General features: G+C 46.3%; 4 protein-coding genes and 1 long non-coding RNA gene across 12 annotated transcripts; 3 read left to right on the forward strand and 2 right to left on the reverse strand.

Moving 5' to 3' along the window:
- The first annotated feature begins 2719 nt into the window (after positions 1-2719).
- Positions 2720-30047, forward strand: LOC144178448 (uncharacterized). 5 transcript variants are annotated; one of them, XM_077706308.1, is made up of 15 exons: positions 2720-2808; positions 3422-3744; positions 5352-5521; positions 6629-6775; positions 7444-7581; positions 7696-7815; positions 10376-10456; positions 13829-13882; positions 14377-14541; positions 17249-17288; positions 18423-18511; positions 20298-20745; positions 21506-21605; positions 25433-25575; positions 28414-30047. In XM_077706308.1, exons 2-15 carry the CDS (start codon positions 3441-3443, stop codon positions 28572-28574), a joined length of 2160 nt encoding a protein of 719 aa, XP_077562434.1. In that variant the 5' UTR covers positions 2720-2808; positions 3422-3440; the 3' UTR covers positions 28575-30047. The 5 variants fall into 5 exon arrangements, with proteins under 5 accessions (XP_077562434.1, XP_077562438.1, XP_077562439.1 ...); XM_077706312.1 differs by having other exon boundaries at positions 20319-20745; XM_077706311.1 differs by lacking the exon at positions 2720-2808 and adding an exon at positions 2811-2832.
- A 2440-nt stretch (positions 30048-32487) lies between these two features.
- Zetacop (COPI coat complex subunit zeta) lies at positions 32488-35278 on the reverse strand. The gene is made up of 7 exons (XM_077706314.1): positions 35249-35278; positions 34930-34998; positions 34770-34851; positions 34588-34679; positions 33865-33998; positions 32740-32830; positions 32488-32628 (listed from the first exon to the last, which is right to left on the reverse strand). The coding sequence occupies exons 1-7, from the start codon at positions 35264-35266 to the stop codon at positions 32581-32583; spliced, it is 534 nt and encodes a 177-aa protein (XP_077562440.1). The 5' UTR covers positions 35267-35278; the 3' UTR covers positions 32488-32580.
- Positions 35279-49628: 14350 nt separating this feature from the next.
- LOC144178450 (uncharacterized) lies at positions 49629-52457 on the forward strand. Its single transcript, XR_013324013.1, has 2 exons — positions 49629-49878; positions 51086-52457. It is a non-coding gene; the product is annotated as an uncharacterized LOC144178450 (long non-coding RNA).
- Positions 52458-54371: 1914 nt separating this feature from the next.
- Positions 54372-95911, forward strand: Mor (SWI/SNF- related protein mor). 4 transcript variants are annotated; one of them, XM_077706315.1, is made up of 25 exons: positions 54372-54531; positions 55091-55210; positions 56292-56377; positions 57399-57522; positions 60296-60419; positions 61200-61269; positions 61361-61436; positions 61758-61841; positions 62141-62182; positions 62334-62428; positions 62506-62630; positions 64585-64676; positions 65604-65746; positions 66646-66717; positions 68339-68452; positions 68950-69106; positions 69422-69800; positions 69932-70054; positions 70374-70538; positions 71773-71867; positions 72373-72672; positions 73522-73656; positions 82126-82663; positions 89094-89234; positions 95355-95911. In XM_077706315.1, the coding sequence occupies exons 1-25, from the start codon at positions 54415-54417 to the stop codon at positions 95426-95428; spliced, it is 3591 nt and encodes a 1196-aa protein (XP_077562441.1). In that variant the 5' UTR covers positions 54372-54414; the 3' UTR covers positions 95429-95911. The 4 variants fall into 4 exon arrangements, with proteins under 4 accessions (XP_077562441.1, XP_077562444.1, XP_077562442.1 ...); XM_077706318.1 differs by having other exon boundaries at positions 82126-82357; XM_077706316.1 differs by lacking the exon at positions 89094-89234.
- A 5255-nt stretch (positions 95912-101166) lies between these two features.
- Ostgamma (oligosaccharide transferase gamma subunit) lies at positions 101167-108430 on the reverse strand. The gene is made up of 11 exons (XM_077706320.1): positions 108245-108430; positions 107416-107588; positions 107232-107349; positions 107028-107110; positions 106821-106878; positions 106583-106723; positions 104444-104530; positions 104250-104313; positions 102301-102375; positions 101999-102089; positions 101167-101401 (listed from the first exon to the last, which is right to left on the reverse strand). The coding sequence occupies exons 1-11, from the start codon at positions 108335-108337 to the stop codon at positions 101386-101388; spliced, it is 999 nt and encodes a 332-aa protein (XP_077562446.1). The 5' UTR covers positions 108338-108430; the 3' UTR covers positions 101167-101385.
- Between the last annotated feature and the right edge of the window lie 34266 nt (positions 108431-142696).

Genomic DNA, 142696 nt, shown 5'->3' on the forward strand with positions numbered 1-142696 from the left:
CAGGGTCTTCTTGCGGGGAAGCAACCTTTAGTACTACAGAGTACGTCATGCTCGGGGTTGTTCATTTTCGGGTTTATATTTTAACACGAAAGTGTTTTATGCCGAGATACACCAAGATTTCACTGGCGTCATATCCTTCACGGAAATGACGCCAGTACACCTTTGCCGAAGTGACCCGCCAGCAGGAAGTCGCTCGCCAAGCACACCCACAAGACAGCCGCCGACCCGCAAATCATACTCGGCTGCAGATTTCGCTGCACATTTCACTTTCGTGTTTTAGCGATTCCTATGACAGAGGAATCAACCTCAGTTTTTGTGCAGTCGAATAATATGCGTTTCAGAGTTCCATGTTCTTGGCAGAATTTACCCTTATCCGAGGATTGTGTAGGAAAGAGTAAATGCGTACGGACTGGGTGGGGAAAAGAAATTACACTCAGACAAATTCAGGTAACCGGTGGACCATCAAGGTGACAGAGTGGCTACGGAAAGACGGGACTAGAAGAATTAAATAAACAAAATACAGTTTTGGGGGCAAATCATGGGTGCGGACATCGCAGGATAGGAGCGGTTCAGAGTCTATTGAGGAGGCCTTTGTACTCATATTGCAGTGGACAAAGATAGGCTCACGATGATGATGACGAAGGTGAAAATTTCAGGCATTTTTATTTTTTTTATTCGCTAAACATTTAGCGACACAATATAGTTTGCCGCTTTTTTGTGATAAAATTAATGTAGGTAACCGTGGTTCCATCTCAGCTGCATAACTCGTGTTTTTCTGGGCGCGGCGTAGTAATTGAGATTGCAAGAACATTTAATTGTTTTTTTTTTGTTTGTTTCTGTGCTACTTCTTTAAATTTTTTTCACCTCTAATATTTTCACCTCAGCTTCTCATCTTGTCCAGGGGTCAGGTAATGGGTTTTCCATTCATACCAATATCACCAATTTATATTTTTCAAGCACAATAAAGAATTTGTGTGCTTATAAATAATAAAATGATACTTTTGATTTAGAACAACAATTCATTGGTTTTCCAAAAGAATTGTAGCCTGAAACATTGCATTCGTGTAGTCCACTATGCTGCATTTCAATGTCCACTGGTTCCGGCGTGCAAATTCAGGTGTCGCCCTACGAGACCTGGACCTGAACAGCTCCAGCGTCACCGGACATAGACAGGGTCCTCCTGGAGTCGCTCCTAGCTTTCAACACGGAGACGGAACGCCTAGAGGCGCTGTAATCTCTTTCCCCTTTTCCCCCCGTTCCCGGGCCCTTTTAAGCTTTTTAGCCTTTTAAGCCATTTAGCCTTAAGACCGTTTGGGCCCTTTTAAGGCTTGATTTCATTAAAAAAATTACGGGTGATGCTCAGAATTTTTTAAGAAAGCCTAGTTGGACCGATCTGGCGTTGAACTTACTGTTGAAATTTGCGACCGCGCCCATAATCCCTTGACCAGCCCCTGAACAGCTCCTCCTAAGTTCATTCCGCTCACTAAGCCATAGCCAGGAGCAGGAACATAGTGCTCGACGGTGCGTTCGACTTTCAAAAGGGCTCTAGCGGCGCTGCAGCGGCCTATTTGCTTTGGCGCAGCTGTTTGCCTTTCTCAGTGCGCGCTGCGTCACCTTTTCTCGAAGCAGCACCACCTAGACTTAGTCCAGGGGGTGTTGCTCAGAGCCTTCCTCCGACCCTTCTCCCCGACTACTGTTACCCTTTCTTAATGCACTATCCTCGGCTCACCCGGCTTATGCTCTCCGGCTAGCGCGAATTCAATTTTTTAGACGATCCTGTGTACCTAACAACGATTTTTAGCTACCTAATTTCCATGTTGAGGAGTAAGCCAGGCTGCTAACAGGCTGACTTCTCAATATCACCCACTGCGGTGGCTCAGCCCCAGGACGCGGGTTCGATTCCCGGCCGTGGCGTCCGCTTTTCTGATGGAGGCGAAAAGCGAAGACGCCCGTTAGTTTTTGGGCGCACGTTATGGATCCCCATTGGGTAAACATTAATCCGGAGCCCTCCACTACGGCGCGCCTCATCGCCTGAGTGGCGTAGGTGCATTAAACCCCATAATCAATCACTTCTCAGCATCATTAAAGGTACCCCCCCCCCCCCCCTCCTTCCTGTACCTCACACGTTTTAACCATAGAGTTAATACTACTGACTTCGGTATCCCCGTATCCCACGTGGGTGGTTGAAGCCAGGTCACAGGTGAGGGGTCGTTACATACGAAAGGGAAGCTTCCAAGGTTTGTTCCTTTGCTTACTTTCTAGTCTTTGCTTTTTTAACTTCGGGCTTGAGCTCCGTCAGTGGTGAGAACTTCACATATAAGAAAAATTTCTCATTGTAATCATTTTTACACCGTCCCCTACGTGCGAATTGGATACCATGATCACTTACCGGGCCAGAAAACTGGCGCCGGCACGGGAATTTTAGAAATTGTAAGTGATGTTGACCCACTCTTATATCCACCTCATTACGCACCGACATTGCACGAAGTCAACATGGGCCTCAAAACGGTTTTAAATATAGTGTTTGATGCTTGCATGTTTTGAACTCCGCGCTTAAACTAGCGAGCCAATGTTCAATCCAAAATCCGCACTGGTGTATGAAATCCAACAGCCAAGTCAAAGTGAGAACTTGATAAATATTTTGTTCACTGTCAAAAATATTGTAGCGTTACATTATAAAACGCATATGTAAGAACTGACTTGATTTATTTATGTTTTTGTTCAGCCCGACGTGATTCATATTGGGTCACGTGACATTGTGTTTGTTTTGGTTGTTTGGAAAGCTCTCCGTATCGCACCTAGTGTCCGGTAAGACGTTATCAATACTTCGTAGTATTAATGCTTTATTTGTCCTCTTTAACCTCTTTGGGCTCAGGCATAGCACCACGAAGCTTACTTTAAGTAGCAGATTGGCGGGCCAAATCTCATCCGCTGTTCGCTGCATTTCTTAGCTTAGTGGGCCACCAGCTTAGTGCACCACCAGCAATCGCGTAGCAACTCATATGAACGTGGCGTAGTTTATTTCCACGCTGATTTTTTCCCTGTCTTGTGCAGACAGCACCATTGTAAACAAATTAGAATGTGGAAAATTGCCAATTTCGCATCGCCCAGTTGCGTTCATGTCACTAAACGGTATGCGATTTCTTGACGAGACAAATGACCTCGTTGACGCTTGCTTTCCTCTGAACGTTTCGCATTGTGTACTCGCTTGGTCAAATACGCGTCTATCAAGAACCAGTACCATTTAAGCGACTCGTTGCTATCGTAGCATAAATTTCCCATTTTTGGCTGGCTGCTGCATGTCCTTTTGCCTCATTCACATCGGGGAAATTGCTAAGCGAGGCAGAAATGTGCGGAAATCCTATGCTGTAATTCTTCGTTTCACAAATTGCGTCACAAATTGCGCTGCGCTGGTTTGCAGGAAACCCGCACTGTGAGCGATGGATACTACTGATATCGCTGCTGACACGGGCAGCAACACCTTACAATCGTCGGGCATCGCAAGCGAAAGCAGTGGGCTCCCAATGGAAGGCATTGACGCGCACTTCAGCCAGCTTAAGGACCGCAAGTTTGCCGTCTGGGAAGAAGTGGAGCTTGAATTGCACATATCTGGGCCCTACACACCTGGCAGCTGCGTCACTGAGCTCTGCTTGGCAGATTCCCTGAAGCAGCTTACAGTGATCCCCTTTGACAAGTGGGTTCAAGATGCCGAGTCTGACACCTTCACAATCTTCGTTGCACATGGTAAGATTCCTTGCGCCGTGGCCTCTACAGTGTGCTCGCGTAAGCGTGCCCAGCCTGACGCCGTTTTCTGCATGTGTCAATAAAAGTCGTCGGGGATTATACAGGGTCAAAAACTCTTGTTTTGAGATCTTGGCCATCCTTTTGAGGTGGATTGCATGGATTAATCTTGGCATAAGATAAGAAAAATGGCTTGTTTGGCTTCTAAAACATGTCATCGTGTGTAGATTGCCTGATGCTGCAAAGCATCCGCTGTGGTGACTCAGTGGCTAGGGCGTTGTGCTGCTGAGTGCGAGGACACGGGTTCAGTCCCAGCTGCCATGGCTGCTTTTCAGATGAGCAAAAAGCAAAAACGCCCATGTGTCGAGGTTTCGGTGCACATTAAAGATCACCAGGTGGTTGAAATTAATCCGGAGCCGTCCACTGTGTTGCGCCTCATAGCCCAAGTGTAGCTTCGGCATGTCAAACCCCATAATAAATGCTGCAGTATGTTAGTACTGTTAGTAGGTGTGTTACTAAGTAGGCGGCTTACAGTGAAAACTGCTTATGGAAGCGTTCTCAGTATTTTGTGCCATTGCTGTGTGCAGCGAAAACTCTCGCTAGGGGAAATGTGAGATCCATGGATTGCCGCTCGCTGGGAATTGAACCGAGGTCCCACTGTCTACAAAGTAGCAGCAATACCTCTTTGTCGTAATTCCACTGTGTGTTTCTCTGCGTGCCCGCAGGATTTTATACATAAGTTTACTGGGCGTAAAGCAGCGTGAACCGGGTTTACTAGGCCACACCAACAAAGGCCACTTCGTCAGTCATGAATGTTCTCGACAACGATCTCACTCAGAAACATCTTACCTGGGTTATGCAAGTGCAGCTCTCGCTGTGTTTTGCGCACAGCATGTAAATGATATTTGCCTGGCATTTTTTCTTTTTTTTGCCACAGCTCAAAGTGCAGCATTTTAAAGTTGGGCACGATGCCCAGTCCAAAAGTGAGATCTAGTTGAGCCTAAATGGTGTATCCTGTGGCAAATATTTTTCGGGATCGGGGGGTGTCCTGAAGGCAGCTAGTTAAAGCTATTCTGTGTGCTATTTTTTGAGCAGTTCTCACTGATGTAGTCGTGTGGTGCCATTTATGAGGGCTTTTAGTTTTGTGACAGACAACTGAAGTTGTCGAAGTTCTTGATTTAGGCTGTGCAGGGAAAGCTACAGATCAGGCCTGACAAAGGTGACTTTTCCTGAAAACTGAGAAAGAGGTAGTTCGATGGCGCGAAAGCACGCAATGCACGTCTTTTTCTTTTCTTATTTTTGTTTGGCATCATTTTATCTTGCATTTACATAGCAAGTTGCTTCACTATGTATAGGAATGTAGCAAAGTAAATTATCTTGCAAAGACAATGAAATAAAAGTTAATGGCTGAAGAGGGTTAGGCAGACTGTTGCAGTTCATACCACCGATAGGATCACAAGAAACAGGAAATGTTTACATCTGGTGAGTTTAAAAAGGGTGCAAATATTAATGCATGTCCTCGTTCCCCTTACAGCCAGAGAAAAAAGCCAACAGCAATGAATCACTTAACTTTCTGTTTTGTCTACCGGCTTCGTTTTTTGCCTTTGCAGATGACAAACTTAAGCAGGGCTGTGAGTACGTGGCCCGTTTCTTGCACGAGGGAGCAGTCATGGCCGTGAGCGATGCCTTCAGCTTCGAGGGGGACAGTGGCGACGAGATGTTGTTTGCACTTGGTGCCAAAGAACTTCGGGACCTGTGTGCCTACAGGAGACATTATCGAGTGAGTGATGGTTCAGATTGTAGGCACATTGCAGTTCATTTTTTACTTCCAAGGATGTGTAGACACGATAAGATGCGAACACTAGCTGTTCAGACTACAAACAACTAAACACCCTTCGAGCAGCTGGGTAAGCGTGCACTGAAGTAGTGCAGCAAATGTGAATGCTTTGTCTATTGCAAGAGCAGTTAATGAACACAGTGGCTGGATTTGTGAGAGAGGCAGAAGGAAAAGCAAAAAATAACGTTGTTGAGTGTTGAGGTTTTGGCATTAGTTAAAGGACCTCGGGGGGGATTTAAATTTGTGTCACCCCATTTTGGCTTGCTCACACTTGAGATTTTTTTTAACGCATTGTCCAAATGTCAGTCTTTGTTACTTGCTTCATTAGTTGCTCACGGATATTGGCACCCATCAGTGTGTTCATTATTGTTCTTAATGTAAAGTTTGTGTAGCTGCAAATCGTGTGCATTTTTGTGTGGAGAGATCGCAGTCTAATTTGTGCAAAGCAAAAATTTTGCCTACCAAGCAGACCAGGACTGCTGCATTGCAAAAGTCGGTGAATGTAAAAACCAGTGGGAGGCATGTCAACAAAAAAAAAACAGCAAAGGATTAGTAAAGCTAGAATTTTTTTCACAGGAAGCTATTGAATCTCTGCTGTTTTTGCTGACTGCAATGAGATTATTTGCACTAATTGTGCGTTTCCTTTGGCATACCTGCTCGTAGCTTGTCATTCAGTGGGACCATGGAGACAGTGTACAACTTTGCTTAAATCGAAAGACAGCCTGAACTAATTGGCAGCCTTCCACTGCAGAGCACTTCAAGCCGAAGTGTAGCTTCACCGCATGAAACCACGAAGTTTGAATTTCTTTTTTGAATATGTGTGTTTCTCGTACATCAAGCAAGGTATTATTTGGGAAGTCGAGAAGATCACATTTCTGCATTTATTTCGTGGACACTTGGAGTCGTTGCGTTTTGCTTGCACATTTTGTGCCATGTGCTGGCAGCAAGTTGCTGTAACTTGCATTGCGTTTTAGAATGGGTCTGCCACTGACATAAGATGAGGCCAACCAGACACCGATTTTACTTTGCTCTGCGTCGGTCCGTTTCCAGGGGTACCAGGCCAAGCTGAGCCAAGATGAAAAGCACTTGCAAGACGAGAGGAGGGAGTGGGCCAAGGAGCGGGAGCTGAACCAGCTGAACGAGGCACTCGTCTGGGAGCTCAAGCAGGGCATCGCTGCCAAGACAGCCGACTGCATGGTATATACGGACACGCCTGTCTCTTGCCTCCCACCGCTGACTGAATCGCTTTGCCATTTTAAGTAGGCTCTCATGAGCTGCAGCAAGTTGCCATTGATATGCCGCGGCTGGGATGGTGTCATATTGAGTAACGTACATCAGAGGGTCAAATTTCTCATCATGCTTGTTGTGGTAAATGCATTCTTGAAATTACCCGCCCACTGCTAGAAAGCCGTTGGTGATTTTGGACTGCCTAACTGTGCATGCCTTTCAGTAAGTGCTATAAAAATACATGCTTCTCCTGGATATTTAAGCTATGTCTTTCTTTTAGCAGGAGCTGATGACGGGGGCTAAGGAGCAGGAGCAGTGTGGAGGATGGTTTTGGGGATTTAAGACTTTTGCAAACCTTGCAGTGGGATAGTGAGCTTTCTGCTGTACGAGAACACGCGGTATTCAGCTTGGGTGCCCTTAGCGTGTAGCCTTGCAATAGCAGGAGCCTGTGGACTATGTTTAAAACAGTGTTTTGGGACCCATTTAACAGTGCCTGTGGTTGGCACGGCAGACCGCATGCAAGGAGTAGACCAGTTGCTTATGTTATGTAGCTGCTGCAAAAGCTGCCGTCAGAGTCTAGCCTAACACTGTGAATGTTGTCAGCTGTGTGCTTACCTGTGCCTCCGTAAATCTTCCAGAAGGCACTGAGTGAGGAGAAACGGAGGTACCACCAAGAGTTGGAAGCAAAAGACACGGCACTGACCTGCGCAAAGAAGATGTTGGACACGTCAGCCAAGAATTACTGTGCTGTGAAGGCAGAGCACGACAAGCTCGTTGTAGGTGCCTTCATTACAGCATCCCACATTCTTTGTGTGTTTTCAAGTGTGTGTGGCAAGCGATGGCCCTCTAGTGCAGAGAATCTTATCATATGCTACTACCGCTTTGTGCAGGTGGACTACAGGCTCCAGCAGGAAGCGTTGGAAAATGTCCGAGAGCAGCTCAGTGCCCAAGAAACCACCAAGGCTCTGCTTCGCAATGAAATTGAACGGCTGAAGTACCAGATAGCTGACGTAAGGCGCATGTGGAGCTGCAGCTCACCTCTTTAACCTGTCCTTGTTCCTTTTTTAGGTGTGGAGTACCTTAGGACCGCACAATGTCCGTCCACGTCCACGCGCATAGCATTTGCAATCGCAAAAAATCACACAGGCAGCGGCAGGATTCGAGCCTGTGTCTGGTAGACCAGACAGAGTTAGTGTCAGTCGTCTTACCCATTGGGCTACGACCGCGAGTCAGTTACCGAGAGTCAAACGGCTTAACCCGTCACCTGTAACGGTGCAGAGTACCTTAGGACCTCCCAATGTCCGTCCGCGCCCATCCGTGCGCACACCACCATCAAGCGAAATTCGATTTCAGCCGTGAGGTGCAGTTTCATTTAGGAAATAATCAAGGTGCAACTCGCGGCTCAAATCGACTGACGGTCGGGGCGCAAATAGGATGTCACTGGAGGCGCAACTTGGATGTCATTTCGAGTCCCCGTACTCTGCACCCTCGCCATCATCCACGGAGGGGAGATGGTGCCATTTTTTTCTGTTTCATTTTCTTTAATATTATTATTTTGCTCTTTGTAGCTCCTAACTTTTCTTGCTGTAGTGTGAAATGTAGAAGTTGCATTACTTTCTTTCTCTTCCTTTTTAAATTCCACATAGTTTGTTTGGAAACAAGACTCTGATTTCCGGGCTGCTTGAAAAAAATAGACAAGTTCACTTCATTTGGAAGATTTCGAAATCATGAGTAGCAAATGTGATTTTGTGCACAAACTGCATTTAATTACGATAAGTAGAGGGGAGAACAGAAGAAAAGTCATTACAGCCCAAGAAGATTCGTTTTGCCATAATATTTCCCAACCTGCATGGGTTGGCTGATTCTGGTAAAAAGCAGACAGAAATTGTATTTGGTTGTGGGCTTGTAAAATTAAAACAAGGGTGAAATTTAAACTTTGCTTTAGGTAGAATATTTGGCATCTTATGAATTGCTGCAGTTTTGTTTGATGGGAAACCTGCACTCGGAAATATGTGTTTAGAGGGATAGATTTTAAATTATCTGCTTACGGTGCCATTAGGTGACGTAGCAAGGGCCCTGTGACACGCTTGGGGAAGCAGCTAACAATGAGAAGGCAATACGCTGATTCGGCATCATAGGGACAAAACCTGCAGTTCGCAACCGATGATCAAACCTAGTACAACAAGTAAGGAATTCTAGTTCCAGTGTCAAATAGCCCTACGCTGCGTGATGGCCTAGCCTAATCATTTGTTCTGTCTTTGGACTATAAAAGTGATTAAAATTGGAAGACCAATCGGCAAACTTATGGCTCACCTGGGCCATCACTGCCTTATGAGAAAATGGCAGGTGTGATTTTTTTTGTAATGCTTTCGACATCAATAGCCATGCCACAGCATGATAGCTCTTGTATCAAACCAACTATGGTGCTAAAACTTATAACCGACAAAGTATTGGTGGAGTGCTGTGGCAATTAAGAACAGCCCAGAGCTCACCGGCCGGATGTGCGGCACAGTCTCCTTGAGTGGCTGTTGTTACAATAGGTCGATTTCTGATGTCGGGGCTCACATTGGAGGCTAGCGTGGTAAGTGGCGACCCTTGCTGCCAGACCTGGTAAATGCATTGGGTGTTTGGTTGCGCCAAAGCTGTGGTGGAACTGTAGCATTACATTGGAGGCATATTGTTCTTAGATTTAACTGGTTTATTGGTGATAACCCTGCTTCAAGTTGCTGTTAGCCTGCATCTTTTGGTGCTTTGGCAGCATACTGGCTGCCTGCTTTTTTCTTTCTTTCTTTCCTCCTTCTCCTTTTCCTTCTCCTCCTCCTTTTCCTCCTCCTTCTTCTTCTTCTTCTTACTCTTCTTCTTTGCTGTTCCGTTTAGTAGGTGATAGAATGTAGTGAATGAAGCAAGGAACATATTAGTAATGCAAGGAATAAAGAAACAAAACCCAACATGATACAACCAGATACAACCATCTTATTCAGGTTGGAATAAGAACGCCCACAAATTTTTTTATAATGTATAGACGGTACGGGATGACTAACTTTGTCTTGTCTTTAATTCCAACATGCATGTCTGATAGCTGCAGCAAAACAATATCAACTGCCATTTTCTACATTCGGTTTGGCACTGCTGTATGTTAATTGAACAAGTTAGATGTCTGGTTTCGTTTTCCTAACCACTGTGATAAAGGGACCGGGAAGACAGCACACGCCCCTGTTTAATTTGGAAGAACTACACTTTGGTAACTCACTCACCCTCACTTTCACCCAGAAGGGTCTTGTTTCGCACTTGCACAAAAAAGAAATTGTAAATATAGATGAATGTTAAGCAAAAGGGGACAGAAGAAAATAAAGCGACTGCTTCGCACTCTAATATTTTCAAAACAGTGCAGTAGGGGACTAACCGGCTCTGTGAAAGGATGGGTCTTCTTTTATTATAAAATCCTGCTCCACGGTGTGCCGGGCTTAGGCGTGTATCAAGCTTTTTGATGTTGCTGTCAAGCTTGGTGCAACGGGATTTGACTGAATGGAAATTTTTTCACCATTTTTGTTTTTCCTATTATGTTTTCAGATGACCAAGGAAGCTAAGAGCCGTGCAAAAGAAAATGCAAATCTCAAACTGGCCGTGAAGTTGATGTCCGAGAAACCAGCTGTAAGTGTGTTTTACTCCATGCGCAAATTTCTGAAGCTGGTTGCCGTTGGTGCTTGCGTGGTACTGCTTATGTGTACCCAAAGCTTCACTAACTTGACTTTAGCAACTGGCCCGCTAGGTGGTGTGCAGAAAAGCTGAACCGTTTAGTTTTGCTAGGTAGTCTGGGTGAACTTGGAGCATGCTCTAGGCTGACCTTTTGGGAAACAGGAAATTTAAAAGTGCATTGTGCTATCTAGAAAACCGTTATCAATGCATATCTTTTTTCTACTTGGTTAAGGGCACAAGGTAAGCCCTATACTTCCCATGCATTTTTGGCCATTTTGAGGTACATTTTTCTCGGCATCTACTAAAGGTATCTACATAATGCATATAGGGTTGCCACCTTTCCCCGCAAAAAAAAAAAAAAAAAAAAGGCCGTTTAGGGGGTGGGGGGTGGGAGCGGGGGACGTGCTATAGAGAAAGTTGAACTTGTGTTAAAAACAGACGTCACGTTTTTTTTTTTTGCATACAATGTCATAAATTGTAGCATTTTCTTACAGAGGAATCCACATAACGTTTTCAAAGTGAGATTCTGGCTATTGCTCTGAATGTGCTGCAGTGAAAAGTAACCGCCCTTGCTGACCGCGCCGGCGGCATTTTGTGGTGTTATTCATACTTTTGGTCCCCTTCCATCTGAGGAATCGCGCTCGGCCACATATTTTCTTGGATTGTGTGTCTTTGCGGAGCTCAGAGCTTGTCGACACATTTATCGTGGTAGTGGCTGTATTGACGCTTACAAACGGCCAAAAAAGAAATAGCTGCTGCACAATGGCCAAAAAACGGGCCAATGTCGGCCGGTTTTAGGTACAGACCGGCAACCGACCCGTGGTTTTAAAATCTGGTCGGGCCGGTCCAAAACCGGTCAGGTGGCAACCCTAAATGCATACGTCATTTTCTTTCAAAATTTTGGGCTCTTTTAAGTGTACGAGAATTATTGAAATCAGACTAAAATTAAAATTTTTAATATTTTTTTTTTTGCCAGTACCTAAATTTTAGCTTAATTTTTATATTGAAAATTCTGTAACAAAAAACAGTTGCGTGCATATTTTCAATTCTGGCACAGCAGATATGACAACTTATGTAGATGACAGGAAAAAGAATCAGCTGGTTATCCTGGAAGATGTAGGAAATAATGGTACAGTCTTTGTCAAAATTTTGTAGGCCAAGCCAGAAATGCGCAGGCTGCAGAAAATTCAATGTACAAGCCTATGTCCCGAGCTAGGCAGGACAGCTATAGAAAACACCTTTCTTTCTTACTTCCTTAAAATATTTTTGTCACATTTAAAGGTAAAGCAGATTCTTTGAGTTCTTTGTGGTCGAGAGAGAGAATCAACTTGAGAGAGAGAATCAACTTTACTGAGCTCGAAAATTCTATGGTGCGCGCAGGCACCAGACGGGGTGGTTTCCTATTCACGGGACCCATATGCCTCCAGCAACTCTTGGCCCCTGGCCGTCAGTGCCAGCTGAGTTGGCAGGGCGGGGCTGGACAACAAGGTCGCCCATCGCTCGGGGGGTTGGGGATTGGGGGTGTTGGGGGGAAGGGGAGGTGGGGGGTTCTTGAGGTCTTTGCACTCGGCTATGATGTGTGCCAGAGTGCCTCTTTCCGTTTTGCAGAAAGGGCAGAGTGTGTCGTGCTGCGCCGGGTACATTTGGTGTAACAGAACGGGATGCTCTAGCGATCCCGCCTGCATGCGCCGCAGGATCGTTTGCTGTTGCCTGGTTAACTGTGGGTGCGGTTCAGGAAGTTTGCACCTCGCGTTTCTGTACATCTGAGTAATGTCTTTAAAGCTCGTCACGATATACGGTAGCTCAGCCGGCTCGTCCTCGGCCCGGATGGACAGTTCTCGGGCGTGGTGGTCGGCGAGGGCGTTGCGTTCCACCTTCGAGTGAGCCGGTACCCACGTGAGCTCGATGGCTCGTCCAGGAGGCTTGTGCTTGGAGAGAATGGCTCGCGCCACGGTAGAGATCACTCCCCTTCGGAAGCTTGCGTAGGCTGACTTCGAATCTGTGACCACGGTGTCCATGCTCGGTTGCACGAGTGCGAGTGCCACGGCTGCTTCTTCCGCAACGGCTGGGTCTGTCGTCCTCAGCGACGCGCTGACGAAAAGATTTAAAATTGGTCCACAAAATTTTTACAAAGGGTGTACCTATGTTATAGAAAGCGGTTTTGAGATAATTGAGTTTAAAGTCAGAAAAAGGTGTAAAACAATACTTTTTTGCCACAGGAGCCACTCGAGTCATTTATTTAGAAAGCACCAGCTTTCTAATCACTGTTGGAGTAATTTTTTTGCTTTTCAGCCTGTCGTCTGTTCTGCCTTGCCTATATTGTGAGCTGTCGTGCAGCGTTGCTCGCAAAATATCTTTTCTGGTCAAGCTCTTTTAGCCACTTGATGGTGGTGTTGCACCCAGGGTTCAATCCAAATTATTTCAAAATGCTGGCTCGTGCGATGCTACCATCATTGAATGAAAGAACCGCATCCAATGTTGCAATCTTGAGAGTGTGAAGCCCTACAAAGACATTCTTTTGGCGTGCGGCACCGAAGCACAAATGTTGAAAAAACGTGCACAGCGTCTTTGGATTGCCTTGGCTGAAAAATCAGCTATGCAATGGTTGCCAAACTATTTCTTAATACAGCTGGTTCCGGACTAACATTTCGATCTGGAGCTGGGAGTTTCTTGATGGGAAAAATGACAATAAACACGGAACACATTCTACAATGGGACTTGGTCACTTACAACTTGCTTACGAAAAAACTGTTTTTGAGTCAGAAATACAACCTTCTAAGATAAGTGTGAATATGAAAAATGTGCATAAGGAGAAGAACTTCCGTTATGGCGAAGAAAAAAAAAAGTCACCTTTTTTAAAAATTTTGCCTTAGCCTGTGCTCATAAGTCAGTGTGGCTTTGTTAGAAAGTTAGCCTATGCATTTTAAGGTTCCATGTTCGCTGCGATGAGTCCAATTCAACTGCTTTGGCTCGGGTAAGGAAAAATTGTCAGGCTGAATTTATGCAAGCCCAGATTTCACTGTGCTAGAGTGCTGTTTTTCTTTTTAGTTAGTTATTTCGAACTTTGATGATTCCGTTTTTTCAGCTTTCATTTGGACAAAGTGCAGCAGGATCACAACAAATTGTTGAGCAATAGTAAATCGACTCTATTGAAACCCCTTTGCAATGTAAGGCGGCAATACTCGCCGAAGCTGGCACGCAGCATGATAGGTGCTGGGGCAGTGTTAGGGACTAAGCCTGCCACTTTGTTGATTTGCAAGTTACTAGCCTGCAGGATCTAGGCTAAGGTTCTGCCACTGGTTCACGCCTCATCATCGTTTGTTTCAGGCGGTTGATGCCTGTGTCGGCACTGCAGAGGATGGGGAGACCCTTGACAATGAGGTAAGCTCCCGTCGCAAATCTGGCTGGAATGGCAGGGTCCACCGTAATGTTTTAGCATTTTTAGTTCCAGCTTCCGAGGGATGGAGTTTTGTTATCTATACTATTTCAAAAGTAGCTTAGTGCTGTTTGTATGCAGAGTGCTAAAAATCCCCAAATTTTCTTAAAAATCTCTCTGATGGCCCGACATTTTTATGTCAAACAAAATTGGCTAGAAATTTCTACATGTAAAGATACAGCTTGCAACACTGTTTGATAGCAAAACAGCTATGGAAGGGGCAGCCTCACATGACTGACCTAAGACTGCAATAAGCTAATAGCCAACGGTAGTGTGAAAGAAACTAAACTTAATCACAGAAGTATCATAGACAAATCATAGAGATCGCACAGTCGTGGCGATATGGAGTTGTCTTGCAAGCCTGAATTTTAAGGGAAGCTTGCTGATACAATGTGCTACGACTGACTGGTGCTGGTCGCTTTTGTCATCCGTCCACCAGGTGAACAGCAACGTGTTGCTCACTGGGTCGGCTGCCAGGGAGCTGGAGGACAAGGTGAAGGAGATGATGGGCCGCCTGAGCGCTGCTGCGGACGAGTACGCCAAGCTGTACCGCAAGTCCGCCAAGCAGGAGCGCCTGCTCACCCTCTGCCAGTGTGTTGGCAAGGTGAGCTACCCGTTTGCCTTCTTTCCCGCTTCGGACTACTGAAGGCCACGCAAGAGAGCAGTGGTTCCAGAGTTCAGTTCGTTTTCTGCAGCAGCGATGAATGTCATGCCCGTTTGCAGCAGGGAAGTTACTGTCATTTCCTGTTTCGCACAGGTTGTTGGGAATTCACAAATTCGTGCAGTTGCACCTCCCCCCCCTTGATTATTTGGCACTTGAAAGAAAAAGAAAGTAGGGCAGCTTCACATTAGTGGCACGAAGACGAGGCAAACAGCAAAGCTGGCGGCCCCGCCTGGCTTATTCTTAGTTCGGATAAGGTTATGCGTGGTTATGCTTGGAGACCCTTATACGTAAAACTGCGCATACTGACGGGACAAGGAAAAGAAGCGACGGGACGAGCGCAGAGTTGGTTCATCATTCTTAGCGCATACGGCCGGAACAAGGAAAAGAAGAGACAGGACGAGCTCAGGACCAACTAGCCGAACAACATGCTTTACTGAGCTTGGAGACTCGTCCAAGTTTTCTGCGTGGTTATGCTTCGACGCAAGGTCAAATTTTCTGCGTGTTGTCGTTGTTAGCCCCCCAAAAAGGAATGAACACTCGGTCATTAAAGTATGTACAGTGTGTTGTTTTATTTTTGGTACCAGTTATTTTTTTCGGGATTGGACCGAGGTTGTCACATCCGTTCTCGAGTAGCTGCGCGGCGGCTTTCGCGCCCCGCTTTCTTTTTTTCGGGAGTGACGCTCTTCTGTCTCCCAAGCTCTCCCTTTGTTGAAGACCCGGCTGTTGCACCTCACATGGATTTCTGAACTTGCCGCTGAAAGTTCTCTATGACTGGTGGGCCCAGATCGTTTTGTTAGCAGGCATTCACATCTTCCCCCAAAGTGGACCGCGTAGCACGCGCAAGAACCAGTGGCAACTGGTTTCGCAAACTTAGCGTCTCTAGCGCGAGCCATTCTGTGCTTCCCTCTTGAGGCGCGAACGCACATGAACTGGCGAGGAGAATAGCATGTGAGAGATCACGCCATAAACACTGAGCAGAGTTACAGTGTACTAGACAGTAAGGTGTGTCGTGCGGGGAAAATCAATGGAGGGCGCGGGTCACTTTTGCGATGAAAAAATTGTATGGAGCACAGGCGTTCCCCAGAGAACTTCTGTTGCAGCTAGCGCCATCTATAAGTTTTTAGATCAAAATAAAGAGTTGTTTGACAGGTTTTATGAAACTTTAATAAAGAAATGAGACTATTTAGGACAATAAATAAGAATTAATTGAACAAACAAAGCTCTTAAAACCAACTGGCAAGCAGCGGCCGCCAGGTGCGCTGCTTACAACAGGGGTTCCTCAGCAGAAATTTTTATCGCAAAAGGGACCCCCTGATCAGCCCCGAATGACACACCGCTCTCTTCTAGTACTCTGTAGCAGAGTGTTTTCCAAGGTCGAGCGGTGCGGCGTGTGTGATGACGTCATCGCTCGGCGAGGTTTTCCTGGTCACGTTCACCAGCCCAACAGCGATGCTTGAACAGCAGCGGTGTTAAAAAAGTGGTGTGGTTACAAAGCATAAAAAAAGCCAGACAAGTTGCGCTGCTGAGCACGAGGTCGCGGGTTCGATTCCCGGCCACGGCGGCCGCCTTTCTGATGGAGGGGAAAAGCAAAAATGCCCGTGTGTACGATATTTCGGCGCACGATGAAGATCCCCAGGTGGTCAAAATTAATGCGGAGCCCTCCACTACGGTGCGCCTCATCACCTGCGTTGCGTCGGCGCGTTAAACCCTACAATTTCAAACACACGAGACGCCGACCAGTCAAAAAATCGTTCTTGACGTTTCGGCTTCCAGCACGGGAGCCTTCCGTGCTGGAAGCCGAAACGTCAAGAACGATTTTTTGACTGGTCGGCGTCTCGTGTGTTTGAAATGTATTCTCCGGGCCAGACGGGATTCCGTCACTGTCTCGACTTCATAAACCCTACAATCAATCAATCAGTTCTAGCTTTGTAGCTTTGCACGTGGAGCGTAATAAAGTTAGCCAAGTTGTCTATATTTTTGTACGATGTTCAGGACCAACGGCAAGGAATGGTATGCATCGTCTCTTGCAGTTGGCAGATAATGAAAAAATTGCCAGAAACGGAGTGGCATAACATGTTGCACAACTCTAAACTTACACCCCATAGACGAAAACTGACTGAATATTTGCGCTTAAGGTGTTAAAATACGCACTATGTATAAATCTCAAGCGCATAAGTTAAAAAATAACAAAAATGTACTCAAGACCATTGTCACCCCTTAACTCACTCCGAAATCTCGACACGCAAGTGTTGCTGTTTCTCGCCTCCGTCTGAAAAGCAGCTGCCGTGGCTGGGAATCGAACCCACATCCTTGGTCTCAGCAGATTTACTCGAATTTAGGCTCTGTATCTGTTTTATTGAAGGTGTGATTGTCTCAAAATTTTTTCGCGTTGAAAATGCCAGTGGAGCAGACAGCTATGGATGGGCTTTTCAAAATGGGAGTGCACATTCTACTGATTCTAGTGATAATTAAGCCTCATTTTTGGCTAGTCATTTATGCTGACCTTTTGTTCAAATTGAACAAACATTGTAGTGACAGAATGGATTCTAAAAATACTTTTCATCTTTTTTGGTGCGCTCCTGGCTTTGGTTTGGCAGAATTTTTTAAGTGGCAGTGTAGTAAGTGTTCTGTTTGTTTCACATTTCAGGATGGTGACTGCACTGCCGGCGTTTCATCATCTTGTCCATGTACGTATACACATGTATAGGTATTTTCGTCTTATAAAGAAGTGGTGCCTATTCAAGAAAGGAACAGACACACCTTGTAGTTGGAACTCAACTTACCTACCAATCAGGATTTAACGTAGTCCTTTGGTAGGCAAACATAGTCATCTCCATTTGGGAGACTCCTTTTTTGTCATTTCCTCTCCCTCTCTTTGATTTATAGTAGTGTTGATTGACAGGGTTATTGGCACACACAGTGGTACTATGTTGATTGATTGAGTGATTGAGTGATTGATCGATCGATCGATCGATCGATCAATCGATTGATTGTGTGGGTTAACGCGCCGACGCAATGCCGGCGATGAGGCGCGCCGTAGTGGAGGGCTTTGGATTAATTTTGACCATCTGGGGATCTTTAACATGCGCTGAAACCTCGTACACACAGGCGTTTTTGCTTTTCGACTCCATCAGAAAAGCAGCCGCGGCGGCCAGGAATCGAACCCGCGACCTCGTGCTCAGCAGCGCAACGCCATAGCCACTGAGCCACCGCAGGAGGTTACTATCATTGTGCGTTAACTGATAAGAGCATCGGGTGTGTCGTGAACGTGGAGCTGGGCTGCTGGAAGAAATACTTTACTAGCCAAGCTTTTTATCAGATATTCTGGTTCTGCGTGTTTTAACAGGGTGGAAGCTCTCCTAGCAAAGTGGTGTTGAGGATTTTTTCCAGAAACTACAACATGAAAGTATTGTGAGATCATTTCACTAATGGTGCTGTGTTTAAGGAAATTTTTTTGTGTGTGCAAATGTGCATGACAGAGAGAAATGCAGTGGTTTTAAGAACTGAGGATTTCTCTTTTCTGGGGGAAAAATTGGCATCTTCATCTATGAGCTTCTTGCATCACTCCGTTTTTCAGTTTTTGATCTTTTTGTGGGGACGTTGACCTGTAATCAGCTGCTGATAATCGGAAAAATGGAAATTACCACACATAATGTGTGCCAGTAGCAAAATTCTGACCAGACTTAAGATTATTGGGTATTTTTTAGAAAATTGGTGCATATTAGACCAGTTTTAAGGTTTAAGCGATTTTATTTTTGTCGTGTGAAAACATTTTTTGTGTTTAATCAAGCTGCCTTTGCTTCTCTCTTTTTTTTTTCCAGATGGTGGTTCTCCTTTTAGATTGACCGTAATCAACCCCGACCTGCTTGCTCCAAGGAAAATTTCGAGCAGTGTGCCAGAGATTTCTGAGGTAACAACATGATATATAACATCATAGTCTGTAACATAGCAATACAGTAGCCAACCGTGTTTTCGGACTCCAAAAATTCCGACTTGCTGGATATTCCGGACTTTCCCGAGGAACCGCCAGTTGTCCCATAGGACAGGAGTAATGACTTACGGATTTTTTGGACTGCTCTTTTATTCGGACTATCTTTCGTTCCCCTCCAGGTCCGGAAAATCGGTCGGCTACTGTAGTAGCATGAACGGCCATTTCGAAAGGGGTGGTTGCCTAGCTGTTACACTGTTAGTGTGATGTGTGATGCTCCTGACATACAAGCCTTATACCCCTGTCAAACGTGCCTTTTAAGTGGACCTCTGCCTTCTTTCAATGAAAAATTAGTGCCTAGAATTTGCAAACAATATAAGTCTGCTTGCTAATTGTAAGCACTTTTTCACAATGGCCTTCGAAGTGACCTGTGACATTTTTTTTTTTTTTCATTTTTTTTACGTTTTTGCTCCTTATTTGCAGCAAAAATCGGTGTTGTGCCTAATTTTGCAGAATGGGACTTGGAAGGAGTTGTATTTCTGATCAAACTTGCATACTATGCATATGCAAACACTTCCATAGATGTATGTACACCAGCTGCAAACTGGCAATGATAATCTTCAAAACCTGGGCGCTGAAGCAACGAGGGCTAGGCATACGCGAATATGTTTAGTTCTGAGGGCCATCTGGAGCCTGGAAAGGAGCATTTCTGAAGTGCTCTGAACACAGTGCAGCTTGTCCCCTTCACCGCATTCCTTTTATGTAAGAGCTGCGCCCGATCTAAACTTATCCCAGTCGGGAAAAAAGAAACTTGTCACCCTTGATTAAGTAGATCACACGTTTTTTTTTTTTCTCCCTCCTACGCTGCAAATTTCCTGTTGCACAATGAGAAGTGCGCATTGACACTGGTGAACTTATTAAGTCACCTTTATGTTTTATTTCATTTGTATGGGCATCATTTGCGCACTGTGAATTGGGCTGTGGCAGAAACTTTTGCCTTTCAGATGTGTTGTGTGCACATGTAGCTTATTGGTTGCTTTCATTTTCATCTCTCATGCCTTCTAATGTCCTCTGTACCTTTGCTCCAGTAAAAAGTGGCTGACTGAGGGCTTGTAGCATCTTAGGTCGCCTTCTTTCAACAAACCTTGTTCTCGTTCTCTATCGTGTGGGCTTGTAGTTGCTCAAAGTTATGTCTACAGTTAGTGAAGTGCTTTGGTGACCACTTCTGCTCTGCTCGAGTAAGCACTGCAGCTTAGTGTTGCGTGCGTAACTATCATAGCTAGTGGATCGGAAAGTGTGCCTAGTGTCACTAGATGGGGTGATAGGTGACAGAGTACCGGCACTCTTTTCTCCTATTGTTCCTTGCCGCCACTATGATCATCGGTCAGTTCACATCATGTGACACTTGTTTACACTGCGACGGTTCATGGGCACCACCATTTTGTTGTTTATGCGTTTATGCGTTTTCTGTCGGTCAACTGGGGTAGTCTCAGCTCTTCCTCCCTGCTGTGCGGCTGGCATCGTTCCGAATGCGAATCAAAGATAACACGCTTCGCAGCGTTTCAGCTGTGTCCGAAGAGGCCATGTTGCTGCATTTTCGGCAGTGTTGCTTACAAATGACCTCGTCCAAGTTAGCGGTGAGGCCGCAGAAGCGGCAATCTGGCAACACTGATAAACCACAAAGTGTCCGCCGTTGCTCACTTGCTTGCCTCAGTGACGGTACTCTGTATCTTACCTAGTGACACCGAGTGTGCCCTTGCTCTCACAGCTGAAGGGAGCCCCCCCGCAGATGCGCATGCCGCCACTGGTGGACCTGTCCAGCTGCCTGTCGGGCATCCAGAACCTCACCTGCCAGGAGTGCCCCCCCACAGCCGTCAGCACCACGGATGCATCCTGCCGGGGCGGCGCCAGGCCCAAGACGGCTGCCAGAGACGACGCCATCGCTGCTCCCACCTGCGTCAAGTCCCGCAAGGTGACCACGCTCGCCTGGAAGAAAGTGAGGCCCTCCCCGCTGGCAAGGAGTCACCGCTTCGTCCCACAGAACAGGCAGGGCTGGAGCCTGGTCAATGCGCCGCCACCCAAGGGGTTCGGAGGGCCCGTCGGGATGAAAGGCACGGCCGCCAAGGACGTGGCTGCGCAGACGGACGGAGCTGCGACGACCGATGCAGCGGCACAGGTGGAAGCTACCGTGCCGGCGGCTGCACCGGACCCTGCTGGTAGGGTGCATGGTAACTTGGTCCTCAGAAAACCGCTTCCTGCCTTCACTTTGAACGCAGTTCGAAGTGAAGGCAGGAAGCAAGTTGTGTCACACAGGGGTCCTGCTTTACAAACGTGCCACAATCAGTAGCAGTAGCTCTTTGGTAAACTGAAAAATGACAGAATCGTATCGGGCTCGTACTGCTTTCTGCACTGCGGAACAACTTTGATTGGATGAACTGAAAACCAAGGAAAATTTTCAAGAGAAGCTCCATTCAGCTGAAATTGCTATCAATGGCAGGTTTTAGAAGACCAAGGCAAAGCTTTGCAGTTGAAGTGAAATAAGAATCAGTAAGTTCCAACACGTTAAGCAACGTCAGATTTTGTCTTTGTGGACCCTTTAACTTTAAAGCTTATCATTTTTATTATTTTTCTTGACTGGGCAGGGGTATGATAGGTTGGCGCACGAAAGCTGACTGTCATGGTTCACATGCAGTTGCTAAATTCCACGGGGGGGAAGAAATTCTATTACACATAAGGGATACCTCGTGGCTATCACTGATGACGAAATAAAAATGGTGTTGTGCTTGAGTGTCACTGCAGTGCGTGAAGGTATGGTGTAGAAAAGTAACATGTGCCACCTTTCATTTTAGTGCAGCTGAAAAAAAGGGCGGTAAGGGGGGGGGTTTGGTTTTTTATTTTTCAAGTTTATTGCGGCTGCTTTCTCCTTGGTGCTAGTTTGTACCATGGTTTATTTTTTCACTGTCCTTGTTTCTGCAGAAATTCAGTCAGAGGCAGAAACTGCTGAGCTGGACAGCGACTTTGTAGCCATTGAAATGCCCGAACAACACGGCGAGCCTACCCCAACTGCTGCTCCAGAGTAAGTTCTGGTTGCTTCCTCATGCTTTTGACAAATCACGTGCTTTAGGTATAGTACTATGCAATGCTGTCATTCATAAGGAAAATGAAGAATCTTAGGAAAGAACTTCTGCGGTTGCTTTTGCCATGCCCGGTATCGCACAGTTGAGTATAGATGTATTATGTAATTTTACCTTGAATGCTTCCTCGTCATTTTACTGGGAATTGGTGTTTCTTGGCCGACTTTATGATGAAATACGTCCGCGGGGACGCAGCTGTGCATCAACAGCTAATTTTATTTTTGGTCAATGTACAAAAAAAATTTGTGTAGAAATTTCACTGTGTATTGAAAAAACCTTATGTGGCATTGCTTATGCCCTAGATACAGCTAAACGTAGTAGGATTGGTGTGTTTTTTAGCTAATTCTGTAGGTTAAGGAAGAAAAAAATATCTTGTGCTCTAAGCTGCTCGGTGAAGCATATTTATGTTAATTCTCTTGGTTGAAATAATTCAAGATGTATATTGCAATTGTATCATCATGAGGCTGTTTACTGCCAAAAAATATTCTTAGATGCACATAATAAAAAAAAAATTATTTTAGAAATTATTTGTATGTGGGGATATCCGTACCCTGTTGACGTAGCAAAAAAGAAACCAGCGGCAAGAACACGCAGGACAAGAGAAGGAGGGACACAAACACAACGCTGGATTACCAACTGATTTAATCGGGAAAAAACGATACACTTATATGCAAAACCACGCGCGCGCGCACACCTTGACAGCATGAAGAGACAGCTTTATACAGCTAGGAAGTGAAATTCTTTATCTGTTAGAACCACCGAAGGAGCGCTGACACATGTCTCCTTGTTTTTTCTTATAAAAAACGCCTCAAGTAACTCACGCTCACGTCTTGATTTGCCCCTCCCCACAGTTACGGCATGGTGAAATTTTGGAACACAATCCTGGCAGCTTTTTGTATGTAAAGCTAAATTGCTACCCGTGCCCGAACTCAAAGTTGCTCGGTGCTGCCTCAATCTTTCATTAATGCACCCGCCCGTTTGTCCAATATATATTTTTCCGCAGGACAGTGGGACGGAGTAAACAACACCCACCGCGCACGACGTAAACTTAGTTTGGTGGTTAGTCTTGCAAGGGTCGCCTTTCCGATGGCCCGAGGTAAAGCGAGGGATTGCAAACCTGTGTTTTCTGAACGCCCTGAACAAAAGTTGCCCGCATGTCATGCAGGTGAGCCTTGAAGAACAAGTAAAACGCCTGCAATCGTCTGGTTTTCCCTCTCATATGTTGCTGGCGGTCGGGGAATCTTTGAGTAGGAAATTAAGCAAGCCTCCTGGAAAGTCTTGCTGCCCAGAGAAGAATGCGAGAAAAAAGGTGGAAGTGATTCCCTACTTCCACAGGACATCGCATGGACTGAAAAAAGTAGCGCAAAGATTTGGTGTCACCATGGTATTTTCAGCACCACGAAAACTTTCTGGGCTGTGTTCCCAAATTACTGGGGGCCATCGGAAAGGCGACCCTTGCAAGACTAACCACCAAACTAAGTTTACGTCGTGCGCGGTGGGTGTTGTTTACTCCGTCCCACTGTCCTGCGGAAAAATATATATTGGACAAACGGGCGGGTGCATTAATGAAAGATTGAGGCAGCACCGAGCAACTTTGAGTTCGGGCACGGGTAGCAATTTAGCTTTACATACAAAAAGCTGCCAGGATTGTGTTCCAAAATTTCACCATGCCGTAACTGTGGGGAGGGGCAAATCAAGACGTGAGCGTGAGCCGTAAAAACCCGCGTATAATACGAACCCGCGTATAATACGAGGTGTAATTCGGGGACATCAAAATCAGAAAAAAAGTTTTCATCCGCATATAATGCGAGGTAAAGAGCACATAAAACATTTATTTGCACTGCCGTTACCGTTCAGTCTTTGTCAGTTTTCGCTGGCACCGTCTCCCGACGTCCGTTTAGTCATCGTCAGGGTCGCTGCCGCTGTCTGCTGAAGTCGCCTTGTCGGAAATGTCTTCCCACAGAAAGTGGTCCTCAGTGCTATCAAGGGCGTTCGAGATGCCGCATTTCTTAAAAGAGCGACTGACGAGCTCCTCTGGAATGCTGGCCCACGCATCCGCGATCCAGCCACAAAGCACCGCTGGAGAAACCCGCGTCAGCCATTCGGTAGCTGTCACTTACGGGTATCCTGTCCTCATCCACTCTTGGTAGCAGGACCCGATGCAGTCTTTGAGAGGCTTGTTGATGCAAATGTCTAGCGGTTGCAGCTGCTGGGATGTCATTCCTCCTGGCATGACAATGAGTTCGGTGCGGGGTTCGTGCAACAACTTCTTCACGGAATCGGCCAGGTGGCAGCGAAAGGCGTCCAACACGAGCACTGACGGGAATCCCCAACAGTGCTCCAGGCCGCCGACACCACACAAACTTTATCCAGTCAAGCACCAGTTGCTTTCTCCACCCACGAATGCTGCCTTCGGTAACGCCGAACTGCCGTCCTGCAGCGCAATTTCTGATGGTCTCGGCACATAAAATAACTTTTCTTTTAATTGCAGACGAATACTGTTTTAGTGCACCCGACATCTTGATAGACTTGCGGTGAACGTGCCGAGATCCTTCGCCTAGTCAAAACAATCTAAATGGCGCCGGCTGAGAGAAGCAGCAGCCAGCTAACGCCACAGCAAGATGGCGCTCCCTCCGCTGAAACCGAAAGTGCAAATTCTTGGGGGAAAACTTTGGGATCCACATATAATACGAGGCACAAATTTAACAGAGTAAAATTTGGAAAAAAACCTCGTATTATACGCGGGTTTTTACGGTACTTGAGGCGTTTTTTATAAGAAAAAACAAGGAGACATGTGTCAGCGCTCCTTCGGTGGTTCTAACAGATAAAGAATTTCACTTCCTAGCTGTATAAAGCTGTCTCTTCATGCTGTCAAGGTGTGCGCGCGCGTGTGGTTTTGCATATAAGTGTATCGTTTTTTCCCGATTAAATCAGTTGGTAGTCCAGCGTTGTGTTTGTGTCCCTCCTTCTCTTGTCCTGCATGTTCTTGCCGCTGGTTTCTTTTTTGCTACATTATGAACCAACAAGCCCAGCATTTCACTCTCCTGTTGACGTAAAGGTATCTCACATTGAACAGTGAATTTCGGCGCACGATAAAGATCCCCAGGTGGTCAAAATTAATCCGGAGCCCTCCACTACGGCGCGCCTCATCGCCTGCGTTGCGTCGGCGCGTTAAACCCCGAAATCAATCAATCATTGAACAGTGAACTATTGGATACCTGATTTGTTGTAGCGTTGGTGGGTATTTGCCTTTGTTTTTCCAAAACCATCTGCAAATTTATCTGGGACTACACGCAACCCAGGTGGTTGACAACAAATTTTTGTTTGCAAAAGTGCAGTGTTTTGAAATTTGCGCAAACGGATTTAAATATTTAAAATGAAAAGATAGTTGCCAGTTTGGCTTTCCTGCTGTGCTTTTTCAATATTGATCTATGCCAGCAAGTTCTCATTATCATCAATGCAACAAATTCATCTTCTCATCATTGCAGTATTTGGTACAACATGGAAAAAGCCCTCGTTGACCTACATAAGCTACTCCAAAGTTGTTCACCATGCCAAACCCCTCTAAATTGCCAAATGTGCTACCGTTTTTTATGTTTTGGAGAAGTTTTGGTGGCAGCTTTTTAAAACAAATACAGCATTATAAAAAATAAAGGAAAATTTTCTTTATGGCTCCACAAACAAGAAAAGTGTAGATTCGCCTAGGACGCAGCGAATGGTTTGGGGAGCGAATGGAGAGTGGTGGCTGACCGGCTCTTCCCTCCCCCAGGCCTGTCGCCGTGCCCAAGGCGCGACCCACTGTGTGCTTCCTGTGCTTGGAGGAAGTGGAGGACTGGGAGGACCACATGAGGGAGGAGCACCGGCAGGTGTCGTGCCCCGTGTGCGGCTGCCTCTTCGACGCCAGCCTGCCCAGTGCGTATCTGGAGAACCACGTCGAGGACCACTTCACGCCCCGGTTCCTCGATTAGGGACGTGCCGCCCAGCGGACACCCACCCTTGTTTCCACGGTGCCGCGGCACGCGTGATGCTGACCCAAAATCTTGCGTCTCAACTGCCCATTAGCTTTCCGGGTTTTCTCACGACTTCCGAGATCTCCCAAATTGCTGCTTTGTTTTTTTAAACTCGTCTGGAGTGATTGTAAACAATGCTTGGACGACAGTGTGTACTCATGAGTGCTTAGGTGTCCTCAAGGCCCTTTTATCGTCACCCATTTTGTTAAGCATTATTTTCTTTTACGTGGGCGCACAGCTGGACATTTATGGACCTAATGGGGCTGAGAACGAGGAAACCCAGAGGTGCGGTTGGCTGGCAGCGAAAAAAACGAACTGCGGACCACAGGCATTTTTGTTCTAGTAATGCTCCCGTGGACTTTGGTCCGCATGCTTCTGTAGGTTGGCATTTTCACACCCACAGATATACATCCCCAAATGCGGCGCGAGGGAGAGTTACTAGAACAAAAATCCTCGCAGTCTTTTTTTTTTTTCTTTTCGTTTCATTGCCAGCCGGCTGTACGCAAACTCAGCCCAATTAAATTGCTGGCAGTTGTTCATGCATCATCATTTGCTTCATCTATGTGGTGGTGGGTCACGCATATGCAATATTTTTTACCGGTGTCCGTGCTTAATACCAGCTTCTTCTTCGAGTGTTTTTAATTTGTCTGCATTATTTTAGGCTGGCCAGTTGCGATGTACCCTGGCAGATGCCTATGAGATGCACATTTGATTCAGACATCAGTCATCTTCATGTAGTTTTATGAAACAGGTGGTGCGACTTTTAATCCATGCCGTCGCGGACCATGAAAAGCACGTGAAAAGCTTCGCAGGACTAAATGCATGCTAGTTTTAGCATCACTCTAATGTCTTCCTCTGATGTTAGTTCCAACGCCAGGGAAATAAAAAAGGGCCAACTTTGCTGTCAAATTTTGGCAAGCTGACTGCTAGCTGTGCTTTGTTTTGTTATGGGCATACTGGTTGTCATACCTAAGTGAGACGAAGATTTAAATTGGAAAATTATAATTCTTGTAGTAGTTTCATTCATTAAAATTGGCTTTTTACTAGGTAGACTTGGTGGATTTTTTTCACTCACAAAGTTTCTGAACAGCTGAAGAATTGTAAAATGTTCCTTAAAAAATTGCTTTAGTGCAAGATTTTTTGTGATCTTAAAAAGAGACTGTAAAAGAGGACAGTAGAGTGCGAAATCGTGCCGGGGGCACTTATAACGAGCACAGCTGGGAGTGTGATGCCGTATGATGATGCTTGGACGATGGGCTCAGGGTGTCAGTCACTGAAAATAGTCATTTTTTTTCCAAAGGTTATATGACAAACATTTTTTTATAGAAACTGCTTAGTCCATATTTTTATGATGCCTTGTGATTTTGTAATTTAGCAATATCCTGTACCCTCTCGAGAGTTGTAAGAAGATAGTCTTGGCAAATTATTAGAAATGTAAGAGATCCATGGACCATCATGAAAGGTTGTCAATTACATTACAGAAAGAGCATAAAAACTTTTTTTTTTTTTGATGGTTGGTTTTAATCAGGTATGTTGACTGAAGTTAGCAGGCGAAGTATCTGGTTTCCTGAAGTCTTGATTGCTGTAAACAGCTGTACTGAACTGTTAAATGTGAGCAGTATTCGAGAGCTGTTAAATGCTGATTTTAGTGGCTACATTTTATTGCATGATCCTTAGTGGATGTGCAGCATTATGTTATGTTTTTCAAGTTCTGTGCTGTAGTTATTATACTCACACTAGCAGCGTGCATTTAGCCAATCTCTTTATAAGTAACCACTTTTTTTGTAGTTGCACCAGTATAAGTTTGCTAAGCACGAATGTACCGTACACAATGAGTTTAGAAAGAAGAGTGAGGCTTATACTTTGTGGGCACTAAATTTGCTTGAGTGAATGGCACTTAATGCTAAGGTGTTCCTGTTGTCATGTTTTCCTTATATCAGTACTTTTATTTTATGGTTTTTCATTGTTTACGAGGCCCTTGTATTTTGGAAACTGCAGCTTGGTGAGGCGCATGCTGCTGTTTCGTTGGTTAATGCTGGTTTGTATTTTGGTTAAGGCCTATCAAGAATGTATGTCCAGGTTATTGTTTCTTGCATGTGGGTGCTTGAGAATGAAAAGAAAAAAAAAACACAGTTCAGGCATCAGAATGAAATTAAACAAGTGTAACCAAAAAGCACACCACAAAAAAAATCATGCGCGACATTCATTTTGAGAACATATTCTGCTCAGCATTACTGGTGTTGCAAGCTGTCTGTAACAGGAGCCTAAAACCCGGAGCAATACCTTTTGGTACTGTTTTTATTTGGTGACCGGTTTAGCCACATTTAAGCACTTAGCGGGGACGATCTTGGTCACTCAGCATTTTAAAAGGGGGAAAAATTTTTGTGCAGTTTTTTAGATCAGATGCTTCAGGAAGCTTAGCTTCTTGTGTGCTAAGTTATGTATGCACGGCTTACGTAAACGGAGAACTGAATTTAACAACTGTCATGGATATGCTTGCCAGAAAGACATGTAAGCTTGAAGGTGCTTCAATTGCCGAACACCACATCAGTTTAGATGAGGGTGCTGTGGAACACATCAACTGTAACTTTGTTTTTGTGATTTTGTGAAGTGTTACGTTCGCATCTCTGCTTGTAATAGAAATCCTGGAAATTGGGACATTAAAGAGCTGATGTTTAGGTCAGTAACAGCTTTTCCAATCTAATTCTCGTCCAACAAGCGTGTGGTGCAACCTTCGCAGGTGTCTCAACGATCGTGACTCACACCGTGGGAAATTTTTGTCACCCTCTGTGCCCATCCACTGCTAGGAGCACCAAGCTGGCTTGCCACGAGCGCTCTAGCAGAAATGTGAGCAGGGCTCTTCAGAACATAAGTGGGCTAGAAGGATTTTGCGGCATTTGAAAGGTGTGCTAAGAATCCATGAATGTTTGATAAATATTGGCTTCTGACCTTTCACCCTTCAGCTGGCGAGGACAGCTGGCGTTTCGCTGGTTGACCCTTGTAGGAGATAATGTGAAAACATGCTGCTAAAGTGCACTACCCATTGTGAAATAAGTGTGATGCATATTGTTGTAATAAAGTAATAAAATCTGCTGCAAGCAGCTTGTAGGATGTGTGCTGCCCCTAGTGGTGAAAGGGTGAAGAAAGTGACAAAAATATTTCTCATTCACTTCACCATGCTTCCGTGTCACTGGCAAACCTTTCTTATATTTTTTGCTCCATGCTTAGTGTCAAGGCCAAAAAGCATTTCTAGGGGGTCAGGCATAAAGTAAATAGAGCACGTCGTTACAAAAATAAATTTTCACCGGATTGTAACAAACCTATGAGTGGCCACGAAGATTTCCGCAATGCGCTTGCATCTGCTGTGACAAAAGTTTGAGCGCCACACATCACCGTGCTTAAGTTTTCGTAACCTTCTGCCAGTCTAATTTTTTTTATGAAATCAAATTACTGGTTTCTTGTTTGTTCCTCAAGAACAAAAAATACCAACTTTCTATCTCGTATGTGGTCAACAACTTCGAGTTTTTCTCCGCATCAATGCAAATTGATCACGACTGTAGTGGTTGACGTGTGGTAGATATTTTAATCCTTAACACCCAAATGACTCTCTTGCTTGATCTAAGCTGAGGTTGAACATGTCTTGCAAAAGAACAAAAAGCAAACTGGTTTTACTTGCAACTGCATCTCACATTAGGTTCATGCCCCTTGGAGTTACGGGGTTTGGAATGTTGCCCCTGTCATTGCAAGTATTGCACTGCACGTAAAATCTATGGCACCTTGCACGGTCAAATGCAAAAGCAAGGTTTTTTGTGCATATATTGGAAGTTATGCATGGCCAAAGTGCAAGTGGGAGCAGAAAGCAAAAAATTCCAAAAGTGGCTTGTCGACTATGGCTTTGGCTGCTCGTGTAAAAAATTTTCTCTCAACATAAGCACCATATGCTTTTATGCTTTTGCTGCTTTCAGGCTGAGCAGTGTTGTCTCACTTCGGCGTTTGTTTGAGTTTTCTACAGTTTGAGAAAATTGCCGTGTCTAAGGCCGTCAGAGCTAGGGTTGTGTTTTCTGTTTTATAAAGTGGTATGCATACATGTATAATTGCTCGTGGTTTGTAGCACTGTTCTGGAGGTTGTTTGTTGCTGTGAAGGCTGGACAGCTATGTGATAGATGAACCCTTTGGTTTTGTTTCCCGTGTAAAATTGTGTAGACCAGGATCGTGTAGCCTTTATTCAGTACATATGTATGTGGAACGTTTGAGCCTGGACAGAGTGTGTCAGATTGGTTTTCTGCTATAGTTCAAAGAATTCACGTGTTGACCATCTCGTCGGGCCAGTATTCCCATTGTAGGCCAACTTCGCCAATAAAAAGTTTTCCACGAGTTGTCTGATCCAGCTTCGGCATTTCACTGCAGCGCTGCCCAGGGTTTGGCATTCATAACCTTCTGCATCTCATGTATGGTCAGAACTTGGAATAAGCAGCGTACTTGACACAGCTGCTTTTCATTGCGTTTTTAGCCTCCCTTTAAAGTGAAGGCAGTAAAAATTTTTCAAACACCGCACCCCTTTTTAAGCCTAGTCTCAGATGCATACGACAAGGTGTGCCCAATAGTGACTAGCACCAGCTTACAATGCAGAGGCAAAAAAAACTACCCAATAAAATCAGGTCTCCCATGGGTGCAATGGGTTTCTTGTAAGCCTGTGCAGTTTTAAGAAGACACTGATTCGAAGATGGGACTGTGGAGGAGGCAGGTTGGGCAGCCGCAAGGACAGGAAAAGCAAATGACAGCACGACACCAAAGCCGATACTGCTCGTTTTCCATTGCAACCACCACCCAAAAGACCACTTGCCTCTTTCCAGGTCGTTTTCCTGTGTAATTTCTTTGTTGTTCGTTTTCCTGTGTAATTTCTTTGTTGTTTGAGCAAAGATTGGCAAAAATTTGAAACGGGCATAGAATTCACAAAGCTGCTGTCAAAATAATGTGATGCTGAACATGGAAAAACAAATGGTGCGGGATAATAAACTTCAAGTTTGCAATTTCGCAGGTGCTAGTTTTGGGGCACATGGGCAAGTAAAACATGCCAGCCATTATTTTACAGTGAAGCTGTTAGTCTCTCGGTGGTCGGAAAATTTTGTGTCGTAAACAATAAACCCAAGCACGAACCAGCAGTTCTTTCCCAAGACGCCAAGCGCATGCTTCAGGACCCAGCATTTGTCACCAGAGAAGCCGAGTGCAAGCTACAACCTGCCGAGACAAGGGACATTTCATACCCTCCCCCTACAGCATGTGTACACATTTACTACAGCTGCGCTGGACATCCACATTTGCACGGTGGGATGGCGACCATTTTTTTTTTTTTTTTTTGGCTAGCCTTTTCTACTTTTTTGCTGCCTATGCTTTTAAAAGTCCATGTGACTGGAGATACTCATTGCCGATGCTAACGCAAGATTCACTGGCATTGCATCTCGTATATCAGCCATTTGTACTAGATGTGTGGTGATTGTCTCAAATCTCGTGCACTTTTCAGAAAAGCAACCCTAAACAACGGCAAACTTTACTTGAGCAGTTTAACTTGCGCCTCATAGGCCACGACTCATAATTAAGATTGTAAATCTAATAATTACCAGACTGCTTGCTTTTCTAAGCTGTGCCATTCCTAATCAATTATTCTTGAAGCAGCTAGCAACCATGTCAGTCTTCTGTGCTTTAACATCCATGTTGAGAGCTGACAGTACAAAACACTGCATTTAATGCCAGATCTGTGTTGACAAGTTTGTTGTGAGAGCCTCTCAGGCTCGCACAGGCATATTGGCAAGCTTTTAGCTGGGATGTGCATAGACACGCTGTACGAACAGTGACCATAGATGAAGTCGATTGTTTACGGAGAATTTGCTGTGGGGGGATGTCAAACAATGCCTTTGCAACATTGGCTGCTTGCACGTAATGCAGCACAGCGGTCTAGTGCAAGTGTGTCAAGTTGTGCAAGGCCTCAATGATGTATTCTGCCAGCCATTTGTTTGTATTTAACCCGTTTTTTTTTCTTCTCAAAGTTTTAAAAAAGCTATGCCGAAAATATTCCTGAAAACTTCTCTACAAACTTGCAATCAAACATTTCCTGCCAGATCAACTTTTTTCAAATTCTTTCAACTTTTTTTACTAATTAAAATATTAAAATAGTGTGACATAGTCCACACCATCTTAAGTACTTTACTGCTGGATAATTGGGCATTTTTTAGTTTTAATCTTTGGTTCAAGTTACTAAACACCCTATATACAAGCACTCAACTAAGGAGCAGTCGTCATATCTGCGAAGCAAACGGCAAGTCGTACGACACCAAGGGTTGCATGTGTTGCAAAACCTTTTTTTTGGTACGCTGCCGCAGACTATGCAAGGAAGCTAGGTGGCAGAAAAAAACATGGACATAAGGAGCCAATTTCCATGCATTAGCAATTGGACATTATTTTTTTCTTTTACACTTTTCCGCCGTTTTTGATTATCCCATACAAATCCACATCTAAACGTAAACTGCTTCATGACAAGTCTTTGTCCTATGCGTCAATGTTCTGGTGTTTGTGTTTTGTTCTTCTAGCTTTCCACCAGACTTTATGTTGTTTTAAACATTTTATATGTTGTCTGGTGTGTTCAGTACTGCATGCAGTAAGCACAGAAGTTGTATAAATTGGATAGCTAAGTTGAAGAGGATTTCTGAAAGTAATTTTCCTAGCCTCTCACTTCATTAAGCTTTTTACATTAAGCTTTTGCCCTAATTGACAGTTACCGTGGCTTGTTGGTCAAATCACACAAGCATTACACAGAGAATTGAAGCCACTGAAAGAAATTTATTGTACATGGAGCTTGGGTTAGGTAATATACAAAAAAAAAAAAGAAAAAAAAAAAAAGAGTCCTTGATGTCTACTTCAGTAGTGACCATTTCAACTGCTCCTTGGCAGACTGGAAGACCTGGAACACAAAAGGGCACGGTGAATAACATAAAGCACATTTTCTTCGCATTCTCACGAACTGCTCTGTTTTTATCGGACTGTCGTAGATATAAATATGAACGGCACTGACCTGTGCCACAGTCTGTTCTCCGAGTGGAATGTCATCAGTTCTGAGAGCAACCTTTTGAAGAATCGACGTGGGGTCTGCTTCTAGGATGATGCTACAAAAAACAAACTGTCACTCAAGGTAGCGCAAAGTACACTGGCACCACTGTTCGAACAAATATGTAACGACTAGAATGAGTTTTTAATTGTCTGTTCTCAACACAGATTACATACACATGCATGCTAAATTGATCTGGAGTAGCAACTACTTGATGTGGGCCAGTTGGTACGACATTATCAAAAGTTTTAAGGCGCAAGGAAAACGAGGACACTAGAACAAAAAATGAACAAGACAAGCGAAGCGCTGCATTTGTTTTGTGCGTTTTTTTTTCTAGTGTCTATGTTTTTTCTTGCACCTTAAAACCTTTGATCATATTAATTGAAAATGTGAAATTTGAAATGAGCCCATGCTTCTGCGTAATGCCAGCTTGTCATGCTTGCATTCTTGGTTTCATTTTATACCAATGTGGAAATTTATATTCCTGTTAACTAAATATCACAGATCTAAAATGTGCTTCCGCATGTTTTGTGCTGTAACACAAAATGTGCCAAAATACTGTGCACCCACTAAAGAAAAGCTTGTGGAGGTCAACAGGAGAGACCTTTGTCCAGCAGAGGACCAAAATAGGCTGTTGATGACGATTAAAAAGCCACTACACGACTTTTCTGAAGGCATTTGTATTATAACAAAATCATCAGCCACAGAATGCCAAACATCTACATTTCAAACACTAGGCAGGATTTTGCGACTTACTGGCTATATTACAATCCCACACCCCCTCTGCTATGCTGCCCATGACACCACATGGCATGCTAAAAAAAAGTGCATTGCAATGGGAATGGGAAGAGTATTATAAGCAGTACAACTGTAGGCTGGTTCTTGTGCAAGGTCTTAAAAGGGGCCAGGAAGACAAAATACTACTTGATTTAAGCCTAGTTGTTGGCAATTTTCGTTAGAATTGGCACTACTGTTGTTGGGTCAACACAGTCTTCTAAATGAACCCAACTTCTATTATGTCTTGATTGCCCCCCTTTAATCTGTACCTTCTCCTCTCCGTCCCCCTTGAACAAAGGTACAAAACGAGCTTACCCGCCGTCACAAATCTCATCGACAGCCAGCATGATGATGTCAAGGTTGTCCAGGAGAACTTTCTTCTCCACGTTTTTCCTCAAAATTTGGCTGACAGAGTCGTACAAGCAGTTCAGGGCACTGCAAAGAATCAGCTGTTGGGAGGAACGCATGCTCTTATTAGGCTTCCAAGTGATAAATCTACTGAAGGGACCACACAACCAGTGAGGTCATGCTTTTCTGAGCGCTTGGCATTAAGCACGACTGACAAACAAAAAACCGTACACTAACACACCCATCTAATGGCCACACAAAAGAGACAACAATTTGAATAACTTCTGGCGGCAACTGTTGTATTTACACACGCAAAATTGTGAAAAAGAACACAAACGCATGCACAAGATGGTGGTGCACATTGGTACTAGAGGCGGTCTAAATTACTAACTTGTGGCCATCACTAAAGCGAACTTCTAGCCTAACTGAAGCTGTAGTGCTTTAAACTTGGCATGCATTTGGCCTACAGGTGACTTAAATCAATTCGTAGCCCTTCACACCGACATGCTTCACAGCCAAGTTATGGCTTTGGTGCACTAAATCGCAAATCCAAATAGAAATTAGGTAACTTTAGTAACAGAATTGTGACTCGAGGACAACACAGACACAGTAATCTAGTGTACGTTTAAGATTACAGCAGTCATCTTATTCACCACTACCGCTACTACAAGCGATCGCTGCTGGGCGTACCTCGTTTTCGTGGCTGCTTCCCATTACATAGAAGAACAGATCAACGTTGCTCCGGTAGAGACAAGTCAGGCCATCCAGCATTATGATTTCAGCTGAAATGAGAATCACGTGAACAAAAGTTTAAATGGGTGGGAACTCAACGTTCACAGTTGTATTGGAAACGATCAAGTAACACAGGGTACCATTTGCCCGGTGCGTTTTGTTGAAGAGATTCTTTTCAAATGCCTTTTGCTCCTTGGCTGATGGGAAAGTGTTGTCGTAGTACTGAAATGAAAGGAGCAAAGCTTGACGTTTTGCAAAGACCATTGAAGCCAAACAGAGCGCTGTAGGCAAAAACCTTACCTTGGCCAAGATTCTGTTGCCATCGTTGTCGAGGATGGCAATGGCCTTCACCGTGTAGAGTGTAGGTTCCTGGATTAAAACCAAGACAGTCGTCAACACGAACTAAATGAAACATAACTGCTTCGAAACAGACACTCGACAGAACCCCGGCTACATGCACGATGGAAATCCTCGATGACGAACGGATACTGAAAACTACAATCTTCACAAGAAGCGTACGTGTAACATGCGGATTTAGAGTTTCTACGGAACATGTCAAAGTACGACGTTTATGTCACACGTTACACACGTTTTACTTTCGGAGTTTGATTTGACTTACCAGCAACATCGACTCCATTTTCAGTGACGTGTAGCGATTGGCAAGTGTCTGCTACCACCCGGTGGATATAACGCTTTTCGGCCAAAAGCGTTATTCTCACCCATGCGTCACATCCGCATCCGGCTGTGTTTTTGCATTATAATGTTCTACAAATTTGCCAAACATAAATATTTTAAATGAAGCTTAATTTTAGGAACGCTTGCTTGCTATGTTTTATACAATTATTTCTTTTCTTTGATGTAGCCGTGTGGCTAGCGTTGTTGTCATGCGAGCCAATGTGCGAGCCATTTGGCCGCGTACCTGCGTAACGTTTCCCGCGTCGTTCAACGTTCTTTCTACAGTGGTAAGTGGTTCTGTTCATTGTTCAATCGCTTGTTTTGCTGCGATACCTTACCGCTTGACCCTGTGCAATGTGTAAAATTATACAATTCCCATTCTTTCGTCCTATGCTCCTTAGATCCGCCACAGTAGAGCGCGAAAATCAGACAATGGACGGGCCTACTAGTTCGGACCCGTGGCTTTCGAACTTATCGCTAATGCGTATATCTGCCCCTCTACCATCTATGTGCCTTACAAGAGGCCACGCACGATATCGCGTACGCTGGTGGCAATGCAAATTCTTCTGCATCGGTTGCGAACAAGTGTCCGCTTGTCTCAGGTACTGCAGGAGTGTTTGTAGCTGGGCTAGTTGGTTCGTTGGTTCGTTGCACGGATTGAACAGCACTAAGACGGGGCAAAGTGAAGTGAAACAACCACGGGAGCTGGTTAACCACTGTTTATTTAGGTAGTAAATATTATTTATAGTGGTAAAAGCAATCATGGTTATCTGTGTGCGCATTGCAGCACGCGAAGAAACAGATCAAATAGGCTGTGATAGTGCGTATCTAACATGAGTTGCAGCGCCTTGGAGGTGAAACGTGAACCGCTCCTATCTCGCCAAATATGCGAATTCTCTGCTTAGCGGGGCCAAGAGTGCATGCCGCTAAGGAGCTTGCTGGCTATGCTGTGCAGCAGCTGATCTGGATACCCAGCGGAGCAGAGACGCTGGATTTAGAAGGCAATAGCCATCCCTCTTCACGTCCTGCAAGCACTCAGTGCAATCCAGTCTTGGGGCTCAAATCTAGCATCTCCGCTCTGCTGGGTTACCAGATCAGCTGCTGCACAGCAAGCCAATAGGCTCCTGGCCGATATGCACTACAGTCAAGCGCCCGTATAATAAAGCGTGTGGGACTGCGATACTTGTTCGTTACACATATCACTTCATTTTATACGTCACGCATTTCATTGACCCAATAAAGCAGATAAGCATACTGAAAGAAATAACCGTCAGAATTAAACTGCAGTAGGCGAAAAAAGTCAACAATTTTCTTGTGCGCAGTAGTAAGACGTACTGAATGCGAACCCACCACCGACCTGCTGCTGTTGAAGTGTACGGTGTGCTGCGGCGGAGTTCAGGGAGTGACGAGATCTACATCTGCAGCACATCAAACGCCTTTACCGCTTCGCGATTGTCATTACGCTTAGCTCTTCTGCAGATCTGGTAAACCAGCAGAGCGGAGATGCTAGATTTGAGCCCCAAAACTGGATTGCACTGAGTGCTTGCAGGACGTGAAGAGGGATGGCTATTGCCTTCTAAATCCAGCGTCTCTGCTCCGCTGGGTATCCTGCACAGCATAGCCAGCAAGCTCCTTAGCGGCATGCACTCTTGGCCCCGCTAAGCAGAGTCGTCACTGCTCGCCTGATCATTTGTGGCATCCCTTTTCTCTATGATGGCCTCCACGATGTGGAGAGAAAACCAGGGCCTGGTCTTCCACTGAGACGTTTTTGTCAGCCATCACAACCGATGCTACGATGCAGCACGCACTGTACGTGTTTATCGATTCCTACAGCTACCTGGCTGAACTGGATGACTCGCGGCACACCTATCAGCTGCACGCTACCATGTGTGCAGCTGCACACATGGTACATGCGGTATCCGTTATCAAACCACAATTCAGCAATTGGGAATGCATTAATTTTTTTTGTTAAACAGGCAAATTTGCTGTAGGGGTCTTCGCAATACATAAGAATCTGGCCAGGCCATGTGGCATGCTTCGTTGTACAGGCTATTTCATAGTAAAAGTGTTCATTGTGGTGGCGTTTGACTGTATACAGCTCCAAAGAAAATCCCGCCAGAAGGGCACAAGGGGAGAAGTCATCCCGTACATCTGCTTTTCTCGTCGACCAACAAGCTGAGGGGGCTGTGCAGAAGAGTTAACATAGAGAAAGTGCGCAAGAGCTGTACTAAGAATCCGGAAACAGCCTCTGTCAAATGCGACGAGGAAGTCGTATACGAAGTTCCACTACCCTGCAAAAAATCATACATTGGTCAGACGGTGCGATGCATCAGCGACCGGCAGCATGCTTGCCCAGCATGTGAAAAGTTGCGATCTGAGGCCTGCTGTGTCTCGAAAAGGCACAGAGGCCAGCACGCACGTGAGATATGCATGAGCACGCTGTCCGTGGCCCCGGTGGAGAGAGAAATCGCATATTTGGTGAGATAGGAGAGGTTCACGTTTCAACTGCAAGACACTGCAACTTATGTTAGATACGCACAATCACAGCCTATTTGATCTGTTTCTTCGCGTGCCGCAATGCGCACACAGTTAACCATGCTAGCATTGTTCCCCTATAAATAATATTTCCTTCCAAAATAAACAGTGATTAGTCAGCTCTTGTGGTTGTTTCACTTCACTTTGTCCCGCCTTAGCACTGTTCAATCCATGGCGAGGTACCGCCTCCGACGACTATCTGTACAGAGACTATAAGTTAAAATCCAAATTTATCCGGGCTTCTTTTTTTTTTTTTTTTTTTTTTTTTTTTCACAGGCTAAGACTAGCCTTAAATGCGCAATTTCTTATATATCTAAGCAATATTTTTCTTAGCTGGAGACGGAGCATACTGCTGTTCACGATTAGGTGCTATCATTAAGCATTTTGTTTATCAGTGTTGAAAGGCTCAGCACGGTCTTTCAACACTGCGTCAGTGCATGTGTGAGAGAGAGGGAGAGCTAGGGCTGTTACACTATTTACGTCCTAATCGTGGCAGTTTTGAATTATTGGGCAGTGGTGGAGGAGTCTGGCTAGGATATGCACGTGCATTATAGACTTTACCTTAAAATACATACCGAGTAGTCGATGGTAAGTGTTGCAGGGTCCCATTAAACGTATCCGACTGATTAACGAGGCGTTTCACGGGGACAACACTCATGTCCTAGCTGATTTGGTGGTATGTACTACACATTAAAAATAAGTTTGGTCGGGCTGAGTGCAGTTGGCCTTGAATTGCCTCACATGGTGTGGTGGTATCGCATGGGTCTTGTTAAACTAGCTTTCTTACTGCAACACACAGACTATTAGGAACTTTTTTTTTTAACCCAGCTGCCATTGTATTAATACTCGGCCTGGTGTCTTGTGGGTTTCTTTACTGCTGCTTTGTGTCAAGTGAAGACCAGAAGTGCAACCACATGAAGCAAGTGCAGTAACGGGTGCAACAAAAGTAACTATGGGTGCAAGGACCTAGCAACTGCCACCAGGCCCCTTTGCCACTACTGACTTGTCATGTCGCTCACCCAGAAACAAGTGAAACTACAGAAGTCAGCGACAGAGAGGCCCAGCGGCAGTGTACGCTTGCACTACTTGGTCAGTGCTCCAATAGAGTTATGCTTGTGCATTCATACATTTATTTGCTTTGTTCCAATGGAATTTCGGAGGGTCTTGGGGCTCATAACGATGTCATTGAAAGTTGTATTGAGTCGCTAAATGTGCATGACGACTTGTTGAATGAATTTAAAAATGCACTGATGATTACTATACTCCCTATTTGTGCACAGTGCAAACTGCAGCCTTCTCAGTCACGGCGCATATTTGCTGTGTCTTGGGGAGTGAGTGCGTAATCAGCGAACGCATGGCGGCGTGCACTACTGTGCTGTTATCTCGCAGCGCGCCACCACTACCGACGACCTTGTTGTTGCAAATGGTGTTTGAACCTCCCGCACAAACATCACGTGGTTCAGATGGCCTACGCACGGAGTACTAGCGTCTGCCGAAAGTGTGCAGGGGAGGCAGTGAGAGAGATGGTGCCACAGCAGTGCATGCCGCCCTTTCCCTCACAATTTCGCCAGACATTCCGATGAGCGTCTTGAGCGGGCTCAACTCAGGTGACCGTATGTCGTTAAACCCACATAATCATCACCGACCAAACTTTTCGTCTCCTTAGAGTTTGAATTAATGAGGTTTGTCTCTATTGTTTTGTCAAGCTTTGTCTAGTAATTCTGTTTCTTCTGTTTGGTTTTGGGTTTTTTTTTTTTTCCTATAAAGTTGAGCCCACTTGTTTCAGATGTGGCAAACTGGCACGATGGTGAGCATTGATGAAACATAAGGTTAGGCTTCTCTTAAAGATGTATGTTTATCCACTTATTACATAAATGTGCTGGCTAAGGCTATAGGGTGGTTGTGGTTTGCGACGGGAAAAAGAAAGGAAATTCACTGAAAATATTTTGAGCTCGGCAGGGAGCTCACCTGGCCGAGCTCAAAATATTTCCAGTGAATTTCCTTTGCTTTTCCCGTCGCAAACCACAACCATCAGCAATGAATAAGTGAAGTTACACCTCTCTAGCTCAAGTAATACACTTGGAAAATTTTCCTTTTACGGTAAAATGTGTATGCTGGCAGACCATCCAAGACACACGATAAATTAAGCAGCGAAGTTAAGTTACCCTTTGTACAGACACTTAAGAGATTTTGTTCAACCGAAGTGGGGAAGGAAGGGAGCATGAATCAGATAAATTTTAATCTGTGTCCGGTTTTTGCTGGGTAGCAAGTGAAGTCTATAGGGTGTTCACGGAGCAGTGAAGTGTCGCAGTTCTTGTGTGAATGGCAGCCGTAGGGCAACTTTCTATGATATTCACCTCGTGCAGTAATCTGGGCCATTTGAGAAATCAGGTGGTTGCTATACAAGCAACACTAGCGACCAACTGCAGTGCGCTGGCCTTGCTTGTAGCAGGAATCGAATGCACGCCAAATTCTCATAATAATGCATTCCTTGCGTGCCTGTAATGGCCTTCACTCTATTCAAAATTGTCCACCTGGCAGCCACAAGTGGGTTCGCTGCAGTGTTATCCTCTGCGCTCACGTGGACCAGGAAAGGCTGCTCCATGGTGTTATTGCCCGTATGCACTTCAGTTTTATTGTGCACGACATTCTTTGTAAATTGCGTGGCACATAATTGCAGGCGAGTTTTATCTCGTGCCAGTAATTTCTACATCTCTTCTATGTGCTGCCATGTTTCTTTTAATCTCCATGCAGGTTCAAGCAGCCGTGGCCGTCTGCAGGCGTAGCGCTGCCAAGCACCGAGTCTTCTTTTTGGTCGACAGTAGGAGTACATGTGTGATGCCCAGAAATGTATGACATCTGCGTGATGTACACTTGTTGCATTAATAAAATTGGGAGCACTGTTCCACTGTTCACTTTTTTGTCTGGTTACACACAAGCTGAGAACATGCATGTTTTGATATGAAGACTTTTTCATTGTTCAAGCATTTTTCTCATTGCAAAGTTTCCTATTACACTCTTTAGCCTAGGCAGTGTTGCACACTATGTATGAAATGGAGTATACTGGCATGCTACTTTTGCAAAATAAATAGTCCTCAAGCCACATCGATAATTTAAATTCATTACATGTGAGCAATAGGTGGAGCATGTTGGCAAAAAATTTTACCGTGTATCCGTCATTAGAAAGAAATCGGTACAGATTAAAAGGGAGCACGTGGCTGAGGTGGTGCTGCTTTTGTGCCACTACCGACATTGGTAGGGAGACGCCAATGGTGTGCAGTAGAAGCACCGCTCACCGCCTGCCTGTGCTGTAATACCGGGGACACGTCATCTCGTTGGCTCATGTGGGCTTTGAGTCATGTCACCTCTTGCACGTGTGAAATGGAGTGTGCAGCTGGTGAAGGGGGGCAAAAAAGGAAAGGCTGAATATGACAGCCATGGACAGCCAACACTGGTGGACAACATAAGAGACGGGTAGCCAACGCCACTGCTAAACAGGGCAGACGTGACCCTGGTTAGAGTGCTAAGCACAGTTGGCAGGGTGTACAAAAGGCGTGAGAGCAGTGCCTCCTTTGGACATCCAAAGCCAGAGCAAGACTCGTGCATCAGGCAGCAGGGCCAAAAGAGTGCATGCCTAGACAGATAGGAGAGGACCCTCAAGCATGCAGTTGTGCCTGCTGACCCATCACTGAGTGAAGTATTTTTCGTGCCCATACCAAAGCCACACATCCACGCTCAACGAGGAGAAAGCAGTGTCATTGAGTTTTGGTAAATTAAAGTTTATTGTATTTTGCGACTCATCTTACGAATAAAATAAGCGCAAAAAGCAACAGAGTGTGTCTCAAAGTGACCTTTCGTAGCACTGAGACCTATCGCACTAGGAAAAAGTGCACCATTGAAATAACGGCAGAGATAATTTATGATAAAAGCACAGGATGCGTACTTTACCGCTTCTGAATAAATTTAGCTTTGTCATTGTCAAGTGTTTCTCAATTTTATAGAAATCTTAATTTTACAGCAGTTTTGGCAATTCCTATTGACTTCCTAAAATGTTGAAGCTGTACAATAAGGAGCCCTGGACAGGAGGACAAAGTGATGTAATGGCTAATAAAATTACTAATTTTAGCTAATAAGCCACAATAAACCAATATGAGTTAGCCAGTAACTTCAAAACTGTTTGACATGATGCTAAAATTTATGCCATGCACTCTTCAATGTGGTCGTCCTTCGATCGGGTCAAGCTTTGGTCACGTACGACTAACCAAACTAGTTAGTCATTTACAGCAAATAAACAACGTCAATCAAGCAGAGAATCTCAATTGACCCATACTTTCTAGCAATAATAACTTCATTTTGTCTGTATACGGCTAGGGTTCCGTGTATTTTTGTTCTCTGTCAACAAAAACGCATGTGCCCTTCTCTCCCCCGCGCTCCATTTACATTCGTGACTACTTTCCTCCAACTCCCCGCGGTGGCGGGAATCGTTCGCACTGGGGCGCAGTAATGAAGCGAAATTAGCTGTCATCTTCCATAGCTTGCGGCCACATGATCCGTTTCTCCTGCGCGACCTTCGTTGGTGTATGCCTCCTGCAGCCAAAAATTGTGTCACATGTCGTCCTCCTTCACAGAGTGCGCGATGGCACAAATTTCTTAGTTTTTTGTTGACGGAGAATAGAAGAAACTTGAAGTGAATTTCGCCGGAGTGCATATATATTTCGAGGCCAGCATGCGGTGCGTGCCGCCGAGCGGTTTTTTAAATTATCTTTGTACCACCCACCGTTTTTTATTTTCTCAATAAACGTTTTGCCTCCTCCTCCTATTGATGGTCGCCAAATTTAAGCGCAGCCGGCCGTAGAAAGGCCTGACCATTTTATGCCTAATAATAATAAAATACTTCCGCATAGGGAATATAGAGCCAAGTAGCCTCCCAAGCGCGGATTTATTCATCGTATACAGAAATGCTGTAATCAACACTTATTATAATGTTACAATGATAATTTAATGGATGCGACGCGCACCCACACTGCCTGAAAAAACAAACATTTGGAACGTGGATAGAGAACTTTTTCGTAAGGTATCGGAAGCATCCGACATTGCAGTGCTGATTGAAAATCCGCAACTATGCATGGGCGCCTTAATAAGGGCAAAAATACACAATCAAGGAGTTAGCTCACAATATTCTACAAGATTTGAGGCAAATGAATGACGCTCGTTGTTTTGAAGTTAAGACTTCGATTCTTTTTTTTTTTTCTTTTTCGAGGGCTCTCGAAAGCATGATGTACAGCATGAGTAATTTCTCAGCGAACGCGCCATAATGCCCAATAACAACATTTGCAGAGGATCTCTAAGCGCGCGAATGCGCGCTTAGAGATCCTCTAAGAGAGGAGTGCAAGAAAGTGTTTCTTTTCGGTATACATCCGTGGACGGGTCTTCTGCCTACCCTCGTCGGACTCAATGCAGATACTTGCATAATCCGTACTGCTGGAATCCAGATGTTAGGAACACTGGCTGCAACACTCTCTTCATTTAATTTGGACGCCGAGACTTCGGGCGAGATTTCTGATTCACGCGCTATGGAACCCGTCGCACCCAATGGGTACGACCTTGATCGCCTAGTCACCTTGATCGCCAATGGGACGTGAGCGCGTGGCGAGGGTTACGCGTTTTGCAGATATCCGCACGCCAACCTGGCGCCAGCCTGATGTGTGTTTTCGCCGACCTAGCCGAGATAGGCTTTCGCACTAAAATATCCACGAATTACAAGATTTTTTTCTTCATTATAGTGAAACAGCTTATGGACATTACATTTTGTTAAAGCGTCACAGCGAGCCTATGTTAAATGTAAACATTCAGTTTTAAGCTAGCAGAAAGAACGGTAACCTATAACCTTTCTGCAATTTTTGTTTTAACGCGAAAGCATTTCTTGTCTACGCCGGCATAAGCATCCGGGTGGTGGTATGCGGTTCGGCGTCTTTTTAGACAAGCACGTCGCCGTCCGCGGTTTGAAGTCTCGGCGAAAGTGGGCAGTGGCGAGAAGGATGGACGAAGAGGAGGGAAGCGAATTCAGTTCGTCAACACAGTCCGACACACAACCGGAATTGCATTGCACGCACTGACTGCACCGCCATCAATCAAATGCTCACCCGTAAATATTTTTAAAGCGGAGCTTTGTACTTCTACCCCCCAAGGGTTCTGCTGCGACTGCTGGTGTCAGCAGAAAACTCCCGCGAATAAATTAGTGGCACCGCCAGGATTGAACCTGGAAAGAATAGAGAAACGGAACGAGAGCCCGTCTTCTTACCGATTCAGCCACGAACCCACGCGGAGACAAGGAGACAGACGGTGCACTCACCGAGCACATGTGCAAATCTACCACTTGCGTTCTCTTTGAATGCCACGTACGCGATAGCTCTTGCGCCGCTGTGCGCTCCGCCGACGGCACGTGTAGCCATCGTGTTCGTGCCTTGCGCATGCGCTAGGAGTTACCAAAAATTACATTAAGCTCAAACCAATGAATGGCATCTCACGTCTCCGTCTTTGCCGCCGATCTCATCGCCTCCGTCGGCGGCGACAGGAGGAGTGCGATCGTCTAACACCGTGTTTGAGCTGCCTTTCATTTTATGAAAAAAAAGTTTCCACTCACGTGCTTTACCAATACAACTCGACCAAACACCATTCATGGATCATGCATTCATTTGACCTTAGCAAAGAATATCTCTATGAAGTAATAAGGGGAGCGGTTAAGTGCATTTCACTTGTCCCTGGTTTCACTCTTTGGAGAGCCACGTGTATGAATTCAAGTGACGTCGCATGGGCAACCGTTATATGTGTCGTTTACAGCTTCGCTTTCCAACCACCTTCACAGGGTGGATTGGCGCGCATTTTTTTAGTTGTGCACCCTGGCTCACGAGAGCGTCCAGAAAGCGCGAGCACTGGGTTCCGAGAAAAGTAGTATACTTTTATACCACTTCCTACAAGCTTCATAAACCCTCAGTGCAGGCGTTGTCGTTAACTAAAAAATAAACCGGCGATATTCGTTTTATTATAATACGAACATTTGTCAAACGTCGCATGGATAAGCGCGCGTTAGGAAACACAGCTCACTTTCTTGTGCTGTCCCGGTGATCCTGCCATCACAAAAGGTCGCTGGTAATTAATTCTTCCTTGCGGGACTAGAAGAGAAATTTCTAAAATATGGCACTCATAAAAACCCGATTTATCCACTAGCTGTTTCCAAACTTTAATGTAGCCGACTCTCTTTATTTGATACGTAGCTTAATTATATCTGCTAACTTATTTCAGTTGAATCATGAGGTACGACTTAGGGTATACAAAGCTATGTATTTTTGTCAGTCCCATTTTCCGCTTATTAAACTAAATTTTAGCGGTCCCCGTAGGCCTGGGTTGAAATAACGATGGAAAGTCTGTCAACTATCGTTAATTCAACCTCGTTTAGTCTGATTTTATCAGTTGCTTCGATCAAGTTTAGGAGTCCCATTAGTGTATAAAGCTACGCGTTTTACTCGGGTCAATTCAACATTTCTTTACTGCGATCAAGATTTGATTGTCCTACCAAGACCGAATCGACGCGGTATAAGCCCCAATTTTTACCCCCCTGAATTCGTAAAATTTTGAAACTGGAAACAACTGCTAGTAATAATATACTAGGTAGATAAGCGCCAAGAATATACGTACAGCGTGAGCTTCTTTTTTTATATATAACGAACAATCTAAGAAAACTGCGAAAGTTAGATGCAGGCTGAAGCGTACGTGCGCGTGCGCGTTTAGTTTCTTGCTGCCACCAGAAAACGCAGTAATAATCAATATTGGTGTGAATAAGTAACATTTACGCCTTTTGGCACCATTGGCGTAAATAACTAAGATATATTAGCATACCCTCCCCTTTTCGCATTTTTAGGTCTACATCCCTCTTTATCGACATTACTGCTGAGTTGACACGGTTAGGCAATAGGCGATCACTTACGAGATAGGTTGTCCGTTACTTTGCTAACTGCTGGTCTCAGGCGTTATGTTTGTAAGTATACTTTATATGCCCTCAAACTATCTTTATAAAGATAGTTCACGTGCACCAATCCCGATCGGCGATCGATGCGTTGGTTGACAACGCTCATCTGGCGTACAGCAGATTTCTGCACGCACGTCACGAAATTACATTAGCTGAGTGGTAGAAAGGCCGGGTAGTCACCTTGATCGCCTAAATTTACAAGAAAAAAAGAGGATCGGTTTTATTACGCTTCCAAAGAGACTTTGAAAAGTTTTTCTGCATATAAAACGTGTGGCAGTACTTTATTCTATTGATATTTATGGAAACATAGACATTATTGCGCCAACTGTCGTACACCTGCACGTTGTTTTCGCTAGCATGTTGCGCACAGCCATCCTAGATGGCTAGGCGCGACGTGTTGGCTTTGAAACTACAAGTGCAAAGTGGTCGTGGCTAACAATAACAATAACAATAACAATACTTTATTTCAACCCAGGAGGGCTGGGGTGTGCTGGAAAGGCCAAAGGCCCATACCGAAAGGCCCAGCACACCGACTTTTACAGCGCAAGAAAAGGAGGGAGGGGGAGGTGGGGTGAAAAGGATGAAAGGAGAGAGGCGGGTTGAATCAGACGATCAGTGGACAGTTCTCAGGTGGCGCACTGCTTGGCGGCAAAGGCTTTTCACTGCATCAGCGTCAGTGGCAGGTTGGCTCCTGAGCGCACTGGGGAGGGAGCGCCACAAGCTCACCACGCGCGGAACAAAGGAGTTCTGGTGGCGCACTGTCCGGCCAAGGATGGGGGCCAAGTCGTTGGTCCTGGTGCGACGAATATACCCTGCCAGTGGGTGGGGGGCACCGAGAGGGCTGACGACTGCCAGAAGCAGCCGGAGTGATGCAGCGTCGTACCTCTGCGCAAGGGGCTGCCAACCGACGGCGCGAAGCAGCTCCGGTGTTCGGTAGTCTCGGTAAGGACGGTCGGGTGGGGAGGACCTCTTGAGGATGGCAAATGCTGCCCGCCTCTGTACACTCGTGAGACGTGCAAAACGGGAGGCCTGATGCGGCAACCACACAGGGGCACAGTACTCCAACTGGGGAAGCACAAGCGCTGTGAATAGTGTTCGCAGGGCAACCGGTCCAGCGCCGGATGTAGCGCGCTGGGCGAATGCGAAGAGACGACGCGCACGGGCAATGGTGGCGTCCATGTGTACGCTGAAGGAGAGTCTGTTGTCGATGGTGACACCTAGAAGCTTTATCTTTGTAGTCTGCGTGAATGGAGTGTCAAGTATCTTCAGGACAGGAAGGTCTAAGTTGGCTGGGCGGCGTGCTGTGCAGATCATAGAGGTGCATTTTGAGAGATTTAACGGGAGCCGATTACGATTGGACCAGGAAACAATTTTGTTCAAGTCATTCTGCAAGGAAAGAAGAGATTTGGATGTTCGGATCGGTTGGATGAGGGTGACATCGTCAGCGTACAGTAGGGGCGTGGACTCAAGGTTGTTCGTTATGTCGTTGATGAAGATGTTGAAAAATACTGGGCCAAGGACGGAGCCCTGCGGGACACCCGAGTGAACTGGTGTGCGCTCGGAGCGGCAGCCATGAAAGAGAACCTGAAACTGGCGGTGGGCAATGAAGTCCGTGAGCCAACGAAGAAGGTTGCCGTGTATGCCAAAGAGACCAAGTTTTTCAACAAGAAGGGCATGGTTTACCATGTCGAAGGCTTGACGAAAGTCGATCTGCAGTACGTGACAGGGTACCTTGCTATCCATGTGGTCGCTCAGGATATGGACTGCAAGAGCAAGCGCTGAGGCACAAGAGCGGCCAGGTCGGAAGCCAAATTGGTATTGGGACAGGAGGGAATTTTGCTCCAGGTATTCAGTGAGCTCTTTCGAGACGACACGTTCCATGGTGCGGCAAACAATTGAGGTAACGGAGATTGGTCGGTAGGACGAGGTTTGGTCGGTTGGTAAACTGACACCTTTCAGAAGAGGTGTGACAAACGATAGCTTCCAGTGTTCGGGGGAACATCCCATGATGAGGAAACGGGAAAACATTGATGAGAGGACGGGGGCAATTTGAGGGGCTGAAGCTTTCAGTACTGCAGGTGTGATGCCGTCGGGTCCGGCTGCTTGGTAGGGGTTAAGACGGTTAAGAGCGCGCAGAGTTGCAGCAGGGGTAATGGCTGTCAGGTCGAATTGGGTATTAGGGGGGCTAGCTTGCAAACCAGGTGGTGCAGTTGGTGGGGTAGGATCGGCAGTTTGAGTTTGAGAGAAGTGGCAGCTGAAGAGGTTGGCGATGGATTGGGGATCGGTGAGAACGGCGTCTTGGGTGGAGAACTGCGGAGCTGGTTGGGACTTCCGTTGTGAGTTAACATAGGCCCAGAAAAGCTTGGGGCACTGCGAGGCTTTGGCAGCGATTGACTGCACGTAACGGGCATGCGACACATAGATGAGCCGTTTCAATTCACGCTGAAGTTCTTTTGCTCTGTTCAAGTGGCTTGCATTGCCGGTACGCTTGGCCTTGTGAAAGAGTTTCTTTTTGCGGCGACAAAGTTTTACAATGTCACGGGTTATCCAGGGGTGACGTGAGGAAGAGGGACGTGTGGGTAGGCACTCTTTTTGGATGGCCGTCATGAAGTCAAGCCAGACGTCGTATATATCATTGGGAGACTCCTCAGAGAGAGCCATGGACCATGGGGCCAGGTGCACGAGCTGCTGCAGATGTGGAACGTCCATTTTGTGGAACAGCTGTACCGTCTTAGCAAAACGGCCGTATTTAGGCAGGTGCTGAAAGATGTCAACCGCGAGTGCGGAGTGGTCTGATCCAGGAAGACTCGGAGAAAGCTTGCAACTGTGCACTAGGGTGGCATTTGTGGCAAACGCCAGATCCAGAAATGCTGTCCGGCCAGATTGGGCAGTGTAAGATGCCTCTTGAGCAAGCTGAGTTAGACCTCCCCCCGCCATTGATCAGCGGTTGTGTCTATATATCATCAACCAGATCCAGATAACAGTATACCCAGTATAATTATAAAAATCACAAAGCTACGACAGAATAAGGAGCACACTGCGTTCACACGAATTCCAGCACAGTTTTGAACGCGCCGCGCAAACAATACCGCTCGCGCTGCCCTTTGTGGCCAACATGAGAACTGCACCAACCAAACTGTTCCAAACTGCCTCACAAACCAATTTTGTCCACAAAATAAGCTCAAATAATTCTGCGCATAACAATTTTAACATATTGTGAAGCAAGAAAATGTAAATATAGTCTTCACCTACTGCAGTCGTTAAAACCGAAAGTTAAGATACAAACTTGCTCTATTTTAAGAAATGTTGTCGTTGTGCTTGCTTTTTAAAGCTTAATAGTTATCTTTTTATATATTATAGCACTACAATAAGGAGTTATTGGCTTGTAAGCAAAATCTTTAACCGGAAATGACGCATGGGTGGATATAACGCTTTTGGCCGAAAAGCGTTATTTTCCGGGGGGAATAATGGCGGCCGTAGCGATTTGGTCTTGACTCGGCGACTCGGCTGCATAGAGTTTCATACTAATATACACTAGAGGGGACACTGGCGCTAGTGTCTATGCGAGCCGTTGATCGTCTGCTTCAACCCCCATGAGGGCGGCCATGCCAGATAGACGTGTGATTTTCGAACTTGGCTTGACTATGCCAACATCTTGACTTGACTTGAAATATCTTTTTTAAATTGAAAAGCTACAACTAATGTTTACTACAGTATAAATTATTAGTCGCATAAACAACTTGTACTATACGTTAAGTTTTAATTAAGGTTTAGAAGTACTCTTTTATAAGAGGGAAAGTGATTTGTGAACGGCATACGCGGCTGAGTTTAGCGGAGCCGGTGATTCGGCGGCGAAGCGTATTTTTTTTCGTTTTTTTTTTTTTTGCTTGCGAGTCGGCGGTTATGGTCAGCGGTGGCATCGGCGGCATGTGTCTGCTGAAGGGCCGCTGCACAGCGTTAAATTTCGTTCTGGAAGACTACGAGTAGCGGAGCGACGCGTCATATAACCCCAAGTAAGTATACACGGTTGTTGTTCATTTCCACTCATAAGTGTAATTGTTGTCGCCTTACCCGACGTGCGGTCGGCATGCTGACAAAATCGTGAAAGGACGCTGAGTAACAGCTGATCGTTTGCTTTGGTGCCTTAAACAAGCCATAACGGCCAACTCGACCATATTACCTCTGTTCGTCGCTAACACGCAGACGATGTTTTATTGACCGGATGGTTAATCGGGTTCTTTCTTTGTTGTACTATTCGTGTATTCTTGATGTCTTGACGCACTGTAGAGCTGTTTCTGTGAGCAAATGTTAATTTTATATGTTGAGAGCGACAAACGTGGGAAACAGGGTATCTTATCAGGCCACACAGCGAAAAAATTCTCGTACTTCATTCGTGTTAACCTTCCAGAAGACGGCCTCGTCTTGCTAAGAGCGGCAGGCATGCAGGGCGTTCTGGAGCAGTGGGCTGCATTTTACGGGAGTTCCTAATTTTGTGAAAATTCCCGTGTAGAATGTTTCTATTAGATGACCAATAACGCGCACTGATATATCTAAGCACCGTGTGTGTACTGTACATTACACGCCCACAAGTACCAATCATCACCTGTCTAACCGAGGTCTCACGCCCAGATATAACCAGGTACGCGTGTGAAATTGAAGGCTCTCTATTTTTTCCAGTGCCTCTATACAAGCGTGCCGAAGGGCAGGAACCGTTTGAAATTACGTGCGAAGGTGTCAAACAGCGTAAATGTTGCTGATCAGACGGTGCTTGCCCTAATAGCAACTAAATAGTGCCTCTGGGGTACCATTTCCATAATACACAAGCTGCCTTCGTGCAATCGTTGTTCCGTAGCTGTTCCACAATAAGTTCAAAACATTTACTCATTTTGTGTGGTTGTTCAGTCTTGAATAATCCAACTGCTAAAGTCATGTCTTGTTAAAGCACGACCTCTGAAAACATTGTTGGCGTCCTGTGAGTTTATTGTATGTGCCTTCTCTTTGGTTTAAGTAATGACTTCAGTGTCAACACGGCAGCGCGCAGCTGATCGTAACTGTGTGTTTTTATGAGAAAGCCAGAGTCATTGAATATGTTATGTTGCTGGAACCCTTTTTGTAAATAAGCATGCTGGTGTGCTGGATTTTAAGAGTACATACTTGTGCTCTAAATATCTGTACAAAAGCCTTGCAAAACCTTCAATGATGCCATCCATTTCGATACAGGTCCCAGCTGTGTCAGCAGTGCAAGGAGCAGACCAGCAGGCAACACAAGAAGCTGCACCAGGCATGCAACCAGTTTCCAAGTCAGGGTCATTGGATGGATCATCAGCAGCGCAAGACAAGGCAGGCATGCCGCCAAGCTGCCAAAAACACAAAAATTCTAGCAAGGGCCACTGTTGAAAAAGCAAAAGGGCTTGGGGAGAGGTTGATTGCAGCCTACGATATGTAAATAGTAAAAACAATCCTGTACATTCAGCTGCACAATAAAGAGAAAAACAAGTGGTGAGGAAAGTGCCTTGTAGTGCATGGAAGATGTTCTTTGAATCTTGCTTGTTAGGCACTCAAGATTCAAACTATTTTTCTCGGGTGCAAGAATATTAGTTGTTCAAAACCATCCATTGTATGCATAAATGTGACTTATAGCAGTGGCTTCATTTGCGATAGCCTTGGCACAGCATAAAACCAACTTCATTTAACTACCATGAGCAGCCATTTGAAGACTTGTGTACGTGCTTATTGAACTGAAAGAATGAAGTGGAAGTATTCTGCGTGGTATTTTAGCCCACTGTGTTCCAAAGTGGTATTCACTTGAGGGACCCTGCTGAGGAGGACTGTGTGTGGTGCCAATGACTGTGAGAGAGCTGGCACGTCCTCACTGCCCATGTAAACCTCTATTGAAGCCAGGTTCTATTGTGCACCTTTCACAAACTTTTTTGTGACGCCGCCACCTCCTCCAGCAACATATTCATGAAGGTGTGACGTAGGGGATCAGCTTTCACCACGCGAATGTCAGTTAAAACTTACATTATACGTTGTGGCTGCAGTGTTTTGTTTATGCACCTGTGATGTCTGCCCAAACAATGAATTGAAAAATGTTAAGCTGCCCTTTCCCATCTCGCACTGTTAGTACGGCTCAAAAGGTTCTGATCAGTGGGGTAGAAGGCTGCCTCACCTACTTCTGGCTGTTATCAAGTTGCAGATTGTATCCACCCACTGCTGTTCACTGTGGCTGTATATTGTCATGCCGAGTGTACGCTGTTTTAAGACCCTTGTTTTGTTCGTTGATCAGATATTGTTGCCCTGCTTCTACTGCGCTGGCAGATGCTGATCGAAACACTTCTGCTCTAGGGTTTTTTTTTTTCTAGCTAAGCTTTTCTAGGGTTCCTTTCATGCAATCTTTTTACCGTAACCTAACGTCGCATTTGTTCACCACTTACAGTAACCATTTTGTTGATTCCTGCATAAAGCAGCCTGCGTACATCAGTATGCTGGTTGCGAAAATGGCAATGCTGGTAGGTAGCTACAAACTAAATCCTGGTACCAATATGTTCACAGTGGCTCTTGGATGGGACAATAAATACATTGATGCGACATGCTTATGCCTTCACTCATTTTCACTGAATAGTTTGCATGTTTGCTGTTCACCAGCCTTCAAAATTTCAAAACAACTTCCTCAAGGTAAGCTTGCACTCTTGCTTTTGTTGTATTAAGCAATGCTGGCTCTTGGATGGGACAATAAATACATTGATGCGACATGCTTATGCCTTCACTCATTTTCGCTGCATAGTTTGCATGTTTGCTGTTTACCAGCCTTCAAAAGTTCAAAACAACTTCATCAAGGTAAGCTTGCACTCTTGCTTTCGATGTATTAAGCAATGCTGTGCTTTTTTTATTAGTGTTACAGAGTATGACTGTGGTGAGGTCTTTTTTATAAATGAGTGAAACGGAATTCTGCACTTTGCTGTTGGCACAATAAATTCACACAGTACTCGCTTAGTGCAGTCGCCAACTTTTTCTCTGTGCTCAATATACCTGTCTCCAGGCGCTGAGCCAGGGTTCCACTAACGCAAACAGTTGCTACAGCAACACCTGCCACTGGATGGGGAACACTGTGACCAATGTAGAATCACAGCGACTTCATTGAATAGCAAGCATGCATGCCGGTGATCGCCTCATATGGCTTCACCAGTACAGCCGGTAAAAGGCTTGTCTATAACACAGCTTTCGTATTCAGCCCTATCCTGCCCCGCCGGTGGGGGATTTCAATAAAACTACTGCGGAATTCTGAAGTCTTAGCCCTTAACTTTTGCCTCCGGCATGTTTGGAACGAGTATGTTTCGGCAGTTTTCGGATGTAGCTGGTTGAAGTTGAAATCGCTGTTATAGACAAGCGATTTACCGACTGTACATAGCTATGTAAGCCATAGTTTATGGCCCAAAAGTACTGGTAGGCCCCAGGCAATCATTTGGCCACGTTCTGTTGCAATAGGTAAAGCCATTCTACCGTTGCAGAGGTACGTTTTCTTCCCCTGTCTGATACTGCACTGCATATACAGAGTATTCATTTAATTACATTGTTTTTACCTTCAGCTTCAAACACCCCATATGCGTCCATGGTTGCGGGCGGTCACAGCGATTGCGCGTGAGCCTTGGTTACACCGGTGAATACACGCAGCTGATTAGCAACGGAAAGGGACTGTGTCGGCTGTGTTGTGCTTGCGGGAACAGCCTAGCAGACGACGGTTGCACTGGCGGAATCGTCCTATGCAAGCGGCCTACCCTCACTTGTTTCGCCGCTTTCTCCCACGATAAGGTGCCGACCCACCCGCTGGTGGACGCTCCCGCAACATTAAAAAAAAAAAATCACCGGCTGTGCACACATACTTACTGCTGATAAAAGATTTTTATTTGTCTTCGGCGCTACCGTGCTCGTGACGTTATAATCGCAAGCGTAGTCATGAACGTGGCTAGGATGGAACGCACTACCCGGCGCGGAGTGCTTCCCGTATCCATTCATTCCAGCCGTGCAGTATTTGCGCACTGCAGCCGCTGGAATCAAACGCCAACAGCAATTCTGCTCCGGAATGGCCCACCGACGCTTTCGACGCCGAAACCGAAACTGACGGAGCGGAAAAGTACGAAGCCTAGTACATATAACAATCGTCAAGCCTCAAGTTAAGCCAAGTTCGAAAATCACGAGTCTACGTCACACAATCAGCTCCATGGGGGTTGAACGATTGCAGCGCCAGTGTCCCCTCTAGTTTCATTAGTATGAAACTCTATGCTCGGCTGCACAATCGACTTATATGCTTGTTCTATATGTAAACTATGGAAGTGTTTTTTCTAACAAAACAAATAAATTATAATTTTAATAAATAACTTAAATTTTTAAAAAGTCAGGTTAGGTAGCGTTTGTAATAAAAATCACTTTATTGTTTAGGGTTAGATTTTACAGTACGTACAGCGCGCCACTACAGCTGCTGCCAGAGATGTTAGCGATGCCAGCTGCCGGCCAGGTCTGGTTCCTCAACGCGAGCAAGATTGTTATTAAACATGGCGGTCGTTCAAAGAAAAAGGGACGGTGGGCCAAACTTGAAATTTTACGAATCTTCGGAAACCATCGCACAGTTCGATGGTGTAAGGCAATGGCTCCACAAAAACTGCAAGAAGGTATGTATCTTCCCCGAATTTGCTGTGCAAGTTGCTGAAGTAGCTTTATCGGGCAGTTACGGAAGACCGGTGTTTGAATCGCGGTGATCACCGCGTCTCCGCGTTGTCACAAGTGTGCGTGCGAGTGGTCCGCGCGCGCCGGCCGGATTGAAGTTTCTGGAGTGTATTATATGCAAGGAGACTAAAATGACAAATAAGGCGAATGTTTTAAGCTTGTAGTGCTTGTGCGAAGTTAGTAATTTTCTAGGCCTAAAGCCAGAGCTTTGTGGAGATGGGAAGCGTCGCTGCAGCTGCTTCATAAGTAAATCTTGAACCACTCCCGCAAAATTCGGTTGTTGTTGTAATTAAACGTGTACACTTCGTTGGTCTTCTTCAAGCGTGCACCCACTGTGGCTCGAGGATCAAGTCCAGCTTTCGTGTTTCCAGCTGTCTTTGCTAGCTGAGTAGTCCAGCTCTGCCTAGAGCAGCTGAAAGTTTTTTTTTTTCTTCTTCTTTGCTGTGGTACTGATGTATCCTTCCCACTTAACAGTTCCGATGGTGTTCCTCTTCCAACTTTCAGTACACGCAAGCCGAACCGCCAACAAACAAGGGGTTGTCAAGTTTGGTTATTCAGCTGATTCAGTTTCAAGAAGACGCCTTCGGGAGGAGCGTGAGCAAGCCGCCGCTGACACGACTCCCGGCAAGTATTCGGGCCCTCACTCTTACAATCGCTTGCACCGCATCCTTACTAACGAGGTGGTTTGTTTGTAAGCGACCCAATATAGACTTTCTTATTCACGTGCCCAAGCGAAAGTAACTCTACCGGTGGTTTGAAGTACCCCGGTTCGCCTTTCTCATATTTTTGTTCTGTATTTTTGGATGCACCCCTCTTTCCCCGCTTGATTTTCCTGCAAAAAAATTATTTTCAGCTCGTGGCAACATGTGATTATACCGTCCTTTTTTTTTCTCTTCTGATCTGTGCTTGCACTTGGGTGCACTGCTGTTTTGTCTCTTTTTGTGGTGCCCTATGTACCTGGGGTGGCCTGCCCGCATAGCGTAAAATTTTGTTGCCTGTCTCAGGCTTATAGTATTAAGGGAGGTACAAGTTGTGCTAGTATTATACACCAGAAACTTTAGTTGCATTGCTCGTCGGCTGTTTGGACAGCATGTAGCTGTGACTTTGTTCTGTGTTAGCGGCTGCATCGTATAAATATGGGATTTTTGTAAAGGCATGTTTATCACGTTGCGACAGCCATGCAAGCGAAAAAAATTGATAATTCATGTGATACCGCACCTGTCCCATTACTGCTGCCTGGGCCCCATCTGAAATCCAGGCAACAAATTCACTTCGCAAGTTTTTTGGGAATGGCTTAGTGTAATTATTATATCCTGGCACACCTAGAATTTTAAAAATGCTCGAAAATGTTTGCAATGAGAGCAGGAATATTGCGGCAACAACGCCATGCCCAAAAATGTCTGGCGCGGGAACAAGTTAGTTCAGAAGAATGAAGCCTTCTGTGAGGAGACTGTTGACCAGTGTATGCCAAACAGAAATCTCGCGCAGTAAACACCTAAAGAAACAGAGCTTTGCTACCAAGTTGCCTAAAATGAAAATCATGAAAGGTCTCGGGGGAGGTTGGTGTACTGCTTTTTGTTTTTTCTCCATTTCTCTTTAGGCGAAACAAAAAGACTGGAGTGTCTTGTGAACCCAGGTTGTGAACCAGTCTTGCTTGTATGAAGTGCCCGCCATCTCTGATTTTGTTTTGTATTGTTCTCTTCAGATGAAATGTTTCATGGATTTTAAGCCTGGAGGTGCACTTTGCCACATCCTTGCTGCTGTCTACAAGTTCAAGAGCGAGCAGGGATGGTAAGCATAGCCACACCTCAGCTGTCCTCGTATCATTCGGAAAAGGTGATCAGAGTAATATCTGATCTGATCAGAGTATAATATCTAGAAGTGTGGCATCTTGCACGTGTCCCTTTTAAGGCATGGTTCTGTCGGGGAAAGTCTGTCGGTGGCGAAGAAAAGAAAGCATGAACTGAAGAGTGATGGTACAGTTTGTGAAACAATGACAAACGTAATAATTTACGCCGATGTGATAGGATAGGTGAAGATGCGAGAAGTTTGAGAGCCGTGACACTGGTACGACGTGAATAATCTGAAAAGATGAAACGAACGGCACGATTTTGAAGGGATTCAATTTGGTCAACGAAGTATGCTTTGTCAGGGTCCCAAATGGCAGATGCGTATTCAATTTTAGGTCTAGTGACAGTTGTGCATGCAAGTTTGGAGAGGTTTGATGGGGCATGTTTTAGTCTGTGCTTTAAAAAACCCAATGAGCAGTTGGCGGATGCAAGAATGATGTTGATATGATGATTCCATTCTCACTATTAACGTTCACTTTGAAATAGAAAGCCAGACATTGTAGCATCTTAGGTATGACAGAATTCACATAGGTAACCAATAGTTGGGCCACTGGGAGAGTGTAGCATTCTCACTGTAAGAGAGTGTTTTCATGGGATGCGAATGGAAGTAAATAAATTTGAATAGCTTGGCTGAGATGTTTGTGGCTGGGTAGTGTAGAGGTTGCGGAGATTTATTTGCCTTTCTGGGGATATGTTTCCTGGCCTCATTAAAAATGCAATCAGGGCGCCCGGCTTGCCTGAAAATGCGGGACGCACTTTTTGCATGAAAGTTTGCCACCTGTGCCCAGAAATTCTCATTCGTCATCTTGTGCGTGTGTAGAGGTTTGCCTATTCTTATCACGCCGGTGGATATTTCTTCCTCCCACATTAGTTACTGCGAAATGAACTGCCCACAAACTCTGCTTTCGTGTGTATTTGCTGGAGCGTCAATGACTGCTCACGTGGTGGCGGTGGCACTGCAGGCGCAGGTTCGACTTCCAGTCGCCATCGCGCATGGACCGCAACGTGGAGATGTTCATGACCGTGGAGAAAACCCTGGTGCAAAACAAGTGCTTGTCCCTGCCGCACATCTACATCTCGTCCGAGGTGAGGCTCCTTTTACGCTGGCCCCTCACTCTCCTTCCCCACCCAGGGACGGACTGAGGAGCGCACTCTGTGGGTCAAAGTAATGTCACTAGATAAGGTATAAGAGTAGCGCCACTGAGGCATGTAAGTCAGTGACAGTGGCCATTTTGATGTTTATCAGCGTTACAAGATTGCAACTTCTACGGCCTCGCTGCTAACTCCTACCGGGTTGTTTGTTAACAACACTGCTGAAGATACAGCGAAACGGCATCTTCGGACACACTTCTGCTGCTGAAATGCTGCTATATGCGTTACCTTTGATTCGTGAACGGAATGACGTCGGTTGCACGCCGCTGCAGAGCAAGGATGCCAAGCTAAGTCTACCACAGTTTACCGACTGAAAATGCGCAAGCAACGAAATGGCGGCACCCATGAACCGTCGGTGTAAACAAGTGTCTCGTGATGCGAACTGACCAATGGTCATGGCGTTGGCGCGGAACAGTAGGAGAAAAGAGTTCCGACACTCTGGAATCTTATCTAGTGACACTAAATCGAAGAAGCAAGGCAACTGCAGTTTGGGCGCTGTGTCGTAAGCACAGATGTCGTCACTAATAAGCGGCACTGACAATGTCATTGTCGATTATCTATAAATGACTGTCTTGGAGTTCCGCGTTATGGCAACAGGAAAATTATCTCCAGTACATTTAATAAGAGCTCCCAGTGTGATTTGAGTATGCTGATTTGCGAGCATTCCTTCACTGAGTGGATTGCACTTGTGAAGTGTCACAGAGGACCCTAGTCACCTTCTATCAAAGTTTCTGGGGCTACTTACCTGCTAGGACATGGGTTCGATTCCCGGCCGCGTTTCTGATGGAGGCGAAAAGCGAAAAATGCCCGTGCGTTGGAGATTTCGGCACATGTTAAAGATCCCCAGGTAATCAAAATTAATCGGGAGCCCTCCACTACGGTGCGCCTCATCGCCTACGGCGTGTTAAACACCACAATCAATCAATCAATTACTCGTCCTGCGGTGTTTCTGTGATATAGGATGAGTTCTGATGTCTCGAAATGGTGTTAGAGGACTTCAAAGTGTAGTTTGAAAAGTTGCACGTTTCCTACAAAATTTTTGTTATAGCTTACTGAGTTTTACATGACTGATGTTTAGTTTCAGTACCACTTTTGAGTGTTAGGTGAAAATTGGCGTGGAAGCGAGCTTTCTGAATTTTCACGAGTAGAAACATGAAACAGTGATTATGCAGAAACCTTTTCTTCCGCTTTGCTGCTTTACATTGAAAATGACATTCATGGGGGTCTATGGCGACACATTGTCGAAGGTAAAAAAATGATTTCATGCTTTTCTATGGTGCAAACTATGACCCAAGTTGATGAAGTTGCTTCCTTATTATTTTTGTACTGCAAAACAAAAGCATACATTTTTGACTCTAAAGTAGGTGTTTAGAGTCTGATATGAGGGTATCCGGCCCATAATAAAAGTGGCAAAAGCCACGTAAAAGTGAATTGTAGAAAGTTCTGCTCAAAATTATGTGGTTTTCTGGTTAAAGGAGTCCTGAAATACCCTCCGCCACTATGTAGATGTACATATAGCCAAATAAAGCAATTACGTGTGCGGCGAGCTGGGCAAGTTTGTGTATGTTCATGATGAAAACAGCGCAAGGAAAGACGAAGACAGAGAAAGGGAAAACACTGACACGGCGCTGGGTTAGCAATGTATTAGCAGTCATCTCCTGCAAGAATTTTGTTGAAGCGATGAGTATTAGCTGCGAATTGTAAATAAAAAAACGCCCAATAGCGCCGCGCCGCATATCCTCCTGTTTCGCCATTCTCCTCGCTGTTGACAGCGTGTGAATGTTCCCTATGCTTCGCTCCTAAGAGGTGGCGCCACGTCTCCAGCTGTTTCTAGTTTTGTGCTCCGCTGAGTGCATGTTGCAGTGGCTGCTATCGGCGGCATGTCGAAAAGTGGTGGAAAACTCGTGACGATGAGCACACAGGTCAGGAATCGTTAGCTTTATGAACGGCGAGGGGACGATCATACTTGTCTTGTTCTCTTTCATGCAAGGCGCACACTATTCATCCGAAAAGCGCTGCCTCGCATAATGTCCAGCCTTTGCGGGGCCTTCTTTTGCGGTGTTGCAGTAATTCCTGCAGGTGGAATGTCAAAAAGACATTTGAAAGTGGCACAGAACCCGTACACAAAACTCACCGGTTCAGACCACTTTATCAGTCGCGGCGAACGGCCTTCCCAGGAAGCACAAAGCAAACCAGCGGAGTACTAAAGTAGGGTGCACGAATTTTGACAAGCTGCTCCCATGTCTTGTAATGAGAAGCGTGGTAATAGAGTAAAAAAAAGGTAAATATGAACGAACACTATAGCTTGTAAACGTGTGTTGCAGGAAGCGCTAAATAACCAAAGGTGCAGACGAAGCTTCTTTTCGCCGGAAATGCAAGAAAAAGCCGTCCAATAGCAGTATTTCTGTTTGGTGACGCACATGGGAGGATCAATTACGTAGATGCGTTTAAATGGCGCTGTCCAAAAAAACACTAAGGAAAGGGTGGGAGAGGCACGACAGACTTTGCAACGAAAGTGTGGGCTTTCTGCTGCAGGTAAAAAAGCTATACTTGGCACAGATGACGTTGAAATCTAACGGCTGCGCTTGTTCATTTAGCATGCTCAAAATGCATTTCAGGACCCCTTCAAGAGAGGCAATAATAAACGCAGGGTGCAGAGTGAGCAAAGTTTATTGAGTGCTTCTGTGTTCTCTCCCCCCCCTTTCAGGTGGAGAAGCAGCTGATCTCGCGGCTCAAGGACATCATCAAGCGGCACCAGGGCACGATTGCAGAGTCCCCAGACGACGCCTCCCACATAGTCTACCCGCCCGTGCCAACGACAGACACCTCAGGTGGGTGGGCCGGGGCTTCGTATAGCACTTACGGCTGTAGTACTCCTGGAAGAGTCCGGACATCTGTCTTGTCCAGGGCATACACTGCAGCCTTGTCTGCTATGCCTTGTAAATGTTTTTTTGGAAGTAACATTTTCACGATTCTGGCGCAGCCCCGATTGTAACGTGAGGTAAGTTTACTGATGGAAATATGAAAAAAAACTACTTAATCGAAAAAAAATTTTTGAAATGTGCAACAGCTGGTCGAGGTATTTTCATCAAGGAACGGGCTCGCCACAATTTACTCACAAGGCATTGACGGATTGTTTTGGATTGGATTGTGTTGGATTTCTGGAGGAGTTTGCGCCCATAGCGACGATGCTGGGCACTTTGAAGCCAGTGTCGGTTTTGTGCCCGATTGCAACGCACACGCAAATGTCAAGGCTACTTTTAGCGAAGAAAGGTGCACGTTAAAATCGTGCAAATGCGGTATATGGTCAATCATTAAACACACATTGCAGAAGACAAGGTGCCTTGATGCCGACATGGATTGTAGAAATTCACACAATAATAAATCTAAGCTGTGTTATAGCCTAATGTGTGAATGTGTGCACCCTTTTCTTTTTTCTCCCTGGTCACTGAAATCGGAGGGATGTTAGAGTTGTAATTGCATTAGAATTTGGTACGTGCACTGCGCTACAGATTCTGGGCTTGCCAGTTGCCTCTTTGGTGAGGCAACGGGCTGCGACGGGGGCATCCGCGTTGCTCATGCGACCCTTTACTTTTGCCCGCCTCTTGCAGAAGAATACGTGCGCTTGGTGATGAAGCGGGACCGGAGCGCTCTAATCCACTGGTGGTATTTTCCCGACAGGTGAGTGCGCAGGGGGCTTGCCCGCCGTGGCTTTCTTGCAGGGTTTGCACCGCACCGGTGCATGTGTGGAACCGTGTGCTCTTCCTCCCAGCTTTGACACCTGGGTGTCCGGCCTGGACATTGACATGGAGCCTGACTCTCCTCAGACACACACCGGCCCATACGAGGTGGGTGGTCGCTGCCAAGTGTGGGGCCATTGCTCCTTGCAAAGTGGCATGTTAATTCTGCATTCTGTAAGGATCACCTTTAGGAGCACGCATTACGATTTGTGTGGGTGCGGGGCACTGCTTTTTGCTAGTTGCATCTTTCCTGTTTTCATTATTCAAGCACCCTGACGCATAGTAATCTTTGAAGGGATGAACCTTCTCAGTGGATAAACAAAGGAGCTGTTGTGTGTAAAGTGTTCCCTATACTGTGGGTGTGGAGGGAATTGTACCTGTGGAGAGTTAAAAACAGACTGCTGCTATCAAGATTTCTCTCTTTCCCAGGTGAATGCCAAATGGCTCGTAGATCTGGACGAGTACAACGAATGGATGAATGAGGAGGACTACGAGGTTGAGACAGACGCCATGGTAAGTGTGTGCCTCTAGAGGGCTGGAAGTGTTGCCTCTCAGCTTGCTTCCCTTGTGGGTAACTTAGTAATATAGCCTCAGTGCTAGTGAGATCATGCAGTGTCAGTCCTAGTGCCCGAGTGCTAAAGCAGTTCATTCTTTCCTAACGTTCATCTAGGTTCAAAGGAACTAGCAGTTCTTTCTTTCTTTTTTAATATGTTGTGACCATGTAAAGCTATTTGCAAGGTCATCAGCTTGCTGTGGATGGGTGAATCAAGTGTTTTATGTCATCTCGCTTCCCCTTCCTGTTCCTCTTCCAGGGCCGCAGACGGTCTCCCAGGGGAAAGTACACTTTGGATGAGGTGAGCCGGAACTGCACATTGATGCAAGAGTAGCTGTTAGTACACTCAGCCGGGGAATGGGGCAAGCAACCGTCGTGCGACTCAGTGCAACACATTTTACCGGAGTGCTGCTGTGACCGTGATAGCTATCGTCCTTCTCCCCCTTCCCCAGCTGCTCTCAGGAGAAGGAGAGAAACGCGACAGGAAAGGCATCAAGAAACGCAAGAGGTCTCCGTCCCCTCCCCTGGACAAGCGGAAGCGCAAGGGGTGCGTTCTCCTTTGGCCTCGCCCTCTCTCCGCTTGTGGTGCCCTTCTCTTTCCTCATCGCGTGCCTCCGTGTGCAGAGGGCGCAGCCCGGCCATGGGTAAGAAACGATCCTTCCGCGACGACGAGTCTGACGACCTTACTAAAGACATGGAGGAACCCTCTCCCGAGCCCAGTCTTCAGGAGGTCTCCCTACCCCGAAGCAGTGAGTGTGGCACGCCAGCTTCTTTGGAGCAGGGTCACAATAAAGGGAGGCTGGGGTTGTATGTAGCTGATTGTGCAGTCAAGAATGGCAAGCGTGTTTGTTCCTACTGAAATCCTCAGTTACAGGGTGAAGGAGGGGGAGAAAAAGAGAATGGAACGGTTGTGCCGCCTGACTTTATTCGTAAGGGAAACGAAGCTGTAGGTGTAGTGTTGTTCATCAAAGTTTACAGTCATAAGGAGCAGCGACAAAAATATCAGTCTGATGGGGCACTCGCTTTGCATGTGTAGATAGTTATGCAGTTCTTGAGGAATAGACCAGACTAAGAAAGCAGAATAATCCCTAGTTCAACACCTGTTAATGTCGTTGGTTGCTCTTCCTTTTGTATAAACCTTTGCAACCAATAGTAAATCGAAATTTAGAGGCCTGTTTATTCTTGAGTTCAATGGCTGCTACAGTCAGCTCAAATTGGTGTGATCCTGGTACGGTCTGAAAGCAGCTGAAATTTGACATTAAATGGGGCATCTGCTACGGTGGATAAGTGGTTGAGGCATGCTGCAGGGCCCAGCAAGGGGGGACATTGGTCTTGAGGACATTTTTGTTATTTTTTAACTTATGTGCTTGAAATTTACACATTGAGTGTGTTTCAACATCCTGTGCACAAATATGCAGTCAGTTTTCGTCTATGGGGTGTACGTTTAGTGAAACCTGTTATGTCACTCCGTTTCGGGCAATTTTTTCATTATGTACCTATGAAATACTCAAATAGCTTTTATCCCTTTGTGCTCTAGAAGGACCAAGGAGTGCAACTATACCACTGCAGTAATTTTAGCATGGTTTCTGGAAACGCTGTAAAATTCGTAAATGTCACATCATCAATTTACAATGTTTTTGTAAAACTAACTGCATAAAATCTTGTACCAGCAAAAAGACATTCTGTACTTTTGTGGCTTTATTGCACTGTTCAGTTCATAAGCTTTCAAATGCAGCGAAAATGATGTAAATCGAACCAGTACATCCCAAGATGTTGTACCCGACAGCTGACGATGTGGGGAAAAAATTGGTTCTGAGAAAACGGGGCACGAAGTTTGCAAACATAGGCAAAAATGGTCATTTAGGTGACTTCAAAGGGTGACAGCTTTGTGAATACTTACGATACAGCTATGATATTTTGCAGGTACATTCTTTGGGACTTGTAGACTGCAAATAAAATTAATACAGAAAATTGATTTTTTGGCAAATTTTCGGTCCTCAAGATCAGTGTCCCCCCTTGAGTGTGGAGGAGGGGGCGCCGGGCGGTTGCAATACATAAGTAGCACTTCACGGCTATGGAGCTGTGAGAACGACGACGTGCCCGCAATAGAGCTCGCAATGTACGTGTGATAAAGATCAGGCTGTGATTGCTGTACATCATCGCATCATTACCAAAAAGTTGCACCAGCACAACAGTGCAGTCTTTGTATTATCTTGCAGAGCACGCCCCAAAAGTTATTGAGAACTGATGAGTACAGTACTTACGGGGGGTCAGAAACTTCCTCAGTTTTCTTGAAACATTAGCTACGAAAAGCTCAGAAACTGTTCAAAAAAACAAACAAAACACTAGCTCAGAAGGTAGTAAACCCCAATTGCAGCCAGGGTTTGTAATGAAAGCATTTCGTTGAATCTTAATAATGGAGAAACTACCCAGTCGGTAAACCTTTACAATAAAAAATTAAGCCCGAACTTGAACGGGGGCTAAAAGGGGGAAATGACACCAACACTGGAGTCATTATCCTTTGTTGTCCACGTCTTAGTTTGCGCATAATTTTCACTGATAAAGGAGGGCTTCCTGCAGCTTGTCCATGCTGCATTTGTCTGTGAACATTGTAATGAAGCTGCACGAAACCGTGCCCCCGAAGCTGCGTGTGCCCCAAGGGGCTGGACTTATCCCCTCTGCTATTCCTGCTCCCTGCGGCAGACCCCAACCAGCGCAGCAGCAAGGACAGCGAGCTGCAGCCAGTCAAGGGCGGCACCCTCATTGACCTGGACGGGCCCGACTTGGACGACAAGGTGCGCCTCCTCCTTCCTGGCGGGCTGCTGGGCTACTTTATGCATGCTCTATTTCTCAGGGGTGACCCCCCTCTGTAGCTGGCCTGAATTGGTGGATTGCAGTGTTGCATAAGCACATGTACAGCCAACAAAATTTTTAATAATATAGCGGAACTGATGACGGGTCAGCATGTCAGCGCCTTATCACGGTGTTCAGAAGCGAAATAGGCGAGAGTGCGCGCACGCGCATAGGGATATCGGCTGTATGAATGTCATCTGCTACGCTGTTCCCTGCTACTGTATTTGAATAACTTTGTTCACAAGAAATCGTGGTTATCTGACGCGCACGCACATATCAAATGCGCGTTTGATTTTTCTTTCGGGTAACTTTCCCTGCGCAGCGTGAGGAATGTCGCGGAAAAGATAAAAGTAGAACAGGACTGGTTTTAGGACCGGAATGGCCTCAGGCCGCTGCGTGATATAACGCGATAATTAACAAGTCTGATAAAAATAAAAACTTGTTCCCTATGGTGCTTAGCTACCTTTGGCGGTAGCGAAACAACCTTGCAAGATAAGAAAAACAGGGGGTGTGTTGTCCTGAGGAGAACAGCAGAGCAGACGACGCTCCCACAACAGCTAGTTTTGATTGATTGTGGGGTTTAACGTGCCGACGCAACGCAGGCGATGAGGTGCGCCGTAGTGGAGGGCTCCGGATTACTTTTGACCACTTAGGGATCTTTAACGTGCGCCAAAATCTCGTACACACGGGCGTTTTTGCTTCTCACCTCCATCAGAAAAGCGGCCGCCGTGGCCGGGAATCGAACCCGCGACCTCGTGCTCAGCAGCACAACGCCTTAGCCACTGAGCCACCGCAGCGGGTCACAAGAGATAGTTTTATGCGCATGCATACCCCCTTTGGTGTGCTAATGCGAAGGGCTCTCCGTGCAGACCGACCGAGACAAGGGCTCGCGGCCAGGGAGCCCCAGTGGCGTGGGCAAGAGTGAGAAGGCAGAGGCTCACGATGACAACGTCACTGAGCAGGCCAACCACATCATCATCCCCAGCTACGCGGCCTGGTTCGACTACAACAGGTGAGCCTCAGGCGGCGTGTGAGAAGAGGGAAAAAGCAGGGGCATTGGTAGTAGTGCAGGGGAGATTTGGTGGAAGGTTGGCCTCACTTCTTAATAAGTTTAGGCCTGGGGATTCTCCTGAACAGCATCTGTGTGCTGTTCCAGGGAGGGGGATCATGCTTGTTTCAACAGCTCTTCAGCTGCAGCGCGTTAATCCCAACATGTACAATGGGTTACGCCTAGTATTGCGAGACTATTCAAAGCTTTTAGGTACCAGAAGTATACAACATTTGATTCGGCTTCAAATCGAAAGCAAGAACTTCACATGCCGTGCGGTAAAAATGAGAAGTGCTTTACTAACAACACATGCAGAACGTATCTTTTGCAATTTAGTCATAGAATATCACTTCGGGCTCTCTGGCAAGCACTGCCAAAGGCTTTGGCTTGTTTTGGTATCGGCGACCGGCTTGCCCACAATTCACTGTCCACATGCGGCTAGACGGCAAAAGTAAGATAAAAAGGTATAGACACACACTTTTTCTCCTCCTTCTAGTCAAATAAAGTGCCACATTGAGATGCAGGCACAAATATTAGTGCTTTAGCTGCCGCATGAGTGTGCACTCCATATCAGATGGTCTCCTGGTCAAAACCTAGAGAAATTAAGCGCACAATTTTGATTCCACTATGAACATGCCCTTCTTAGCAACAGGGATGGTTTTTCTGCTATCCAAGTTTTCTGGATATAAATGAATATAAAGGATACAAATGCCACTTCTTTCTTTTTTTGTGTGTGTCTCTGTCACTTTTACATTTGCTTGCAGCAGTTGCCATGGGCTTTGTTGCTGCTTATGCAAGCTGCTGTGTTGCTGCTTACGTTGCTGCTGTGCAAGTAAATGTGGCTGCCTTTTACGTCTTTGCAGCATTCATGCGATTGAGAGGCGTGCCCTGCCCGAGTTCTTCAACGCCAAGAACAAGTCCAAGACACCAGAAGTGTACGTTTCTCCCCTGGGTGGTGGTGCTGGTTCAGTGTTGGGGTGTTGTCCCGCAATTACTTCAGGCGGGCTCTTGTGTTAAACACAGCAAGGAAGGAACAGTCAAATGTACAGCTCACTGCATTAACTGCCAGCTGCCAGCCACTCCTCCTCCTCCACCTCCTCTTCTATTCTCTCTCCTCTCCTCTCCCCTTCTCTCCTTTCCTCTGCTCATATCTTCTCTACCCTCCTCTTCTCTTCTCCTCTCCTCTTAAGGGATTAAGAAGCGCTGGAGCATTTGTGTCCAGTCAAGATGTCCATTTAGGAAGATGCATGGGCATCATGATTACATCTGTGAACACCAAAACCTGAGATGGGCTCAATGCTTTTTTGTTCTCTGCTTCGTCGAAATTTCGCCACCATAGCATCTTGAAATGTTCCGCCATGGCATACTGTTTTTCTGATAGAGGTTAAAAACGAAAATGTCCACGTGTTGAAATTTTGGCGCACCTTAAGGGGGCAGACTGGTCTTAGAGCTATTTTTTTTATTTACCAACCAATTTTCATGAAACTGCACCGTTATATAGAGTTTTTTGAGCTGATTTCAAATCTGCCATTAGATTTTTTGTAAGTTGGTTATATTTTGAGTTAATTAATGATTAATTGCCATTATTTTGGGTCACAGTTACAAAATAACCACTCCATACAGAATGGCAATTACCATGTGGCTAGGCAGACAAATGACTAAAGAATACAACATAGGAAGAACTTTTTTGATTCAGCTATTTTTGGTCGTTATACAACACAGGGAACTTTGCTTCTCCCGCGCTCTGCCAGAAATGGCTCGCAGGTGGCGCCAATTGAACACAATAATAATTTTCCAAAGCCTCCATTTGAAAAATTTGTTTCCAACATTGTATTCTCCGCACATTTCGGTATCAGAAGCAAAAAGAATTACAGTTGAACCTGCTCTGGGTGCCAAGATATCTGAGGATGAAATGCTAGCTTTGCATTGCAAGAAAAGTGCCGTTTCACCATCGCATTCTGCACTAACTGAGCTGTAGAGTGCACTTTAAAATACTATTATAATATAACAACAACAAAATATGGTGCCTTTTGATGAGGAAATTTACAGACTGATAGAAAAATGGCTGTGGAGGCCAAAAATGCCATTTTTGAGAAAACGCTTTTTTTTACCGTTTTTCGGCCCCAAAGACCCAACTGCCCCCTTTTAAGATGTTTTAAGTGGTCTAAATTCATTTGTAGCCCACCACTGCAGCCACCTTGTAGCCTGGGGGTAGCAGCCTCGATGCGTGAAACCTCCAGTATTCTTTGACATTTGGGAATGTATGTACGGTGTCCCAGGCAAACAGACATCAAGAATAAAAGCAGCACAAATCACGGACCAGCGGACCGTTGTTGGCCATCGTGTGGAATAATGACCTTTTTTTTTTTACTGTGCTAAATTTGGGAATTATAATCAACCCACTTCTTGGTTACTGTTTTAAGTGCCATGTGCTTTTCATTCTGTGGCATGGCTAAGTGAGCTTCAGAAGTGCAGTAGAAAACAGTTGCACCGTTGTGGGTACTCAAGGTGAACGGTGGGCTTGTGCTGAAGCTGCCCTGTGTGGTTCTGTTGCAGATACATTGCGTACCGAAACTTCATGATTGACACGTACCGACTCAATCCAACCGAGTACCTGACAGTGACGGCGTGCCGGAGGAACCTGGCTGGAGACGTGTGCGCTATCATGAGGTGAGGGGGAATGACGGGAGTGTTGCTGGACACAGGTGCTTGTGGCCCGACCGTGCAGTGCTGAGTTGGGTTTTCGTACCAAGTGGGCGCACCCTTGCGTTAATTGTTGTTGCCTCTTGTGGGCATGGTGGAATTATTGCCCCAGTTTTGAATCTGCATGCAACTTTAGTTGTTTGCCACACGCGTGGCAGTTTGGTAGTGCCTTTGAACGCCATTGCTCAAGGGCTGATATCACGTGGTAGGTGCCATGCTGTTGGGAGCAGCACGTGTGGTACTGTTCAGGAAGGGCTTGGTATTGAGTGCTGTGAAGGCTTTTACGGTTGCTGCTAAACTGAGTTCCCGAATATAAACCAATTTAGGAGCTTTATGCCTACAATTTGAAACAAAACAATAAAAGAAGAGCTTGGGGCGATATCGCACACACGAATTTGCGCAGTTTTCCCTTGACCAGTGGAATATTAAGTGACACGAGTGGGGGTGTCCGTCCACGTGTGCAGGGTGCATGCCTTCCTGGAGCAGTGGGGCCTGGTGAACTACCAGGTGGACGCCGAGAGCCGCCCGAGCCCCATGGGCCCCCCGTCGACCTCGCACTTCCACGTGCTGGCCGACACCCCCTCGGGACTGCAGCCGCTCAGCCCTCCCAGGACTCAGCAGGTGGGGGCACCTTGACCCATCATATACTAGGGGGAAATGTGGCACCACCGGCTAGGGGAGCCGCGCTTCAGCGAGCGTTCCGCCATGTACTGGGCAGGCACGTTCCACTTGTCCTTGGCATGGCTCACGAACAGGCTGGAAAGTTGCCTCTGGCTGCAAAAAAGAAATAATATTACTGTAGGAGACATATTTTTCTTGCGAGCATAACTTTACCAAGCCCCCTAGTTGAGAACCACTGCTTCATATATGGTTGCTGTTACATCGATGCCTAGGAAACTGAACCCTGGTGTGTATGGCTTTTCTCGTGTGCGGCAGCCTTCAGCAGCGCAGCAGATGCTGAACCTGGATAAGGCCAAGGAGGAGAGCGGTGGCAAGGACGAAGGGGGTGTGGCCCCTCCTGCCCGGGGGGCGGCCGCCACGACCATCGGGGGCGACGCCCTGGGCCTGAAGATGGACCAGTACGCGCGCAAGCAGGCCTACCTGCGGCACAAGGCGGCGGCCACTGTGTCGCGCGAGTGGACCGAGCAAGAGACCCTGCTGCTGCTGGAGGCCCTGGAGATGTACCGCGAGGACTGGAACAAGGTGTGCGAGCACGTGGGCAGCCGCACCCAGGACGAGTGCATCCTGCACTTCCTGAGGCTGCCCATCGAGGACCCCTACCTGGACGACCCCGCCGCAGGAGGGGGCGCCCTGGGTGCGTCCCCTTGCTCTTCCATTCCTGTGTTTTTTTTTAAAGGCAGAGAGGGGTGCTAAGACTGAGGCCTTAGGTCACGAAGGTCCTGATTCAAGTCCCGGTGTTCTCTTTATATCTTCGCCGCCTTGCAGGACCCCTGGCCTTCCAGCCCATCCCATTCTCCAAGGCGGGCAACCCCATCATGTCCACTGTGGCCTTCCTGGCTTCGGTGGTCGACCCCCGAGTAGCATCTTCGGCTGCCAAGGCAGCCATGGGTACGTGTTCTGGCCCACTGAAGCAGACTGGTCCTCTTTGGTGTTCTGCGTTCCAAAACTTTTACACCTCATGCCTAGCCCCCCAATGAAGTCTGCTTCAAGAGTTCTTGTTAATGCACTGAAGTGGTGCAGTTCTCTTGGGTTGGCATGCTTGTCTATGGGTGGTCATTTAGGCCTACCTAATGCCACAGTAAAGCCATAAAAAGTATAAATAAGCATTCTCTTCTGAAGTATCTAGTTCTCCAAAGGCTCCGTTGCCAGTGATGATGATTCCGAAGTCCTGCTTTGCTTGTCCGTTGCCTCTTACTTGAATGTGCAGAGGAGTTTGCGAAGATCAAGGACGAGGTCCCCTCGGCGCTTCTGGATGCACACATCAAGAATGTGGAGACGGCGGCAGCCGAAGGAAATGTGAACCCCAAGGCTGGCCTGGGCATGACCGGCATTGCGGGCACGGCCGACAAGGAACCGCAGGAAGGCGCCACCGGTGAGTTCGCTTCGCTTGGTGGCCTCATCCGACTCTCCCTTCATCACATGCTTTTAGTCTCGGGGCTGTGTCGCAGCCTTAGAGGGTGAGCACCTGTACATGCTACGTAAGTGTGCAGAGATTTTGTCATTCTTGTGCACACCTGCTGAAGCGGTCAGCTAGAGCATGTCAGGTTCTTACAAAAAAAAAGTCCGCTTTCCTAGTAGTGTGACAGCAGCAACTGACATGTTATTGTAAAACAATAATGTACTCTGCTCTTCTTCTTCTTCTTTTTTTTTTTTTTTTTTTTTTTTTTTTTTTTTTTTTTTTAATGTCTTGCATTCTAGCTTTGCTTCGTTTTTGCGGTATACCTCGGTTTCGTTACTATTTACAATGCTGTCATTGTACAAGTTGGCCTGTTCCTGCTTTTTCCATTCATTTCTTGGGACCACGTGGTTTGTTTCTTTTGTTAGAACTGCCGATCGTTTTGTTTTGCAGATACAGATAGCACCTGTTCTTCACTTCGTTGTTGGCTCAGTGCTGTATTTTTTCGCCCATTGTTTTGATTGCTTTGCTTATGTTGATCCTATCTGTGCATGTACGATGTGTATTTTCGGCATTCTTTTCTTTGTTCTGCCCACTCCTGCCTAAGGCCTTTTTAAAAGGCTGGCAGTACCCATGAAATAAGTAAATAAATAAATAATGCCGTGATTTTGTTTATGAGACACTCATGTATACCGTTTGAATTTTTCATTGACTGTGCAGTACTGCTTTGTTAATTCAGAAAGTAAGCAAAAGCAAAGTTCTCTCTTCTCTCATGTGCATTCCCCCCTCTCCACACTTACATACCACAAACAGACAGACACAGAGACCCAGGCAGAGAGCGAGAGAGGCACATACGCAGAAATCTTTTTTTTTCCTAGAGTCGGCTGCAAATGCGCTTCCTAAATAAAACCAACCTTGTCAGGAACGTGTGTTCCAGCAGCGTAACAGGTTCATGAGAAACTTCACATGTATGCATGATAGAAACATACCTGAGCCATAGTGAAGTTGCTTTGTTATTCACTTCTCCTTGTTAGCATTCATGCAGCAGGAACAATGTAACAACCCCAGATGGGTTGCTATACTGCACATAGAGCCAATGTGTGTGGCTTGCTGCGCACAGGCTCTAACTGCTGGTTCCATTAGCGGTGGCTTAGGAGCTGTTGAGGTTTGCGGTTGTTTGCTCAAGTGTGGGCTGTGGCATTGCTTGCAGCTGGAGAGGAGTCAGAGAAGGCTGAAGAAGGCAAGGAAGGGGCCGAGCCCTCGCTCCCAGCAGAAGTCAAGCTGGAAAAGCCCAGCAGCTCAGAGGCAAGTGCTCCGTTTCTGACTCTTGCCCTCCTTGTTCGTGTGGAGTCTGCAGTGCAGGGGGGAAGGGGAAGGGGGGGAGTGGGTGAGATGAGCTGCCTTTGCTCATTCTAGTTCCGTTGTGACCATGTGTAGCGCTGGTGAAAGCTTCTGGAATTAAGAGTGGCGTATACTAGCCTATGGGGCATAAAATTACAGCTTCGCAGTCGCAATTTTGCATTTCAGTAGTCAGATTCAGAATCCAGTTTCGTACGCAAACTTAATTACTGAACCCAGCTTGGGGTATGGTGCGCCTGCATGAACGTTCATGTGATGTAGGGAAAGGCAGGCCGTTTGGGTAACTTAGTGGATGCCTAGGAAGTATTAGACAGAGCAAGGCAGAGTAGGGCAGAAAATTGCGGCAAAGTCTCGCAGAGTGGTCATGGAAGCCCTGCAGGGGGCAGTGGACTACCGGCAGTACGATGCATCCCCATTTGTGGAACGGTGTGGTTCTCTCCCCCTGGTGCAGGAGAACTCGTCTGCCTCGGCAGAGGGAGCCCCCACTGCAGCGGCCCCCGCCGCCAGTGGTACCCTTGGGGCGCTGGGAGCCGGTGCAGGAGGGGAGGCTGCGGAGGAGAAGGTTCCCGCCAAGGCTGCTGCCACTCTGGGCGAGGAGTCCAAGGGCAGCCCCAGTGCAGAGCAGGAGCCCATGGACACCACGGAGCAGGAGCCCAAGGCCCCCGAGACCGATCGCGACCGCCTGGTCAAGGACGCACAGCTGTCCACAGCGGCCGCGGCTGCCCTGGGAGCCGCTGCCGTCAAGGCCAAGGTGGGGGCAGCTGCCTGCGTATGGGAGGGTCTTGTGGGGTCGTAGAACACACGGAACAAAAGAAGGGGTGTCTGTTTACTAGTTGGAGGACTTCATGCTTGTGTGCAGCGAGGGATGTGCAGTGCAATGGGTCACAGCCTCGGGTTGGAGGTGTCGTGTCATACTGCTGATCATTATCTGCCGTTGTATGTCACGTTGCAGTCTCAGTGTAGGCCACACGTAATAGTGTTAGTGCCCTCTTGATGTGAGTGGAGCTGTGCAATGGGTGCGTGGGGGAAACCGGTGAAGGCTACTGGATGTTTCCAATATGTATTCTTAGATCACGAAAAGAATCCAGGTGGTCAGGTATGTGTTACGTTTTTCAAAGTTTGTTCATCAAAAACTGTCCCACAGTGCCATAGAAAAATAAAGACGCCAGCTGAGCTTACAGTGTCTGTGCAAGTTGATGATAGAAACTGCAGTTTCAAGCACAGTATTTCCAGTACGGTACCACTGCATGCAGCGATCTCAGTGACGTACTGAAAGGTGGTTTATGAAGCTAATGTTTATTGCATACTGTGGACATGACAAACAAATTCAGCGTGATGCTCTAGATCCTTGTAAGCAAGCTCGACTGCACCCTAAAGCCCCTACACGTAGCGACCACTACTCAGACCTGTGTAATGCATGACTTTGGCAGCACATTGCCGACATGTCACTGCAGCACTCGTGGGATTTTGCAAATTAGGCGCCGAAGCACACAAATGTGTCCCACTCTTCTACCGCACGAGAAACCTGATGCATTTTACGTATTGTTGTAACATTCAGTAACGTAAAAGTTACTGAACAGAAGTGGTCTTCACTGTGCAGCACTTGGCAGCAGTGGAAGAGCGCAAGATCAAGTCGCTTGTGGCGCTGCTAGTGGAGACTCAGATGAAGAAGCTGGAGATCAAGCTGAGGCACTTCGAGGAACTGGAGGCCATCATGGACCGTGAGAGGGAGACTGTGAGTAGTGCACTGCTTCTCCCGTGGGGAATGCGTTTCCTGTATGGTGTGCTGTGAATCTTCAAAACATTCAAAGGTCAAAGCGAATAATACTACGTTGAATTTGGGATCGAATTGAATGGCAGTGTTCAAACACTTCAAGTATTTCTGAAGCATTTCAGAATGGGAAAATACAAATATGTACTCGATGGCACTTAGCTTAATTTTGTTTTATCAAACTCGCACAACGGCAGTAATGCTGCACTAAAAACACATGTGAAATGTCTCCTTTTTAATGAACTAAGCCTCAGCCAAATCACATTTTAAACAAAAAGCACACTGACTGTCTTCAATAGTGGCAGCAGGCGTCCCCGGCACTGACTAAGGTGGGTAACCGGCAGCTTCAGTTGGTGCTTGTAAGGCTGAATGGTGAAAGGAAGGGGTTTATGGAGAGGCTTTATCTCTTGTCTAAAGACAAGAGAAAAGGCCTCTCCTGTTAGGCCAACAGCACACACTGATATGGTCATGCAGGAGCTAACCTGGTCAAAACCTCCTGGATAAAAAGGCATATGCACTACTTTACAGAGCCTTATTATTATTTTTTTTTTCTCAATTGTGAACATCTTTTGTGATACTGTAGCAAAAATTCCTTCTTTGTATTAGAACATTTAGAAGAGTAATAAATTGTGAAAGTTTGTATTTTTGTGGCATCATATGAAATACTTTATCATACGGAGGTGCTGACACTGCATTGAGGGTTGTAGATGCTTATTATGCAGCAGTCTCTATGTTTTTACCTTACGCGTTCGACACTCTTATCATACTCAAATTGAAATGTAAAATGCTTTTGATTAGGGGTGTGCGAGTAGTGAAATTGGATCTCGAATCGAATTCGAATCGCATAGTGTCGAATAGTGGACAAAAATATCGAATATCGAATATCAAAGCTTTTATTTGGAAGAACAAGTACGTTGGACACTAACGAACACATGCTCATGTCCTTGAGCTCTAAATAGTAAATACACTACAAGGAATTAAGGGGGGACGCGGGTCTTAGAATGGTCAAAAATGGCCAAAATATCGATTTTGAGAAAATCCAATTTTTGGAATTATTGTACCTTCAAGCACCTGCCTTCAAAATATCAACGCGAAATTCCATCGGGAAATACTCTAAAATCATGTTTTGAAACGCCTCGAGGGCCACGAAATGCCCCGAATTGGGCAAAAGTTGCTTCAAATTCCCGCGCGCCCCGCGGGCGAGGCAGCCGACCGATCGCCGCCATCTTGGTCTTGTTTTGAAGCTTGTTTCTTTGTGCGCATTTTGCGATATCTCAAAATGGCGTCGCTTGAGTAGAACGACCGCCCTTGCCAGTTTTCCGAAGGCACCTTCTCGGCCGCCGATTGGCTAGAGCGGGCGCGCGCGGTTTGAGTTCGCCATACGACCCCTCCAATTGGTCGGCGCGACTGCTGTCATGGCGGTCGCCATCATGGCGTCTGCTACGCGCGTCTGACGGAGTTCGCTCTTCTGGCGCAGCGCTCGCTTAGAGCAGTTTTTTTTTACAGTTTCTTCTAATTCTTCCATCGCGTGCTTTCGTGAATGATGCCAGGAGACGTACGTTTGAAGACGACGACCCGTCATGCGCACGGGAAGCGAAAGCGTCGTCCGCCTATCCCAAGGTCGCGTGGTGCGACTTCGGGCCGCTCGACTCCGCCGGATGAGAATCGTTCGCCGCCTCGTATTGCCTCGCCTGCCCCATCGCCTGACCAACCACCTCCCGAATCCATACCTGGTCCAAGCACGTCCTGCCGGCTTGACACGAGGTATTACACGGCGGAGGAGATCGCCGCGCGTACGGAACACGCGGACGAGGTCAAGCGCGGAATGGAGACCAAGTCAGCAACGCAGCGGAAATTCGACCACCTTGAAGTGGATAGTGGATTTGGCGCACTCAGAGGAAGAATCCGGCACAGATTTTGTCTTAGTGGATTTTGCAATGCTGAAGGACCTTTTTGCGCACGTACCTCAGGTGCGGCAAGTGCGGGCTGGCGGCGCCGGATTTGAGGAAGCCTGACCGGCAGTACGGCCTCGCCGTGAAGCTCGAGGTGACGTGCTCGGTTTGTGAACACCGTGTGGAACGTTTTTCCTCGCCAAGGACCGAAGGATCTGGCAATATCACTCATTTTGAAGTGAATATGAGGGCTTAGAAAAGTATTCAAAGCATCGGGAAGGGGGTGACTGCTCTGTCAGATTTTTGTGCTGGTATGAACTTGTCCCACAGAGGCCTGCACCACAAGACATTCCAAGCGCACTTGAGGAAAGTGGTTCAGGTTTGCGAGGACACTGCAGCAGCCTCTGAAGCTGATAGTGTGCGTGCCATCAAGGACTTGTACTCGGACCTTGGTCAGCCGCCAAACAACATAGATGTGATGTTTGATGGCACATGGATGACAAGGGGACGGTTGTCACACATTGGAGTGGGCTGCATCATTGAAGTGTACACCGGCTTGGTGATTGATCATGTAGTCCTCTCTAACTTTTGCTTAGGTTGCGCCATCGGACCCAAAGCTTCAGATGAGGGCTACGAAGATTGGCTGGCAGACCATGAGTGTCAGCGAAACATTGACTGTGGTGCAGGACGCATGGAGGTAGAGGCAGCCCTGATAATGTTCAAGCGCTCGCTCTCCAAGAATGGGCTGCGGTACACAACCGTGATGTCCGATGGAGATAGCCGCACCATGCACGGCTTGAAGGAAAAAGGCGTCTATGGGTTTATCCCCGTAGGCCAAGAAAGTTTGCCTTTCGGCTACATTTATTTTCCCCAAAAGACTCTTTTGAGGGCCAACAACATGATGTATTTGCGGAAAGCGCACTGCGCAGTGTCCCACCCCTGTATCCTCTCAAACTTCCAGCATAAAAACCGCGAATGAAATAGCCTCACCAAAGAACAAAAAAAGGGGGGCACCTAAAGCAAGTTTCACCCTCACACTTTTGCCGTACACAATATTCTGGGTACCACAGTGCACTGTAATAGATGATGGCACTTCACGAAGGACTGTTGCAGTTTTCACAACGCCAGCAAGACACTACCAGATTTAACAACGCTAACAAAATGCCAACCGATTCGAAGTCGATAAATATTGCTAAATTCCTGATGGGGTCCGTTACTTGGCCTTTTGTATCTCCAGTTCTAGTTGACATTTTTGGAATCCAAAGACAGATTTGAAAATGGGAAGAACATGTCTTTGTTACTGGGAAATTTTGAAGCTACACTACTGACGGTTCATCTCATAACACATGGTCAAACTTCAAATGCAGTTTTCTCAGTTTCATATTTTTGGTCACTTCCCTCAGCCTTACGCAGCTTTTTGGAAACTTCTTCTTGCTTCATAAGGTCAATCTTGGTACCATTTTTTTCAGTACAGCCTGAGGCAGCCGATGACATTCTTAGTTTTTCTGTTTAGGCTACGCATAAATAATGACTTGCAGTTATTTTGATGAGCCAAAATATCCAATACTGCCATTTTTTGTACTTGACATATTTTTTTAGGATGCCGTGACTTTAGAGAAAAACGAAGAATGTCATCGGGTATGGGAACTCTCTGGCTATCCATTCATGTAATTAAAAGCGACAAAATGCATTGCGAAAGTTCATTAAAGCTGCGTAAGAAATTACCTAATTGCGGTTAACACTTTGTATGATAACTTTTGAACTAACAGCACCAGCTCAAATATAATTGCATATTTGAAATCTACAGAGAAAAACACATCCGTGTGCAAATTTTCATAAGTTTCTACCCATAAATAAAAAAGTTAGTTTTAAGACCCTCGTCCCCCCTTAAATAAATTAACCCGCCGAGGTGGCTCAGTGGCTAAGGCGTTGCGCTGCTGAGCACGAGGTCGCGGGTTCGATTCCCGGCCGCGGCGGCCGCTTTTCTGATGGAGGCGAGAAGCAAAAACGCCCGTGTGTACGAGATTTCAGCGCACGTTAAAGATCCCCAGGTGGTCAAAATTAATCCGGAGCCCTCCACTACGGCGCGCCTCATCGCCTGCGTTGCGTCGGCGCGTTAAACCCTACAATCAATCAAATCAATTAAATAAATTACAAACTGTCATGTTAAAGGCTTTACAAATTGTCATTAAGAAACACAATCTGCTCCATATGAGCTGGCTTCAGGCTCTCGCTGCGATGTCACTGTGTTCCCTGCAGTAGAAAACATGCGTTCACTAGGCACCTCTGTAGCAGGGATAGGAAGGTACCGCAAGGCAATTTTGGCAATACCAGGGTAGAGTGCAGCGCCGTGCTCTCTCCAGTATAGCAAAGGGTCGTTCTTCCTGGGGATCAGGGGCTCATTCAGGTACTTCTGGACCTCCTGACTGTGGGGTCTCGGGTCATTTCTCTGGCTTTTTTGCGATGCCAGCAGTTTCCCAGACTGTTTGCAGGCTTTTTTTAGGACTGGTTGGTGCATTGGACAGTTCCGGCCTTTCAGACTGCTCTGAAGGAGAGTCCACGCGAGCACATTGGACACTAACTTCTGCTGCAAGCAGCTCGACAGCCTTGGTCTGGTCAAAAGACTTGGTGCAGAAAATAGACTTAAACCTTGGGTCACACAGTGTTGCAAGCATCAGTTTCTTTTGCTCCATAAAAGAGGCCTGCTTCATTTTCAATGTCACAGTGCCCCTTTAGAATTTGCTCTGTTTCATAGAGAAAAAGAACAGCTGTTGAAATGGTACCATACTTCTGGCCACTCAAATCTGCAGTCGCATCTACACTGGGCTGCAGGACCTGCACCAGGCTTGCTGCAACATTCCATTCGCTTGGCGAAAGGCAGCTCACACTGGTTTCTGATGTTGCCATTTCAAGGGACACCGCATCTTTCAAATCTACCAAACGGCTCAACATGGCATGTTCACTGTCCCAACGTGTGTCTACATCTTGAATGAGACTTACATCTGGCAGCTCCATGCGCTTCTGGCAATCTTTCAGTGTCCAAGGTAGCCTGAGCACTACGCTTGTAGTGCCCCACTATGGCTCATGCCTTCTCACAGAAAAGACACGGCAGGCGTCTCTTCTTTGGCGTCCCTCACTGCCAGCTGAAAAGTGTGTCCCAAGCACTGCAGAGGGGTCCAATCCATTTGGCGTACGGCTGCGCGAATATTGCGGCCATTGTCTGTGACCATGTACACAGGCACGTTGGTGAGGTCGAGAGACCAGTTCTCCGTGATTTTGGTCAAGCAGGTCTTCATGTTCGCTGCAGTGTGGCTTTCTGGCAAGTGAGCGCACGCGAGAGTAAATGCCTTGATGGTGAAATTCGGCGTCATGTAGTGGCATGTCAAAGCAATGTAACTTTGATTGGCCCTGGAGGTCCACATGTCATTGGTGAATGTGATCGACTCCACTGAGTTCGCCATGTCTCCAGCGATTTCAACTTTGAGTGAGTCGACTGTGCTTTGGTACAGCTCTAGGATTACTGTTCTTGAAAACGTAGTCCTGTGCGGGACCTTGTACTGGGGCTGCAGGTCCTTCGTGATCATGCGTGCGATGAACATGGTAATTTGTTTTTTAGCACTCTCTAACAAGAGGCCTTTTCCCTTAGTCATGCCTAGCAAGGTTTGTTGGTCTGCGCCTTTCTTTAGGCCGCTGGTTTGCCTTGGCTGAATCTTGAATCTCCAAGTAGTGAGCGTGGTGTTTGCTCTTCAAGTGATTCAAAAACGGGCTTGTCGTGCTTGCCGGCGTCTCGAGCATGGAGCCGCATTTCTTGCAGATGGCAGAGGACTTTTTCATTGGGCTATTCATGCTGAACAGCACGGCACGCGGACGTTACGCAGGAAAAGAATCACATGCGTGCGATGACCATGGCGACGATCGTCAGATTGGCTATGGATAGGCGTCAAGAAAGGGTCTAGGACGGGTGATGATAGTGTGTTACAGCAAGGCCACAATCACAGAAATTTAACAAGACCATAATTCTACACTACTTTGCAGCTGCACAGTCGTGTGACAAAATCATTTCAATCGTAACAAAAGAAAAACGATATTTTACAGCCGACCATCAGGGAAGAAGATTCAGTGTCATCGCCATCACAAAATGGCATCGCCGTAGTAATTTGTTCGTTTTGTCCCGAGTAGGACGCATCGTATTTGTTTCCAATGACGTGAAAACGGCAACGCACCTCATTATTACAAAAACCCGTATGTGAGAAACGTTTTCTGCACGCTAAAGACTGCTGTGTCGCTCCTTTCCGTGTATGCCAGTGACGCAAAGAAATCGAGGAACTATTCAATTACATGTCGGCAATGAAGTCTCTGAGGTTTGGACATATTCCTCCTTTTTGCCCGCAAAGATAACTTTCCTGGCCGGAAACGGGTCGCTGGCAACTGTTAGACCAATAACTTTCGATGTTAGGGTCAGTAAGGGCCCCACTAATCTAGCCGCAACTTTGGCAGCGTTCGGAATATTCGTCACGTCGAATTAATTGAAAGTATGAATGCTGGGTATTCGAAAGTCGAATTGAATTCTTCGGGCAAGAAATCTATGATTTGAATTCGAAAATCAAATATTCGCACACCCCTACTGATGGAACACTTTCTGAAACTTTGAGGCTTGTGAATCTAAGGTAAATTATTTTATGCCCTATGAGCTTGAGATTTACACTTTCAAAGTGTATTTTAACGTCCTGAGCACAAACATGCCGTCAGTTTTCATCTTTGTGGTATAAGCAGAATTGTGCAACTTGTTATGCCATTCTGTTTTGGGCAATCTTTTTATTATCTATTTGTGATAGGTCCAGGCATTGCAATTATACCACAGAAGTAATCTTAGCATTGTTTCTGCAATTGCTGTAAACTTATTAAATGTCAGGTCGTCAGGGAACAATGTTTTCGTAAAATGAAATGCATAAGAAATTGTGCTAGCAAAAAGAAATTCTATATTTTTGTGGTTTTATTGCACTGTTTAGTTCTTGCGCTTTTGAATGCAGCAAAAGTGATACAAATCTGACCAGTACAGCCCAAGATATTGTGCCCGACAGTTGACCTTGGGGGGGAAAAAATTGGTCCTGAGAAAACAAGGCATGAAGTTTGGAAGCATAGGTGAAAAGGGTCAGTCAGGCAACTTCAAAGGGTGGCAGCATTGTAAATACTAATAGTACAGCTGTAATATTTTGCAGGTACTTTTTGGGACCTGTAGACTGCAAATAAAATTAATGCAGACTTTTTTTTTTTTTTAATTTTCAGTCTTCAAGACCAGTGTCTACAAACGAACGTGCGCTGTCTTATATCGGACGGCCAGGAACATGTGTGCCAAATATGCTTCAAAAACAAAAGTCACTATTAGTGCAAATTGAATTTTCTGTATAAAACATTTGTTCTAGATCACATTAGGAGGCCTCAAACGGTGGTGAAGTTTACTGAGCAGGTGATTTTGAAAACACAAGTTCAGTCTGAAGGATCTTGACTTGGTTTTTCTACAGCACACGGTCTACAAGATGTGCTGTGTAGACCATTTATAACGTAACTGTTTATACTGCGGGACCAGATATACCGTGGGTTTTCGCGACTACCGGTTTGCTTCCCATAGAACCCCATGCATACGCATACTGCCAATACCATTTATAGTGCAGTGGGACCGCTGATCGACCACAACTGGGGCATCGTTAAAAAAAGACTGAGTTAGTCATCTGTCACAGCGAAAAAAAATAGGCACCCTTTAGTTCACATTTCCATTTGTACTCGCGTGATAACCCTGCCTCATAAAACAGACAGCCCCCCCCCCCCCCCGTAAGTTGTTTCTATATTAGAACGTTGTGCAGATAAGCAACCGCCCCTTTGCTTTTCGAACATCTGGTGATAGTAAGCTGGGACAGTGGGGGTTTCCACTACCTGTAAGTTATGCTGATAAGCAGTTGCCTTGGGCGTCCAGACGAAAGGGGGGGGGTCTTGCCTTATATGTTCATAGACACTAAGAAACACAGCTGTGCTCCCTAAAACAAAAACATAATAGAAGTTAAAGCCACCTTGGGGGTTTGTAAGATAGTGCAGCAGCTTCTAAGACCCTGCAGCAGTGGTTGATGTGGAAAACAAAAGACGAAATAAATACCGCGTGTCTGCTTTTAAGAGGCCTTCCTTTCAGTTACGATAAATAAGAAATGACTGAAAGGTTGATTGCAACGTGCTTCGATTTGCGCATGTTTTGCTTATTGTGCAGTGCCGCTTATAGTGCGGATTTTCCCGGCTCCCGCAACAAACGTTATAAGCCAGGATCGCAAATATGTCTCCGTAGTTTTTGTACCCAAGTACTTTGCAGCAAGCTTTGACCCCTGTGAACTGCCTACCTGTTGTTCGTGTTTGGCTTTGTAGTCTGCATTCTGTTCGAATGGGTAAATGAACAATCTGAGGCGAAGGACGTCGCATTGTTCCGAAAAAAAAAACCAAAAAAACATTGCGTTGTGGCTGTGCCTTCCCTTTCTGCCTCCTCCTCCCCCACCCACAGCTGGAGTACCAGCGGCAGCAGCTGATCCAGGAGCGCCAACAGTTCCACCTGGAGCAGCTGCGGGCGGCAGAGTTCCGGGCCCGGCAGCAGGCGCACGCCATGATGATGGCCCAGCAGGGGACCACCGCCTCTTCCGCCACGGGCCCCAGCCCCATGGGAGGAGGAGGAGGGGTGCCCCCGCCACCCGTGGGAGGAGGCCCCGCCCCCGACGGGGGAGGAGCAGGAGACCCAGGTCAGCACCCGCCCCCCCGAGCAGCTCCCCCCGTCATGCCCCCCCATCCCCAGCAGCAGCGCAGCCCATACTATTCCGGCTACGGCTCGGCACCTCCCCCAGTGGGCGCGGGGGTGCGGCCGTACCCGCCAAATGCCGGCGGGGCAGGTGGCTACGGGGGCTCGCCCTACCCGTCGCCCGGCGAGCAGTCCTTCCGGGTGCCCCACGGCAACAGCCCCCAGCCCGGGGGAGCGGGAGGGGTGCGCAGCCCTGGCATGCACCCTGCCGCCGCAGCGCCCCCGTCTGCACTTGGGCAGCATCCCGCAGGTGGGTGCCTCTGCTCTCCCCCTTCCATTTTTTTAACTGTAAAGCTATCCACAACCGTGGAAATGTGTGAGAAAATTTGCACACATCGCCTCCTGTTATTTGCGCAAGCGCCTCCTGCTTTTTTTCAATGCCAGATGCGCCAGCCTCAATCACCCAACCAAGACCTTTCCTGCTACTCCTGCCTCTCTCCCCTAGTTGCTAGCCTTCCCAGAGCTTAAGTAGCGTGATCGGTTACTCTTTGGGTGACACGTGGTGGAAAGCAGCAACATAGGCATGACGTACTCTGCCACGGTGTTTAGTTTTTATGGCTGGCCAGAGTTCCACTGCTATGCTAAATTGACATTGACGAAAATGAATGACGGCGGAACACAAGATGCACACATACGAATGCGCTGTCGTATGTGTGCATCTTGTGTTCTGCCATCCTTCGTCTCCATCAGTGTCAATTTAGCACAGTGTTTTTATAAATAGTACTGTACCAGCTAACCCAGAAGCAAGCTCTGAGTGCCACTACTTTGGCGGTCTCGAACATCAGTTGCCTTGGCAGACAGGCACAGGTCGCTCTTGAATTCTGGTCGATCGGTTGAGTTCGGTTAAGCTTGCAGCCCCCCCCCGCCCCCCCCCCCCCCCTTTCTTCCCCTCCCCTTCTTATGGCATGTGGCCGAAACAGGTGTTCACATCACTTCCATTGTGAAGCAGGCAATGCATTTGGCATTGAAAAAACACGGGAGGCAGAGCTTGCACTTAAGTTGTAACACTATACATCTACTTTGTGCAAATGTTTGGTTCCAACAGAATTAACCGATTGAAAAAGTTTCATAACTGGACCTCTCGTGGTTTTCAAATAAAAAATCAGCATTTTTCAGGGGAAGGCTATTAGTGAACAGGTGCAGTGAAGTAACCCAAGGGAAATCAGCGTGAAGTGGAAGTGAATGCCAGCAGTTGCTGTAGAGCTTCACCAATGGTGTGCCATCACTTCAGTGACTAGGGGATAGCTTTTGAAGTAGAAATAATCAGAAATAAATCATGTGTGCTGTTTTCTCTCAAGGAGCTTGTCATTCAGTTCTGGTCATGTTTATAGCCTGAAGCAAGAACAGAGTCTGTGGCTACGCCATTACAGTCAAACCTAGATATATCAAACTCGCAAAAAGCAGTGTCAGTTTATTATAGGGCATAATTAAGTGTAAGCAGGCTAAGGCATTGCACGTCATAAAAGCACATACCATGTATAAAAACACTGTATTGATGAAACTGCCTTACTTTCCCACAAAATAGTCATAAACAACTTAGCTGCCTGCTACAGTACACACTTAGTGCCAGACTAGCGCAAGTGCACAGGTCACCCCTGAGGTTGTGGGAAAAGGATCGTCGTTGCTTTCCTCATTTCGCCCGCTTTCACTTGCACTTGGTACGCTGTCGGCAATGTAGTCTTCCAAACTCTTCCATCATCCACACTCACAAACCCGCCACCCACTGATCTGGCAATGGTGTCCAGAAATCGCTCCACACTTTGGCAACAGCGTCAATGACACCATTGCACTCACTTCTATTAGTGCTGGGATAGAGAGCACAGCTGTGAGTGGGCGTGCATGTGAAGCAACAAATATTTGCACAATTGGCCAACCTGGTGATCAGGGAATCTGATAGTATGCTTGGTTGCATAGCCGGTTTCCCTGATAACTGTATGACTTATGCTGCTGGCTTTTGTATCTATGGGGGGATATTAATGCCCTTGTCACACGGGCACTTTCAGTCCGGATCGAAGTCGAGCGGGATTGTGTTTTTGAGCGCACTTGATGCACCGCCGCTGCTATACGGCACGTTTCAATCCCGATTGAGATATAGCGCAAGGTGTTTTGCAGCTGGCATCAGGCAATCTTGAGCAGCCGTAGCTGGTACCAGCCGAATTCGCAGCTGTGCCAAGGCCATCTGTTGTAGTGTGGTTATTTGTAACATCGGATGCGATGCTTTACGGAATGCAGGGAAGAGCACACAGGACAGGCACTGGTCTAACAACTGAATTTTATTAGGCTGAAAAGAAATACATAGGCAAAAGAAACCGCACCCCCAAACAACAAAAAAAGCAAGAAACGCAAAAGCCCACTGCACAGAAAAGTACTAAAAAAGCGACATAGAAAGAAAGCGAACTAATATAAACGCCAAAGCAACACACTAAGAGATTAATAGTCATTCCAGGTGCCATGGACCATCACTCTTTCTTTTTAGATATTACTTGAGTAGCATATTAGTTGAGAAGTTTTTACCAAGGGAACTGAGTGCGACTGAGAAACTCTATGGCCTTTAGGGGACAGGTTGCGGCCGGTGAAACACCGAGTATGCTAAACTCAGGTAGATTCTCCATTCCACTCAGCACTGTCTGCACTCCTCGCTGCCAGTCAGTTTCATTTAGTGATAACCAGAGAGGAATCTGGCGCTAGTGTCAACGCAAACTCGATTTGTGGAACCGGATTGCACAGGCTCGCTACGTGGTTACAGCTGTGCATATTGAGATTTTTTTTTTCTCCAAAGAAAAAAAACATTTATGGCACAGTTTGCTATTTACAAATTACTTTGTGAGTAAAAAATTTATTTTCTAAAAACAGGTGTTGAATGGAATAAAATGGTGCGTTTAGAGAAAAGGCAGACGCGGAGTCGAGGAGGTTTGCGGAGTACGTTTGTCGTTAGCCGCCAACTGCAGCAAAAGTTTTGGCGCTTGTAGTTTTTATTATTAAAAAAAAGGTTTTGTGTTCTTAAAAAGAATGGAATAGTTTACCTCTGGAGAAGTTATTTTAGCCTTAAATAGGGACATTCATTAAGCTGCGTTCCTATCAGCCACCAGTCCGACTAGTCTGCGCCGTAGGACTTGCATTCGCACGAAAAGTAAAGCTGTCCCAATCATTTCGCAGTCATCATCAGCTTCGAAAATACATTTCTCTGCCGAATGAGCAGCACCACAACTCTTGATTTACAAGAAACTTCGCTGTATACAGCGCCGTCATTTGTGTTTTCGTGCTCGCTGTGCCGGCAATGAATTGATAACCCACCCACTTCGCAGCTTTGGTTATACAGCAGTTCCACTCAGGGCGGCATCAGCGACATACACTTTCAAGAAGAAACGTATTGTTGAACGCTTTTTCTAACACCCCGCATAGGTAAAGGCATTCCTGCAAGACGACGAAAATGAAACTGGCTGCATGATCTAACCCATAGTACTTTTTGCGAAGCCACCGAGTGCCAATCCGAATCAACATCTGCCCATCACGTCCATCACGGCGGATGATCGCAGCGCCAGATTCCTGTCTAGTTATTATTGTATGAAACTCTATGCTGCCAGTAAATGCTGCTGAGTACCAGCCCAAATTGTATTAGCCTATCAGGGCACTCTCGTGTCACCTTTGTAACAGGAGACAATGGAGCTGCTATGGGAAATACATTTTCCCAAAGTGTTGGATGCTGTAGCCAGGGCCTACTGTGCTATTTCAAGAGCATACGAATGTTTGTTTCAGGTATTTGGTGGCTTGCTTGTGTCATGCTCGCAAGCTGAGAGCTTGCAGTCTTAGTTTTAGCAAACATGTTCTCTACTAACACAAACTGCTTCGCAAGCTGCATGCTTTGCACTACTAAATGCATTCCAGTGCTATCACGCTTCTCCAGCTGTCGTGTCATCGGGAGCACTAAGCACGGTTGATGCGACAGTTGTCAGGCCGTTATGTCTTCTTTCGGCCACTCATAAATTACCTTTAATAAAGTGTAATTATAGCTGAGACAACATCTTTGGTGGTTTTTCTAGCTCTCAGCCGATTGTTTGAGCTGGAGGAAGAGATGGCATCTAGGTATTTCGTAACCCTTTGTTGGTGCTTGTGTTCATTTCTTTGGCAGGCACCTATCGGCAACATTCTTCCTTTCTCATGGGACACCCATACTAAAACTGGCAGAGGGGGCTGAAGCCGCACTTTCAACCTTATCAGCCTTCTCCGGGAGCTTTGTGCTTGGACACTGCCATCGTAACAAAGCAACTATGTGTTAGGTGGCCCAAGTTGATGCACATATAACACATGCACGCATCTTGGACATTGTGTACTGTAACTGCAAATGTGGACCTGATGCGAAATTTGCTCTCTTTAATTGGCAGATCAATGTCTTGTACATACTGAAACCCTTCTGACATTTTTTTACATCAGAGGGTTCTCTGGGTTTTTTTTTTTCCCTGATAATTTTCTTGTAATTGTTTGCCTTTTGTTAATGTTCACAAGTGACCTGTGTCCACATCATCTCTGGTTATTATGTAACTCATGTTTCTGCGCATATGTCACCAGCAAAGCGTGCTGCAAAATTTTCTAGTCATGTCTTTATAAAGCTGCTGTGCATGAGTTGAGCAATAAAGAGTTTCTGTTTCTACATTAATGGTGCATTATTGTGCTGCACACTCGGCTCTAAAATTTGGCAGCATTTCAGCTGGCTGCACTGCTGAGCTGTGAGAATCAGCTTGACTATTGTGGGCCTTCCCATGACACTGAGCATAGGTTGTGCCACCTTTGATTAGGATTACAAGTGACATCCCCGGTAGTGGCCGTAAAAGTGCGCGTGAGCTTGTGTATGGGTAGTGCAGAGGCATGTCCTAATCACAGCCATTTTCCTCTCTCTCTCCCTCTCTCTCTCCCCTGCCTTTCTCTCTGCACTGCTGCCTTGCAAGGTTTGAGTAAGACGTGGACACCGTTTCACCTCTCCGCTTTTGCGGCTTTGCACGGCTGCCACCGCCAGTGCACGTCCTGTTGAGTGCGTGCGCACTAATCCCCCCTGCGTACAGCAGGATTTATGTGGCCCTAGGAAGCGCTGGCCACATGAAGCTCAAACTGCAACTTTTGAAAGTGTGAAGCCGTGTGAACCAAAGTGCGAAATATCATACATGGGCTAGGTTATTGTTACATAATTCATGTTGGCAAGGTTGGCAAGCACCACGTTACACGTGTAGCAAAGTTTGCATTGCTTGCAAGTATGGGGGGAAGGTTGTGGGTGGGAAATTATTGCATTCCCTAAAGGCAGTTAGTTTCTATATTTTGTACAGAAGTATTGCAGCTTTGTGTGAACTTGTGATGCAGAAAAACATACTTTGCGCACATGGGAATTCCAAATGGCCATGCAATGAGCTGTGTAGTGTTGCTTTGTAGCAGAAATGTGGGCAAGCCTTATTATTTGAAGTTGCAATAAGTAAGATCATGTGTTGTGTACCAACTCTGTTTCCTCTTTCCCTCCCCTCCTCCTCCCATCCGGAGTTCCTTGCTTGGTTTCCTTTGACCATTATCCCTAAGCCATTCCTTGTACCATTCAAGACATGCTGCGTGGGGTTGAACTTGCATTCAGCAGGCGTACATTTTCTTCCAGAATGTTCGTGAAGGAACTGGGTGCATGGTTGTAGCCAAACAGTCGTGCTTATAATAATACTCCCTCCCTGTCATTTGTTCCGTCCCATTCTTTGTAGACTTGTGGAAGGCCAAGGTTTAGGATGTCTGTTTTCTACCTTTGCTACTTCTGCTGTACATTCCCTGTTTCCCATTTCCTGTCTTACATCCTTTTCGTGCTTTCTACCCCTCTGCAATGTGGCAAAGTGGTTGTAGTGCCAAGGGTCCCTTCAGGTTGTTGCTAAATGCACACCTAATTAAGATCCTTGCCCTGTGTCTTCAGCAGTTACTGCTACAGAATTAGTGGAGTGTCTTGTTTCCTAGCACTTATTCGATGGCTTTACATTCTGTATTCATTTTGGTCAGGCTGCGAGTTTTTATGATTGGAAAACTCAGTTTTAAGGCAAGTGTCACACAGTGCAGCCTTCGTCCATCAAATCTAGCAAACTTCAGTTAAACAAAGCTTGGCTAGCAAGGCAGTACTGGTTTGCAGCTGAAGGATAAAAAATCGTAGTGTCTCAATGCACATTTTTGAAGCTGGAAAGAGTGACACTCAAACCTTGGTTAATAACTTGTTGAATTTACAAACCATCATCAAAGGCACGGCAGACCTTGCTGATCAGACTGCAGTGCAGGCGCTGCGTGCAGTGCCCTGGATTCGTTCCGTTGATGTCAAGTTTTTCACTTAGTGGGTCTGCAATAACAAGGCTAGATGTACAACAGAATGACAAAACTCTTATGTGTGTGGTCTAGCTGCGAGGTGTTCCTTGTTACGCGTGTTCCACAGTCCTTCCTGGTGTGAACCTCTTTGTATTGCACCGTAATGAGAGTTGTGTGTCGCAAGTTTTTTGTTCCCCTCTGCCTCTTGACCTCTCCACTCACTCTCAACTTTGCTCTCTGCCCCGATCTCTCTCTCGTAACCCCGTGTGTGTGTGCGGGACGTGTGATGGTTGTGTAACGTTCTCGTTCCGTCTCGTTTCTCTCCCGTCCCCGTCCCGTGTTGTGGCCAATGGCACGTCCACCACCCCCAGCAATGTCGGCCGGAGGAGCGGCCATGCCTTCCATGAACGGGGGCGGTGTTCCCCCCGGCGCCCCTTCGCCCATGGAGCAGGCCCCCCCGCAGCCGTCGCAGCCCCACAATCCGTGCCCCCCCGGTGTGGCCCCAAGCCCAGGTTGCTAAGACGCCCCCTTCCACTCCTCTTTGCTGCCGCAAGCATTCGCACAACCCGTGTCGTCGCCAGAAACTCTGAAAGCAGTCCTGCCTAGTGAGGGAGTAAAGTTTTAAGTGAAAGGAACAAGCTATATATCAGGCTGCCGGCAAACGCGGCATTGTTATGATCGAAATGAAACCCCCATAAACCTTTCAAGGTCAAAGCTGAGCTGTAACAAAATCGGGACCAAGGTTGAAATAATCCCAATACCCTAAATTAAAAATAGAATGTTCATCCCGCACGGCGTTCTTTATTGGAAAGTTTGTGGGCCAGCGGGAAAGGGCTCTGCTTTGAGTCCTTGCATCTTATATAGATTTACTGCAGCTGTGTTTTAACCTATTCAGTTCTTAAGATTTGATGACCTGTAAGGAAGACCTGAACAGTTTTATGTGCAGGTGCCTCCTCAATGTGTCACCTAGGTAGCCAGAACATAGGGGAAAACTGTGAAGATAGGCATTCCTTAATGTCCATGAATCGGACGGGGTAAGGCTTGACTAGATGTTCGTGAAAACTCAGTGCTCAGTCTCTCTGCCACACCAGTCGCACTAGCACTCTGTGCTATCAGTGCACCGCTCCAAATGCACTGGACACCCACTTCTGCTGCCCAAGCTGTGTGCACTGCAAACCGGCTTGCTTCCTGGGGGATGGCATGGCACTGTAGCAGGAATTGCCGGCTTTAAACAGTGCATTACACTTCGCATTATTCCCACTGCTTAACATCTGGCTGCTACGTTTTAGGTAAATGGACGTGAAATGCAAAAATGATCATATTTTGGGATTTTGGTCTGCAGTGAATCTCGCGGGTCTTCCATAAGATCTTTACGGTGTCATACCTTCAAAACGAAGTGCTGATGAGCTGGTAAGACGGCAGGCTTTAGCTCTGAATTTTGGTCTGCGGAAGCACGTCTTCTTTCATGTTCATCCACAGTTACATGGATAAGCCTAATCTAATATAGCGCCTAATCTAGGCCCTCTTTTTTTTTTTTTTTTTTTAAGTTCCTTTAGCACAGTTTTATCTGTATCAAGTACTTAGACCACAGGGCTCCTTGCAAAAGAATCCATAGAATGTGCTTGAGAGAGTAATGGAAGATTAGTACTTTAAACAATGCTTCTCTTTATCAAAAACAAGCCCTGCAGTTGCCTAAATGCCACTAGAAACTTTTTAGTTGTCAATTTTCTTGGGATTCTCGGAACTCTGTCAAAGCAGCTCAGACTGGCTTGCGTGTTACCTGTTAGGTAAGGTAAAGTGAAATGGGCCCCTGTGCTTGCAGCTTTTTCATTGCACCTTTGTGATGGGTGCAAGGCCCTCTGGCTTTTTTAAGGCAACTGACCTAGTCATATATGGGCCTAAAGAACTCTCTGCATGGCACAGTGAACTGCAATCTTAATATCAAAAAGACAATATACCATCATGCTTTGGCCAAGACATTAGACTTTTAAGAGGCTACTACATATCTGCTCAACAGGACATGGTGCTTCTGTTGCTGAGAAGTTTGACTTTACAAGGATTGTATCTCAGCTTGTCGCCTCCTTCACTGTGACCTGTGAGGAAGCAGTCGCTTCCCCCCTCCCACTCAAAGAAGTCATTCTACTGGTTCTGTGTCAAGCAAGCAACGCAGTCCAATAGGAGTTCTGAACCTACCATATTTACCCAATTATATAAAGTACACTCGATTTCTGTGGTTAAAACAAAACACTGCTTTTAAAAAAGCCTTACTTCTAACAGGCATATTTCTGCTCTGGGAAAAAAAAATGTGCGAACATTCCCATATCTTTAGGTGGCAACAAGCTGTTCACTGACCTGAACTTCATTCACTGTCACTCGTGGACAAGACTGTCTTGCTGTCCGACCGCAACATCTCGTCTTCAGTGCCACCCGTAGCGTTCGAAATGCCACATTTCTTGCATGCCTTCACAACCACAGTTGGCAGAACTTCTACAACCAAACCAAGCTTTTGCCACCCACATGGCCATTTCCTCAAATTGAGGCACGCTTCAGCCTATTGCTGGCTGTTAATGTCTGGCCGTGATTAATTCGCCTTTCACTGTAGAGTGCCCAAAAGCGGTCCTTTGCAGACTTGTTGAGGCATACATCCAGTGGCTATAGTCGAGAGGTCATTAAGAGGTCACAGTTTCGGTTTATACTTGGTTCTAACGGTTTTAAGACCTATTTTGCCCCCCCCTCCCCTAAGAAAAAAAAATGCGCATTAGAATTGGGTAAACACAATAGTGGTAGGGCGTACCAGGGCATGTTGCCTGTGTTATGGCAAAGTGTTTCCATTCTTTCCTTGTACGATAAAACTTAATTCCGCGAGCCCAAACAAACGCGCAGTGCTTCCAAGAGGATGGGTAGCTGAAGTTACTGCACACTACGGTGGACTTTGAACATAATGAGCCCCTAACCAACGCAGCTGACGCACTGCAAGATAATGGTAAAAGAACTGTTGCAAGCTCCGTGGAGTTTTTGCATACCTCAACATTGAATTGTTATTGGTTTCACTCAAGTTTCTACGCCTTAGCTATTTATTTACTGTCTTACTGTGGGAAACAATAGCACTGCTTTGAACTTCAAGCACAATTAGTAGTTCATTTTGCAAGCCAGTAAGCTTTTACCACTGCGACTCTTCAAATCACACGTCATGTCCATTCACATCATGTTTGCGGCAAAAGCAAGAAAATTCCTGGATCATCATCAATAAGTCTTCTCGTCAGCTTTCTTAATGATCTAACTTAATACTGATGTGGCAGACCTAAAAGTTTTGATTTTGTCTTCCGGTCCCATGCAGACACTAGCTTATCACCACCATAAGAAAAGTAGTAGTTTTTTTTTTTTTTTTTTTTTTTTTTTTTTTTTTTTTTTTTTTTTTTTCCCTTAGTATTTAAGGACAAGTTTTCCTACTGCAAATATCACCTTACGAAGTACTGCAGCAACTGAAATGTAGATAGCTAAATGCACTTTCCAACGAATGAAAGCTCAAAAACAAGCTCCTATCAGTACACAAAGAGATGGCAAACCAAATGCATTTAATATACAGGGTGGTGTGACAATAATTGGAACACTTAAAATTCTTTCCTGAACGTACCGCCGCTCTGTTCACGCTCAAACTTCGCACAAAGGTCGCATTTTGTGGTCTATTTTTTGTTTGACACTGGGAACAACGACGTGCTTACCTGGTTATTCTGAAAATGAATAAAAACGATTTTCGCCTATGGGAAAATGGCAGCTGATTTGGACGTGCGAGCCAGTGCAAGTTAATCTTGGAACGACGGCGCTACCTGGGGTATTCCAAGCGAAACGCACGTTTGGGGTTCACGGTAGGAAGGAGCCAAATGGTGCAGCAGACGATCAGAAAGAAAGCGGGTTTTCTGATCGACTGCTAGCTCATTTGGCTCCTTCCTAGGTGAATTTTCTGATCGTCTGCTGCACCATTTGGCTCCTTCCTACCGTGAACCCCAAACGTGCGTTTCGCTCTGAATACCCCAGGTGGCGCCGTTGTTCCAAGATTAACTTGCACTGGCTCGCACGTCCAAATCAGCTGCCATGTTCCCATAGGCGAAAATCGTTTTTATTCATTTTCAGAATAACCAGGTAAGCACGTCGTTGGTCCCAGTGTCAAACAAAAAAATAGACCACAAAATGCGACCTTTGTGCGAAGTTTGAGCGTGAACAGAGCGCCGGCTCGTTAAGGAAAAAAAATTTAAAGTGTTCCAATTATCGTCGCACCACCCTGTATCTAAAGGGAGGATTACACAAGAATTTTAATAAATTTCACGACAATTTTTCTCCTGCAGAATAAAATAATCTGTAAAGAAAGTTTTTTTTGGATATCACTAAGAGTTGACCTTTTGATGGTTGCACTACAAAGGAAAGGGCTTTTTTAATTTCATCAGGCAAAGATAGACTACACATTTTTAGATGCCTTCTTGAACAACACTGGAGGTTTCCTGCTGTCAGTGGACGACTGATCTTTCCAGGGTGATGTAAGGACACTGTCAATGATTATGTTGCATCTGGGAAAAACCCAAGATTGCCTAACCCTATGGCAAAAATAAATGGTACCGAATTTCGAAACAAAACTTTCTGGTGAATAGTTGTGTTCAGGGCCTGTTTACCATACTTTGGCTGTTGTACCTTTAATGCACCGTTGTCTTATGATGTGCAAATAGAGCCACAATTGCAGAGATTTGCCGTGGGGCCAATCAAGCGCACAGGTGCTGGAATCAAAAGCACTATACATTCTCTGAGAAGCATTAGAATGGATGAAACACCTTGGCTGATCGTTTAGGAACTAACTGCACTGTGGTAAGAAATGAAACTGAAACGGTTGTAAATGTCTCTAAAATGACCAAGACTATATATATGTGCTTGAAGGAAATACAGCCACCTCGGAGTCATAAACTGAACTCATTGATGGAAAGCTGTAAACGTTTAATCTGATTTGACCCATAACCATTGTCCCTGAAGAAGAAAGTGTATGACAGCTGCTTCTTACAGGTACTCGCGTATGGGGCAGAAGCTTGGAGGCTCACTAAGAGGGTTCAACTTAATTTGAGAACTCAGGGAGCAGTGGTACGGAAGATGATAGGTGTAACATTAAAGGACAAGAAGAGAGCGGAGTGGGTCAGGGAACAACGCATGTTAAGGACGTATTAGTAGAAATTAAGAAGAAGAAATTGGCATGGCCAGGGCATGTAATGCGAAGGCAAGATAACTGTTGGTCAGCAAGGGTAACAGAGTGGATTCCTAGAGAGAGAGAGAATCCACTTTATTTGGAACTCTGGTTTTAGGGTGGGGGACAGAGAAAGGCAAGCGTGGCAGGGGGCAGCAGAAGGTTAGATAGGCAGATGAAATCAAGAAGTTTGCGGGGATAAATTGGTCGCAGTTAGCACAGGACCGGGATAATTGGAGATCCATGGGAGAGGCCTTTGCCCTGCAGTGGACGTAGATAGGTGAATGATGATGATGATGATTGGTGACCCATAACCATTGTCAGAACTTAATATCATGAACAAATGGGGTCTTGTATGTTGTAATAGTGGTAGGTTCTGCTTTTGTAAGCAGCGCACACGACGACCACACCTAAACTTTTCCCTTGCTGTTGTGTTACAATGAGTTTACTTACTAATCATATTTTTCCCTCACAAGCAAAACCAAAACTGCTTCTGAAAGCATGTTTTCTGTGCTAACCACTGCAAGGGGATCAAACACAATGAAATTCAAGGTGCAGTCATTAGTTACGGCAACCGATTTCAATAGCAGCAATAGCTAAAGGTTAGTATATTAACGCAATTTTTTGGCACAAATGGTAGGGATATCCAGATGTCCTCGAATTGCAGTTCTCCTGTGCTATGCAGATGACAGTACCGAAATCCCTGCAGATAAATTCCTAATTTTGCATGCTGGCTGCACTTTCGCCTTATTGTGCAGCAAAAGTGGGAAATTTTTCTAAGGTGTTGTACTGCTGAGCACGAGGACGCAGGTTCGATTCCTGGCCGCCGCCGCCGTTTTTTTGATGGAGGCGAAAAGCTAAAACGCCTGTGTGTTCCCGAGATTTCGACGCATGTTAAAGATCCCGTGGTGGTCAGAAATTAATCCAGAGCCCTCTACTATGGCGTGCCTCATCGCCTGTGAAGCGTCGGCGCGTTAAACTGCACAATCAATCAAAATTTGGCATTTACCTAGTACAGGGACCGGACATGCCAGTAGTCGTAATAGAGCCTAGGGAAGATGGCTGTTAACACATCTACACACTGAGTCTTCTTTTAACTTCATGCGGATTAGGGAAAATATGCTTTCACAGGTGCTACACTGGGGCGTGTTGTGGGCATCTCCCACACTTTCTGGATTGCAAGTTTTCAGAATTGCACGTTAGATTTCGGGGCGTACCAAAAACGTTGAGGCGAGCCTTACTTCCTTTCGTATCAAGGGTTGTCCTTGGATCTAGCGTCTCACGGGGCTGTTTCCACCAGATGCCCCATTTGTTGTGATGGCCAAGTGCATGCCTAAGGCTTTCAAGTGTTGCTGATTTGTGCCAGAGTGTGAGGTTTTGGATGTGTGTGCCCCTTCCTCCCCTTCTTCAGCCGAATGCGAGCCACCAGCGGCGGGCGGGGACCCAGGAACCGGGACCGCGGCGCCTACTCCCCCGGGACTCTGAGTCGTTCCACGCAGCAAGAAGCTGCCTTGGCAGCCACAAGACTTCCCCCACATTCATTCATCCATTCGTTCACCCTCATTGCTTGTACATTATTTGGGCATTCTCTCTCGTTTGGCGTGTGGTCCCTTTCACTGCAGATCTTCCCAGCTTTCCTTTTGTGTTGCAAGGTGCTTTTTTTTCCCCCCTTCTCCTTCATTTCCCTCTGTTTACTGGCGGTCTATGTCACACATCTCACTGGTGTGTCAGTCGGCAGAAAAATTGGTCACCACACCCCCTTTACAGTGCTCGCTTTCGAGAGCGGTTGTCTGCGACGCTTTTGTGCGAGGTTATTAGGAACGTCATCCCAAGCCCTTTCTCGGTGTAAGGGAGCAGCTCAAGTTTACCTCAAAATTGGTGCTTTTTTTTTTCTTTGATTTTTCAGAGGGAAATCATTCTGCACTAGCACATATACCATCCCATCCAATAAAGAGTTCATCCCACTAAGCTTGGTTCAGTCTATCAGTGCATGAATGTCTTTGAAGCAGCAGCAACACCTCAATCTCTGTTGGTTAGATCAGCTCATGGTTGGTTGCCATCTGTGCTTCCAACCGAGCAGGAATTGCGGATTGGTGCGAGTGGCCTGCGCAGGCTACGCATTGGTGTCATTTGGAGAAAGCAATTTTTACTAGGCTGTGTCAATATGTGTAAAGCAGTTCTCCTAACTTTGCATTCTTAGTGTAGAAGGTGTGGCAGACAATGTAACAGGGCCCAGACAGCACTAAGTAATCTCCTTGTTTGAGACAAAACCATCTGTTCAGAGCTTTTTAGCATGGTGGTCCATGCGGGATATACGTGGTTCCCTCTTCATAAAATCCTATATACTGCCTTAGCCACCTGGCCCCTGGTGACCAATCGAGGATCATTTGCAGTGGGGTTGGGCAGCAAGTTCTCGCTTTCTCTACAGAAGAAATGGGGGGTGTTGTTCTTGATTGAATCTGCACTTGCCCTACCATGTGACAAAGGGATCCTGGTCTCTAGCACACTGGGCAGTTCCCGCTTTATTGAGTGGGGTACGTGTGACAAATGGGGAAGGGCCCTGGTTGGCTTGTATGCTACCTGTTGCTCCCGCATTTACGTAGCATTCAGAGACAGCAATGTTTGCCTTTCCTCATGGTAGAACCCGAATTTTGAGCCCTTCTCACCAGAAAGTATTGCTTGTCTTTTATGCCCGCAGCACTTGTTTCATACCGCGAGCGCTATACTGGTTCTTATTAGCACTACAGTGTGCGAAGATGTTTCAGGCATGCACCTCAGAGCGGTGTTGGCACAGGTTTGCTGTATCGGGGAGACCTTGATAAGTGATCTACATGCACAACCCCTGAAGCTTTTTTATGCCCGAGCGTCAATTGTATATTAGTAGGTGAAAAAAAGGCGTCCCTAAAGACCTGTGGTCGGATCCCGTCAAGATTCTTGTTGACAGCAAATGCGGGAATGGGTGGGCCTGGGAATGGGTGGGGAATGGGGGTATGTGTTGGCCTGATCTCCCCATCGGGCATGCAGAAGTTGTACGTTGAACCTGAAGATTACGCCTTACGTCTAATGCCAATCATTACCTGAAGCTCAACGTAAGAGTTTGACAGCCCAACGCAAGGTCATTTAACATTAAGGCTGAATATAGGCCTAACAATATGCCCACTAATGTGGATTGGCCAGGGATGACAGTAGCTGTCAGAAGTTCAATGCCGATTCACCCGTTTTTATTTGGCTGCGACGTCTGCATACCCATCCATAGTTGTCATATGCACATTCCATGCAGCTGACCCGTGACGACAGCTGCAAACGGAGGCTCGAGGCCAGTTCACAGATTCCCATTTACCAGCGAAATTATCGTGCCAACCTACACTTCTCGCAGGCTTGCACTTAAAGTTTGGCCAGTCAAGATGCCACCAGCCTTCAAAAGCGAAACAGTCCGTTTCCTGAACAGTACAGCACTCACTTACTGCGTGCCCAGTCTTAGTTTCTAGTCGTAACAGTTTCGGTTCGAACCCAGTCAGTCTTAAATGTTCTGTGCAAAGTTGTGATTTTTTTTTTTTTATGAATAAGTGTTCTAAATACTAAGACATTTTCATAAACAACAGTGATTCCATGTGTTTTCAGTTGCTTAAATGCAGTGTGCAGCCTACCCTGTATTCAATTAATGATATGCACTATGTCAGAAGTGCCTGTTCTGCGCTGTTTGGGAAACGAAACTCTTGCGGCTTGCTGTCGATTCTCTAATTCTCATTGGCAGCGACGTCGACATACCCGCCCACACATGCTTTCACAACTCAACGAGAAGCTTTGCTCTGCAATCTTGCATCAGTAGAGGGAGTTTGGGTGAAGTTGAGCATCATTTCGCTACGCATTAGTCTAATGTTATGAAAATAAAAAGAAAGAAACATTTGCTATCCTAGCAAGTATCAAATGTGCAGTGTGCAGCAAGTGTATCGCTTGTTTATTGACTGCAATGCACACACATGGAAACAAAGAAACAGAGCAACCTCAGTTCTGCTGAAGGTTGCAAGGTGATGGGCTAGCTGGCATATCACAGTTGCTGCAGACGCCGTTCCCTGGGCACGTGTGAGCTGGGCGTCCTTCCATAGAATAGCTCTTCAGTCGTCACTGAAATGCAAGATTTGCAAATCTAGGACATGGTCAAAACAGGCGCTTTGCTTCTCTTGCCATTGCCAAGATTGGCAGTGCCAAACGTATGTCACTATAGGCTGGCAAGAGCACTAGATGCGCCTTTGCTGAAAAAGTTAGTTTCCTGGGTCTTTTGAGCAAAAGAATGTGAAGCAAGCAAGGAGGAGGACCACACGTTTTTGTTCCTAGGCGACGCCCAACCACACTGGCGTGCATGGCGAAATAATGCCAAGCCAGCAAGCCAGAGGGCACCAACGAAGATGCGCCCTCTTTCTCCATTTTTCTTCCTTTCCGCCTTATTTGGCTCTCCCTGGTTTCTGCTGTTGGGTGTGTGCACCAAGTGTGGAATTCTTGCCTGTCTGCCATAACTGCAGCAACCACGGGCACATCTAGCGATCTTGCACTACCGGTGGAGCAACTTTTTTTTTTTAAGTTAATTTACAATAAATCACTATAGCACAAGGCAAGAAAAGTGTCCAGACAAGGAGTGTCTACTACTGCATGATGTGAATTAGAGCTTTAAAGAATAATTCGAAAAATTGCCACAAAAGTTGGCAGTCTGTATCTGCCTGGATATTCGTGATGAATGTAAACTTCCAAATAAGAAGGTGCAGCTTCTTTTACGTGCATTGAGGGGGGAAATTGCAAAATGGCAGGTTGCTGTCCATTATGCCCCACGGCTTCTATGCAGCTGCTTGTATTGCAGAGTGACCACACTTTTTACAGGCTAACTTGTCTGGTCATTGTTTTTTTTCACCTGTTTGCATTGTTTTTTTTTTTTTAACCTTCTGCCATTTCACTTTTTACACCAGTGCTATTGTCTAATAAGGAAAGGGAAGAGTGTCTTATTGTTCAGTTTTGCACTGTCCAGTACTACAGTTGCAGCCCCCCTCCCCCCTAAACATGTGCAAAAAAAAAATTTCACATCAATTACATTTAGGGGGATCCCCAAGGTGGAGTAAGTTTCTGTGAAGCAACATTTGACATTTACCTCAATGCAGCTGCATGGCTACAAAGGAAAGCTTTACAGCTTTATCAGAAACTTTGCAGTTGAAGAAAAATTCGTCCTGGTCCAGGATTGAAACGGATGACAAATGTTCGCGATTTCGCGAAAATTTCACATGCAGCCGTAGAAGCCGTGGGGCATAATGGACAGCAACCTGCCCTTTTGCACTTTTCGCCCTCAATGCCCGTAAAAGAAGCTGCACCTTATTATTCGGAAGTTTACAAAGGGTACACAGGCTATGCAACTATGATGTTGTGGTCTCTTGGTGCTTGTCACCACCTGATGATTTGTTTAACCCTTTCAGCCCTGGATTTTTTTCTTTAAAGCGAAAATTGTTTTGCTGCATGTTTTCGTACAGCTTTGAATCTCAGAAGCACAAAAATGAAAAATTACGCTACTGGTGTAAGTATTTATTAATTTAGAGGCCTGAATTAATTAGGTTATTAGGCAATTAAAATTTTTCTTTCTTGTAAAAAAGAATTTTTTCCTTTTGGCTGTAAAACCAATGACATCCCGATATTACAGAAAGAATATAAAGCTGGTAATCTAAGTATTTACAAATTTACAGACATTTTTACAAAGCGGAATTTCCGTTTCGTCACCCGCCCTGTTGTCCCGCCCTGCATCCACTGAAGCTTCTTCTGTTTCATATCGTCCAGCCACGTGAAAACTCGACAGTGGGGATGTCTATCGCAAGAGGAACCATTAAACAACACTCGCACAGAAACCTAGGAGTTTTCATATTGTTTTTAAGGCGCTAGAGGATATTATGTGTTGTGTAATCAAATGACGATGCCAGGGCCGAAAGGGTTAAAGCAAAGTCCTGGAGGGATATAATCGCTTCAATACATCCAAGTTTTGAGTTATAGAGCATTTTCTTATTAACACGAAGTGTTTCCCCTTCGCCGTATCCCTTGCACGGCTTGGCACGTTCTCATTGACAGAATGGCAAGTCTGCAGGATGGAGCTTAACATTGCAAATGTGAACAAAAATGAAGCTGATAACAGCCAAAGAACATGTTAACATTAAGGACAGAGGACTGCGATAGGGAAGAAAAAGCTTCCTTCTGAAATACAGTGAAGGCGTGAGACATCAATTAGATATATAAGACAACAGAAGCCAAACTGCGCAACGCAAACACAAATAAGAATACTGTAGGTGCACTTCAGTATCCCTCGTTAAAGAAAAAGACAGCAAAAGCAGATTAAGGTGCTGTTTGAATGCAAAGATCAAATCTTTTACAGTTTCTCTGACATTCGTTCAGCAAACAAAGGTATGCTTACTTAGAAGACAAAATTTAACACAAAAATGTTTATTTTACTGTGCATTTCTTGTAACTTCTCATTTCAGTCTCGCAGCCTTGGGTAGAGCAGCGACAATTCTAGCAGCAATTGTATATGCTACAAGCTATTTACCACAAGTTCCTGAATGCCCGTTTGTAGAGCAGTTAGCGAATTCATATGCTGTTTCAAAACTAGCCGTTGAATTGTCCGCTACTCGGTGATTTGCAATATTGGATGGAAAATTGCAGTGCTATTTTCAGACTCCCCCATTCCCATTGCCCCCACCGCCACTGTTGCCGGTAATGTATTTGTAAACCAAGCACAGCAGTCCAAAGCCAACAGCGTATCCCTTGAAGAGGAAGAACAGTGTGCTCTCCCGGCCACTGCGTGTAATATTAGTATTGCTCCGTCAAAGACGATAATGTGGGAGCCTGTGTAAAATTTTGTTTTAAACCAAATCTGTTTCCTTTGATACTAAGTGCAAGCAAGAGGCCTTCGTCAGAGGTACAGACCAAACAAATGCCTCGCAACATTTCTGGCATGTCTAGTTGTCCTGAATTTTTTCTACACATTGTAGGAAGTGCTACACCACTCGCTGTCCTGACGGCACATACTTATGTCACACTGCCACTAGTGCAGTGAGCAGCAAAAATGCGCTGCAAAATATTGGAATGCCCCGATGCAGTTCCTGTTGCAATAAATAACTGCAACCAGCGGGCGGTTCCACTTTACCAATTAGGACAGAAATTGCACCCGACTCCAGTGGAAAAAGCCATTTATACCACCACACAGTCACATCCACTTTATTGAAAAGGGACACCTAAAAACTCCAACCAAAATAGAATTCCTAAAGTTCAACCAAAACAATGGTAGCTTGAAGGAGGAGGGTATGTACAAAAGGAAGAGCAGGAGATTGGCGAGCCAAGGTGGTGAATGTACGTATCCATCTGATGTGGGTGGGGCCAAGGCAGCGACGTGATTTACCGCTCCCTTGGTTGCGGTGCGCTCACTTGAAGAGAAAGCTGAAAGGAGCAGCAAAACCCAATGGGGTGGTATCAGCAACCTCCGTGCAACTGCCCTAACACTCAAAGCCAACTGATGGAACGGACAGCAAAGGACAGCGGAGAAGAGGGCGGCAGGGTGAGAGCCCGAGGCTACCAGACTATGGAACAAGGGAAGAGGGATAGACCAATCCAAAGCCACATGTGAAGGACAGAGCCATTCAGCCAGAGACGCCAAGCAAGCGAAAGGAGCAGAAACCAAGGGGAAAAAGTGAGAATAAGGGGAATAAGTGAGTGAAAGGTGGGCCTTGACGGCATGCGTGCATTGTGCAGAATAATTCACCCCTAGACTGGCAACACACACACCATGCCCATGATGCAAAAGGAACACTCAAGCACAACCTGTGACCAAAGTGCAGTGCCAACAAGTGCAAGGCATTAACATAGAGGTTCAAAAAGGTGCATGCATGGGATTGAGCTAAACAGTTTCAAATGTAGGACAGTTCAAGTCTTCAACACTGTGTATTGCTGCTTTCAATCATTTCTTGCAGCTTTGCTAGGCACACTACTATTCAGAAGGCAACATAGCACATTATGCTGTGTCGGGAGTGATCTCACCTGTATGGGTATCCATTAGCTTTAGATCGGAAGATGGAGAGCAGGAAGCTGAAGAACACTGCAACCAGCAGAAGTCCAACGATGGCCATAACTGCAAGTGCAGAAGAAACGCGGCACTGAGCGCACACGTCTGCACGAGCTGATCGCAGCTTTGCAGGAATTTCCTTGTGTGCTATACTTTCAAAGTACACAGGGTAAGCTGTCAAAGCTACTATGTATGCTCTTTTGCTGAGCTCAAGTATTGCCAACAAGCCTCATGTCTGATCTGGCGGATTGCCGAAGTTGACAAGTTGGTCACTCACTTTTCCGCTTCTTGGGATCCCCCTTGGATTCAGCTGCATCATTCAGGAGAATCATGCCAAACACAATGGCGGCGTCTGATGGTAACGTTGAGGACTGATCAACAACAGCACACGGTCTTGAGCTTCTAATAAGCCACTATGTGGTTCCCTATGCAGGACTGGTAAGAGAATAAATGTTCAACCGGGAAGGTGGAGGGTAGAAATACTGGAGAAGGTAATAAAATGTTTGAAAAAAAAAAAAGAGCAAGTGGGACATACTGCTGTCAAATGGCTCAGTGATGCAGTAAGAACAGATAAAGCAGAAAAACCATTTTGCTTGTACTTTCACTACTTGTGTAGTACCATTACAGAGACTAGATGAATGCCCGAGCTGCCACCACTTTGCTGTGTAACCTGTTGGTGACTAACGAAATGTTTGATTGATTGATGATTGATTGATTTGATTATGAGGTTTAACACGCAGACGATGAGGCGCACTGTAGTGGAGGGCTCCGGATTAATTTTGACCACCTGGGTGTCTTTAACGTGCTCCAAAATCTCGTACACATGGGCGTTTTTGCTTTTCGCCTCCATCAGAAAAGCGGCCGCCGCGGCTGGGAATCAAACCCGCGACCTCGTCTAACGAAATGCACTACTTGCTCTGCAGCAGAGGGCAATTGCCAGAGAAGTGTGTAGCACAGCATATAACTGGCACATTTCACATTAAGTTCTGGTGTTCTACGTGTCCTCTCTTCAGATAGCTATGCCTAGTCGCGCTCCGCGATAATTGGTTCGGCTTGGCTTTCAGATCTAACAAAATTAAAGGGACAGACAACCGATTTTTGTGGAGTGCACGACGTCAAGCTCATATGAAAGCGAGCGTTTTATATACTGGGATAACCACAAGGACTTTCTACATAAACCGGTGGAAATGATTTTAATTTTGCATTCCTAAAGTCTAAACGTGACACTACATTTTGTGTGCTAACAACTTTGTCGATTTCAACTTCAACACGTGATTCAAAAACCGCATGAAGGAATAGTAAAGGTTGACCATTATTGTTGTTTTAGCAAGTACCTTTTTTCATCTCGCATGCAGTTAAAAGTGTGCTGCCGCATGGCTCACTGTCATAGTTGCCAGCATTCCTTTTGGCGGGACACGCATGGCTGGTAGAGCTGAAAATTCCCATTTCAGAAGTTCTATAGCCGCGTTTACATGAATGCGACAAGTAGCGCATCGCATCGCATCGCATCAACTTTCTAGCGCATCACATCCATGTAAACGGTGCTAATGCGCTAGGAAAGCGCATCGCATTAATGCGCCAGACTGGGGTGGATTGAGACGCGTAAGTCGACTTTCGAGGTGCATGTAAACACGAGCGCATCGCATTACGAATTACATCAACTACAACAGTAAGCCCGGCAAACGCAGCTTTGAGTTTAAAAACATCTTAATCGGGTGTGGGACGCTGAAAAATGCGGGTCAAGAAAAAAAAAAACGCGAACCAGCCGCACTGGAGGCACTGTAAGCTTCAGAAACGCTTCTTTGCCTTCGATGTATGACACCGTATGGCGCCACCATCGCACCAGAGGTAATGCGCTACGTGTAAATGCTAGCGCATCGCATTACTCGTGATGCGCTAGGAAATGTGACGCACTACTGTCGCATTCTGTTGCATTCATGTAAACACGGCTTATGGCGCTATCAGCAAAACCGTTTCAGGTTAAGGTGTTTTAAATGATGCCCTCTCATTCGGGATAAAGAAAATGCACTCGACAAAAACCAGTTGTCTGTCCCTTTAACATCACTGGGGGATTTGGAGTGCGAAACGCATGAAAGAGAGCCGAACATGTTCTGATGCACACGAGCAACTAAGTTTTGAAACATTTTCACAAACTCCTAGTATCTTTGGAAAGCCCACTGCTGCAAAGTGACAAAATTCACTGCACAGAATGTAATAAAAGGATACTGAGGAAGATGACAATGTAGGTCTCCACAATTAGCTGGCCACCGCTGCTGCTGTGAATGTATGCCTAGAAGAAAAAAAAATAATAAAAGACACTAAATGAAGAGTTCTAGCTACCGAGGAAACGTCACAAAGCAAACTCAACGGTCAGGTCATAAAACTGCTGTGCACACAAGAAGACAAACGAATCAGCTCACCACACCACCCCGCTGTGTCTTGTGCATGAAGGGGGGCCCACGGATGTGGTTCCACATTTGCCCAGAGGTCATGGCGAAGACAATGCACTGCGGAAACAACAAAGAGATTGAGCCAAAAATGGCCAGAGGGTTTTGGCCCGCGGTAGTAAAAATACGGGAGAAGCAATGCCTCGCCCACTGCACAAAACAAGCAATGAACACGTTACACACCTAATCATGCACCGCAGGCTTCCTCTGTCCTCAAACTGAACTGCTCCATGTGCGCTTTTAGCTTGCACAGTCACAGTAGATACGTCACTAGGGGAAAAGATGAAGCTACCCATTCACACTGCAGAAAGCTTGAACTCAAATCAAACCAAATTGTTTTTTGTTTTTTTTTGCTTTATGAAAAAACATTTAAAACAGGGATGTTTAGTAGTACAGTAATACCTCGTTAACTCAAAGTAGTAAAAACGGGGAAATATTTCGAGATAAGCGGATTTTTGAGATAAGCAAAGTTGCGCAAATTGACACTTAATATCGAATTCTTTGCGAACCAGGCGTTCCTATTTACTAGCTCTTAAACAACAGCTTCCAATCTTCCTTTTGATAAAGGTTTGGAAGATCAAAAAGCATACAAGAGGCGTTCACCAGCTGGGTTTTATGGCACTGCAATTTTGCTCCCCAGAAAAGAACTGCGTAATGCTGCCCTGCTTTGCGGGCACACTCGGGCCTAGGAAGGAGTCCTCTAGCTGCTTGACACATTGCATGAGCCCATCCTTCCCGCCGCTCTATCACAGCTCTATCTTTAGTACACTGCACCTCTGCGTATGTCTATACCGTCAGATGGCGTGACATATGGTTGATTGACGAAGTTTACATTCCTCTAGGCTTCACGTTCGGGGAAAATGTCGGCTGTGCTAGGCGCGGCTGAACAGAAAAAAATTCGATAGACTTAGGCGCGGCAGCATCGCGCGAATCTTGTGAAACAGTCCACGGCAGCGAAAGTTTCGTTCCACTCTCAGTCAAGATTTCGAGATATCCGCAGTTTGTCGCAAAAATATTTCGAAATAAAGGGCAACAAATACATGGCAGGTATAGTAAACGGCTCGGTGCTGCGGAAAAGTTTGACTTAGCCGATTTTTCGATATATGAGTTATCGAGGTATGACTGTAATTGTGAATTGCTGCCAGTGCCTATGCGCCATTAACAAATAGGCTCTTAAAAACTGCTGGTGTAAGTATAGCATTTGCAGTCCTCAACGCTGCCAGAGGAGAGAATTGTTCAACCTGTTCACAGAGACTATTTGAAGCCAGTGTTTCACATACACGCGAACACCCAATAGAAAAATGAGGATGCACCGAAAGTGCAGTTTTGGTAAACAACTGTTCTAGTAACCAAGAAATATAAGAAAGTAGTGTTACTGCTGAGTGTAAGTACCCGTACTCCTTTCATGCAGTATCACCTTCTGGTGATAATGCTGTCAGGTCTGCGAAAGTTTCAGCATCACCATCTAGTGATACTGCAACTCTGCTAAGTTAAACAAAGCTTACAACTTGATTAGCATCTTTGAACAGGCTTTAAAAAATTGCAGACGGGTAAGTCAACAGCTTTCACAATTTGTAACACTTGGTAGGCGTAATTAGCAATTGCTGGCTTGGACAGAATGATTAAAATAGTCTCCCTGTCATAGGCAAAATAGCTTGTTTCAGTTTTCTTGTGGTCTATTAAGAGGTATGAGCTAAAATCAAAATCTAGGAACGAAACTTCGTACTGCTAGTATTCATTAACAAGCAAAAAATCTGCGCTGTAAGTATTCATTAACAAGCAAAAAATCTGTGCTGTAATTGTAACTACACAAGTGTGGCTTTTTGATGCTTCCGCTCGCTGTAAAAGTGCCATTACAGAGGAATTTGATTAAATGGTGCTGCTAGGAATGATGTTTTTTAAATATAATTTTTTAGCAACAAGTATTCTCGCTGATTGGAAATCTCGACAAACAAAACTGATTTTACAGATCTCTGGCTATTCTCCCAAGCTATCTGATATGTGCACGCATTCATTGGACATTTTAAAAGCATCTTTTTGAAATTCGGTAGGCACTAAAAAAAAAAAAAGGGAAAGCAGCGTTGCAAGCAGCGAATCGCTGAGGCCACCCACCAAGGCCGCAATGCCCCATGAAGTCTTGTTGTAGAGGAAGTCGAGGTTGTTCCGTCGCATGTACAGCAGGGCTCCAATGAGGGCGACCAGGATGACCAGGGCGATGGTGCCCGAGTAGTTTGGTGGCCGGAACACGCGGATCTGCACGAGGAACGTCACTGAGTACACACTGGTTCACTGTGGGAGAACTGGGGCGATAGTGACCTGTAAGGCTCCTGGCCAACACTGATAAACTCACGTGGACATCTGTGCGCTCCGCAATCCACCTAGCCAGTCCTTCGGCTCCAAATCCCAACCTAGAAACAAAACGGCCAACATGTCAGACCTCAAAAATATTTTCCCACAAGTAGTCTAGCAATGAGGTATGGGTGTATTCATGGCATCCAGCTTTAGAGCCACTGCCTCCGAATTCAACCCAGATGGCCATGTCATAAGAGACACGTGCCTTTGGATATCGTGGTGATCGGCCCTCTTTGGCTTGCCCTTCTCTGGAAAGTGGAGGAATACCGGCGCCGAGTTTTGCTGAAGCTGCAAAGAGCATGCAAAGCTCAAGTTACGACTTCACATCAAAAGGAAACTTGCAGAGTAGATCGAAGGTTTCGGAAGCATTTCATAAGGCAAGCTTCAGAAAATGCTACTGAAAACTTACCATGCTGAACACATCTGATCCTTCGTCAAAGTCAACGAGGCCAAAGAAAATGCGATTGCTGTAGGCCGAAGAGTAGCGCCACGAGTTTGCCAAGATTTGGAACTCCTCATTCGCTTGCCTGCAAGTGAAAACAGCAGAGTCAGTACAAGAATGAAAGTTGGCTGGGTCAACTGCTTAGGCTAACCTGCAAATGGAGCACTGCCTCTGGGGCGACAGTGCAGTCAACATGACGATGAAAGAGTAGTTCCTTGGAGACGCCTTGATGAAGTGGCGGAACTTCTCTCCATTCAGGCGGATCACTGGACGCTTCAGGCTCAGCTCGGTTAGCTGCTGCACTCGTTCGCCAAGTGTTTGTGCCTGGGACAGAACAACAGGTTCAACTTCACTTCGAGGTTCCGTTTTGTATCTCGGCTAGCTTTTCATGATGCACAACACTGAAATGTTCAGGCTCGTAAAATCATTGCACCTGAAAAATCTTTCCAAGAAACCGCCAAAACCGGTGGTCAAACTTGGAATGACCAGTACAAAAAACGGAGATCTAAGTGAGTATTAGCTTAGGGGAAACGTCGATTTTAGTAAAGACAAATATTAAGCGTGCAGGTCTGCCTTCTCGCCGCTCGCAGCTTCGGTGGTGGTTCACTGTACTAAATACAAGTTTAAGTGAACGATATAAAGTCAGATAAAAACGACGTTGCCATGCACTTTTTACACACGGTCAAAACATCGCGAGTCCACAAATGCTTGCGTGTTTTAGGAAAGTTGGGCTTCTATTGAGCTGGTATCAAGCACGAAGCCCGTGAGCTACGCCAAATAGCGAACGCTCTTGTAACCCTAGGAACTTTGAACGTGACTTGCTATGCTTAAGCTGCGTCACGACGTGCATTTATTAGACTGCAAGGCTACAACTGAACAGGATAGTTTTTTTGTCAACACAATTGGAAAGCTTCATCCTGTTTACTTGCTGTACGCGTGGCAACCGGCGTTCAAGAAAATTATGCAAACCTTGTACTCACATCTTTTCTTCGGTAGTTTCCGGAGCTCGTTTCAATGCTAAGTAGTGTAACTAAAGCAAAAAACAACACATTAATGTAGGATCTTAACATCATGAAACGAATGACGTGGACAAATACAACGATACAACTTTCTGAAACGCTAACACCTGCACCTCCTCCGCGCGAAAGCGAAAGGGGGCTTCAACTTGCGGCTGGCTTGCAGGATTCGATTTTCAGCTGGGTAGAACCAGTAATAACGTGGAACGTGGCCGAACCGAAAGCTATCTGGTTTTTCTGCTATTAAATTTGTCTGCTGCTAAAATAAATCTACATTTTTGTATAGTTTAAAGAACGAAAACTTTGACTTAATTTTCCCATTTTCGCTAAGTTTGGCGGGTGTGTAAACACGCTGTAATGGCGCCAAACATGAATTTTCTTTTTTACGGCACAAAAAGTGAAATCCTTTGTGACATTCTGTTGCATCGCTTCCGAAATTTCCTTGTGCGAGGCTTATTTTAGCTATATAGTATAGGGAACTAGAATACTTCACTGTACCCTAGTGCCTTAAGTGGTTCGAACATGCCCCTTAGTGAACCTGAACCGAGCTCTGAGGCTAGCTGTTAAGAGATTTTGTGGTCACGATTCACGAAATGTGAAGCACAAGTCTTTGTTAGACCCTAGAACAGAGCAGAAATTCTGTGGTGAAGTGATGAGAAGAAAAGGTGAAGTGGTGGGGAAGAGGAGAAGTATCCGCTGATTGGCTAACGGGTACGAAGAAGTTAGGACACGGAGATCAGGGAGTGTGATAAGTGGATATGATGAAGTCCATGGATGGTAGCAGTGATTTTCCTACAGACCCCCTGGGGGTTTGTAGACCCCCCCCCCCCCCCCCCCCCCCTCTGTGAATCTCTAAATTTTACTCATGTCAATTCTTGCTTTAATGCCTGGGCAGTTTGGTCAAGCCCCAGTAAAAGAGTTGAAACACCACGTTACCACCATCTAAAGCGAGACAGAAAGAGAAAATACGTACCTGTCTACTTTAATTTAAAGGGACACTGAAGTGAATTTGTCAAGCTCCCGTTTTTGCTTGCACTGCGTAGACTGGCTCAAATTAACACACTTTTCATCGTTTATCCGGTTGACAAATCGGTAATTATTTTACAAAGCGCGAAAGAAGAAAAACTACCATGCGCGGTTTGCGGCGGCCGCACCAACTAAGGCTGTGACGTTGAGAGGAGGGGCGCCGTGATTGGACGATGCCCAAGGTTAGCAATCACACAAGTTTCGGTTTCGGTTCTGTAAAACATAACCAATGGCTTTGTTGGATGGGCATTCTCAATATCTCAGTAATCATCGTACCGCGCTTCTGCCATGTTGTCGGCTGTAAAATGCACAAGATAAGCCTCCCAGGACGGCTTGTAGTCGTAGCATTCACTAGCCGAGACCTACGCAGTGCATGAACGCCCTCCGCGTACCCGCAGACGCCCAAATGTCATGCGCTTTTCCCCCATATTGGGACCTTGCCTCCCTCATGCCTGTATCGTAAAAAGCGTGTTCGCACCAGGCCAAGGGTCTGTTCATTCTGGACTGTGCCCACTGCCTGCAAGCAGTCGGTGCTTATGGCAACAGCACGCCAACGAGAACTCGCTAGCGCGCCAGTGCCAGCCTGCGCGCGTTTTGTGAACTAGTTCGTGTAGCCATGAACGTTGCGGCCCCAAAAAAGGTGAACTCAATATAGAAAACATCGGCGGAAAACAAAAAAGGTAACTTACAAAAAAAAAAAAAAGCACGTACCCGCGGGGATTCGAACTCGTGACTCGCAAAACATTTGCCGTGAATTCCTAGCGCCCCAGACTGCTAGGCTACGGAGCGGGACGCGAAAGCCTTGCTAATATAGGGTATATATTGTACAACCGGTTTACACTTTTATTTAGTTTTGGCATTTCAAGCCGCTTAGGTGACTATTTGTTGTACTGCGATCGTGCAGTAAGCGTCGCCCGAGTTTCCACAGTAGCTCACGTCTAGCAATTGCATTTCGTAGACGGAAAAGCGTTCGCAGATGCGTAGTCGTGCTGCTGACCGCTGTGCTTGTTCGCCCAGCGCAAAAAAGTGCTTCCCGCGCCCTAGTTTTACGCTGTACGGTAAAAATATCAGTTGATTTTATTTGCTTAGTACCTATATTGACTTTGCTGACTCTTCTCCCGCCTTCAAGAGGCCTTATATTTTCCTACTGGCGTACCAGTCAGCGAAGCGTCGCATGTGCAGCGCTTGTGTGAAGCGACCTTGACTTGGAGCTAGATACAGTGTACAAACAAACCAAGTAAAGAAAGGCACATTCTTCCATTCACAAACGTGTCCTGCTTCGTTTCAACTAAGCGAACGAATTGCGACCAAGCAATTTTTTTTTTAACCTCCTTGATTGCGACGACCCGCCGGCGGCCGGCGGACGAAACGCTGGGCCGACTGACTCTGTCGGCCGGGGAGCCGTGCAGTAGCGCAGCCGTGGCGCAGCCAATTGCCAGCTCACCCCCTCCTGACGTCACACGAAAACGCCACAGAAAATGGGCGCAAGCGTAAAGAGAGGAGGACAGCGTTTTCGAATTAGTTTTTCTACTAAATAAAATCGCGTAAACGCGCCTAGAGTGGTCGAAACATGGCCTGGGGACTCCGGACTACAATTTGCGCTAGTAATCCCGCAATGTTTACATATCACTTCAGTGTCCCTTTAAAGGGACACTGAAGTGATATGTAAACATTGCGGGATTACTAGCGCAAATTGTAGTCCGGAGTCCCCAGGCCATGTTTCGACCACTCTAGGCGCGTTTACGCGATTTTATTTAGTAGAAAAACTAATTCGAAAACGCTGTCCTCCTCTCTTTACGCTCGCCCATTTTCTGTGGCGTTTTCGTGTGACGTCAGGAGGGGATGAGCTGGCAATTGGCTGCGCCACGGCTGCGCTACTGCACGGATCCCCGGCCGACAGAGTCAGTCGGCCCAGCGTTTCGTCCGCCGGCCGCCGGCGGGTCGTCGCAATCAAGGAGGTTAAAAAAAATTTCTTGGTCGCAATTCGTTCGCTTAGTTGAAACGAAGCCAGGACACGTTTGTGAATGGAAGAATGTGCCTTTCTTTACTTGGTTTGTTTGTACACTGTATCTAGCTCCAAGTCAAGGTCACTTCACACAAGCGCTGCACATGCGACGCTTCGCTGACTGGTACGCCAGTAGGAAAATATAAGGCCTCTTGAAGGCGGGAGAAGAGTCAGCGAAGTCAATATAGGTACTAAGGAAATAAAATCAACTGATATTTTTACCGTACAGCGTAAAACTAGGGCGCGGGAAGCACTTCTTTGCGCTGGGCGAACAAGCACAGCGGTCAGCAGCACGACTGCGCATCTGCGAACGCTTTTCCGTCTACGAAATGCAATTGCTAGACGTGAGCTACTGTGGAAACTCGGGCGACGCTTACTGCACGATCGCAGTACAACAAATAGTCACCTAAGCGACTTGAAATGCCAAAACTAAATAAAAGTGTAAAGCAGTTGTACGATATATACCCTATATTAGCAAGGCATTCGCGTCCCGGTCTGTGGCCTAGCGGTCTGGGGCGCCAGGAATTCCCCGCAAATGTTTTGTCACGAGTTCGAATCCCCGCGGGTACGTGCTTTTTTTTTTGTAAGTTAACTTTTTTGTTTTCCGCCGATGTTTTCTATATTGAGTTCACCTTTTTTGGGGCCGCAACGTTCATGGCTACACGAACTAGTTCGCAAAACGCGCGCAGGCTGGCACTGGCGCGCTAGCGAGTTCTCGTTGGCGTGCTGTTGCCATAAGCACCGACTGCTTGCAGGCAGTGGGCGCAGGCCAGAATGAACAGACCCTTGGCCTGGTGCGAATACGCTTTTTACGATACAGGCATGAGGGAGGCAAGCTCCAAATATGGGGGAAAAGCGCATGACATTTGGGCGTCTGCGGGTACGCGGAGGGCGTTCATGCACTGCGTAGGTCTCGGCTAGTGAATGCTACGACTACAAGCCGTCCTGGGAGGCTTATCTTGTGCATTTTAACGCCGACAACATGGCAGAAGCGCGGTACGATGATTACTGAGATAATGAGAATGCCCATCCAACAAAGCCATTGGTTATGTTTTACAGAACCGAAACCGAAACTTGTGTGATTGCTAACCTTGGGCATCGTCCAATCACGGCGCCCCTCCTCTCAACGTCACAGCCTTAGTTGGTGCGGCCGCCGCAAACCGCGCATGGTAGTTTTTCTTCTTTCGCGCTTTGTAAAATAATTACCGATTTGTCAACCGGATAAACGATGAAAAGTGTGCTAATTTGAGCCAGTCTACGCAGTGCAAACAAAAACGGGAGCTTGAAAAATTCACTTCAGTGTCCCTTTAAGGGGCTGTACTTCCAGCCAGGGACCAAATTTCTCTGAAAATATGAAGCCTCATAGGAAGCTTAGCAGCAGTGGACATCAGGTGGAAAGAAGAAGTAGGGGATGTGGTTCGAGCCACGAAACTATAAATGGAGAATGTTTTTAAATACAAACAACGCTAATCAGTATTGGAAACAAATACAGCCTAAAGAAACTTTTATAAAGAAATTAAATTGAAAAAAAGAAAACATGCGTCACGGGGATGAGCATTTGGTTAATAGACGTCTATTATTTAACTAGTGAACTAAAAAACAAACAGTTTATGTAGTTTATCTTGCCTCCCGTGCCCACCCTTCTCTCCCTTGATTCGATTCCTGGGGGAACCCCTGGACGGTAGTACACCCTCAGTAGGCAGCTGGGAATGAGGATAGATTGACTGCAACACAGATTGTGCTGGTTGCTGCAAATATGAAAGTGGTGCAGATTACTGTGCCATAGAAGATTTTTAGTTTTTATCTTTAATTTTTTTACTTTTTACTTTCATTATTGATTTTGTATTTGTCATTCCTAGATTAGTATGTCACGTGTTTTCTGTCTTTTCATATTTATTGCCTGTTCGCGACAATAAATTGGGAATACCTAATCTGGCTCTTTTTTCATCTTCCAGATTAAGACGATATTGGCATTTAAACGCTTGTCGTTCAAACTCACTTTTATCATTTGAAGAGTATCAACATTTAAAGTTCGGGTGAGATGTTCATTTTTGTGGTTCTCGGAAATGCGAGGTGACCCTCACCGAGCTGCGCTGGAGGATTCCAAGGCTTAATTTCTATCTGTTCAGATCAGGACTTTCACCTACGGAACTATGTGTGCGGTGCCAGGTTCCTGAAACAATCGAACATTTTTTTTTTCTCGGCTGTCGCCGCTTCTCTGCAGCTAGACAACTGCTTTTGAAGGACCCAATTGAGCGTTTGGGGTTGACTTTTTCGATTACACTTATATTATCTATTGGCGCATCAAATTTGGGGTTTGTAAAAAGGGATATATATAATTGCGTTCAAAATTTTCTTTCTGCTTCAGGTCGTTTGAATTGCTGAAGGGTGCTAATTAATGGGTAATGCGGGTTTTATTCATAGCAAAGTTTCCTTTTACGGCCTCTTTCCGGAAATAATTTAGTATTTTGCGGTCCCCACGTATTTCAACAACCGATTTAGCCCTGGCCAATCCCCCCTTGTGGGTACGTGCCCAAATCTGAGGACATCATCATCATCATCATCGAACATCACTTGTTAGTCAGCGCCGTGTCTGTGTGATCCTCCTATCGTCCTGATCCTACGCTGTTTGTAACTCAGCAATGAGGAGAGCTTCATTCCACATTGTAAATATTTTGACACTTTGTCGAGTAAGCCCTCATTCACACAGCCGTCACCTTCTCCGTCACGGCACCGTCACGTCAAGAAACGTAAACGGAGCAGCGTTCGTACTGCAGCTCTCCGTCAGTGTGCAGGGTCGTAGTGATCACTTTAGCCTAGAATTGAGCGTGCTTAATTTGAAAAGTAAAGAAAATGGCTTAGATTTTTAAGTGTGCTCACTTTTCGCTCCATTTAGCCGTAACAATTTGTTTTCTGATTGGCTGGTTTACCACGGAGCGTGACCCCGTCGCGTTGACGGAACGGAAACGTATACAGAGATCGGCGCCTCCCGTCACCATCGCACCGTTTTCGGCGAGAAATCGCCCGAAAAACCGTCGCCCATGACGGAACGGAAACGTATACAGAGATCGGCGCCTCCCGTCACCATCGCACCGTTTTCGGCGAGAAATCGCCCGAAAAACCGTCGCCCATGACGGAAGACGGGGACGTGACGGTGACGTGACGGGGTGAAAAACGGCTGTGTGAATGAGGGTTAAGGCAAAAGCCCTAGAAGTGATTATATCGTCTTTTCTTTTTATTTGTTTAAGGGCGATTGCAAACGTTAGAAATGGTACACGTAGGCGGCGTTTCACAGTTAGGCGGGCAGAGTAGACATTTGCGTGGTAATAAGGCCCCTTTGCGCGTTAAAGTAGTCATCGTGAGCCCCGTTCTAATTTTCGCGAAAAGGGCAGAGTAAACAGATGGAGAAGACGGCATGCGAAGTGCGCAACATTGCAAGAAGGATGCACTGCGTCTGCTTCCGCAATACGCCCCTACGCTCTGATTTTGCCAATTATTCCTAACGTCATAACTTTGCTCAGCTTCGTCGCATTTTAATAAAACTAACACCAATCCATCGCTTTATGCGACGCGAGGACACCCGTATTTTTTTTTATTATTATTTAAAAGAGCTCTAAGGTGTAGAAACAAGTTGGCCTCTATAGATTGCAGTGCCGTGAATGCAAAAGTAGCACTCGCGGCAACAGCAGCTGCTCATTAACGAAGCAAATGCCATAAGCGTGAAAACAGTTATCACTGCTCCATACACTTCCATGGGCTGTGATTTGTGACGTTGTGAATTGTAAATGGTGTAACGGGATTGGTGGAGCTCTGTCTAAGCAGTTTTCTTACGTCAACGCGGGTACATGTAAATGAAAAATAAATTTGTGTGGGAACTCCAGCTGATCCACGTGTGCATCAAAAAGGCACAAGCTTTTGAAGTGTTATTATCCCTTTCAGCCCTGATTTTTTTATTTCAAAATGTTTTCTGTGTGTTTCCGTAAATTTTAGGTCCACTTAAGCCCACGAACAAGAACTAGCGCTGATAGTGCGAATATTAGCTGATTTCTTAATCTGGCAATTTAACATTTTATACTGAGCAGGAACACCTTCTTTGCATGTTTTCCTAAATGTTATGACCACATTAGCCTACAAACAAAAAATGGGCTTCGTAGTGCACGTATTTATAGATTTATAAGCTTGCGAATAAAACTAGGACCTCCGTTTTTTTTTTTTTTTTTTAGCGTCAACGTCGGAATTTCGTCTTCATCGGAGCTTCTTTGTAGCACTCAGCTCAGCTAAAACACAGCAATGGTAACATCCATTGCAATAGGTATCATTGAAGGACGATTCCACAGAAAACTAGCAGTTTTGGTTTCGTTCTCTATGCGCTAGAGCAACTTTTATGTGATGACGTGAATTGACACCACCAGGGCCGAAAGGGTTCGGCAGGTTCTCTTACTACAACTGCTGGTGAGATTTGTTTCAGTTTAGATTTTAGTCCAGTATTTTGCACAGTTGTAAGTAATACGTCAGATGACTTGGGCGAGTGAATGCGACAGCTACAGCTCTTTTTCATTGTTCATGTTTTTTGATATACGGCAACCAGCGGCAAAACGCCGATATTACCGGCGCAGTCATCTAAACAATGTATCAAGTTATCAGCCGCCGCGCTGAAAAATCGCGCGTGTAGTTTCTACTGCTTTTCCTAGACGGCAGTACCTCCCCTGCTGAAAATGACCGAAATGATTGAAAGCCCTTTTTCGCGATGTGTGGACGTGACTTTTTCAAAAGCGTCACGCAAGCATTGAAGGGAAACAAGAGAGAGAGGTGATGATGAAGGAAGGGGGGGGGGGGGGGAGGAATACACGTCTATTTTTGTTTGAATTTATAGCAGCTGGATGGCCTCCTTTCGTACAAGTAGCCGCGTGCTTTCGCCGCTTTCGTTAATCAATTTTAAACAAAAAAGCATCCTTTGCCGTCGGAACAAAAGCTGAAGCGCGTACCCTTGACCGTTCAGTTAAAACAAAAATGCCCTCTGATGCCGAATTTTAAATCTAGTAGTAGCATTAACCGGGACGTAATTCTTCGCACAACGACACTCGAATTTTTAAAACGTTCCCGTAAATGATAACTCCGTTTTTTTTTTCTTTCATTTTTGCAGTTTGGGCATTCACATATCGAAGTTAGGCCTAAACGATCTCAACGCCATCTCTTCTAGCCGAACCAAGGACGCAAAAACAACCATACAAACCGCGCTACCAGAACAACATGTTTTTAACACAAAGCATGCCGATTCAAACTCTAGCAGAAACACGTGGTCCCTACCGCTAGTATGCCTCCATTGTATTCCTCGCGGTCGCGGGGCGTGCGAGAGGAAAGGGGCTGAGCTCATGTCCTGATGGGTGAAAAATGGAGAGAGGGCAGGGAGTTGCGTAGCAGGAGCGATAGAAAACGTCTTTGAATGGTTCGAAAACTCCGTCTTCCGTAAGATGGCGTCTTTTGACGTCATCTTTTGACGTCATTTACAGTGAATCGCGACCAATTTTCCTATGCGGCGGAGGCCGTTTCTCCGTTCCAAATGTTACGTCGGGGCTGCCTATCATCGGTCGAATTTTCCGTAGCGACCGTGTGCTGAAAGGGGGCGAAAGCAGATAGGGGGAGGGAAACCCCAAGAGGAAGAAGACAAAGATAAAAAATAGCCAAGAAGAAAATGGATGCGATACATGCGTATACGCTCGCGTTCCCCCAGAGAGTGGGTGGGTTTATTTCCCTGAGCTTCGCAAACTGATGGTTGGGCGCCTCCCCCCCGCGGGGTCCTCTTCTCTAGTCCGAGAAGCCCCGGTCCTCGCTGGCTGCCCAGGCCGTCTGCACCAGGGTACGCTGGACTGAGATCTAGGTGCTGGCCAGCTGTGCCGCTCACTGCTGGTAGCAAGAAAAAAATAGTACGGGGACATTTAAACCCTTCTTGTGGGGTAAAATGTAAGCATTAATCTCCGCTTCAATGCAGTACTCTCCACCTCGCGTTGCCGAAGGCCTTCGTCCTCATGCCACTTAAGGCGCTTTGCTTCGCCATCTATTTCTGCCAGTATATTTAGGCGCTATATCTACGTGTTGCGCAGCCGCTCGTTCCTCCCGCCATGTAATAAGATGGCCGAGGACGATGATGAATTTCGCTGCCAGTCTGTCCGCTCGTTTGGCTGCGTTCTCCGTTGCCTTACATGTACTGGAATGGACGACCACGTATCATTACTGACGAGTTTAAGCAACCCGCCGCGGTGGCTCAGTGGCTAAGGCGTTGCGCTGCTGAGCACGAGGTCGCGGGTAACTGAAACTGACCTAAAGGTATTGAAAGTACCCGACGTCCCATTTATAATGAATAAAGGTGTCATAAATAGATTATGATAAAAAATAATAATCTTCAAGTATGGCACCACTGAAAAACGAAAAAAAAAATAAAACAGCTGTAGCGAGATTCCAACCCGGGTTTGGATGTTTTCTACGCAGGAGCGGAATCACTACACAGCGGTTAAATTGAGTTCTGAGCGATTAAATTGAGTGCGTCAAGCACATGGCTATAACTTCAAACATTCCCCTAGATGGCGTCATGTGTCACGTGGCTGTATTGACTAGTTTCAGTATCATTGTTTATTTGCATAGTTGCGGTGCTAGTAATCGTCGTCATATGCATCGAAGAGGTAGTCGTCTTCTTCGCGGCGAGTGGTGAATGCAAATTCATCTTCAGCATTGTGGACTTCCACCAGCCCTTCGTCATCGACTCAAGGCAGCGGTGGAATGGATCTGCAAGTCGTTTCGGGAAGGATTGGCGTGCACACTCGTACCCATGTCTCCAAGTATCCATAATGGCTCCTGAAGAATTCGGTGGCCGCGGTGACCTCTCCCAACTAGGGTGTCTTTTCATCTTTTGCATTAGCGCTGGAGTTTTTTTTTTTTTTTTTTTTTGAATGCGCAGGAGCGCTTGACGACAACGCTAGAGGGTTTTTTTTTTGTTTTTTTTTTTCGCTAAAGCCCCGGCGCGAGCCGGGGACTCGGCGGTCGTAGCGAGGCACGCGCTCACGAGCGCTTGCCATTTTCTTGCTCCGCGGGGTTTTTGCCAGTTTTTTTTTCTTTTTGCGAAAACCACTGAGCGTGCCGAGGACGCTAGGCGGTCGCTGCGAGGCACGCGCTCACGAGCGCTCGGCATTTTCTTGGTATTTTCTCCTGCAACGGCGAACTTACGGCCAGTAACAACAGCTCCGCTGTTAATAATCTTAGTTGGAAATATCAATGCTAACATAGAATATTTGGATGGATACACAGATCACAGTGGCTCTCTAGTGATAAATCTATGTCAGGAAAACCGGCTAGTAATAGTAAAGACAAAACAACAGTGACGGACAAATAACGTGGGAAAGCGGCAACAGACAGTCCAGCATATATAAGAAAGGTTGCGGGAAATGAGGATAGATGAAAACGGAACAGACAGCTATGGGAAACGACCACAAATGGCTTGCCTTGCACTTTGGAAGCGCAACCCGCGAAAATTTAGGAATAGGTGCAGCCGGAGGAACCAATTTGAACAATGAATAGTTATAGATAATCGCTCATCGCGGAAGACGAAATCACCAGACACTGGGATCACGACGAAATGATCTGGCTTATAAAGCGCGAGGCGGATGAAGCCAAGCAACGAAACCGATAGAAATGGTAAGGGAAAGCAGAAAATGGTAAGAGAAAGCCGAGAAGGTGGTGGGAAATAAAAGAGGCTATTGACCAGCGGAAAAAGGCGTCGAGAGAACATAGAGGCAAAAAGAACTGGTATAGAATCTGATGTAGTAAAGGAACAATGGGGTAGCTATACTAAGAGAAAAAAACTAGAAGTGCAGAAAATGGTGCAAGCAAAAAAAGTGACCAGTGGATGGCAGAAATATGGAAGAAAGGTGGCGAGAATTGAGGATAGATGAAAACTGAACAGACAGCTAGGAAGCGACCACAAACGGCTTACCTTGCACTTAGGAAGCGCAACGCGTGCAAATTTAGAAATCCGTACAGTCGGAGAAACTAATTAAAACAATGAACAGTTAAAGGTAATGGCTTATCGCGGAAGGCAAAATCAACAAGTACTTTCAGACATTGGGATTACGACGAAATGACCTGGCTCATAAAGCCCAAGATGGATGAAGCCAAGCAACGAAACCGATGGAAATGGCAAGAGAAAGCTGAAAATGGTAAGGGAAAGTCGAGAAGCTGGTGGAATACGGAAATTAAAGCGGCTATTGACCAGCGTAAAAAGGCGTCGAGAGAACATAAAGAGGCAAAAAGAACTGGTATGAAACCTGATGAGAAAAAACTGGAAGTGCAGAGAATGGTGCAAGCAAAAAAAGCGACCAGTGGATGGCAGAAATATGGAAGGTCAAAAGTGCATTTATGAAGTTTTGGAACCATGTAAAAGCACTATGTTCAAAAGGTCAAAAAACGGTATGCATCGAAACTTCTTGATGGATGATGAGGAAAAACATTTAGACGGTGAGCAGGCATTGGCGCATATTCATTGAGTGCCAAGTTTCCACAGTGACCATTTCGAACAGGCCACGACAGCGAACGCACCATCCTGCTTCCGCTTGCAAGGACCGATGCCGCGAGGTCGCTTCGCTCCTTTGCTCGCAGAATCACCATGAAGCAATGGAACACACCGGACTTTTCGAATGACCGTCTCTATGTTCAAGACCTCCTTCTTCAGCGCCGTCTTCCGTATGGGTTGTCTCGACCCCAGTCGCCTTTACTTTGTAGACTGTGGTTGGGAGTGGCCTTCACGAAAGCCTACTCCTTCCTCATCGGGATGGTTACCAGCGCCCAATGTGACGCCTGTGGGGCGGAAGAGACGAAAGAGCATGTGCTGTGTTGCTGCCCCGTATACTCTTCGGAGAGGAGCGTGCTTTCCACCGCGCTCAGAAGATTGGACAGTCGACCACTTACAGTAGAGACCGTTCTAGGTCATCGGTCTCCACCATCGAGTTCACAGAAGGCGGCGAAAGCCCTTCTACGTTTCCTGAGCGAAACGAATTTGCAGGAAAGACTGTAGTGCCCAAAACTGGTGCGCGCCTTCCCACTCCTATCTCTTCCTCTTCTGCCGCCCTCCCTTTTATTCCCTGAACCCCCTTCCCCCAGTGCAGAGTAGCAAACCGGGCTCTACACCTGGTTAGCCTCCCGGCCTTTCCGTCCTTCCTTTCTCTCTCTCACTGAGAAGTTTAAAGGGAAGCTGAAGCGCTTTCCAAAAAAATTGAGTTAGATTAACAGTTATATAGTTTCTTCCGCGCTTATTCCGAATATCACATTGAAATTTATTGTACATGAGTCCAAGTGGCATTTATCTTGCAAAAAGCGCGGCCCCGTTTGAAAGACGCGCGCTTTTCGTCTTTTGACGCCCCTGATTGGTTGCGCCCGTCATGACGGCAAAGGAGGACACCCTTCGGCCGCGCGGGTTGTCGGAAGCATTGCGAACGATCGCACGGTTGCCTTTGCGGCAATTTAGCTTGCAGTTTAATTTTCGCACATGACTGGAAGTTTGTTTTATAATTTCCCGTGCTGTTGGTTCAATTATCTTGGAGCTTAAATTTGCTTTACACGACAGAGAACCCCAAAGCAGTGACTGTAACGTCGACTAGTGGGTTCCATCAAAATATTTTTGAATTAGGCAACCAGCATAGGGGGATTTTATACCTTATGTTAATATTAGGTACTACCTTAACTGTTTCTTATTATACACAAAACCATTTATGCCGAAGATTAATGGACGTTTTATAAACAACCTACCAGAGCAAAGAACGTACGTGCACTGCGCGAAAAAATAGCGTTCATGCGCTGTAAACGTATATGCGAGACACATCTTGCCGGTACACGCATAAACCAACAAGCAGACTCTGCTTCCGCATTTCCTTTGTTCGTTGTCGCCCACCCCAGCCCCGTTACTCATCCCCGTACACAGACCCACACGCGCGCGCCATTTCGGCAGCGGCGCTACGGCGCCTCCGCGATTGCTAGCTGCACTTCGATGAGTGGCGTCTTACTGCTTCACATGCATTTATTCTGAAAACACTGCAGCATACTAGTTCCTGCTCAGCATTATTGGCTGTAGTAGGGCTTGATTTTCGCTTGTGCGTTGCGCATTCTGCTACAATATTACGGCCACCTCGTTATAATTAACAGACCAGTCGGACAAGGCAGTTACGTTGTAGTTACGTTACTTTAGGTAACAATGACCAAACGTTTGTGATAATGAATCGTTGGCCTGTTTCAGCATTTCTAGATTTAAGCATTTACCGCGCTAGTCGGACAGAGGCCGTATATTTACTGTTCGCTCCTAATTTTTTTAGTATCATCATTATATATATCACCGACTATCACTGGAGCACACTTGAGGTTCAGTGACAACAAGTGCTTGCCAGGTTATAACATGCAGCCACACGGAATCTTGGGCAAAATATTAGGCCCCCGCAGTCAACACAAATTATGGCACGGTGGTGGTTCGGAGTGGTGTTTTTTTTTTAATTCCAGACAAACATCACCTTATCGTGACATGTATACTTGCAAAATAAGTAATCTGGTTGTCTTGGTTCTTTTACTTTGTAGGAATACTGTTTACCTCTTAGCTGGGAGAGAACTTCTATCAGGATTGGCCCCTTGTTTTAGTTTTGCCAAAAAATTGTTTTTTTGAACACTGTCCTGAGCCCATAGGGAATGAAAACCGACGCGTTTAACGAAACAAGTATTTCCTGAACAAATGTGACTTGGTTTCTGGAATGGACGAAACATCCCCGGCCAAAGTACAGCAGTATTCCCCATCCTTCCTAAATCTAGAATCTAATGTGAACATTCACGTCCGTCGCATAAAAAAAAAACAAACGCATTGGAGCGGTTTACAAAGTATTTAACGTAGTGTAGTATATTCTCTGTCATCAAGCACAGCCACCTCGGCTGTCGCTTCCGTAAGTTATCAAGCATCCCGGCGTGGCATTATTCTGCTTAGGAATACGGCATGATAACGTATGCCTCGTTTGGCGTTCGTGCATACTTTTTGAACACGAAAATTGTACAAATGAGTGCTATCAACCACAACAAGAACAAGTATCATTCACAAGGAAACACGGCGAAAAGAGCATGGCCGAGGCGGCCGATCCGGCCGGAAGTCCAGGTGTGACGTTTTTCAGCCGGTTTTCGCCCGCGCTCTTCGGTCTTCCGGCATCTCGCGGCGAGATGGGGGCGGGGCATCGGGCCACTTTTGTTTGCTCATTGCGCCGCTTCTATTGCATGTATTGCGAAAATATTTCGTACACATGAACTATTCAATGTGTACTTGCTGCTAGTCAACTTTTCTTTTAATTCTAAAACCGCTTCACCTTCCCTTTAAGGAAACAGAGGTAGAGAAGCCTGCACCGATGGCAACGGCGCCACAGAAGACTGCGGAAAAGGAAATAAATAGCAGAGTAAAAGGTCCCCTGCCCCCCCCCACCCCCCCCCACCCCCCCACCCACCCACCCACCCAAACAGCAGTGAGCCAGGACGGAATACTAATGCAGCTGATAAACTTGCTTGGACCAAAAGGTAAGCCTTATTGATCAGGGCATTAGATAAGATGATACAAACCAAGCAAATATCGGAGGATTGGCGACAGAGCAGGATTAATTTAATATATAAGGACAGGCAGCAACGCCAGTATTGATTCATACAGACCACTTACAGTAACATCAGTGGCGTATGGACTCGTATTGCAGGCGATAAAAAAAAATTAAAGCATGGATGGAAGAAAGTGGAATCGTATGAGAACTGCAGAATGTATTTAGACAAGACAGACGATTGGATGATAATTTGTTCGTGATGACACAGTACATTGAAATTTCGAAAGCTGAAAATAGGCCATTATGGGTAACGTTCTTGGACATTAAATGGGCACATGGCAGCGTGAACAGAGAACTGCTGTGGAGGGTGCTTAAACTCCAGGGCTTAGATGACGAGTTAATACAGCTCCTTAAAGCAATTTGTAAGGATAATAGAGTGCACATGACGTCGGGAAGGGCAGAAATGCACACAGCAGGTCAACACCCATCGAGGACTGAAACAGGGATGCTCTTAAAGCCCAATACAGTTTATGCTTTACATGGCAGGGTTAGAAAAGAAACTGGAAGAAGGTCAGTTAGGGTTCGACCTAACGCACATGTAGCAAGGTTAAGTGGTAGAACAGCGTATTCCGGGAATGTTATACGCAGATGACATTGTTCTTTTATCTAATAATTAGGGAGATATGCAGGGACCCATAAATATTAGTGGCCAAGAAGCTGCCGACGTCTGGTTAAATTTTAGCACTGGAAAATCGGGAGTACCAGTTTTTGAATGACACTAGCACTGACGCACTGTCAATCCAGCATGGCGAATTACCCAGAGTCAAGGAATGTAAATATTCGGGAGTGTGGAATATAGGAAAGCAAAACTCAGCTAAATGAAGCGTAGAGCTCTGTAGGGGCACAACAAATACCAAGTATTGAGAGGAATTTGACAAGGATCGAGTAATGGTTCCAGGCCTCACATTTGTGAATGCGGTACTCTAGTTAATATCAGACGCTCTATCGTGCCTTGAAGTGAACCGGAGAACGGTGGGCCGTTTGGGTTTAGAAGCGCTTGGCAAAACAACTGACGAATCAGTGTAGGAAGATATGGGCTGGGCGTCGTTTGAAGGTACAGAAACTCAGAGTAAAATATATATTGAGGGGAGGTTGAGAGAAATGAATCCGCGTAAGTGGACAGCTATAGCTTTTACGTACCTATACATGAAAAACGCGGCCACGCAGTGGCTAAGGAAGAAAAGAAGGCTAATGATGAAATATGGAAAGAACAGTGGAGAATCTAAAACAGCCAAGGTAACAAAAAAAGAGGCAAGGCAGATTGAAACAAATAAATGGAGGGAAAAAATGGAAGCTAGAACATCGTTAGAGATGTACAGGAGAGAGAAATTTGACATCAGAAAGGAAAATCGCTACTATAGTTCCAAGGGCAGGGCTTTGCTTTTTGAAGCTAGAGCAGGTTGCTTGGGAACTAAGAGCTTTGTGGGGAAGTGTACACAAAATGATCACTCTTAACAAAAAAGCCAGTAAATTAGTAGTAACAGCTGTATTTACTAACTCCTTACAAACTTTACTACTCCGCAGAACGGAAGGCAGGCTCTGCCAATAAGTATGGACCTCAAATGCTATCGTTACTAGTCTAGACCGCGAACTTAGTACATGCTGCTTGTTTGATACTAGCACACATTGACTATAACAAAATTATATGACTTATTGAGCATAATGACTATAGCACTCTCCCCACCCCACCTCATGATTAAGAAGTTTTGCAAATCCACATGCTGACTTGTATATGCTCACATTAAAGTGCATAATTACAAATTATCGCTAAAATATTTTATTTTTTGCGACAAGCCCACCGACTCTGTTAGAGGACTTCCCGCTGCTGGCTATAAAAGCAAGAAGAGCAGACTTGCCTTGCGAGGTGGCTCAGTTCTCGCTCTCCCAGTGCATTCCGTTGATCTTATTGTTCGATTTATTTGTTGTCGAAGTGTGATATGTGTGCGTTGAATGTGTCTCTGTGTCGTGCCGATCTACATCGTCACGCGTAGCTGCGCTACCCACACCTTTACTCTAAGGTGTTCACAAGCACACCTTTTTTTCATCATTACACCCTTTTTCATTTAAAATACCTTTTAAAGGCGTGTGCTATGGGACAGGATTTTTGCACCCTTTGCGGCCAAAAAGTGTGTAAAAAGTCTAGTGTGTACACACTAGATTAAGGTCCGCTTTTTTTCTAGGTTATGCGGGACCAGTTAGTACAAGCATGTAGCTAAGGGGAATGTGATTCACTAGGACATTCCTGATTGAGGCAATGGCGCTTAGTATATCAATTTCAGTTAGTAAACTTACTAGTGCTACATTTACTACCTCCAGTTACTAAGTATCCAGTGGATGCTGTGACAAGATACTGGTTAGCGTTCAGTTAGTAAATGCAACCACATTTTCTGTAAGAATGATGGGGTACGTATGCGTGGTCTGCGGAAAGGAAACAGACTATGCGACCCGTCGCGTTGGCTCAGTGGCTAAGGCGTTGCGCTGCTGAGCGCGAGGTCGCGGGTTTGATTCCCGGCCGCGGCGGCCGCTTTTCTGATGGTGGCGAAAAGCGAAAGCGCCCGTGTGTACGATATTTCGGCGCACGTTAAAGATCCCCAGGTGGTCTAAATCAACCCGGAGCCCTCCACAGCGGCGCGCCTCATCGCCTGCGTTGCGTCGGCGCGTTATACCCTACAATCAACCGAAACAGACTATGCAGCACATAGAGTCGGAATATGAGTGTATCCATCCAAATCTGTACGAGGAAAATATTCGACTTCCCGAAGCCGTAGGATTCAAGGGTAGCACAGAGGCAGTAAGCTTGAAGGCTGTAGGGGTGACTAAAAGAAGATTAGGATGCTGGTCGAAGAAGAGAAGAGAGGGGAATGTTGCCTAGGACGGCTACCACCTGTAACGGACAAAATTCATGTTGTACCTGCCCTAAGAGCAGCGCTAGAATTAAACCGTTTGTACAACATAGATATATTAGATTCTTTGATGAGATGACACGTCATCACCCCGTTACGAAGGGGATACCATTAACAATCAATCAATCAATCAAGGCGGCAGCACCCTGGATGTACTAACCCCCCTGGGGCCGATATCGATATAAGGATTTGGGAATAAATTGCGCACTTTTACAGATTCCTCAATGTATACGACCTGTTAAATAACGAATTGTTTTTTTTTCTGAGAAATATTACCTATAGAAATGCGCAAAAACAAATTTAGGCATTTTTAACCTAAGAAGCCTTCTTTACATGCGCGAACGCGACTTTTCGCAATTACGCCCTAATTCAGTGAAAGCGCCTCATGTCCTAGACTTGACGTTATGGGAGTACATTCCTATCGTGGTGTAGCTAGGAGTTCAGTAGGGCCAGATTATTTAAAAATTACTTGAATTGGGAGCGCTATTTTTTTTTTCAGGAATTCCTCACTAGCTTGCATGCCGGCCGTTCAGACATCGAACTGGCTTTTGATGATATAGACAACCCATACGAAGTATAATAACTGCTTTGCAGGGTTTCCCCGTGGCCCAGGCCTGCACTAACGGGGAGAATCTGGGTTTGGGGGCAAATTGCGTGTTTTTCGGGAATCTTCAATATGTATTCAGCCCGTTCATATTTTGGATTGGTTTTCGAATAGAAAATTTGCTCATACAGGTTCCTCGAAAACCAATTTCAGGATTTTGCCCTTACACATTTGTAAAAGTGCGAGCAGGATTTTTGAAATTACACCCGTAACGAAGTCAAAATGGCTAATATGTGATATCGATATGAACCTATAGAGACCTGTAATTTTGGTAGCAGATTCCTATGGTGCAGGAGCTGAACAAAGCTTAATTTTATTTAATTTTATTTAATATATTGCACCGCTAAGGCAATGAAAAAGACTACCCAGTCTAAAATCACGACAGGGGTACCGCAAAAACCTAACAAGAATTCCTGACGTACGACAAAAAACTTTGTTGTGACAAGAGAAGTCCTGCTGCTACAATAAAGTCATCTGCTGTTACGACACACATTTCTGTTGTAACGACAAAGTGAATTTTTTCAGCGATAAACATTCCGGTAGTCACAACAGAACTGCCATTTACGCTACTCTTCACAATGGCCAATAACATTCAGTAAATGTGTGTGCGTTGCTAACTAATGGAACATAAGGATCGTGACGAGACAGGAATTCGGCACGACGGAACATCAAAATGAGGGCAGGAATAGGACACACGACAGAACAGCAAAATCCCGACACCACAAGAATACGACAAAACGATAGTACGACACGCGCAAATATGTCAGAACTACAGAAATTTTCTTTGTCGCCTTTTTCGACTGGGTAAAACGTCTTCTTTTTTTCGGGATTACTCACAGGCCCGTTCAGGTATCAAACTTGTTTCTGCTGACATTCGTGAGGATTCCGGGGTCTGTCCCTAGCAATACTAAGGCGTTGCGCTGCTGAGCACGAGGTCGCGGGTTCGATTCCCGGCCGCGGTGGCCGCTTTTCTGATGGAGGCGAAAAGCAAAAACGTCCGTGTGTACGAGATTTCGGCGCACGTTAGAGATCCCCACGTGGTCAAAATTAATCCGGAGCCCTCCACTACGGCGCGCCTCATCGCCTGCGTTGCGTCGGCGCGTTAAACCCTACAATCAATCAATCAATAATATGTACGTAACACAGTTGGAGGCAATTGAGGTTGAGTAAAGAATGTCATCGTAGTCAACAACCAAGAAAAGATAAGCGCAGCACGACTCGATCGTGGTTGCCCCTCCACTCCCGTAGATGAAAGGGTTGGGTCTGCGGACGAGGGCAATCCGTGCGCATGCACTGCTTGCCACGCACGGGGCGCATGGCCTGGCCGCGTGCCGTGCGTCCCATTTATCGGGCGCGATCTCGCACGAGTGGCCACGGACGCCCTTGGAGCCCGTCGCCGCGGCGCCTCGATCCACCACTGCCGCTGGCTGGCCACTTGTAAGCGGCTGCCGCCCTCCCTGTGCCGTCTCATCCGCAAGCCCGATCGGCGATATCTGCAGCCGCGCGGGGTGGCGGGCATCGCACGCCTGCGCCCTTTCGCTATCTCGGCCCGCGGTGTTACACTCCGAGATGACCGCGTTGGCGCAACAGGAGCGGTTCCCCGGGTGCGTCGCACGGGGCGCGACACGAGGCTTCCTTCGATCCAGCCGACTTCCTTATATATACTACCGTGGAGGGACCGTGTACTTCCCACCGTGACACTTCAGCCGAAGAGCAGCATAGCCGAACCGTATAGTTATAAACTGAATATCATTTAAAAACAGCGCGGAAGACTTGTGTCGTCTGTTCCTTCCTTAGTCCCGTCTTCCCCGCTGTTTTTAAACTATATGATGAACTAACAAGCCCTTGAGTACAGCCTTTGGCAATGTATAGACTGAAGCCATGTATTGCTTACTAATCAGGGCATATAGTTTCATTTTTTTAACCAGAGACTTTTTAGGCTACTCGCCCAGCCCTTTCATGGTGCGCGGCGGGTCAACCTCTGATGGAATTTGATTAGATTGGGTAGCAGGCAGACAGGCAGACAAACTTTATTTAGCCTCAGCTGGGGCGATTAGGCCGACGACGCCTCGACCAAACGTTGCCTCGACCGTCGTCTGTCGGGCAGAAGGGCCCCTTTTGGGCGAATGTCCGGTGTCGTCGACCAAGCGGGCCAGGTCTTCTTGTTCTGACGAGCCTGTTGACCTGAGCCCTGTCAAAACTAGTGCGATGAACTAGACACGACCGCTTGTAGTTAGGAATTTATCATACTACCTCCGAGTGGTATAGCGTAATGCAACTTGGTACGACTACTTAGGAGACAAATATGGTGTTGTAAAATACAGGAAGTTTAAGATGGGGTTGGTATGTCTTGCATACGTTCCACGTATCCTATTCGATTGCCTAGCGGCGACTTGCCCAATTTTACAGCAAATTTCTAAACCTCTACCCCCCAATGGTTTTATCGCCGTGGGCAAAAGCGATCTCCGTGGGCAAATACGCCAAGGCGCCAAAGCCGAAGACGCTGAGCGCATGCGTTAGGCTAATCAGGCATACAGCATATAGAGCTCAGAATTCGTTTAAGGAGACCGCAGAACGAGCATCGAAGAAACCGCATTATGGGTGATGATAAAGCGCCCGTGAACAATGGGACCTCCTCCTACCCCCCATGTGTTCCTGGTAAAGATTATGTTTGCAGATTATCTTTGAAGGCTAGGCAAGACTAGTGTCACTAAATAGAGCAGTTCTTGCCCGAGACACCGAGCGCATGCGTCAGGGTATACAGGACCCAGCATTTGCCGCATCTTTGGACACACTTCTGCCACTTCTGTTGCTGAATGCTGTTACACGCGTTATCTTTGATTCGCATTCGGAACGACGTCAGTCACGCGCAGCCGCAGAGCAGGGAGGACAAGTTAAGCCTACCAGAGTTGACGGACCAAAACGCACAAACCACAAAATGGCGGCACCCATGAACCGTCGCAGTGCAAACGTGCGAACTGACCAACGATCATGGCGGCGGCACGGAACAATAGGAGAAAAGAGTGCCCATACTCAGTGCCCTTATCTAGTGACACTAGCTGAGCGCAAACGACGAGCCCACAGAGACGACAAGAAACATTTCATACCCTCCTCCATCACCCTTAGTAGTGGTGTACAACAGTTTTGCCGGTCATCCACTTTCGCGGGGCGGGCTGGCGACCAATTTTTTTATTGCTTCGAGATGTTTGAGATGCTCTCCTCCTAGTGCTTGCAGCTCCTTATGTGCGAGGCACAATAGCGGGATCTTATGCTTCAAACTATAACGAATGGCTGACCACAAAAGCCATTGCTGGGTCATCCGGAACTGCAGTGCGTAAGCAATTCTCGAGTTGCCTGCTTCCGGAAATACGCAGTCACTTCAACGTAATGCCGTGAACACGTGGCCTCGCGGCCCGCAATTGAATAATTTAGCTGCTGTGCCGGCGCCTGAAAGATCCGCGCGCCTTATGAGGGAACAGTTATGGACTTCAACTCTTTAGCCTTTGAGAACACGGGATTGGCTCGCTGGTTACCTCTATATTTGCAAATTTATAGAGTTTCGAAAACTTCTGGGGTTTAACGCGCCGAAGCTACACCTGGGCTATGGTTGTGGAGGGCTCCGGATTAATTTTCACCACCTGTGGATCTTTATCGTGCGCCTAAATATCTATACAAACGGGCGCTTTAGCTTATCGCCGCCTTCTAAGCAACGGCCAACACTGCCGGGTTCGAAGCCGCGTCTTTGGGCTCAGCAGCGAAACGTCTCAGCCACTGATCCACCGCGACAGGTAAACTAAAAATGACAGTTTAACCAGGGGCTCTATTTGCTGTTGCTGCAAAGCGTTTCTCTGGAAAAATAAATCACACCCGGAAATTTATTGGTTGCATATACGCAAACTTAGCCGATCGGGGCTGGTATGAATGACAGGATTTTGACAAAACATCCCCCGCTTTCTCGCACAAAACTTCGACCGCTGAGGAAAGTGTATGACCACTGCAGGAAAGCGATAGTCCGCATGAGTATAAGGAGTAACCTTTGATATTAAAACTGTAAAAATGTTTTCCATTTAGTTTTTGTGTAATTTGCAGCCAAAAGTACTGCCAACATATTTGAATGGCATAGTTTAAAATGATCGATTGTTTGTATATAGGTTTTAACCCGCCGACGCAACGCAGGCGATGAGGCACGCCGAGTGGAGGGCTCCGGATTACTTTTAACCACCTGGGTATCTTTAACGTGCGCCGAAATCTCGTACACACAGGTGTTTTTGCTTTTCGACTCCATCAGAAAAGCGGCCGCCGCGGCCAGGAGTCGAACCCGCGTCCTCGTGTTCAGCAGCACAACGCCTTAGCCACTGCGCCACCGCGGCGGGTAATAGTTTTAATTGTCCTGGGAGCTGGTGGAGCAATGTGTTAAACTTGAAACTGCGCACAAAGCAAGCTCTTCCATTAGGTGCGCGAAAACACTTTGCATTACACTGAATGCCTCCAGAGTAATCGGTTCGGAAAGAACTGCAATGAGCCGGAAAGCTGCACCTCATAAAGTAAAAAGTCATTTCCCCTTTTTCTGAGACGCCTATCTTTCTGATAAATACTTGAGCGAACAATTTTCGTCTATCGTCAGATAATATCTTTGTTATAGGCAATAGGAATTGCTAAAGAATCCCATGAGGGAAGTGCGCGTTCCCGGGAAGTACCATGAAATAAATAAGCTTTTGTTTCATGTGTAATTGACATAGAGGCGGCCACAGAGCACGGAAGGTATGTACACGCCGAAAAAGATTCGTCTTGCGATATTACAAATTAAACCCACAGAACTGCCACAGATATAAATTACTTTTTAAAGAAATTAAAGCCCTGAACGGTAATCAAGAGTTGACGGTCCGCTGTTATACTGTGTATTCACTGAGCATTACGGGTTAAAAAGTCTTAAACGGCTCCCTGGTGACATGTATAAATGCGCAACTTTGCATGTCTTACAATCGCATACAATTTTCTTCCTGCAAACGCGCTTTTTTTTTTTTTGCGTGAGCAATAATACATGGGACATGGCGGCAAAATTTTCTCGACAAGCTGCGTCGGTGCGTCAACAGAGCGAGCTACAGAAGCGCACAAATCGATAGATTTGATAGAGCGCGTGGAGGGGGCTTCTTTTGAGAAAGGAGACAGCTGCTTCCGCAGTGGCGCCGACGTTGTCAGGTTGACGTCAAGTCGAAGCGCCGCTTTTGTGCAGGGCGGCGAAACAATGAGGCAGAGCAAAGCCTGCGCGTCGGGTCGAGTTATCATCACTAAATAAGCTACGCTTAAGAATACCGCCACTTTGTGCACCCGGAAGCGTCTGGGGGCCATTTTGTTTCTGGCTTGCAGTGTTGCCATCTCTCCCAACGAAACCGCCGCCGGTTGTGACGGGCAGTGTGTGACCGGCCGCTCCAGCGTCCGCGCAGCAGAGAGAGAGAGAAAGAGGGAGGAGAGGTGCCCAGAAACAAAATGGCTACGCCCATATGTAAACAACTATGTAACGCCGACCGACCAATGAAAATCCTGGCGGCACATAACAATAAGAAGAGTACCGATACTAAAAGACTTTATTTAGTGACGCTAGGTCGAGCCTCCAGTTCGCGATGGAGGGAGACGAGGTGCCTATGGATCCAACAATTATTAAAACAAAGCTTTCTATGCCTCACTGGCGCCGTCCGTTGTTATGCCCGAAACGCACTGCAGAAAAGCCAACTTGCACATCAAGCGCCTCAAGAAAAAAAAAACATGCATCCCGTGGTCGCAATCTATCCTGTGTTCTTTGAATAATAAAGCCAACGTCTATCCGATGGCGCTATTCCAACACGGTTGAAGCAGTTGGGATTTTGTACATTGACTTTGACTCAGGTTGTTCTTTTAAAAGGCTTTTTCTCTGTCTTTCTGTTTTTTTTTTTTTCATTAACCTTATTCTGTCCTGCTATGAACAGACGTTCGAAGTTCGAATCCAGAAACACATTTTTAAACACAGAATATGAGTGTTTTTATTTACCAGAGGCTACTTCAGATATTTTTTACAATGGCCCTCGCAGTAGCATCAGTCAGTTTTTTGTTGAATAAAAAATGACGCTGCATTGCCCTGCGGTAAATTTTGGAAGGTCTTCCAGTTTACGCTGGACAGTTTTCCCTTGGAATGACCCCGGCAGGCAACTTCAATCATGGCGTACGTAGGCACGCGGTCGATGCAAAAGCTTCGTATAATTCTGGGCACAAGGGTCACCAAATACAACATATCAATATCTAATTCGGAATACTTCAGATGTTTAACAAAGCGAAAGTATGTTACGTTTTAATCTACAGATTTTGGGGAAATCCCCAAGGTGGAGTAAGTTTCTGTGAAGGAAAGTTTGACACCCACCTAAATGCAGCCATACGGCTACATTTACGTTTTTCGCTTTTGAGCGACCGCAGGTGCTTCGAGGGGAGTTTGACGCCTACCGCCAAGCTTGGGGCAGCGCCAAGAGGGCACAAAGGGAAACCGTCTTCACCGTCTCGCCAGCCAAGTGCGATTAAACGTGGAAAGCTCCGGTTGACCGTCCTGGTCCACCGGAGCGTCGGTGGTGCCTCAAGTGTTTTGGATGTTACTATGTTGCATTCGGTGACCCTGGTGCTCATAATTATATATAGGAAGCTTTTGCATCGACCACGTGCCTACGATACGCCATGGTTGAAGTTGCTTGCCGGGGTCATTCCAAGCGAAAACTGTCCAGCGTAAACTGGAAGACCTTCCAAAATTTACCGTAGGGCAATGCAGCCTCATTTTTTTTTATTGAACAAAGAACTAACGGATGCTACTGCGGAGGTAATTGCAAAATAAATACGGGAGAACGTGCTGCAAAAATATACTGGCCGGTATATTCTAGGCACCGTAGCGCTACCCTGTGCTTCACAGAGCCCCCCCCCCCCCCCCCCCCCCCCATTTTTTTTCCCTCGCTGGTGACGAAGGGGAGGGGAAATAAACGTCTCTACGGAGCAGTTAGCCTTCTGGAGGAGTCCTTATTCCAGGACCCTTTGAGACCGTCCGGCTTGTTGGGATCTCTTCACCAGCCAAAGCTGGTCGTCAGGGTCCGAGCTGGACAGTGATCTCTACCAGTGCTCAAGGGAGGGGAAGGAAAATGGGTGTAGGGGGGGTTTCCTTATCACAGCCCCACATGATATGGTAGGGGGTTCCCGGAGCCTCGCAGTAGCGGTATTGCGAGGACTACAGGGTGTGTGCGCTCTAGTTGGTTGGGATGCATCGAAGGTGGCGTTCTTGTTCTTTCGTAAAGTTTTTGTGTGGAGGGGGATATATTTTTCGTTCGAGGCGGTCGTGCTGTGTTATTTCTTTGAAGTACGAAAGGGGGGGAGGGGGGATGCAGACCTGCCACTGCTCGCCGAACGCCCGGCTTGCCCGGTGTGTCAGCTCTCGGGCATGCTGGTGGGCAGCTTCGTTGCCGGGCACGTCGGCATGGACTGGAGCTCAAATAATCCTTACATGCTGTTGGGGAGGATGCTGCAGTAGAATTTGTGTGGCGGGCTGTGAGATGAAGCCGCTCGAGAAAGTGCGAAGCTCGGAGGAGTCGCCCTGCTTCCCTACCGCTCTTTCGCCGGAAGTTCGGTTGGCCCCTTAAAAACGGTAACTTGGTTCCTCACTTTGTTGCTCGCTGATGTATACGAACACCGCTGCCGGCTTTCCCGCTCAATGGGCCATTTAAGGCTGTCGCATTAAAAGGTCTCTCTCTCTCTCGGTGAATAATGGTAACTGAGCACTTTGCACTACCTTACAAGGATAGAAACCTCCACTTCGGTTTCGATTTTATGCATAAAAATTGCTGCAAGACTTCTAACTTTGCTCCTTTATTTTTAACGAGGCGGACACAACGTCCTCGATCCAATTCAGTAACGGTAAGACAAACACCCGTGAGTGCACTTTTTCTGATTAAACTCGTTTCTGATCGAAGTTATCTCCTCGAACAGTGTCCCCTTAATATTTATGTGGTATCTTCATACCTATAGTCAGCATCCTGCTTATTGATTTGTTATTTAGCACAAAACGAGGAGACTGTTTTGTTTAGAACATGTCATGCATGGTCTGCAGTATACACCAAATAAATAAATAAATAAATAAATAAATAAATAAATAAATAAATAAATAAATAAATAAATAAATAAATAAATAAATAAATAAATAAATAAAACCTCTTGCACACATGGCATATGTCAGTGTTTTACTAACCCGTTTCTCGGTAAAGCAGCTAACTAACTGTCCTTCCTTTGCAAGACCTTACTGGGCAAACATATACCGGAGGGATGCGGCCTTAGGTTCAGTCATTGGTGCATCATGTGGTAGTCAAGTGTCATCCTTTCGAAATACACAGTGTTGCTTTCCTTTTTAAGTGCGGATCACTTTGGGGTCCCGCGGCGTGTCGTCGTAGCTCGTCCGCGGTCACGGTGTCACGCGGCGTGGACCACGCACCCAAACACAGGCTTCGAAAAGTTACCCGCTTTCACCTCGATTCAGCGTTGTGGCCAAAAGTTAAGAGGATACTTGAACAAGAAGCAGAACCGTTCGAAAAACCTGGATGGAACCACTGGCACTGGTCATACATGCCCCTATTATTTAGCGCAAAGGAAACTACAGGTACATTTGAGGCAGCTAAGTATGTGTACTTAACCAGCAGTCCCCGCGTTCATTTAGTTAGCATTGCTCGTTAGGTTGGTTCGATGGAGCCAACCTAACGGCGTAAGCGAAAAATAGTGGCCGCGGAAGAAAAAGCGACGCGTTCAAAATGGCACAGAAGGGCTCCAGCACGTGCGAGATGAGAGCAGGGAGAAAAAGAACAGAACTCCCGCACGTGCTGTTCGAGGCAGAACGAGAAATAAAAGATAAAAAAAAATGATGCGAGCTCTTCCGGGAGAAAACGCGCGAGCACTGCGAAGGCGGGAAAATTGAATTGCATTGAACAAACCTATGTTCAATTCAGTAAGAAAGGGGTGAAGCAGAGAGGTGAGCAGCGTGAGGGGTTGGTAGCCGAGAGCGGAGAACGGCGCCACAGCCCCTCTGGTGAACCACTGCTCCGCAGTTGACAGACTTCACGTTGAGTGGAACTGCTTTAACTTTTTATTTGTTACAGCCCTAAACACATGCACCCGATTCATAACGAGGAAAAGCGCCGAGCGAGAGCACAGGCTTTACACAAGCAACACTCCTCCAACCCACAAGTAGCCTACGTGGACGCTGCAGAATACACAGGATGCGAAGCCATGGCAGCGGTCGTAGTTGATTCATCTCACCGAACACGAGCCGCCATCTCCTTTCCTACTCAATTTCCAACCGTAGGCGAAGAAATGGCTATCGCTCTTGCCATTATTTCCAGCCCTAAGATTACTACTATAATAAGCGACTCTAAATTGGCTATTACCAAGTACACCAAAGGGCGAGTTTACCCCCGAACATTACGCCTACTCCTGCAGGCACGCCAATTCCCGAAACGAAAAATATATATCGTTTGGGGACCGGGCCACTCCGAACTCCCAGGAAATTAATCGGCACACGAGGTTGCTCGAGAACTGGTAATCCGAGAGCCCAGTGACGCTGCAGAATCTCCTCAACCGTTCTCTCATAGGGACTGCCTCTTGACCTACCGATCGGTACTCGATCACTACCGACTGTCCAGAGCTCGCTTCCCACCACCCGACCCTTCCCTCTCCCGCCGCCACGCTGTTGTATGGCGCCAACTTCAAACATCCACTTTCCCACTCCTGCCCTCCTATCACTCTACTACCCCGAGTTGCACTTTAACCGATGCCCTCTTTTCCATAAACACGCAGACCTACCACATGTGATTTGGTCCTGTGAAGAAAAACCCCTTCAAACACTTAAAAAGCACCCCATTTTACTACAAATTACGAACGAGGAGCAGTGGGAGGCCGCGGTGCTCAGCACAGAACCTCTGACCCAGGTCTCACTAGCCCAGGTGGCCGAAGAAGCCGCAGAGATCTACACGAATCCTGCCGTTGCCGGAAGGACACTGGAGTCGACCTGAAAACGGTCCCACCCGGGGCAACAATAAAGTTTAATCTGATCTGATCTGATCTATAGACCGAATTCTTGTATTTTCTGTTGCTGGATGCTAACGAAGAGCAACCTATGCACGCCGAGCTAGGCAAAGCCAAAGTACAGTTTACACGAACGGAAAAGATTTCATTCGCCTCACAAGCGTGACTAATCTAGCACAACTGCCTAATGATAAGCCAAGTGATTTAATACGGACCTATGAACTTACGCCAGCTCTTGCACAATTTGCGTGCTTTCAGTTCACGTTATAGCGAGCAACGCTTAGACAGCGATTGCGTTACATGTTGCAAAGGGCTAAACACCATTGCGAGGACGTCGTGCTCGCGCTGAGTCCCGAAGAGGCAAACAATTTGTGCCGGGCCGCTGCTACTTGGTAGAGAACGAAGTGTTGGTGGGAGCCACCCCCATAAAAAAGGCGAAACAAAAAGCGTGAAGGACGCGAAGGAATCGGTCAAGTGGGCCGCGCCGCAAGGTAGAATTCCATGGTGCACTTGCTCTTCTTATCAGCCAACGCCATCAAGATACGAGGGGAGACCGTTCATGGGCACCCTGACACATTTTCCCCCTTTATGCCATTAACGTCAACACTGGTCGGGTTTCGGAGACGGTTCTATCATTGGCCGTCGTGAAAAGCGGAAAGCACACATCGCGCGAAAAACGAAAAACATTCTACGCTGAAGCGTTATCTCGGCTTTCTCGTCTAGGTGGTGTTGTATCTACGCGCTGAGCTGAGGGCCTCAGCAGTGCCCACGACGTGGTCCCGCTGCAGTCGTCACAATCACCGTGAACGTTATCTCGCGAACAAGCGGGTTGCGGCGGCGAGCCATCCGATCTGAACACGCCTATATGCATAGGTACCATGGTCAGCAGGACGCACTCTGATAACGGTTTTTTTCTTGGAGGCGAATGCCCGCGCGAAGGTCGCAAAAAGAGTGCATTCATGAGTGCCGATGTGGGAACTGGTCGGCTACCCTTGGGTGATTTATTAAAAGCCATTTTCGATATGGGTGCGTACTTCTGCACTACGTTCGTCGAAATTTGTAACTGTCAAGGCATAGTTAGGGCGCTCGCAAAATTGAAATATAGTCGCAGAATGGGGAGTTTAAAAGAACTTGACACGTTTTTGTCTTCGAAGGTATATTTTCTCCCTGGGGCGATGCCATTCGTGCGAGAACCGTTAACAGCTCACTATACAGAGTGGCTCCCTAGAGAAGGCAAGAATGGCAGGGGGCGGCAGAAAGTTAGGTGGGCAGGTGAGATCAAGTTTGCGGGGATAAATTGGTCGCAGTTAGCACAGGACCGGCATAAGTAGAGATCTGTGGGAGAGGCATTTGCCCTGCAGTGGGCGTAAATAGGCTGGCGATGATGATGGTGGAGAGAGAGTACTCCACCAACGTCATAATCATAATCACCATTGGTCGTCCACCTCGAATGAAACCTTTATCCAGTGCCCTTCAACTGTCCACAAAATATTTTATTTTCCCTGAAATTAGCTTCTCGTGGCATTCTTCGTCAGCAACGAGACATCCGTTGCCTGTCCTACGAAATGCATGCTACGCCCAGCTGCACTTTATTGTTGTTTCTTGGGGAATGTACTCCCTGTGAATGCGTTCGCTAATCCGCGATTGTCGCGCTTCCTGTTTCCTCATCTTCCGCTCAGTGCGTGTTTGGGCTGCTCAAGCAAGTTTCCGTTCGTGGCAGGTCACAATATCCGAATTTTCTGCCGCCCATGAACGCGAGTTCGATTCCCGGCCGCGGCGGTCGCTTTTCTGATGAAGGCGAAAAGCGAAAACGCCAGTGTGTTCGACATTTCGGCGGACGTTAAAGATCCCCAGGTGGTCAAAATTAATCCGGAGCCTTCCACTACGGCGCGCCTCATCGCCTGTGCAGCGTCGGCGTGTTAAACCCCACAATCAGTCAATCAGTTTTCTGCCGCGTAGGGGAGCACCTGAAGTACGCTTTGTTCGTGCACTTCTCTTTTGCAGAGGAACTGTCATAGGATCGCTCCCGGCGGGTCTCTGTGACCCCATGTTCTGCAAAACGTTTTGCAAAAAAGCCAACCTCACAGTGCGCTTTGCTGCAAAGCCAATTTTATCATTTTTATAATGCGCTTCGCGGCAAAGACAACGCTGAACGATTTCTTTTTATTTTGGAGGGGGGTGGTGGGGGGGGGGGGGGGGGGGGGTTAAAGCTCCTAAGCTACCCCCGGGGCTGCGATGCGAGCAGTAGTGTGGGACCTCCGTTTTAATTTTGACCACCTGGGGATCTTTAACGTACGTCGAAATCTGGACACGGCGTTTTTGGTTTTCGCCTCCATCTGAAAAGCTACCACCACGTCCGGGAATAAAACCCGCATCCCTGGGCTCAGCAGAACAACACCTTAGCCACTGAGCTATCGCGACGTGTACAACGCTAAACTGAAATCTCCCTTTACAGGAAACCCACTAGTATCGGTTGACGCGAATGATGATCTAACCTACATGTTCACCTCTGTGCGTACATGTCAGCGTACAGCATCACGTTACATAGAGTTTCGCAGATAAGAGGGCGAAGTCAGGACCACCGCACGAAGTCTGCGATTAAGCACGCTCGGTATTGTTTGGGGTCACTGGCTTGAAAAGTGCCCGCTATGGGTGAGGGTGCTGACGGAAATCTTTATCGCCAGACGTGACGCCACCAATGGAGATGAGGTAATTCAGCAGTGTAGTGTGAAGCTCCAATCTTAGACTCTGATACGATGTAATGGTGGGGTTAGCTGGGCGAGTTGGTACCCTGAAATATTTAAAATTGTGAAAATTTGGGTATGTCGCAGTTCCCAATTTGTCTCATCCTACCTTACGTCTACGTCTGTGTTTTTCTTTATGTTTTCAATTTCTTGGTACATGATCGTGGGCAGTGAAGTTTAATAGCGTGCGCACGAATATGATCCATAAAATGTTAGATTTGTGATTTGACAAACACCGAAAGTTACAGCGCTTTACATTAAATCACTGGAATAGTAATTCGAGTGATCTACGGGTTCTTATCCTGCCCATCATATGGTCATCCCAAATATTATATACAGGATCGATTCGGATTACTCATTGCGCAATTATAGAACATGCACAAGCTTATCGGCAGTAGAATCCACTAATGAATGAATAATCGAACGAGGTCATTCATATACTAAGATAGCGCTGAACAACACCGTTCGAATGAAATGTACCTTAAAACCAGTCTTTGTTTATGGTTCACTACGAAGAACTTGCTGCAGACTACCGACAGTAACTTAACTGCTTGCGTATGTTTGCACTGCGCTTAACCTGGAGGTAAGATATTTCGAAATTTGTTGGGGTCTTGAGCTTGTGAGGCTGCCCAGCCAAATATCGATCGAAACACTTTTTTTTCTTTCTTCCTTTTGCTATGCTTAATCGCTGCAGCGTTTGCAGTACCGGCTCCCCCATTAGGTTATTTAGGTCAACACCTTTTCTCAGAAATCCCTCCCTCCCTCCCTCCCTCCCTCCCTCCCTCCCTCCCTCCCTCCCTCCCCCCCCCCCCCCTCTCTCTCTCTCTCTCTCTCTCTCTCTCTCTCTCTCTCTCTCTCTCTCTCTCTCTCTCTCTCTCTCTCTCTCTCTCCCTCTCTCTCTCTCTCTCTCTGTCACCAGCTTATATTTTATAAGCTCGAAATAACATGCGACAACCCCACTATAAGGAGAGTGAAGTCCTACACGAGCCCAGCTTTGCCCGGGCCCGCTCAGTAAGCTTCTTGCTGAGGTAACCGTGGGAGCATCCGTTCACTTCATCGACCCCGGCCCTGGGTATATTGTATGCCGCCAAACTGGCTCTAGCCTAAAATTACTGCCGGTGTAGTGCTCTACTGGCAGAGCAGCAAAGCGGCAACGATTTGTTTGTCGAAGGCTCGAGCTCGCGCGCGGGGGGTGCCCTCCAGGTTCGCCGGCAGAGGCGGTCCTCCCCCGGACGGCGCCCTGTCGCCGCTCCTTTTCTTCGCTGCCGCGGGTACACGTGGGCTCCAGGGCGGCGTCGGCGGTCTCGCAGCTGCATCTGGCACACCGCCACCACGGGCGGGAACAGCTGGATCGTGCACGAGCTGCGGGCTCGGCGGCGGCCGTAATTCACCGCGCGCACAATTTGTGGCCCGATCGGCCTTGGGATCTGCAGTATTCGGCGCTCGATAGGCACAAGCAGGTGCTCTCCCGGAAATCATCGATGCGATGTGGCGAAGTAATGACGGGAAACACGAGAGTGATTTCGGTTACTGAAGCCGTCAAGCGTTTCTCGTAATAGGACACATAAACTGGCTCTGGAAAGCTAGATTTCAGAACGAAGAGCTTAGGTCCTTCTGTAGGCCAGACGAATTAATTAGGACTCCCAAGTGCTGCTTGCCGGATCGGTCGGCAGATTTCGTGAATGAGGTGTCGTTTTCTAAATGCAGTCCGTGTCTTTAGTCAACAGAGCAATGTTCACCTCTGTTACATCAATATGCTCCATCTTAAATGGGTCAAAAATGGTCTTTGCGTAAAAAAAACGTTGAGAGAGATAATAAATCTTTATTTGTCGAGCAGAGGCTGATGTTACGGAATTCGTCCCGTGAAAGGCATCCCTAGTCCGTGATTTCTTGGCTTGGACTGGCTGTCTTCGCTCGGGTCACCAGGTTGAGCTGGGTATTCGTGTCTTAGCTGGCCAGGGAAGCCCGCCGTCCACTGCTCGAAAGATGGGTTGCGGAGCGGGGACAAATCAGGGGTGCGGTGGCACGCCCATAGAGGCCAGGCTGGGGAAAATAAGCGCGGAGGAAAGGTGTTGGGTGCGGAAGATGGGGGTGGGGGGTGGGGGGTGGGGGGTGGGAGCATGTGGGGTTGGGTCGGTGTACATCTGGAGTCGCCGCTAAGTTGTAGCTTCCGCCACAGGCGAGGCATGAGTGTGTGTATGGGTGACTGCGCAGAAAGCCAGTGGATTGTGTTGGTCCTGTGCCCCGCGGAGACGACGCCCTTTTCGCGGGGCACAGGACCAACCCAATACACTGACTTGCTGCGCAGATATGCTTACCCATACAGTCGCTGCTGCCTCCCGCCATCACACTGGCGCCTCTGGGGACGACCAGAGCAGTGGCGGGGGTGACAACCAAGAGCGAAACGCTGACGAACGAGTGGTTTCGAGTCGTAGGCGTGGAAGAAACGGAATAGGTGGCGATTGCCTTAGCCCTCACCTTTACGGGAATTACCAAGGTGGTCACAGACTCGCAGCAGGCATACAGGAGCTTCCAGTCGGGCTGGGTGTCCCGACCGGTGCTTCGCGTTCTGGGAGACAAGACGCCTCCAGGGAGCCAGGTTGAATGAGTATGGGTTCCTGCCTACTCCCCGTTGGAGGGCAATGAGTTGGCCCACCGACTGGCCTGCGCGTTAACGTACCAGGCAACGGCCGTGGAGGAGGCTAGAAGTTAGCCTATGATTGAAAGACGGTAGCGGTGAAAAAGCAGCGGCGAAAAGGCAGCACTTCAACAAGTAGACGCCACTATTTTCAAAACTTATTAACCCCCCTTTTGGCCTGATATTGTTCAGGAATTGTGGCTCGACTTTTTCAAAATTATATTAAAAGCGAGCATTGTGGCAAATAAAAAAAAATCTAGCGAGTCATTGCGTACACCCTCCACACATGTGGGCAACAAGGTGCGTTATATTACGCGATTTTTCCTCGCCTTAAAATCCACCTTAAGAGGTTAAGGCGAGACCATATTAGACATTTAGTTATGCTGAGTGAAACATGTTTCTGGACAAGGTGATTCATGTCGGGATTTGAAAATGGGATATATAAAAATGACACACGAAATGCTACAGGACAGGCGCAAACTCACAACTGCTTAATTTTACCCAGAAATACCCCCGGAATACGCTAGCGCGCCCACAGAAACGTGTTTTAAATAATGTGTAAAATTAGCAACGCAGTACAAGCAACGTCTGTTCAAAAATGATATACTTATTTTCGAAAAGGTACGGGAAGAATTCAATCACACAGGCGCTTGCGGGTGTAAAATGCCTCCCCGGTAACGTATGGGCGATAGCGCACGGGTCGTGTGCATTACAATTGTTTTTGTTTGTTTCTTCTTTCTACAAGGACACAGCGCAATTTTACAAGGGTGT

Source organism: Haemaphysalis longicornis, unplaced genomic scaffold (assembly GCF_048455015.1).
Source record: "Haemaphysalis longicornis isolate Haplotype H1 unplaced genomic scaffold, Haemaphysalis longicornis Haplotype H1 scaffold_4, whole genome shotgun sequence".
NCBI lineage: Eukaryota > Metazoa > Arthropoda > Arachnida > Ixodida > Ixodidae > Haemaphysalis > Haemaphysalis longicornis.

Coding starts and splice junctions, on each gene's coding strand:
- Ostgamma (XM_077706320.1), bottom strand. CDS start 108,337: ATGATGTTAAGATCCTACATTAATGTGTTGTTTTTTGCTTTAGTTACA. Junction 106,724..106,820: donor CGGAGCGCACAGATGTCCAC/GTGAGTTTATCA, acceptor TTCCTCGTGCAG/ATCCGCGTGTTCCGGCCACC. Junction 102,090..102,300: donor GGATCCCAAGAAGCGGAAAA/GTGAGTGACCAA, acceptor CTGCACTTGCAG/TTATGGCCATCGTTGGACTT.
- LOC144178448 (XM_077706308.1), top strand. CDS start 3,441: ATGGATACTACTGATATCGCTGCTGACACGGGCAGCAACACCTTACAA. Junction 13,883..14,376: donor GGGAGACCCTTGACAATGAG/GTAAGCTCCCGT, acceptor TCCGTCCACCAG/GTGAACAGCAACGTGTTGCT. Junction 17,289..18,422: donor CGTTTCATCATCTTGTCCAT/GTACGTATACAC, acceptor TTTTTTTTCCAG/ATGGTGGTTCTCCTTTTAGA.
- Zetacop (XM_077706314.1), bottom strand. Junction 34,852..34,929: donor GCAACAGAATCTTGGCCAAG/GTAAGGTTTTTG, acceptor CTTTCATTTCAG/TACTACGACAACACTTTCCC. Junction 34,680..34,769: donor CAAAACGCACCGGGCAAATG/GTACCCTGTGTT, acceptor TTCTCATTTCAG/CTGAAATCATAATGCTGGAT.
- Mor (XM_077706315.1), top strand. CDS start 54,415: ATGGCGGTCGTTCAAAGAAAAAGGGACGGTGGGCCAAACTTGAAATTT. Junction 54,532..55,090: donor TCCACAAAAACTGCAAGAAG/GTATGTATCTTC, acceptor TCCAACTTTCAG/TACACGCAAGCCGAACCGCC. Junction 70,539..71,772: donor ACCGCAGGAAGGCGCCACCG/GTGAGTTCGCTT, acceptor CATTGCTTGCAG/CTGGAGAGGAGTCAGAGAAG.